Source organism: Mercenaria mercenaria, chromosome 10, assembly GCF_021730395.1.
Source record: "Mercenaria mercenaria strain notata chromosome 10, MADL_Memer_1, whole genome shotgun sequence".
Classification (NCBI taxonomy): Eukaryota; Metazoa; Mollusca; class Bivalvia; order Venerida; family Veneridae; genus Mercenaria; species Mercenaria mercenaria.
The window spans coordinates 18,122,980-18,255,741 of record NC_069370.1 but is presented as its reverse complement, the minus strand read 5'-3'; the positions used below and the strand labels follow the sequence as shown (position 1 = coordinate 18,255,741).

Sequence of the window (132,762 nt, the reverse complement as noted above, 5' to 3'; positions counted from 1 at the left end):
GAAACAATATTTATATAAAGTTTGGTTTTAAAACGAAAACGTATACGGATGTTGTTTTCGCCAGATTTTATATGCGAAGAAATCTCAAGTGACAGGCAAAATCAAGACATAAAATCTACAGAAATCAAATTTTTGTAGAAAATTATAGTCTCTGTATATCAACGGATTGCAGTTCCGTGAAAATTGTTGGAACGAGCGTAAAACACAATCGCATTACTTAGATACATCTGGGATTATTTTCGTCATGTTGAAATCTTAATTTCAAATCCAAGTGATGTTTAAATATTAGTGTATGATTATACACTCATAGACTTTTAAAATCGGTCACGACTATAACTGCGATATTTTTAATAATATTTAAATTATACGACTGAAATTTCATTCTTAAAACTTAAAAGAGTTGATTTTGCCTCTCAGTTAAGATTATAGCGCATATAAATTCTGGCGAAATCAACATCCGTATAAGTTTTTCGTTTATTAATCATACTAAATATAAATACTTTTTCCTGAAAATTGACATACGCACATAGAAATATATTCTTGATAAAAGCTTAGAAGGATTTTCAAAAATATCCATCACTTTAAATTTTATGACCTGTCACTTGAGATTTCCGCGCATATAGAATCGGGCAAAATCTAGGCCCGTATAATTGTGTTTTTCGCTTCAAAACCACCAGAAATATAAATATTTTTTCTTGAAAATTGACATGCTAACGTATATTTTATTCTGATAAAAGCTTTGTGTATTGTGTTGTATATAGCCACCGCGTGCATTGCATGTAACACTGTCCCACTGCAACACGGTCCAGTTATTATCACACCTTCCTTATTTGATTAAATTACCGATTATTATGAAAATAAGTAGCAACTTTAAAACCCAATTTAGATTTATATTGGAATAATGCATCAAGATACACCCGTATACGTTATACAAAACAATACTATTTTTCGACATATAAATGTGGAATTATATAATAAATAATACAAACTTATAATTAACGATTTGATTTTGCTTCCGTGCAGAATAGGATGAAAGGAACACTCTTATAGGATTTTCTTTTCAAAACCATGCTAAATATTAGTATTTTTTCTTTAAATTTGACTTGGACAGGTAGAAATACATTCCGAATAAAAGCTCAAAAGGAGGTTTAATAATAATTATTAATCATACTAAATATAAATATTTTTTCCTGAAATAGACATGCACACGTAGAAATTTATTCTGAATAAAACCTTTAAATGATTTTCAAAAAATATCCATCACTTTCAATTTTATGTCTTGATTTTGCCTGCCACTTGAAATTTCTGCGCATATAAACTCTGGCGAAATCATCACCCGTATACGTTTTTCGTTTCAAAAACCACCTTATATATAAATATTTTTTCTTGAAAAATGACATGCAAACTTATAAATATATTCTTAATAAAAACCTAAAAAGATTTAGAAAGAAAATTCATCTCTTTAGATTTTATATCTTGATTTTGCCTGACACTTGAGATTTCCGCGCATGTAGAATCGGGCGAAATCTAGACCCGTATAAGTTTTTCGCTTCAAAACCACCCTAAACATAAATATTTTTTCTTGAAAATTGGCATGCAAACGTAGATTTACACTTTTAACAAAAGCTTAAAAGGATTTTTAAAAATATTCATTAGTTTACATTTTATGTCTAGATTTCGCTAATTTGATTAGATTTCGCGAAATCTACTAGATTTCGCTATTCAAAGTGACATGCATTCAAGAGCGGTATGACTGAATAGCGAAATCTAGTAGATTTCGCGAAATCTAATCAAATTAGCGAAATCTAGACATAAAATTTAAACTAATGAGTATTTTTAAAAATCGTTTAAATCTTTTATTAAAGATATAAATTTACGTGTGTATGCCAATTTTCAAGAAAATATATTTATATTTAAGGTGTTTTTGAAGCGAAAAACGTATACGGGTCTAGATTTCGTCCGATTCTACATGCGCGGAAATCTCAAGTGTCAGGCAAAATCAAGATATAAAATCTAAAGTGATGAAATTTCTTTCTAAATCTTTTTAGGTTTTTATTAAGAATATATTTATAAGTTTGCATGTCAATTTTCAAGAAAAAATATTTATATATAAGGTGGTTTTGAAACGAAAAACGTATACGGGTGATGATTTCGCCAGAGTTTATATGGGCAGAAATTTCAAGTGATAAGTAAAATCAAGACATAAAATTTAAAGTGATGATTTTTAAAAAAAATCCTTTAAAGGTTTTATTCAGAATATATTTCTACGTGTGCATGTCAATTTTCAAGAAACAATATTTATATAAAGTTTGGTTTTAAAACGAAAACGTATACGGATGTTGTTTTCGCCAGATTTTATATGCGAAGAAATCTCAAGTGACAGGCAAAATCAAGACATAAAATCTACAGAAATCAAATTTTTGTAGAAAATTATAGTCTCTGTATATCAACGGATTGCAGTTCCGTGAAAATTGTTGGAACGAGCGTAAAACACAATCGCATTACTTAGATACATCTGGGATTATTTTCGTCATGTTGAAATCTTAATTTCAAATCCAAGTGATGTTTAAATATTAGTGTACTGATTATACACTCATAGACTTTTAAAATCGGTCACGACTATAACTGCGATATTTTTAATAATATTTAAATTATACGACTGAAATTTCATTCCTTAAAACTTAAAAGAGTTGATTTTGCCTCTCAGTTAAGATTATAGCGCATATACATTCTGGCGAAATCAACATCCGTATAAGTTTTTCGTTTATTAATCATACTAAATATAAATACTTTTTCCTGAAAATTGACATACGCACATAGAAATATATTCTTGATAAAAGCTTAGAAGGATTTTCAAAAAATATCCATCACTTTAAATTTTATGACCTGTCACTTGAGATTTCCGCGCATATAGAATCGGGCAAAATCTAGGCCCGTATAATTGTGTTTTTCGCTTCAAAACCACCAGAAATATAAATATTTTTTCTTGAAAATTGACATGCTAACGTATATTTATATTCCTGATAAAAGCTTTGTGTATTGTGTTGTATATAGCCACCGCGTGCATTGCATGTAACACTGTCCCACTGCAACACGGTCCAGTTATTATCACACCTTCCTTATTTGATTAAATTACCAGATTATTATGAAAATAAGTAGCAACTTTAAAACCCAATTTAGATTTAATATTGGAATAATGCATCAAGATACACCCGTATACGTTATACAAAACAATACTATTTTTCGACATATAAATGTGGAATTATATAATAAATAATACAAACTTATAATTAACGATTTGATTTTGCTTCCGTGCAGAATAGGATGAAAGGAACACTCTTATAGGATTTTCTTTTCAAAACCATGCTAAATATTAGTATTTTTTCTTTAAATTTGACTTGGACAGGTAGAAATACATTCCGAATAAAAGCTCAAAAGGAGGTTTAATAATAATTATTAATCATACTAAATATAAATATTTTTTCCTGAAAATAGACATGCACACGTAGAAATTTATTCTGAATAAAACCTTTAAATGATTTTCAAAAAATATCCATCACTTTCAATTTTATGTCTTGATTTTGCCTGCCACTTGAAATTTCTGCGCATATAAACTCTGGCGAAATCATCACCCGTATACGTTTTTCGTTTCAAAACCACCTTATATATAAATATTTTTTCTTGAAAAATGACATGCAAACTTATAAATATATTCTTAATAAAAACCTAAAAAGATTTAGAAAGAAAATTCATCTCTTTAGATTTTATATCTTGATTTTGCCTGACACTTGAGATTTCCGCGCATGTAGAATCGGGCGAAATCTAGACCCGTATAAGTTTTTCGCTTCAAAACCACCCTAAACATAAATATTTTTTCTTGAAAATTGGCATGCAAACGTAGATTTACACTTTTAACAAAAGCTTAAAAGGATTTTTAAAAATATTCATTAGTTTACATTTTATGTCTAGATTTCGCTAATTTGATTAGATTTCGCGAAATCTACTAGATTTCGCTATTCAGTCATACCCATTCAAGATGTCATAGGGTAAATCTGAACACCAATTTACATACCGTAGGCAGAGTAGTTGTATTTGTAGTCGTAGGCCGTATCAGTTATTCACCAATATTTGCTTCCCTTACACCATCTAACATATCTATTTTCCCCGCACGAGTTATTAACCAATCACATTCGATCTATTGATATCCGCCATACTTTGAAATGTAAACAAGCCGATTTGTGCTGAACATTAAATATCCAGTTATGTAGTTATATATAAATATATCTACAGGTAATCATGTTTTTGAAACTTGAATATGTATTATTTGTCATGCATTGCTTTTGACATGAATGTGTATTGTTAAACCCCTAATCTGACATTGTATTTATATTGTTTTGTTTATATCCTGTTTTACAGGAGCGTATCTGTCCATGACAATATACTAAAAATCTGTCGACCCAGTTGTTATCACTACCACTGAGTAGCCCGGCGACAAAGAGAGTTCAACATTTATGGAGTTGAACTTAGAGAAGACCAGGTTTATAAAAAGTAACATCTGGGTATTTGCATGGTGACTTTAACTACCCTCACTTTTGTTGGGATAAAACTCATAACCCATCCATCAAACATGGCTGCATACTGGTACTGATGATAAACCCGGACAGATGATAAAGTCGACCACCTTGGAATTATTCGATTGCAATCGGTTGTTTATATAATCGAACACAGCATCTAATAGCAACCACTTACAACACCAACTCAAAAACAAAATTGGTAAATATTCTGTATAAATAAATGAATTACGTTTATCTGTATAACAAAATATTTATCCGAAATTACTTGGGAAGAGGGTGTTTTTTACGCATACTCACTGTCAACACATAAAGGCCTGACATTGGGTCACTTTTCATTATTTGATCCGGAATGACTGTTGCAGCATTTTTGGAAAAGTTTCAATATAATACTATGAGGAAAATTTTGTAAATGACAAAGTGGTCGAATTTATCATCAGTCAACGTTCGCACAGTCCCCATTTTACATACCCCTTTCAGGGTCTCACTGCATGTGAGTTTGCTTACTAAATATAAATTTGAGTTATGTAAAGTTTCCAGAAAATGTTAAGCTTTATTTTGATACCAACCATTGATAACAATTTGCAGTAATAAAAAAGTTACAGGTAAAAAAACTCATTTTCTGCCCGGGTTTATCATCAGTACAGTATTTACAACCTAGTCGAAATGTTATCACTAAGCACACACTTGACCTAACATCAAATCATACACTCACTAACACCATCAACACTCTTCCTGTCATCTCGATCAGATCATGACATTGTAGAAATAACATCAGATGTAAAATCAAAAATGAATAAGCAAAAATCAAGAGAAATACATCTTTACAAAAAAGTAGACTGGGACAAATTCAGAACTTACATAGATCTAACAAGAGAGCCACCTCTTATATTTTTTTCACATTCATGAGTCTAAAACTGTGAATGACATTTTCGGTTAGTTTAAAACTCTTATTGAAAAAGCTATATTAAAATTAATTCAAACTAAACATGTCAGTGAAAAATATCTCTTCCCTGGATAAACATGGAAATTAAAATATTGATTAGAAAAAGAGATAATTAGACTGGCTAAACATGCAGGAATGGGACATTTGGATAAAAGACATCTATCACATTTATTCCCAGATAGCAGACATGCGTTGGCCCAACGTTGGGCCAACGGCAGACTCTTCGTTGGCCCAACGAAGATTTCCAACGTTGGCCCAACGCCATTTTGCTAATTGGCGCAACGTTGGCCCAACGGTTGGTACACCGTTGGCCCAACGACTGGAATCCTACACTTATCGTTGGCCCTCCATTGGGCCAACAACTGGTATCCTGCACTTATCGTTGACCCTCCATTGGGCCAACAGCATTTTTTCGTCTGTCATGGTTGGTCCAGCGTTGGGCCAACGCTATCCCAACGATTACGAAACTGAAAAAAGACTAAAACTAGCATTATTTAGTGCGTATTTTATTTTCAAATAGTTGTGATTTTGTTAAAGTTAACAAAAAGAAATCTAACATTTATTTAAAGTTTGTTTACAATTTTCCTGAAGAAATATAACAGAATATTTCATCACTACAACATGTCAAATATTGATTCCAGCCTTTTATAAATCTAAATATTTTTCTTTTTTCAGTCACTGATTAAATCCTACTAAAGTGAATTACTGTCAGTATATTAACTCATTATATATCCAAGTTCTGTTTGATTGTTTTCTTTTCTCACTGAAGTTGCTGCTTTCTTTTTTTTTCTTCTTGTTTTTTCACCACAGTGCTAGGCACTCCATTATTACTTTCTTGAACAGCACCCTGTAAAAAAACAAAAATCATAATGTTGATTAAACCATCTATGTCAAATTGATAACAATATAACTAAAGAAATGCACATAAACCTCTGGACATAAACTTGCGTAAAATGTATGAAGTTTATTTTTGTCTGTATTTAACCGAGAAAAATATATTAGAATTAACGAGAATATGAGTTATTTTATTTAAAGAATTTAATACTCAGCACACGTGCCATCCGCCAGCTTTAGATAAAGTATTTAACATATGTTCAAGTCACATGGATATTACTTGCATACAGGATAAAATTAAGAAATTCTCTGTTTACAAGATTCCACAACTTTATCAAAAAATATTCAAAAACTTCTACTTACAGTTTATAGCTGGTAGACCGGGTTTTTTGTTAACTCTAGATCTATCACATGCATAATAGTTTCCTTTACTTCACATATATGCAGCTAGAAATCTGGCCTAGAGAGTAAAATTAACCACATTTTCTGGGATTTCTTACATAACCCGGGTTAGCTAGAGTTCATGTTCTAGAATACTCAACAGATTTATTGTAAACATTTTATGACTGTATAAAATTAGATATTTGTTATAGAGTTAGTAGTGTCATTTTTTCTTTTTTTTCACATTTCTTTTTCAAGGTAGTAGATTTGAAATAGTTCAAAATGTCATTACGGCTGCAGATAAGTTTTAGGTTTAATTAGCTCAAACTTAACTGATTACGAATTGGTGCAGAAAAGTATTTAATTATTAATTAAATATTGCATGTTACACATACACAACGTGTATATCTGTAGGGGCTTGTGATAAAACAGTCACCTGTAAAATATATAATTATTATATTATTACTTTTAATGGGCCAACGTTGGGCCAACGTTGGGCCAACGATGTTTTCTCCATATAAGTCTTTCTCTTAAAATCAATATTGGGCCAATGCAGAGATATCTGTGACTGAAATTCAAAGTTGGTTCAACGTTGGCCCAACAGCTGTATTTCCAATACTTATTAATCATTGTTGGGCCAACAGTGGCTCAACAACGATTATCCTTTGACGGTTTTCTGTCGTTGGCCCAATGACTTCATGTTTACAGGGTTCCTGTCCCAGCATATTTTGAGAGACAAAAAGACCGATTCGTCACACACACACACACACATGCCTATAGATAAATCCACACAGTTTCTAATAACTTTTTATTACAAATTTTCCTTTTTTCTAAGTACTCTGGTCTAATGGAACAACCTACCATCTGAAAGTGCTCTCCTGCATAGTTTGAATCTTTCAAACAGGCAGTATGTCAACATACATGCAGTTAGTGTTAGCAAAGTGTGTTTTTAACTTGATTTTACTACTCTTGTCTGTATATCTAACACTTTTAACTGTTTTCAGTCTCACTTTCTCACTTTGACATCTCACTGTCAATACTTTTGTGTAAATCTTCCCATTGCACCAACTGCGCATTTGCTAATAATACCCAAAAGAGGAGTTAAGCAGTAAACGAAGATAGAAATTGAAAACAGAGCAACATAATATTTTTAAATGTCAGTGGAAAGCGTAAAAATGTTTGTGAAACAATGAACATAAGCTCTGTTGAGCGTTTGAGCAAACCTACTTTAAGAACAGTTAAAACCAGTTATACCTAACCCCAGCAATTTGCTGGTATCCATTTACAGCCGGATCGACTGGGGCAATCGTGATGAAGTGCCTTGCTCAAGGACACGCCGCAGTGGGATTAGCCAGGAATCGAACCCTGGGCATTCACCTCTCTAGGAAGGCGTCTTAGTCCTCCCGAACAATGCGTCCACAAAGCGGCTAGAAAAATGCCTTAACAAAATTTCTCTGAATCAAATAAAACAGAGAATATTAAGTATCAGTGACCACAGATAGGGGTGAAGTTAAAGCATATTAAAGGATTTAAGACACAAGGATTAAGGACAAAATAAACTAGAGCGGGAGTGACGAATTATACGCCCCCTGCCCCCCCCCCCCCCCCCCACCAAACATACACAACACGGCCTTGTCACAGATGTAAGCCAATGTCAAAGTCGAACCTAAAAATCAATAAGTGTCATCTGCTGATCATGACCAACCTTCCTATCAAGTTTCATGATCCTAGGCACAAACGTTCTCAAGATATTATCTGGAAGTGGTTTAACTGTTCCGGGTCACTGTGACCTTGACCTTTGATCTACTGTCTCAAAATGATCCTAGGCCTATGAATTCTCAAGTCATCATCCGTTTTCTTTTGTGTTAAATAAATATATGTCTAAGATAACCGCAGTGCCAAAGGGTCGGACACGTCTGAAGTATTTTCTGATATATCGGAAGCCAGTCAAGAAGGAATCGGTCTTCCACCCATCCAGATAAAGAAAGCAAGTGACGGGACATTCTCTTAAACTCCATTGGTTACGTCGAAGCCTCAGGTTCTCAGATTATGCATACGTTATACACCAGTCACTTGCACATATAATACGAGACAGATCTTAGTTTCAATAAGGCAAATTTCCATTGCTTACAAGATTACAGCCATGATCATGATAGCTTTACAAGTACTCGTAAGGTTGCCCTGGATTTTTCTTTTCGCTCAACTCAAAATCAATGGTATCTGCGTCTGTCTGATTCTATGTGCATGTCATAAAGACCTGTTTTAGTTAAATCATTACCCTTACCACTTTGATTTTAGCGTAATTTGGTCTGTGTACATTTTCTGAATAACTGAGAAATCTGTAATTTATAGTTATGTATACTCGTTTGGCTATTTAATATGTATATGGAACTAAGGATTTCAAATATTTTTTTTTTGTGTGTAAAATAAGTAAATGTTTAATTGATCGATTTCTCCAGCGCCTTAGACACATCTTAAATAATTCTTAATGTATCGGAAGTCAGTCAAGACGGAATCTAGCGAATATTGATATATAGACGACAGAGATATGACCCTTGGACAGACCCTTAGGACACAAGACACAAGCTATCTCAGCCAAAGAAATAAACGATTAAAACTGTGCTTATAAAGTAGGAGATTGTTTTGTTGAGGATGTAGCATCTGTGCACATTAGTTCAGAATGCTTATAAAATACAAGTTGCTACAATAGTTTTATGAATATCTCTAAAATCGATTTTAATGGCGTATACAGATTTAAACAGGCATTTAAAATATTTCCTTTGTCAGTATTACCACATTTCAGAGAACCGCTATCATTGATTTGTTATGCCTTTTGACTTTTTTTTGTCTGAAATTTCCACTTAGAGAAAAAATGATAAAGTTATTTGCTGGGTTGTTTGCGTCAATGGCAATAATAATGATCTAAATAAGTGTTACAGAATGCTTTAATGGTTTGTTTGATAAAGTGTTTATGGGAGAAATAGTAATTTCATGCTACTGTGACTTACGTGTTTGTCCCTCTCTACCATTGAAGATTATACTGTTTTTAAAATTCAGATTGTGATCTACAATTTGAGAGGCTTCGCTGCCGATTCAGTTCGTTGGTTAATTAGGGCGGAGTGACGGTATCAATTTGGACTAGAATGTAATATTTGCAGAGTAAATGTTACTATACGTTGCATATGAAAAATATATGATACTGGGTGATTGCTTTCAGCTTTGACAAAACTCACCCGTATAAGAATCAACGCAAATGAGGACCTCACACGAAATTACAAGCCTTAGGAAATTGGGCTACTATGACCCAAGTGTTTGTCCTTATCTGTCATTGAAAACATATCTGTGTATTAAGTTTTGACCTACCATTTGAGGGAATGTTCTGCTGATTTGGTTCAGTGTTTAAGGGAGGATGACGGTATCAGTTTGGAGTAACAAATTGATATTTACAGATCAAATGTTACTATAGGTTGCATATGAAAGATATATTTCATTAGTTTTTTTCACCCTTCACAAAACTCACCCGTAGGAGCCGCACACGATATTGCAAGCCATAGTAATATCGGACTACTTTGACTTATGTGTTTGTCCTTCTCTATTATTGAAAATATATTTTTGAAATTAAGATTGTATTCTACAATTTTAGGGGCTTCACTGCCGATTCAGTTCATTGGTTAGGGCAGGGTGACGGTATCAATTTGGAGTAAAAGTTAATATTTACATATCAAATGTTACATACGTTGCATATGAAAAATATACGATACTGGGTGATTTCTTTCAGCTTTCACAAAACTCATCCGCGTAGGCCTCAACGCAAATAAGGACCCCCACATTTTATTACAAGCCTTAGTAATTCGGGATACTATGACCTAAGTGTTCGTCCTGATCTGGCATTGAAAGCATATCAGTGTATCAAGCTTTTGATCTACCATTTGAGCGGCTTTACTGCAAAACCAGTTCAGAGTTTAGGGGAGGATGACGGTATCAATTTTGAGTTAAACTTAATATTTACAGAGCAAGTGTTACTATAGGTTGAATATGAAAGATATATTTCACTAGTTTTTTTTCAGCTTTCACAAAACTTATACGTATACGACTCGACGCAAAAAGGAACCGCACACGATATTACATGCATAAGAAATATCGGGCTACTGTGACTAACGTGTTTGTCCCTCTCTATCATTGAAGATATATCTTTGAAATTAAGATTGTTATCTACATTTTGAGTGTCTTCATTGCCGTTTCAGTTCATTGGTTAGGCAGCAGTATGACGGTATCAATTTGGAGTAAAATTTAATATTTACAGAGCAAATGTTATCAGCATATTTACAGCAATAATTTTCAGAGAAGTCAATATGTCACATTATTTCTTCATGTGATAGTCTGTCCCTTACATATTTAAGGGATTGATACTGGTGACGAATATTGAGGCTCTTGCAACTTCTTTGTTGATTTCCTGTTCTAGTGTTTGTTGTGTGCCCTGCTCATTTATTTCAGCTGTTTTATAAATCGTTCTTTTATCGTCAGTTTCCATTCGTACACTTTTCCATTCTGACCAGTTGACTTGACGTCTATCTTCCACATTAATGGTATACACGGTACCTGTTAGGACTTACACTCACTGCATTCTCTGTACATGCATTTAAAAATACCCTCATCACATACTATAGTCTTCAGGATTTCATTCACATCTTGTGTGTTACACATATTATTAGAATAGGCTGTCTGTAACTTCATTGCAATGTTTTCATGGATTTTACACATGCATGTTTGTCTGTCTTTTTCTGTAGGTTTCACTGTCCAAAAAGGGCGTAATTTACAAAATAAACTGTACGAGACTTTATTGTTTTCTGACAAATACTTTGCGTGCAGCGTTTTTAGATCATCAGTAAGCAGTTTTATTTGCTTCTTTATTCCTTTCCTTGTTATAGTTCTTGTTTATCGGCTTTTATCTCTCTAAAAAAACATAACAACTTTCTCTTTGATCCTGAAACTTTCTAAATTCGGTCGCTTTGGGGGTTTGTTTTCATGTGTCCTTTAGAGATCTCTATTTCTTCAGTAGCTGTTCTCTAAGAATATCAGACCTGATACCATTCTTTTCTATTTGTTGATTTTCGCTGTTTTGTATCGCTTCCTGATACTTCTGATTAGGTATTTGTAGTGTAGATATGACTTCATGATGGCGCTGTAGTGCTGTGCACTTTCAGAGTCTGATACACATGATTTCATTCTTGTCATTCTTTTTCATGCGCTCACATCGCTTTTTGTATTTGTTTGTCAGTCTCTCCTGAAGCACAAGCTTCACTTTTAGTTTTGCATTCTCTCTGTAACACTTGGCCTTTTCTTTCTTCTTTTTCTTTGCAGCTGTACGTCTCATAGGTGTAGCTCTTCTGTTCTCTTGCCTTTCGTATTCAGTATTTGGTGAATTAGGCAGTGTTAAAACGTTTTCTACTTCTTTGTGCCTCTTTCTGTATTCAGCTGATTTGTTTCTCTAAGACCTCCTAGATTTTTTTTTGATCTGGTGCAGACATATTGTTTATTGATTTAAAGTATCCTTGTTCCTTTCGTTTGTGGTTTCGTTGTCTTTCTTTTTGTTTGTATTGTTCATGTAAATTGGGATCACTTCTCTGCCATTGGCGCCATCTAGCCGTTCCTTCCTTTGCAGTGAGAGGCAATGCTGAAGTATTTGCCTTCTATATAATATTACGTCTTTTGTGTTTTGAATACTGTCCCGTGAATTACACACTCTGATAGCCCAGTCTATCTCTCTTTCGTGCTTCTTTTGGAGAACCAAGTCATAGAACAGTTTTTCAGTTGTAGATAAAGACTTGTCGAGATTAGCCAGATTGTTTTTAAATTCTGAAATTGAATAGTTTTTATAACTATGTTATCAGGCAGACATATAAATAGATGTGTCATAACTTAAACAGATTTCTAATTATTATTATTATTATTATCATTATTATTATTATTATTATTATTATTATTATTATCTGATCTATTTAAGATATACATTTTCAACATGAATTTTATCATATAATAAATGGAAATATTCACATTACTCATTACCGTTATGATTGAATCATAATCGTTACGATAGAGTTGCAAGCAGGGACGTAACGGTTATGATAGTAACGGTAGTGATTATTGTTTACTGCTGTACTTTATTTATAAAAAGAAAACCGTGCCGAGAAATATAATATATGGGCATAATGCCGTGAACGGTAATGATAAAGAAACTGAAACGTTTAGTTATTTGATATCTTACCAATTATTTTGGATGCATCCTCCATTCTTATTCCGCCATTCTCAGCGCCTTAAAGAATTTCGCGCCTCAAAAGTTAAATGACGTCACACTAGAGAGCTGCTCAATGTACATCACTCTTCAGGAAATATTACAAGACAACGTAACGGTAATGGTCCGAGAATGAGGGACCCACTTTTGATAAATATTATTTTACTAAAAGCAATTTTGGTAATAGATTTGAATTACATAGGACTTTTTTCCACACAGCTTTTGTATCACAGAATATAATTTGATAGGAAATACTTACAGTGTATAAAGTTGTACCTTCTTTAAGATGACAAGGGTCAATTGGGACATGCGTGTTCGCGTCATGAAGATCTAAATCTTTTAAGATAATTCAACAGATGTTGTTGAAAAATGATTGAATATTATTGTTTTTATTGCAGAAGGACTTCATATCAATAATGACAAAAGACAATATGAAAAAGAAACTTTAATTATCAAGTTTGGATTCAGGGACATAGTAAGCACAAATTGAATAGAATCACTGATATATGTGTTGCATATGAAAAATATATGGTACTAGATGATTTTTTTTCAGCGTTCACAAAACACATCTGTATGGGACTCAACGCAAATGAGGACCTCACACGATATTACAAGCCTTAGAAATTCTGTCTACTATACCTAAGAGTTTGTTCTTATCTGTCATTAAAACATATCTGTGTATTAAGCTTTTGATCTACCATTTAAGGGGTTTTACTGCCGAATCGGTTTAGTGTTTAGGGTAGACTGACGGTATCAATTTGGAGTAACACATAGATATTTACAGAACAAAAGTTACTATAGGTTGTAAATGAAACATATATTTCACTGGTTAATTTTTTTCAGCTTTCACAAAACTCATACGTTCGGAGTTACAGTATCAATTTGGAGTAGATTTTCATATTTGCAGAGCAAATGTTACTATATGTTGCATATGAAAAATATATGATGCTGGGTGATTGCTTTCAGGTTTCACAAAACTCACGCAGTTGGAATCGCACACGATATAACAAGCCTAAGTAATATCGGGCTACAATGACGTATGAGTTTGTTCCTCATTGAAGATATATCTTTGAAAGTAAGGTTGTGATCTACAGTTTGAGGGGCTTCACTGCCAAAACAGTTCATTTGTTAGCGCAGGGTGACGGTATCAATATACAGTAAAATTTAATATTTACAGAGCAAATGTTACTATACGTTGCATATCAAACATATATAGTACTTTGTTATTTCTTTCAGTTTTCAAAAAACTCATCTGCATAGGACTCAACGCAAATGAGGACCTCACACAATATTACAGGCCTTAGTAATTCGGGCTACTATGACCTAAGTGTTTGTTCTTATCTGGCATTGAAAACATATGTGTGTATTAAGCTTTTGATCTACCATTTGAGGGCCTTTACCGCCGAATCAGTTCAAAGTTTAGGGGAGGATAACGGTATTAATTTAACAGATTAATATTTACAGAGCAAACGCTACTATAGGTTGCATATGAAAGATATATTTCACTAGTTTTTTCAGCTTTAACTAAACTCATTCGTATAAGACTCAACGCAGGGTAGGAACCGTACACGATATTACAAGCCTTAAACTTTGATTGTAATTTAGCATTTGATTACACTGGCTTCACTGTCGATTTTAGAACATTCAGGACTGGTAACTGAATTCTTTTCTCGGTCACTTAGAACTTTTGACTTTTTGTTTGCCAACAGTTACACGTACATAATGTACCATCTTGGGTAATTTACTTAAGAATTGAGTGTGGTAATACACAGTGTACAATTCCTTCGCAAACAGTGATGTTACAGTGACGCTATATATTATTTTAGTTGAAACCATTACAATAATAAAATGATGCTTGAACTGACTGGTTAAGATAACCTGCAAAAAATGAAATATAGGTCAATGTATATTTTAAAGATTAAAATGACATTAACAAATTTACTGTCACCAAAGACGAAATTAGCATAAATTATTACAAAAATGATTATGCGGGTTGATGCAAAGTTGACATAATTTCAGAACGAGTGGGTGAAATGTTAAATTGACATTTAGCGAAAATTCATTCAAGCAGGACTTGTTGAACTCCTTATAAAAATATCAGCAGAAATTAGCAAAACTACATTAAAAATAAGTTTTCGGGTCTCAAGTTTTGGTAATAACCTCTCAGTATGCATATTACCTAAATATTCCAATAAAAACAAAGACACATGGTCAACAGAGGACACCTAAAAGAATTCAGCTTCATATTCATATACATCAAGTATTGAATTATTACTTCTACTGAAATTCTAAATACTGCAAAAGCACTTTACATATCATAACATTGACATCGAATTTAGTATTAAAGCCCAAGAACCTGAAAAGTATGTTTTTAGTGCCTCAGAAACTAACAATTTATCAGTCATTGAATAATAGCCGTTACAACAAGCACAACTGTAAATTAAATTCGTTTAAGGCAGTAGTTCAAGCTACGTCTATTAAAAGTAAACTAATAAACACGCAACATATTCAGGGTGCTGATATTGAACATTAGGAACATGAGTGAACCGAAGTTGCTATAGTTATAAGCAACGAAGCATCTAAGAATTGATACATTTACTTTAGATATATTTATAGACATTATAGAGGTCAAGAACGTTGACCTTTTAGATAGTAGCTTTGTCATAAAACTGTCAGAGTGGTCGATTTATCAAAACTAATTGGTCATGTAATTTTACCCATAATGTCAGCTTGCCATTTTATTTCGTTGTTACAGATTAAGGACCAAACAAAAAGAAAGATCTGATAGGAACAGTCAGTTTATGTACATGAATGCACAAAAAACAAAGCAAACTTATCTATAAAAGGATGCATTTGCGTATCGCATTGTAACGGCCAAGGCAAACCGTGACTGGAGAATTTAAACATCTTAATGGTGTGCATCAAACCTCACACTTGCACCCACCATGTTCCAAAATTACAAGACAGTGTTAATATAAGTTATCCTCAGCAGGTAAATCCGTTGCACACGTAACAGTATCAAATGACATACTTTTTATTATACTAAAATAATCATTTTACTTTATTATAAGCTAGCTTTTATAGTTTGAGAAGTTACAGAATCAACTTAGTAAATAATCTCTACTCTTCGTAAACATCTGACCACTTTGCAGTTTCAAGTTTAGCTCCTTTGAAGTAATTACCCAGTAGCAAGAACAACTGCTTGGGTATTGTGGTTTTGTGTGCGTATATATATCTGTGCGTGTTTGGCATGGGCGGTGCCCAACAGTGATTTTACCATGAGTAGGTTGTCGTACTCACCATAGTTTTGTCCGCCGGCCGTCCTTGGGCGGTTCTCGACTGTTCAGTAGAGCTATTTCTACATTTTTCAAAAAGTGTGAGATATGCAAATACCCTAACACCAAACTACTATAATTTTGCACAAACAGTGATGTTTATAATCATGCAGCCATTTGATATGCCGAAGCGTTTATTGCATTACGAATGTTTCTTATTTCGATAGTTATGATATGATATGATTTGAAAGCCTGTCACGTTTCAACTGTCATTATTTGAATGACCATTTTATACTTACGCTAACTGAAACGAGTAGTACAAATTTAAATGAGCTTAACAAAACAAAGCAATATAATAAAATTTATAAAAAAAAGTTGCTTAAGCGGAATTCTATGACACAGATACTCCATGACTCCACACGGCTCAGAAACTAAAACAGCACAGAATCCAAGTACATGGCAGTAACACGATACTCAAAAATTGTTGTTTTGAAAGTAAACACGAGTTATAAGAAGACCCATTGGAAGCATAGACTGCAGCAAATTAAAAGCAGACTCGGTTTGACTGACATTCTCGAACTACGCCTGTACAGAACTTGAGATCATTTTTATTCCCCATCCCTGTTTGGAAGGCGCATTTCAAAATCTTTAATCTAGATAATCAAGACATACCTTGATGACGTAATAGTTTGAAAGGTTCATTTCAAAATCTTTAATCTAGATAATCAAGACATACCTTGATGATGTAATAGTTATCAGAAAAGTAATGTGTCTGGATTATTATTACGCATAATTTATAACCTCAAAGAATTCATTCGGAATTATTAGACAATATATCGAATTCAAGCGTAAGCTTTTATAACTGATGCTGTTTTAGATAAAGTTATTTTGTAGTCATTAGCTTTCCCATGACCACAGTCTTTGTCTAAGAATGCTGTAACAGCAGCATCCCGGCGGTCAGCTCCCTAGGCGGGAGTAGATTGCGCTTCATCTAGATGATCCCAATCATACGTCTGTCTTTTATTATTATGGTACGGCGCTGTTGGAACATTTTACTTACATGTTCCCTCACCGATTTTTCATTTTTATTGAGATTTTGCTTCCCGCAAAAATTGAACAAAAGGTAGAAGAAGACTGTTTATCAAAGTCTGAGTAGAAATCATGATCACTGGATAGAAACTGATATACCTAACTAAATGAAATTGTATTTCAAAAATCGGCCTTTAATATGCAAACTAATATCGGAGAATTTCAACGAACTGAAAAAAATCGGTGCAAGTAGAAATTTGATAAAATAGAATGCATCCGAGGAAAATGTAGCAACTCTGTTTACAAGAGGAAACATCCCTAATGCCTCCCTAGCACCGGCTTAAGCTGAAAGTTTCAATTGGATTCAACAATAACGACCGATGTCCATGGTTTAACGTCCCACAAACTCGACCTGGCGCCATACGAAGAAATATGTATAACAAATAATCATACTGCAAGTTGTCTGCTTAATATCAATACGACTAGTTTCCAACAATCACCTTACAGCGAGTGATGTTCCTGATTAAAATACAAAAAAATAAATCTTGTCTTAACAATTAGTATAACTTTGAAACATTTAAAGCTGACAAAAATATGACATATTTCAGTTTTTTATTTTTGAAGAATAGACACACTGCACGCATAAGTGACAAAATAACTCATAATTTCGATAATAAAGTAACCTTCTAAAGTTTTTGCATATATTAATAAATAAACAACCACACAATCATGAATCGGACAGCATTTAAAACCTACATTTTTCTTTTCTGACATATCGACGACACTATTACGTATTGTAAACTATCATTAATACAAAATAAAACCACCATAATTTTGTCCGCCGACCGTCCTTGGGCGGTGATCGACTGTTACTTTTTCCTGCTTATGTGTGTGTATATCTTAACGACTGCCAAGCAAACTTTGACTAACGGTGTCATAACCCAGTTGTATAATAATTATTATTAATTTATATAAAAGTCGATACATAATATTACATTTTACAAGTTAAAGCATACAGACACTAAATAGGAAAATGGCACGAAAAAAATAGGTAGTCGCATAATGACGGATTCAAATAGTCCTCAGTTTGTTTTTGCTCTGTAGAGCTATTTTCCTTATTTTCTTTGCAGTTTTGTTGCTGAAATCACATGACAGATCTATGCTGGACATGTAGGTAGCACTTTCATACTGTAATAACAATATGACAGAATTTTTCATGGAAACTTAGATCATATACCACCACTACAATTTGGGGTCTCATAGTTTAGCTGATTTTGCAGTTTGTGTGTTTGTATGAAAATAGTTTTCTTGCATCAAACATGACCCCCCACTTTTCTTTTGATGTTTATTCAGCACTGACAATATTCTTCATGAAAATGTAAGTTGCAGAATTTTAAAATGGGTCCTGATGTGTGCTGCGGCCATTGGAAATATGTCAATATTATATAGAAAAAAGAAGAGCAGCTATTTAGTGTGTTGTAACCTTAAGAATATTATCGTGATAGCTGCCTAACTATCTCCATCTTTCAATTTGGACAGTACCATTAGTTGTTAAAAGGGGTGTTTACCAAAACGATACTGACTGAATGGCGAACAGTGCAGACCATGTGCAGTCTGATCTTGGATTGCACTGGTCGCAAAGGCAGAACAATTTGCCGCCAGCACGCTAAAGGTTACTAGTAATGTATTTATTTTATTCGCTTAATATGTTAGCCGTTGCGTATTTAAGTTAAGATACTATAGCATAATATATAATGATGATTTTCTGTAGGTATGCTAATTTAAAACGACTTTCAGTTATCTAAATAACATATCTATTTTAGTTAAATATATCATATATCATATATTTTATTATTGCTTTTCGAGCTAAACAGCCGCGCGTGATTTGTATAGATAAAAGTGTATATGAAAAACGAGTTTTTAAACTTCTAAAATACGTGTATAGTAGATAGCTTACAATATCAATTCAAATTCATACGTAGACATGCTTTTAATTTGCATTATGAGTTTATTTTTGAGTTTAAATTTTAACAATCTGACACGACGTATTTTTGAATAAAGCTGTTTGTAACAGAATACATTCAATTTTAATTTATAATAGAATTCTGCTTTAGTCGGTGCCAAGAAGAATAAGGAGTGCTGCATATTTCATTACCACGTCTAAATTTGTGCCATTACATTGCCAAGTTCTCTGTTCAAATAAGCTTCTTTACGAAAATAGCGCTATACAGAAGGTTTTTCATTTCAAATTAATTATTTTTCAATTGAATATGACATACAAGAAAAAGATTATTACTGCTAAAGCAGTTACTATTGAGCCGAATTTACCAATCTACACCTACAACTGAGCCCGTTTCATAAGGATAATTTACTGTCAAAGCACATACATATTGGGAAAAGGTAAAGTTAACTTTGCGCTAGTTGTGACTACTGACACTGCAATCAAATTGGAAACACCAGAAAATTGTTGGCACTAACATTTTGCTTCATGTGCAAAAAAAAAAAAAATCTGTTTCCTTTGTAATCTCATTTATCGTAATAAATAAAAACGTCGAAATCGTTCAAGCGAATGTGACATGTTGGACATGTTGACGTTTTTTAAAGGTGTTAAGTGTAAGTAGTTCGTTAACTTAAAGATGAAGTGAAGGCAGTTTGTCATTTTATGACAATAAAATCTATAAAAAGATCCTTTGGAAGCAAAGAATGCAACCACGCAAAATAATAGCAGACACACAAAATCTTTCACGCCCCCTCTCATCCACCAACCCCCACCCAGCACCGGCTTAAGCAGAACTCTATTATAGTAAAACTGAATGGTCTCCATGATCCCAAAGGACCAGACAATATTACAACATGAGTTTGTTTTATAGTTGTAAACGTAAGAAAGAACCGCTGCTTTCTTGAAAGCTTCAGAATTGTAGATTGGAAAAGCGGCCACTGGTATCATGGTTATACGATATTTTGATATATGTGTACTAGAATTCGTTCGATATGGATTTTTCTTTGAATATTATCTGGTTTAGGGCTTTAAGCCTAACAGAATCACACTCAAGTCCGCTTCCTGGAGAAACTAGTACTGGTGTCATATGAGAAGGCATGGTCGTGATCCCAGTGAGAACTCACGACGTACAAGTTAATCGGCCGACACTTTTACCAAAACACCACCGCTCCCTTTATTTAGCCAGGAGGTGATACAATACAGATGACTTTGCTTACACCAACCAAATTCATTGCCAAGTATTTAATGAAAAATGCTTCCGAAAGATTGCATTTCCACTGCGTAAATCATTTAGTTTAGTATTTGCTAGCACAAAAACTAAGGTACAGAGGAACAACGTGCATTCGATATGCTGTCAGACTATGCGAACTTAGTCACAGTTTGATGTGCTTACGGGAATACCAATTTCTTAATTGAAATAAGATACATGTACTAACTTTCTTTGAAGGTCTGTGACTACTAAGGCGTTGAAAATTGTTTGTTACCGGTTTCCCGACCTACCCTAAATTTTTGGCCCGACCCTAAATGTTTTATGGCCATGGAGATTTTTTTCAACTTTTTAACCAAAAGTTACAAAACTTCACTTTTTATGCTTTAAACATGGTCAGTGATGTTAGAAATCAACTTACTGATGCTCTAAAGGCATAATCCCTTAGTTGTATTCATTTTTCTACATAAAATAATTTCCAGTCTCACATAATAAAAACTATCCCCCCCCACAAAAAAAAACAAAAAAAAAAAAAAACGAATAAAAAAATCCGACCTACCTACCCTAATTTTTTAGCATGTTCCCGGAAACAAAGATTTTTTTAGGCCTAAGTGTATTCGCAGTTAAACACAACGCCATAGCTAGACAGGGGGATATTCGATGATAATACCAAACAAATTTGTTTTTGATTTAAGTGAAGCAATTTCAAGTTATTCATAACCGGGAAGTTTGATAATCACTTGGTTTTAATTATAACTTCTACATTAAAGTTTACAAAATTTTGGTCAGCCATATACATTACGTGCAAAATAGCCATAAATCAAATCATTTTTAAAACTACATAACATGACGTTTATTTGTTTTTAGTTCAAACATTATGTAGATTTTATGCATGGCATTTACTGTCAAAAGTCATTGATAATTCCAATAAAATTAATTCATTTTAATTAATTCATTTTAAGTTACTGCATCAGGAAAATAACACACAAACAATTAATGGCTGACAGTTAAAAACAGACATCGATCTTTTTTGACATATGGAGGACAACATTGCCTACTTAATAAACTATATCTACAGTCAGTAACAAATTGATAACTGCCAATTAAATTTTGGTTAATGTTTTATACTCAAACAATTACACAAGCAAAATTTACACAGACGGTAACATTTACGCACTCAACATTCATGAAACTAAATGATTACACAGATATTAACACTCAGACAATTACACAGACGCTAATATCTAAGGAATTACACAGACATAAAACATATGCAATTACACAGACGTACACACTTAAGCAACTATACACAGATATTAACACTTAAGCAATTACACAAACATTAAACGTATGCAATTACACAGACGTTAAGACTTAAATAAGCAATTACAAAGACATTAAACCTATGCAATTACATATATGTACGTTAACACCTATGCAATTACACAGACGTTAACACTTACGCAATAACATAGCCATAAAACTGATGTAATTAACAGAAATTGGCACGTAAGCTATAACAAAGATGTTAATACTTAAGCAATCACACAGATATAAATTTATGTAATTACACAGACATTAAAATTTAAGCAATCACACAGACTAATTCGGGATGTATTCTGTTAAGACTTAGTTTATGCAAAGAATCTGTATCAATTGTAATGGCACACGATCAATCAATTCATTCATTTGGTTTAGTTTTATCGTACCCGAATGTGTAAAGATCTCTCCATGTTAATAATGACTCACCAAAAAGAATTGACAGTGAATAGCTGCTTATGCAAATTAAAACAATCAGAGATTCTGCTCTTAATATAAAAGAAAAATATTGTTTTCTTTTAATGTAACCACAAATGTTAAGTAGTCGTGACTTTTCATCACGCATGTTCTACAGGTTTAGAGTGCAACACGAGTACATTTTGATATAAGTCGAATATGATGCAAGAATGACGTCAATCAGCGGTGATTGGTCATCCCTATATAACAAGTAAACAATTTATAACGTTACGAGCTAGGCATAACTAGAAAGAAATGCGAGCAAAAAATTTTTTTTTATTTTTTTTATTTCATTCACATAAACTTACAAAAATGCAGAACTTCTGAAGTAACTGATACAATGCCCGAAAATTTATAACACCAAAGCACGGAAAGAAATTATTACTGATTCTGGTTTTTGAAGCTTTGATAAAGTTCCTTAAAGTTTAATTCATATCAAATACTTTGAAAGAGCACTAGAATACTGGAAAATAATTCCAACAATTTGTTGAAAAAAAATCCTCAGAAAAGGTCTTAATTAAATTCTATATTCTGGTAATAATTCTTTTATGGAAATACTTTATCAACTTAATAGTTTAGCTCAAGACATAACCAGATCAGAAAAGAGTTTCCTTGTAAAAATTATATAATATTTTAGTACTATATATAAATAGATCCAGGAATTTCTTTTTGTTTATGCTAAGTGTATATATATATATACCTTATACTACAAGTTACCAAAATGTACTGTTTATGAAACTTACAACAACTACCGGTATGTTTCCTGTCTTTTTAGACAAACAAGTACTGGAACAAGTAGACGAAACCCCACAGCTAATTAAAGCATCAACAATTAATTGATAAAATAATATAATATACAACACAGAACCCTACAATTAAATTCATATTTGTGAAATAATCTTTCTTGTATTAGCAAAGATTTCCTTCGAAACACATGAAACCCAAATTTGAAACCAAAGCTAAGAAGTAATACTATTTAGTAATATTGTGGGTGGGGGGGTGGGGGGTGGTAGGAGTGGGGGGCAAATGATAAAAGAAATTTACACATAAAATCATGTCTGCTTCTTAAGGACGATGAATTTTTTAGTATACACTGCAAAATATATTACCAGAATATTGAATTTCATTGAGACTTATTCTGAAAATATTATTTCAACAAATTGTTTGAATTCTTTCCAAAAGCTAACAAGTAATGTTATTTAGTGAAACTGGAAGGAAAATGTTATGAAGAAAAATTAAAAATAAAAGCATGACTGTTTCCCGAGCACGATGAATTGTAAAATATACACTGCAAAAAGATTACAATTATATATGTTTATTATTATGATCATATGATAATGACAATAATTCAAATATGTATATATCAGCTGATTAAAGGCTATATAACGGCTATACATTGTATACTGGTTGTCATGGTTAATGACATATACATGTGAAATGTAGTAAATTGACATTGTTATAGTGATAAACAGTTATGATTCACAAAAAACAAAACAAAGAAAATAACCCACCAAAAAACAAAACAAATTAATTGCTTATATTTTGATATATTTTGTTTGATTGATACTGTCGAATTAGCAATTTCTTAAAAGATATCTGTCATAATTTATTACAAAACAAAACGCAGCAAACCTAGGCCAAAATTGTTGTTTCAGTCACGATAAAAAAAAACTCGCTACCTTGTAAAGTATATATTGCCTACAGTGAAGAGAAATTATATTAACCTCGTTGATGAATATTAATATCCCCGGCCTGACATAAAAAAATGTTTAATTAAAATTTTTATTCACCTACACGGTCTAGTTGTTACAACCGTAGAGAAAAACAAATGGTAATTACTTTGCCTTATTAATAAGCTATAAAAGAATACATTTTGTCTTGAATAGCCATTTCCCAATGTATTGGGATACTTGAAATTTCTTTGCGTATATTTACAATTTACATAACATTAAAATGGAATTAAGTTTTTATTTTTCATGTCTGTGTATTTTTGTTTCTGTTATATATGGACAACCAGCAGATGTTTTACCAGCGAAATGTGCAGGCATCCAGTGTTCACCCCCGAATTGTGCAGACACCTATATTCCAGAAGGGGAATGCTGTCCTACTTGTCCTGGACCAGGTAAATATATTTTGCTTATATGAATTCATACAACCACTAACATAAATAAAAAGTACACATTTTAAAAAATGAAATCTATCTCATTGCTATAAATTGATGCAGCCTGTAAATTTTTAATACCTAGATATTTTATTTTTCTGAATGGAAAAGACTGTAATATCATAACACGTATTATTTGGATATGATTTATTATCATTTTCTCCATACGACTTCTCCTACATCAATGAAATGTTGGACCTTGAAGACACATCGGTATGCCTTATTTATCTTTGAAGTGTATGCGGTCACGTAAAACGGATTAAAATACGATTGAAAAAGGATTCTCCATCATCATGTATCTCTGGTCAGTTTCGAGATGTAACAAAAAACTATGACGTCATCAAAATTGCTATTTACATCAACACTGAGAAATGAAAGAAATCTTTTCTTTTTTTTTTGTATTGATTAATTGATTGTTCCACTTGAAATTTAAATACTGTTGAAATATTGAAAATTCTTTTAATTCCATGTTATATAACATTTGATGCCACGTTAAAGGAGTTGTATGATCCATAGTTGTCAAAACTTTGATTTTTATCTTCCTGCGTAAGAAGACAAATGTGTTTATGGAGCTCATTACCTTCTAAATGTGAGGCATTGACCTCATAAACACATAAATAATGAGATAAAATATTTTAATACATCTTATACCAAAAGGGAGATCCGCTTAAAAGAGCCCAAACTCATTGACTTAAGTCCATGTTGATAGTTTTGATAGCAGGTTCGTGTTGAATTACGGTCATTTAATCTTATGAATAATACGTTTGTTCTGATGGAAATGTCCTTTAACCATCTAAGTGACATTTTAACTTAATTAATGTGATGAAACCTTCACTTTGTTTCTTCTATAGTATCAATATCTTTGTTGTATCTTTTTTTATCATAGAATGTCTTTCTTTCCCATGGTAATGTGTCTGTCGGGTTTGCTTAACATTAAACTTATTGATTTATGCGTGATTTTCGGTCAAGGCTAAAGTTTTTATGTATCATAGGCTGGCGAACCTTTTGCTTTCACATTTGTAAGCTTTGACAGATGAAAATAAAATCTAAAAAATACTGTAGAAGTGTAAAATGCATCCATAAATATCAGTGCTAATTGACCAAAGTATATGGAAAACGAGGTTTTCAGTACATACATTTTACTGTTGATAACAATGATTCCTCTATAATAAGTTAATTCATCATCATACTTTCACACGATTATCATTAAACGTTAAACCATATGAAGTAATTACTCCAAAACAGCTTAGTCATTTCATTTTTAAGTCACTACAGTTGTTAGTATTACAATTAAGTACATAAATCGGAGAAAAATGATTGATTTTGTGGTAAAATGGATGGATGGGGTATAGTATACTGTTGTTAAGAAAATGCCTACTATATGCTAAAGTATTTGTGCATATGAACATATATCTACAAAACCTTTTTTTCTCATCTGGAGACATTATTTTCGGTGTTTATAATTATTTTTAAGATTTCTTAAGAACATGGCGCCAATTTCACGAAAAAAATAATAACTTACATTAGTCTGTTATTTAAATTGTTATTTAAATGTTGATGATTCTTTCCTATAACGATCTTTTTATAACGATTTATATAACGACTTTAAATATTCGCTTATTTCTATACTTCGTTTTCTGCACAGTTCAGATTATTGTGTTTTGATCTATGATATTGTCATATTTTGTTCTGATATAGATCAAAAAGTCAACATTAAGACGCATAAAGGGCCAAAACGGGCATTTGAAATAACAGACTTAGCTTAGCAAAGTTTATTTGTGAAATTGGGGCCTGTATTTTCAAGTTTGGTCATCATTTTTATGACGTGATTTTAGGTTTCAGTTGCAGTCGCAAAAAAGACACAAGTACTTTTGTTTTGTCTTGGACTAAAGTGTTATCATCCATGTGGATGTTAAAGTCGCCAAAATTCTTGAAAAAGCTGCACTAAACCAAATCAATAAGCATATTGAAGCTAACAATCTCCTCCCAGCTTACCAAAGTGCCTATAGAAAATATCATGGAGTTGAAACGGCAATGGTGAAAATGTATAATGATCTTTTGGAAACCATAGATGAAAATAAAATAACAATCGTGGTCATGATCGACTTGAGTGCAGCGTTCGATACCATCGATATCCCGATACTGATTCAAATCCTTCAAGATGACTTTGGTATACATAGCACTCCCTTGAAATGGATAGAATCTTATCTCACGAACAGAACAATGAAAGTTTTAGTCGAACAGGCAGCATCTGACACGGAGCCACTGAGGTTTGGTGTCCCGCAGGGTTCTTGTGCCGGACCTGTGATCTTTACCCTGCATATATCGGCTCTCAACCGAGTGGTGCCGAAATATCCAGCTGATCTCTATGAATACGCGGACGATCACAAGATTGCGTTAAAAATTCAAGCGGGAAATTCTCAAAATGAGACAACTCTTCTTCAACAACTCGACAGTTGTCTCAATGAAATCATAAACTGGATGACAACATTTAAACTGAAAATGAATCAGTCTAAAACTGAAGTAATTATGCATGGAACCAGACAACAGTTAGCAAAATTGAACATCACATGTGTAAACGTTGGTGGGTGTGACGTAAAATGCGTCGATCATGTCAGAGACCTTGGTGTAACTATGACCAATACACTCAACTTTGACCATCACATTCAGAAAAAATGTCAGATAGCTCATGTGCAGTTACGAAACCTTAGGGCTATACGGAATCATCTCACACAAAAGTCAACTGAATCATTAGTGCATGGATTGGTTCATTCTCACATTGACTTCTGCAACAGTTTATTTACAGAAATTCCAGCCTACCAAATCAATAAACTACAGCGAGTCCAAAATCATGCCGCTACAGTAGTCAAGAATGCTTCCTATGAACAACCAAGTGCGGAACTTCTGAAAGAACTACACTGGCTTCCAGTTAAGGCTAGAGTCATGTTCAAAGTCTTAGTAATAGTCTTCCGTGTCATCAATGGTACAGCTCCAGTTTGTACCTACTCGACAACGATACAGACTTCGCTCACAAAGTGACACTAATATTAACATCCCTAGACGGCGAACAAAATTAGCAGAAAGATCTATGGCAGTCGTCGGTCCCAAATGGTGGAACGATCTACCTAGCTATCTGAAAAACATTTAGTCTGAAGCCAGCTTTAGATCAAAACTGAAAACACATTTATTTAGGCAGTTTCATGAACAATGAGTGTAGTCTTGTTAAAATACAAAATATCAGAAATGGTGTAAAATAGTATTTATACATGTCCAAATCTCTAAATCTAAGTTCTAGAATCCTGTTCATATTTTGTATGTATATATCTTAAATGTGTGTTATGTAATTGTAAAGCGCAATAGAATATTTTATAATTTTTGCGCTATATAAATGCCATGTATTTGTATATTTGTATTTGTATTTATGTGATGTGTATTTCTCAATTATTAATGAGCGGAAATACCCTATCGATTTTAACGTTGTGGCTTCAAGCATTGATCAGAACATGAATAAGCACCATCAACATTTCGAATATGACAATGGATATTATATAGATATAGTACCAGAGATCAAACAATGAAATAATAATCATACCTTGCATTTATCTATACACCTATATGACACAAGGTAAAAGGGGAAATGAAGTAACTGTATGGTTAAAAACTTAGTGGTAAGTCGCTCCATTGTAATGTACATTTTTATAGTAAATACTGAAGAGCTCTTTCTGCTTTCTTTTTTGGGTACAAATGACAGTATATCTAAATTTCAGTTTAAATAGCGGATCTGAATTTATTTTATTTGACTTAAAACATCTCCTGATGTCATTTAATATGCATGTTTTCGACATGTTTTTATTTTTCTATTGAGATAAGTTCTTCCTGCAATAATCCACGTATAATTGAGGATGTATAATTGATCAATGACTTGTTAGGTCGGACTATCTGCAAGAGCGACAACATAGATATTAAGTAAGAAGTTTTAAAAAATCTTAAACAACATGCTTCTAAATGATCAAATCAAGACTTTAATATTACAGGTTTTCCAGTAGTTTCCGGACCCGAGTAGTTTTCCGGACCTTTTACATTTCGTGCTGTATAGACTTTACGCCGTCGTAAAGCATCTGGGTAACAAAATCATATCATCTAGACCTTTGTTGCCTTTACATAGAAGCGAAAACCTAGCATTACCGAACTTATTTATTATTTGAATTTCCCGGTTGTTTTTACTTACTTCGGTGTAATGTTACAAACATTGCGATAGTAATAAAATAAAAGAATGAAAGTCAGAAAAAATCCACCTATTCACTATACTACGGCATTAAATTATCGAGTAAAAATAGGAACCAAAATAGACCGGGATTTACCTACGATACCATCTATCAATCAAATGTTTAGCGGCAGTGTCCATGCCAGAGTGGTCAGGGCGTTAGACTACCATTTGAGACCGGTCTTGTTCTTTTTTTTCAAACGTAATTAAACGTAACTGTAAGGAGCGTATTATAAATCTAGTATTTGTTAAATTCTTGAAATATACTTTTCAAATCGTCATCACGCCTTAGAATTATGTTTCAATTTTGAATATATATAATGAAATCGGAAATGTTTGTTTTTACAGAAAGGTTACAACTGTTACAATGAAAGGTCCGGAAAACTACTCGGAATAACTGAGATATTAATGGAATTAATTGCCTCGTTTGTGGCCTCATCTACATTTGTGTATTGAACGCAAGTGTAATACGAATTCTGCATGGTGTTAACGAAGAACCTAGCTTTTTTCTGTGAAAATTTTATGTTTCTACTATGTTTTGTTTAAAAGTTACTGGCAAAAAATAGCGATTTCGGTCCGGAAACTACTGGGAAACCAGTATACTCGGTCTTAACTGTTATAAATAAGCAATCAACTTACTTTCATAATTTAAAATTTTAGGTACTATCTCTTCATTATATTCCTACCTTGATTGAAAAGAATACCATATTTTGTTTTAAAGTGAGATTATCTTTTAAAATAATGTGATTAAATAGAATATTATATTTTTTCTTAAAGGAAGATCATGTATGTATCTTGGAAGAAGGTATAGGGACGAAGAAAGCTTTAAACAAGAGTGTAATACATGTACGTGTAATGATGGAAATGTTGGATGTACAAAGAAGAAATGCCGTAAGTATAAATATAAACACATTGCTAACGATTCATTTTGATGATCAATCTATTATTTTTAGGTTATTCGAGTACTTTCTAATTAGGTGCTCGTTTCACAAAATATTCATAACACCAGTTCAGACAACATTTAGGAAAACATAAGTTTTAACCGACGTAATTATACAAAACTTACGGATGTTCTAAATAGTTGCTTAATAATCGTTACATAAAACTTTATATAGAAACCTATTAATTTTGATTTTTTAATGAATTATAACATATTATGAGCATGAAATCTTTTCAGATGATATGAATTTATTCATTTCAATTCATTTTAAAACAAAGTGTGATGTAAATTTTCATCATACCATTTGAGTAGCAATCTAGGACATGACTGAAATGAAGATTTGTATGATTTATGGTGAATCTGTATCATTTGTAAGATTGATAATATATAAAGAAATATACAAACTGTCAAATTTTCCTGCTTCGCTATCTATGTTCATTACAGCAAAGCAAAGTGTTCGCTATCATTATGACGTATAGTTTCCACTTTAGAGTGAAATGTACTAAACAAAATTCTTAACCCTTACCCTGCTAAATTTCTTAAAATGACCGTTCCATCATTCAATTTGGGCAATACCATTTATTATTCGATTGGGTGTTCAATGAAAATTCACTGGCTGAATAGCGGACAGTGCAGGCCATGATCAGGCTGATCTTTGTCTGCGCTGGTCGCAAAGCCATAATCACTTGCTTAACGTTAAAGAATGATACTGTTTTCAAAGAACCTTAAATTATACATCAAACAAATCAATATACTGCATTTTCTAAATTGAACGAATCTGAATTAGGGGGTCAGCTTTAAGATATTTATGAAATGATCCATAACAGACAGTAACCTCACTAAATATATATCCTAACGAAGTTTTGTTGCGCTGTTCAAGTTTAACAATTACTATTGGTTAAAAGCTTTTTATACGCCCGTTTGAAAAACGGGACGTATTATGGGAACGCCCCTGGCGGGCGGGCGGGCGGCGTCCACAGACCTTATCCGGAGCATATCTTCTACATGCATGAAGGGATTTTGATGAAACTTGGCACAGTTGTTCACCATCATGAGACGGAGTGTCATGCGCAAGAACCAGGTCCCTAGGTCTAAGGTCAAGGTCACACTTGGAGGTCAAAGGTCAAATTCAAGAATGACTTTGTCCGGAGCATATCTTCTTCATGCATAGAGGGATTTTGATGAAAGTTGGCACAATTGTTCATCATCATGAGAAGGAGTGTCATGCGCAAGAACCAGGTCCCTAGGTCTAAGGTCAAGGTCACACTTAGAGGTCAAAGGATACAAGAATGAAAACTTTGTCCGGAGCATGTCTTCTTCATGCATAGAGGGATTTTGATATAACTTGGCACAAATGTTCACCACCATGAGGCGGAGTGTCATGCGCAAGAACCAGGTCTCTAGGTCTAAGGTCAAGGTCACACTTAGAGGTCAAAGGATACAAGAATGAAAACCTTGTCCGGAGCATTTCTTCTTCATGCATAGAGGGATTTTGATATAACTTGGCACAAATGTTCACCACCACAAGACGTAGTGTCATGCGCAAGAACCAGGTCCCTAGGTCTAAGGTCAAGGTCACACTTAGAGGCCAAAGGTCAGATACAAGAATGACTTTGTCCGAAGCATTTCTTCTTCATGCATGGAGGGATTTTGATGTAACTTGACACAATTATACACCATCATGAGACGAAGTGTCATGCGCAGTTCCCTTCTTTAGAATTACTTCCCTTTGTTGTTACTATAAATAGCTTATATTGTAACTTTTTCATTACTAGTCGTAGGGAAAAATCGAGACCACTTTTCTGTAGTACAACATGCATGCTACATCCAATTTTGAGGTGTATTTTGACCAGTCTCTACCTGGTAAAGATTTTTGTGTGGACTTACAATTTTTTTTTTGATATTTTTTTTTTTTTTTTTTTTTTTTTTTTTTTAAGATTAACTTCCCTTAGTTGTTACTATAAATAACTTATATTGTAACTTTTTTATAATTGACCGTAGGGAAAAACCAAGACCACTTTTCTGTGGTACAACATAGATGTTACTTTCCAATTTTAGGTGTATTTTAAGGTATCTCTACCTGGTAAGGAGTTTTTTTGTGGACTTAGAAAAACAAAACACTTAGTTATTACTAAACAACCACAAAATTAAAATTCCATTTGCAAATACAGGTGCTAGAGTAAAGAAATTTGCTGTGACGGGCGTATATTGTGACATTCTTGCACTCTTGTTGTAAATGTGTCTCACTTTCAAAACATAAACGTTTGATTGAGACTGAACGTGACCAATCAAAAAATATTGTAGCTGGGAGTAAACGAGGTAGATGCCCACCCCCAAAACGCATTGGTATATGTGTGGATTTGTGTGCCAATGACAAAAGCTGTCCACGCAGACAAAAATGTTGCAGTAATGGTTGCGGCCATACCTGTCAAAGGCCGATAAAAGAAGGTTTGTTCATATTTCGTTGATTGATTTAAAGAAACGAAAATATATATGGTTGGTTAAAAAGTGACCATTTTAGAAAATGTAACACACCTTTAAAAGGGTGACTATATTCACTGTTATCAAATTCAGACTTCATTTTATTAGATATGTGTTATTCACTCCATATTCAGATCGAAATGCTTTTCAGTTATATATCATCTCTATCAGTCGTCAGACAGGTCATTTTGAATCCCGACAGAGCAATTAAATTTGAATTATGTATCGTGTTAGTCGCCTGATGCTTTTGACGTAAAATACACTTATAAGCGCCAGTCACGGAACAAGTATATCACTATCTCTGACTTGACACCTTGGATATGGTGTCTGCTTTTTGACAGTTTCTGTTATATTCAGACGCCAAAACCTAGAATCCTCTGTTTATATGCTACTCAGTTTAGTTCTGCATATTGTTTCTCTCGTTTAGAGCTATACCATTGTTTCAAATGGGGACCATACGCCGCTTTTCATGGCTTGACACGCTATTGAAATATTGAAGGCTCCATGTGACCCACCTTATTTACACATCTGCGGATGTCTCTAAATTGTGTCTTAGTACTTTTTCTTTTCAGTTAAGTTACGAAGCTGTTCTTTTTCAAAGTTATCCCCCCTGCCCCCCTCCCCCGCTCCTAGTTTCTTAAAATCTATTGGCAACATTTATCATCATTATTTTGACATATATTTTTTCTCATACTTCTTATCATTTAAATTTCTCCACTGCACTCTATGCACTTTACAAATTGCGTATCTGTTAAACAAGTTCAAATGAATCAACACCAGAAAAATATATATGCTTAAAGGAAGTTTTATGTCATATAATTTTACATATTGAGTTTATTTTTTCTAATTCATTCAATTGTTGACTTCACAGGAACAATATTATACTGTTTTAAACACAAAATATGTCTAAATAACTAAATTAAAAGATGATGTTTACCTTTTAAAGCGACTAACCCACACATTTTAGGCAAAAATAATTTCTCTAAAAATCCATAAGAAGTGAGTACTCTAAAGGGACTAGTGGTACAAACTTATTGATATCAGATTTTTGCAAGATATTCTTATAAATTACCAGAAATATTGTGCAGAAGATAGTAAACCGTTGCAACGATTTTGAAATTATGCAGAAAATTTATATTCTTCTTACATTTGTACAAATGTTTAACTTTTATTTTCACCCATTTTATCATTTTCAGTATCATATATACATTCACTGCCAAACTTGGTAGAAATATTTATCCTAAACATTGAGAGAGTAGCTTTAAGCCATATAAGACAAAGTAGAGGAAGGTAAAAAAGTTGTAGCATGTCTTGAAGTTCGGGTGAACGACAAAAACAAAACAAAAATATTCAGTTATTTAAAACAAATAACGTTATGACTGCTTAAAATATTAAATGAAATGATACATTTCATAAAATATGTTTTAATTCAAGGAAAATAATAGAGGTAGTACGTAGATAGATTTAAACTATTTCGCAGTCCGAAAATTTTTATTCAAGACAAACGAGCCAGCTCTAATGCAAAATGTTTGTTAGGTGATTGAAAGACCTAAGCATGGCAACTATTTGATCAAAATTCCCTAAACTATTATAATCTTATTGTTAAGCAGACAGTTTGAAAGTTTAAAATACTTTTAATTTAATTATGGTCAAATTATAAATAAACATTGTTAACATGACTGATTTATCGGCTAATGTTTTCGCCATGTTTGGTTCCCACTTTTGGTTATATTTATGTCTGTTATATAAATTGCGTATCGCAGATCCGTAGCAAGTGGCTAAATTTGACCGAGGTACATGAGAAAAAGTATTGCTAGTGGATTCTGATGTTTTGGCAGCGATGTGGGTAAGGTTTGGAAGGGGTTTTACCCTGCTACAAATGGGGATTCGGGCGCCTTGCCCCCCCCCCCCCCCCCGCTCCCCCAAAAAATAGAATAGGTCATAAAATGCATATTGGTGAGATTTTGAATAACATTTATGTTTCTAAGAATTCAACCGAGGCTACACAGGCTGAAAACTCGTCCGAGACATAAAGACAGAGAATCTTGCCGAGGCATTTGCGATTGCCTTAAAAGTCTCTGTGGCTATGAACTAAGTTTATGTATTCAAAACTTTGTTTTATAGGAAAGCAATGCACGTACAAAGGTGTTACGTACCAAGATGGCGAAAGCTTTAAAGATGAATGTAACGACTGTAACTGTGAAAATGGAGTCACTGGATGTACAAAAAAGGCGTGCCGTAAGTATCTTCACCTATCATCGTCAAGAAAATTAACAATGCAATTAAGATATAACAAACTTTCTTTCAGATCACACAGTTACACTAAATGAAGATCTTGCAACCGAATATAATGAGAATGTTGGTAGGGATCATAGACCGACGGTGTTTAGATTCTGTTGCAGTATTATCAAAAGTTTACATTTGTACCAACAAACACATTCCTCTTTATGATACTATCCACTATGATACTATGTTTATGCAACTATCATGAATTACCGTGCTGAAGTGAAATAAGAATCATAACAACTTGACTGGTTCTAGATGAAAGCATTAAAATGAAACGATAATTAACCTCCTGTTTCCATTTTAGCATCTACATCGATACAGTTATTATTATTATTTTCATTTTATTCTGTTTAAAGCTACTCGTCCATATGTAACGTAGCACGTTGTCTGTGTACCTGAAGCTTGTCTTGAACACAACACATTAGCACAGTTCTAACATTTTTATTTACTACGAAGAGCAAAGCACATACTTATAAATGTTCAGTCTAATTTCATGAATATAATCAATGTTCAGTAAGTCTTTTAAAACAGTTCTGTTTACTGATCTATTTAACAACATTTCTTAATTATAAATATATTTCAAACTAGCTCTTAACAAAGCTTATTAAGTGTCAGCTCATGAGAGCGGGAACAAGTCACTTAGCCCGCCACTTAGGCAGCCTCTCTCTCGATCACAGAGTATATTGAGTTTATAAAGGGTTATACAGGAAAACACAGCAGACACATTATTTCACTTCCTGTCCACCTGGTAATTAAACTTGGATATTAACGGATGTTTTATACCCCGAAGCTACTGCAAAGTTGGCAAGTTTCGTCTGACTTTTGAAATGTACATTTAAAATCTTAATTATCCGAAAGAAATACCAAATAGAAAATTAATAAGGTATTACATTACACATAGTTCATGTGAAATTTTCCACCAAGTTTGGCAAATGATACTGAAAAATGATAAAGTGGGTGAAAATAAAAGTAAACTATTTGTAAAAATGCAAGAAGAATGTAAATTTTCTGCATTATTTCAAAAGCGTTGCAACGTTTAACTACACCTTCTGCACAATATTTTGGTGATGTATGGGAATATCATGCAAAAAGCTATGTAAATACGTTTGCACCACTAGTCACTTTCAGAGTACTCTCTTTTTATGGATTTTTGTGAAAATATTTTGTTTTTGTTTTTTTGCCTAAAATGTGTGAGTTAGTCCTTTTAAAAGGAAACGATAATTAACCTCCTGTTTTCATTTTTGTATGTACACCGACATTTTTATGTTATTTCTTCTCAATGTATACCGTATAATACTTTCAAAAATGCATGTATGTTTTTAATAGGCATGTGTGCAAAGACTGCCCACCTCAAATTAGAAATTAGTTACATCGGATATACAGGAGATATATATAGTATCATGCATTTTTTATTCTTTAGATTTTTGGTAAGATTCTACTTTGATTCAATGATCATAGACATTTGCAACATTTTGTGATTTATTTGGACTCTTACATGGCGATTACATTTTACTTTGAGCTCGTTACTATAAGTTCATGTCATTGTACATAATTCATATGGATACTTAGAATTATTGCCCATGGATTTAGCATGTTACCTTAATTAACATTTAGCATGCTAGATAAATTGTCGTCTGCTGGAAATGTCGTCTGCTAAAATTGTAAAGTTCATTCAATTTGCTCCAAAATTGGAAGAAATATTGTCAGAGTAGCCGATCGGCGTCTGATCTGGTTCCAAGCTGTTTGCAAAGGCTGTTAAATTCGCCTGCAGCAGGCTAAGGGTTAAATAACACAAGTTACTCGTCAAGTAATTATTGAAAGGAGAGGTAATTCATTCTAACTTATAAAGCAGGATTACGCGAAGCGAGACTAACATACTTTGGGATATTTGCCTGCTTTTTAAGTCTGAGAACATTAATAAAAGTGTACACAATGACTATATTTTAAGCCGGCAAACCAGGTAGTTGTCCAAAGCCTGTTGGAGGCGGTATTTGCGTTGAGATGTGTTCCTCTGACTACAGTTGTCCTGGAGGCGAAAAGTGTTGCAGCAATGGGTGTGGTCAAACTTGTATGAAACCAATAAGTGGTGGTGAGCAACTGTAACATACATGCTGTTAACGTTTTCCTCCATATTTTGAAGAAAAAAATCAAACAACACCAAATCATAGAAAGATATATTTGTTTTTCATAAGAATTAAACTGTTACAGCATAATTATAAAATAAATATTAGAAAAGTAGAAACTCCACAGGTCACTCAACACGATAAAACGAAAATTTGCAGGTTCATCTTACTCTTCAAAACGTTTGTCAATTTACTAGTACATGCATTGCCTTCCGGAAAACACTGAAAAAAACCCCCAAAGAGACCACACTATCAGATAGTTCAACGCCGAAGAATTATTAGATCTATATCTTCGTTTACCGCATTTGAAATAAATTCCATGTTCAATAGGTTTAACGTAGTTTTCAGCAATTGTTTATTTTCATTTCTTAAAAATTGCACTCACTTTTAAAGGAGGACAACTTTTTGAGAATACTTTAACTATCCAGTGAGTCATATGGGTCAGTACGATAATACATGTATACATGTATAATATTGGTAAAGATGTTGGCCATTTGCCAAATAATTTGTTGTTTGGAGATATACTCCTAAGGTCTTTATGAATAGCCTAGTAAGAAAGCAAGCAAAATAATCATAAAATTTAAAATAAAATTTGTCAATAAAGCTATGAATTATGTTTATTTAGTTTTATAACGGCTTCATGCCTCGAAAAAAAAAATATTTGGAAAAATGAATTTAAACATTAGCTTTTGTTTCCCCTTAAGATGAAATATTTTTCATCGAATTTAAGATACATTTTATGAACAGGATAATTTCTGAATTGTATAGTCTGTGAAACCAGAATATTACGGGTGTATATTTCTTATAGGTAGAACATAAAATTTTCAAAGATAGAAAGCGGATAAATAACGTCTAGAAATAGATTGATAAGTCCTTCAAATAACCAAAAATGTTCTCACAAATATGAAACTTATTAAAGTTGCGTTTATATCAATCACTAAAGATTTAAAATGAATTTAAAGCTGTCACCACAAAGAGAGACAACCCCTGCCTTAGGCAAGTACTTCCAAGCAGATATATTTATTAGTTTACTTCCCTTGCAATCGCACAATTGAGTGGAAAATGAAAAGGGGTTTAGACACAATATCATAAATCTTTTAACACCGAAGATAATAAGATTATATTCATTTTTGTTTAATTAACCCTTCAAGAGCTGCTTCGAATGTTTTATCAGCTTATCTTTGGTAATAAATTAAGTTTTAACAACACCATAATAAATAAAATATGACTTACTATTTATAGCAAAGATAATACAGGTTTGCGTGTACCAAAATGTGGCATTTATAAACAGATGTTGTAATACAAGATAAGTAGGATTAGTAAAGGTGAAATTATATTGATCTGCATTTCTTATGCCCATATTGCTTAATAATTCATGTCAGTCAAAAATTTTTAAGAAAACTTCATAACAATACGTTGCATTAAACCCTTACCGTGCTAACTTTCTATAATGATCTTGTCCAGCTTTTAATTTAGGACAGTACAATTAACTGTTAATAGGTGTGAATTCCTAAGATATACTGACTGAATAACGAACAGTGCAGATCTAGATCAGACTGCATGGATGTGCAGACTTATCATGATCTGTCCAGCATGATAAGGCTTAATAGATTGTCAATGTCATTTTCTTTTGTGTCTCGTTCCTAAAGGAAGACAATGTGTGCACAAAGGTTCATTCTATCAAGATGGTGAAAGTTTTAAAGATGAATGTAACACGTGTACTTGTACTGATGGAAAGGCTGCATGTACATTAATGGCATGCCGTAAGTATGCGTCTTCTATCTGTTATATAACTTAAAAACTACATACATTCAGAAACATATTTTTCTAATGACATTGTTAAAAAAACTATTTTCCAGAGAAATATGACTTTTTATTTTGAAAAGGGTATATCATGTATATAGTATGCCGACTGAAAAATCATAAAGGCAAATAATTATATTAGGATTACTATAACATTTTTTGACCTTTAACGTTTTATACTGCCTGAGTGGACTTTGCTATGTCAGGACCACACGAGGCGCCTAGTCAACCTTATACAAATTACCATTTTAGTCGATTTTCGGTTATTTCGAACTAAAATTCCCAATCCCTTGGAATTTGAGAAAGCGCCTTTCAACTGTATTTTAGAAAAAATTCTAGCATAAAACTGCTGTTATTGTCATTTTTCGGGGATGTTCTAACAGGAGAGAAAACGTGTGTTAACAGAGAGATCAACCTTTTTATATATGCGCGTTACGTACCAAAGCGTAAGCGTATTACGGCCCCAAAACATATAATTTAAAAGGGAATGACGTCAACGTAAAAGAAAACAACGTAGACTTTACCGGGCATTTCATGAAAATGTAATGACATTGAGGGACTGTATATTCATTTTTCTGGTTTTTACGCGTTTAATGCTAGAATAGCGTTTGCGCATGTTCTGTTGTTGTTTAAACATCTTCAGAATCCCTAACTTGTCCGGGTACTAACATATCCCTCGGTATTCTGCAGAAGTTATAACACAGAAAAAACATGCGTTATCCCTACAATGATAATTCATGTCACGTACACTTTTGTTTAAAGCTGGGAAACCGGGTACATGCCCGATACCTATCGATGCAGGTGGTGTCGGTGGCGGTATCTGCATGGATAGCTGCTCCACCGACTACAATTGTCCTAGCAATGAGAAGTGTTGCAGCAGTGGATGTGGCAAAACGTGTATGCAACCAGCAGATGGTGAGTTTCTGCAAATTAATTGTATTTCAGGGTATGGCAGAGACACCGGTTGAAGTTATTAAATTATGTGTAATTTAAAATTGTTGTACTCAGTCAAACTGAGTTTGCTATATTGTTGCTAGTTCCAGTGTGTGGCAGTCCCTTGTATTCTAATTTTCCAACACGTAAGAAGCTTTATTGACATAGATGTATATCATCAAAACACAGAAATATTTGGAAAACAAACAATATCTTTACCAACAATTTACATGTCTATTACATGTTCTACAATGCTGTCCTGAAGGACTGCATACTTAAAATATTCTCAAAAAGTTACCTCCTTTAAAAATAAACGTCATTTGTAAAGAAATAAAAGTAAACAATAGCTATGTAATAATAAAATAATAACGATAGTATCTCCCTTATTTAGGGAAATCGGCTGATTAGTTGCATGATAACGGAAAGATACTCGTGAGTCAGTAATTGGACATGTATGTCAGCTAATACGCAAGTTAGATTCATATTGAAAATCGCGCTCGATGTCCTGAAGGACTGGATAGTATTACTTAAAATATTCTTTAAAAGTTTCCTCCTTTTACAAATAAACGTCATTTGTAAAGAAATAAAACTAAACAATAGCTGAAAACTACATTCCACCTATGATGTGAAATTCCAGCACCGGGACATTGTTTCAAATGCATCAAAATGAAGATTTGTAACAGTTCTATGCATTTTAGTGAGTTTAAAAGGCGCTGAACTGTCCGAAAGTATGGCCCCTTTTGGCAGCCTTTTTCCAGAATTCAATGTATATATCAGTAAACTGACACTTGATTTGTAGATTGAGATACATATTTTATTTGCTGTTTAATTTTCATATATAAAAACCCCTTCTTTCTCTCAAAATATGCGGCTAAGCTTGAAAGTAATATTTCGGACAAATATGAAGTACTTTAAACTAGTCGTTTTAGACAGTATCTACCGCAGTAGCTCAAACAATTTAGGGAAATTATAGTTGCAAAATAATGGAAGGAAACACGTGAGTCAGTAATCGGACATGCATGTCTAGCTTATACGCAAGCAAGTTTCGATTACCAAACAACAACTAAACCTGACTGAAAATTTTAAAGATTTTCATGAGTTTTATCTAAAATATTGAAAACGCCCTATACATTTATTGATAGTTTCGATACTTTTTCATATAACGCTATTTTGAATGTTTACCTGGAGCAAATAAGCTCTTGGTATTTGCACTTTCTGTTTCTAAGCACAATGTCCCCGTTTTAATTTGAGTCAATATTTACAATATTTTGAATAAAATTAAATACCTAACATATTTACAGCAAGTGTTTGTATCGTATACGATTGATTGCTACTGTCTCATAATCAATATTTTAACTATGAAGTATTGCTTTAGATTAACAAAATGAACTTTATCAAACATTTGTATCACGATACTTTCCTCTTTATGGATTCTTCAGTTTACCTAATGCGGGTTTTACATGTAAACTAAAACTGACATTACCTTATCATCAATAAATGTCTGGTTGAATAATGCTGTAATTTCGTATTTGGAAACACAACGTGAACACAATTCTACTTGAAAGGCTCATAATGCCTTTGTTCATAATGTGGCTTCCGCATTTTTGTTATAAACCTTAAATATGCACACTTCTTTAATCATATTGTTAACATAGATTTTTCTCAGATATTTGCCAAAAGTTTGAATATTGATAAAAATAGTCGAAAATATAATTTAATCCATTGTTTATAATTACTTCCTTTTATGGTTCTAACCATATTCGTTCATGTGTAAAAATGGAAGTAGTGATTTTCTGACCGTATAATTATGTATATCGTCTCTTTGGTTGACTGCTTTATCTGTTTTAACATAAAATTGAAAGAGTTATGGAACTTTAATCAGTGAAAACTTATAACATAATTATGCTCTACATGATTGTGTTTCAAGCTGGCAGACCAGGACAATGCCCAAAGCCTATCGAATTAGGTGGTGGTGTTTGTGTGGACACCTGTACTGATGACTACAATTGTTCTGTCGGAGAAAAGTGCTGCGGCAATGGGTATTGCAAAAATTGTATGATTGCTATAGATAGTGGTAAGTTAGTGTATACATTGAATACACCTTTAATAAATACTTTGGTTGCATCTTTCTCGAAATGAACCTTTGAGGTAAATTAATCTAAGGTAATTGATTCTTACGAAAACTAATTTTCCGATGCTGAAGAAAGACTGGACGAATCCAATTTCTGTAGAGGAAGACTGACAAGGACAACCATTCAATATTCGCTTAAAATGGCTCTGTTCCGACGTACTGCATTTCTCGTTATGTTTTTATGTTAAAAAGGCGACAGAACGAATCAAATGAGCCGACGAAAAGATCAATCAATAAAATATTCTAGCGTTTTTTAAAAACGAAACTAATCAAAACAGACAACATACATTCGTGAAATGCACACAAAATATGTTAGACAAAACAAACAAATATTGGAGCACTCTTAACATTTACATGAAGAGTTTATTAGTAAACATTACATTGTTTTTATTTCTTCCATGAAGGAGGACAATGTGTGCATAAAGGAAAAACATATCAAGATGGTGAAACCTTTATGGATGAATGTAATACGTGTAACTGTAACAATGGAGTAGCTGGATGTACACGAATGGCATGCCGTAAGTTAGTTATAAGTCAAAGGAGAAACTTAAATTGACGATAATATAACAAAACTAAAAAAAATCTACCTTTCGTTTGATTTAAAACACAAGACAATCTTTTAAAACCATTATGTATTGTATTCCTGTATTAATTAAATAAAAATGCTACAAATATCACTTTACCCTAGTGTAAAATGTCTTTATTGCAATTGAAATATTAACCTAGCACCATTCTCTATCTTGTCAAATTCTACTGATATAATTTTAAGGGTTGTTTTCAAAACCTTTACTTGTTCCTCGTTTAAAGAATACTACATGCATCAGATATGCATGGCGTTATAACAAAGGACAGAGTATCAATAACAGTGATTGTTTTGATTTGCTTATAACGTTTGTGATTTAAGCTGGCAGACCAGGAACTTGCCCAGTACCTATGGTTGATAGCGGTGGTATTTGCGTTGATACATGTGACTCTGACTACAATTGTCCGGCTGGTGAAAAGTGCTGTAGCAATGGATGTGGCCGAACTTGTATGAAACCAGCATATGATGGTGAGTTATTCAATATAAATATTTCCAAGCCTTGATCATAAAGTAATTCAAAAAGTGTTTGATCTTAACATTTAAATTAGTTTAAGATTTTTGAGTTAGAACAGCTCCTGTTTGTTTGGACAATTAGATGAAACCTATAACTTCACCAGAACTAAAAATATGAAAAATTGAAAATAGATGTCGAAGAAACATTTATTTTAAAATTCAACTTCTAAAGAAGTGGTAGTTACTTTTAGCATAATGATATTAGACCTTGAGCTGACAATAACCCCCATCCGCCCCTCTAGGGATATTTCTACGCTTTGATTTTCTTAAAGCATATGAGCTATCATTCCAGAAATTCTGCCATCTGGCAGTCGGGTTCTTTTTACGTTACAGCCTACTTTATACGTTACCATTAATTATTTCTAGAAAATACTGACTGGCACTACAGTTAGCGATAAATGGTTTACTAGCTACACAATATGTCAATATATAAAGACAGAATATACAGATTTACATTTTGCAGGTAGAATTGACACTTATAGGCATGTGGTTTACGTTATCAAGTGTACGTTACCAAAATTGTAACGAAAATATAAAATATAACTATGTGATTTTATATTTTATTTGAAGTGTCTATGTCAAAAAAGAGGTTGCGGTTATAACTGATGAGAGCTTGACATAATTATATCAGTTGTAAGATATTTCTAATAATTACGAAAAATAAGCGGTAATGTATAGTAAAAAAGATGAAATAATATAATATTGACAAAATGCGTTTCAAATTTATAACTGTTTTTTTTAAAAAGTCGAAAAAAATTTGGGATATTGTAAAATATTTTGTTTAAACAGAAATAAACAGGTAACATGTACAAATTCCATAAATGTGTACTATATATTTTAAAACATGTAAATATATTACAAAATATAAATCTATGTAACGAAAATTACTTATTACATAAATCATATATAGTTTCCTTCAAATTGAATTTACAATCAAGATTAACAAAAATCATTTTTCATGTGAAATGAAACTGATTTCATTGGGTGGAAAACGAAATAAATAAATAAATGAATAAATTACAAATGTGTGAAATGATTTGCAGAGAGTGAGTGCTCAAACTTGCTCAATATATATGGCACCTTCGAATTATTCAATCAATGATAATATTACAGTCCAGCATATGATAAAAGCGTCAGTAGATGCAAGTAATGCAGTTTGCTAGAAATATATTATAGTGACATGTGACTCGGCTGTTGCTAAGAAGGCATATTCTTTGGTTCTGCAGTCTAGAGATGGACTTGGTAGAATGGGTGTGTTTCACACTATCTGCTCTATACTTGGGCTTGTAGGAAAATTAATGAAGGTCAGTGGTCTTAAAGAACTTGTAATAGAATCAGGAATTTGTTCCAGTGGATCATTTGATAAAGTATTACCAGGTAAACGCTACAACCATACCCTAAATGTACACAGGAAGCTCTTGAGCGTTTGCTTCTATGCAAGTTTGAAGAGACAAAACCCCACAAAGAAAGCATTTTAGAAGAAACTAATATTACAGAAACGGACTGAAAGTCCATGCAAAGGTGTTTGAAATAATAACTCTCCTGACATTAAAGAATATTTCAATAGACATGGGTAGTTCAAATCAGAAATAAGAAAGGGTGAAAGTGGCATAAACTGTTCAATTTTGGTTAATGTATGTAGACATAATTCACTTGATGCTGTTGCTCATCTAAGCAACACAGATTCATGCTTTTGTTTTACATACAGCACTTGTAAAAACTGTGCTCTTTGTTCTTCGCATTTGATCGCAATAATGATGCCCAGTTGCCCACTACCTCCTCGTTTACCTGTTGACATTGATGAATATTGATCCAGATGCAGAAGAGCTACTCGGAAGTAATGATTTTAGTGTACCTAGGTCTTCTGTACCAGCATTGAGAAATGCTGTAGATATCACTACAGAGCAGAAAATTAACAGACATGCAAAGTCTGAGGTTGGCATACTTGGTTTCAGTAGAAACTTTGCTGCATATTTCCACTGGTGCATGACACGTCATTACAGAACCAGTATGCTGAAGCAACACTTCAGAATGCAGAAATACACAGAGAAGACATGTCCGAACACAAAGAAGACTATAACCTACTCAAACACGCAGTAGTGAAGAAGAAGTTAACGGGGTTATGATGGCATAAAATCCTTCACGTACCCATTCCAGGCTGAAAAAACAAACAAAGATGAAAATTACTGTGTGTTGTCTGGTATTCCTGTGAAATCAGAGGTCACTCATGACCTTAAAGCAACTGAAATAGATGAAAAGACAACGGATGGATTACCAAACGAAGATTGTCTGAAAAATCAGTTCCTTTTCAAGACCCTATTAAGAGAAGAATACTGAAAATATTTGCCACTGCTGAAGTTAAAATACTCAAAACAAAATACTACAGATAAGAGCAGAACGTAACGTGTATGGACAGTTGGTACTTTTGGCTGTTCAGCATAACATAGATCTAGAACTGACACTTTCTTTTCCTCTAGGACCTATCCCCTGGCCGTTATAGCCACTGCGACTGGAATGCCAATGAAAACAGACAAGTCAAAACTACTTCACTATGTAAAGGCTGCAGCCATCAAAAAAAGACGACATTGTTTTGTTGATTGACAGTAAAGCCCTGCTGCAAAGCTTAGTAATAACCATCACTGCAACATTCCAAGACATAGCCGAAGTCCATGTGACTGAAAAGCATTAATGTCAAATAGTGAAAACAAAACACAGTTGATCAATCTAATTTTCGAACAATGAAAATGTGATTCCAGTGCACCAAAGATGAAGAAGAAGACAACTGTATTTTGTCAATGGTGGAAAGGGTTATTTACTCACAAGTGAAGATGGGAACAAAGTTCAAGCTCGACCTTATATACCACTGTTTCTATACAAAGGAAGAAGCAGACTAAAGTATAATATTCATTGCATGGATATCATTACTACTAGCACTACACGAATGGCGAAAATCCAAGTTAGATTCCCAGATACAGACGCGTTTGTGTTACTGGTGGTATTTTCAAAAATACGAAATACTGTTTTCTGTTGTTCTTTTTTTTACACTGGAACAGGCAATAAGAGACACCATGTAAATGCTCACATCATCTTTATAAGCAAAGGAGAAAGAATCTGCTCAATTTTTCCTGCAATACAATGTCTGACTGGTTGAAACAACCAGTTCTTTTGTTTGCACAGCGAAAGTAACACCGCTCAAATTAGTAGAGAAAAAACAGGTGTATGTTGCAACATTAGCAGAAGTAGTTTACATCGCTGATCAGATGACCTCTTAACGGCATCGAAAATATTGTCTGTGCAAATTCTATGGACTGAAGAATACAATAACATCAACAAACTTATATTATGGCAGATTTCTTGCAAAGTATCAAGTACGTGCTGGCAATGTCCCGAGCAAATTTAAAGGCATGGGCATGAGTCTATTTCCACTTTGCCAATTGTCACTTAAAATGCACATAACACGTGTGAAATATCAATTTACCCAATTATACCAAAAGTAGATGAAAGTGGATAGAAATTTGGATCAGAAAATCTATTTGAATATGACTGGCGTTCCGATAATATAGTGCTTCAAGAACTAGCTGAAATTATTTGTGACACATCAGCAACATGTGACTCTAATGACTCTGATGATGACTATGAAGAAGTAGAGATGACCAATATAATTGACACCATATATGAAACAGACAGTGATTATGATGACGTAGGTGACTGAACCACGCAACTTAATTGTTTCTCAATTTAGATTTGTGTGAATTTACTTGGTTAAACAGATAAGCGGTTGTATGCGTGTATTTTTCAGTCACTAAAATAAACATTCAGTAACGTATCGTAACGTAGGTTACAATGTCAGTGCTGTGCTGTATGCATTTTTATATCAAACTAGTTCGAATTTCATAAGATACTCGCATTTTTTAAGTTTGAACATCATTATAAGGATTGCATAAACAATCTGTTGACTGAGAAATGAAAATATTATATCGTGAATTTTAGTAACGTATATAATGGTAATGTACTTGTTCTTAAAACGGCTGAACGATGAATACTTAAATACTTATGTAATGTGTATCTGAAAATACTATAATTAAGACATATCTGATATTTTCTGACAATTAAACCTATTGAATAAACTGATATGAGATTTTTTTAAAAAATATGGTAACGTAAATTACAAAATGAACTGATCGATTGAGAGAACAAAACTAAACGGAAACATTGACAACAGCATATTCTGCATATTATTAAACCCACTTTCTAATGATTTTGTTTGTTCCTACCATATAGATCACCACATTCCAGTTTTATCATTTATTAAATAATTGTTAAAGTACGTAAATAACAGGCTGTAACTCATAGAAAACCCGCTTGCCAGATGGCAGAATTCAGAAATATGATCTAAATACGAGGGGCTTCAAAACTAATGGGGTCTACAAAAATCCCTAGAGTGGGGAGGGTTTCACCTTCCAGCTCTAGCCCTATATATCGTTCTTATCTTATATGACAATAACACATAATTTATTTTCAATTAAATACAACCTACTAAAACATACATTATATTTAGAAATTGAAAATTTAATTGAATTAGACTCAGTTGCTACAAACATTAACATACATTAAATTATACATACAATTCATTTTGACACGAATATTACATTTGATAAGGACATTATGGCGACATCACTCTGCATAAAACTTGATCTTTCCTAGGTATAATACAAGGAACTGTTTACTTTTAATCTTAGTTTGATTTATACATGTTCAGGCTTTTTACACATTTTTACAAATGTATATCCACATAGCTCTGTTTTAAGATATAATATTTCCCCTTTATAAAACTTCTATTACGGAGTCTTAAGAGATGGTTTACACATTTGTTTATCCTAATTGTATGGTTTTTGTAAACTTTGTAGTTACGTTAATGTGAAACTACATGAATGGAACAAAATACCAATTTCGTGACAGAACGATATTCCTGTACTTTCGTTTAGATGACTTTTTCTCAACATAATGATATTTCGATACCTTTTGTTACATGATGTTATTTATTTTGTTTTGTAGCCCTGCCGAAACGACAGGTCGAAATTTTTAAGGAAGTCCATTTGATATGCACTTAAAGTTTCGATCTCTGTTCACATATGCTGCATTTCTCGTTATGTTTGTTTGTGAAAGAGGCGAAAAGATAAAGCAATACAAAATTTTGGCGTTATTTTAGATACAAATATAAGACGAAACTGGGAAAAAATAAACATGAAATGCACACAAAATATGTAGTTAAAACAAACAAATATAGGAGCACTCTAAACATTTACATGAAGAGTTTATTAGTAAACATTACATTGTTTTTATTTCTTCCATGAAGGAGGACAGTGTGTGCATAAAGGAAAAACATATCAAGATGGTGAAACCTTTATGGATGAATGTAATACGTGTAACTGTAACAGTGGTAAAGCTGGATGTACACGAATGGCATGCCGTAAGTTAGTTAAAAGTCAAACGAAAAACTAAAATTAAAGAAAATGCAACAAACCTCAATTGCGACGAATATTTCAAGTTAATTAGAACCTTTTTCCCTTTCTTGGAAAAGAAAACTGTACTATCATCATGCAAGAAGATGTGGTCGCCTCCCAAGTACGGCTGAAGTCCAAGATCCCCGGGTTGAGCGACCTGCACCTTTACCACTAGACAACCGCTCCCATCATTTAAATTTTTAAAGTAGAATCCCCTCTCGGACGGGTCATGATAATGTCACAGGGTGAGAAAAATGTGCAGACAGACCGGGACTCGAACCCGGGGCCTCGGAATACCGTTTCGATGCTCTACCGACTGAGCTATACGGCCACCTACACATTTTCTTCCCGTTCTATACCGTGACAATAAGATTATATCAGTACCTAGAAGAATGGTGCTATGATCATATTTCAAGTGCAATATAGAAATTTCATAAAATTCATACAAGATTTAAGTGACATTTTTAACATATTGATTTAATCAATATAGGAAATACAATACAGAAACAATTTAAAAGATTTTCTCCTGTTTTCAAACAAATGGTAGACGTATCTTTTACTTTACTCCCAATTGAAAGCTAAATGCAGACACTATAACAAACCTTCTCAATGGACAAAGTTATATCAAACAGTCATTCAGAAACCTCACAAGGGTCTACTAAATGGTTACTAGGTATTAGTTTGTTTTGTACTGACTAATGTAAGACTGTTTTCTTACATAATCTCATATATGATTGTATTTAAAGCTGGCACACCAGGAAGGTGCCCGAAGCCTGTCGGAGGTGTTGTTGGTATTTGCGTTGATTCATGTAGCTCTGACTACGATTGTCCGACTGGTGAAAAGTGTTGCAGCAACGGGTGTGGCCAAACTTGTATGAAACCAATTGATGGGGGTGAGTTAGTAAAGATATATATTGTTCACTGTCTAGTCATAATATATTTCGTCAAAGTAATTTATAATGATCTACTTTAATTTCTGCAATATTTCATTACCTCTCATGAACAAACTCAATCAAACTGAGTGTGGTATTATTCTTCTTTGTTGCATTCTTTACTTATAAAGGATTTTTTACAGATCTTATTACTTATGAAAGTAGATGTGTTAGAATTGATGTCTATTATTGAATGGGATTATTCGACATTACAAAGAAAATCAAATAAAGTCTATAACTTAATCAGGAAAAAATATTAATAATGGGTAATATATGTGGAAAAAAATATTTTAAAATTCAACTTCTAAAGAAGTTGTAGTTATTTTGAGCACACTGATATAAGCGTTCCAAATTTGTATTAGGAGTAACACATAATTGTTATTCAATCAAATAAAACCTCCTGAGAACATACATTTTTCTTAGAAATTCCAAATTTAATTGAAACCTAGACCCAGTTGCTACGAACATTTTTGTTGAATTACAAACATACATTGAATTGTATTAACAATTTATTTTGGCATCAGTGTCATATTTGATACGGACATTATGGCGACATCACTCTGCACAAACTTATTTTTCACAGGTATAATATAAGAAACTGTATAGCTTTTATCTACGTTTGTCGTCAGAATTTTTCCACATTTTTACAAATGTATATCTACATAGATCTGTTTTAAGATATCATATTTCCGCTTTAGAAAACTTACTTTGCGTGTTTAAGAAATGGTTAATACATTGTTATCCTAATTGTATGGTTTTGTAAACTTGAGTAACGAATGGAAACAAAATTTCCGTGACAGATCGATATTCTGTATTTTCATTATGATGTTTTTGTCCTCATCCGTATCAACATGATGATATATTGATGTCTCCATTACATTATGGTGGTTTCATTCTCTAGCCCGTGCGAAACGACAGGTCGAAATTTATAGGACGTCTATTTAATATGCACTTAAAATATCGATTTCTGTTCGCATGTGCTGCATTTCTCTTTATGTTGTTTGTGAAAGAGGCGACAAAACAAGAAAACAAGTCAATGAGCCGGCGAAAAGATAATGCAATACAACATTTGTCGTTACTATGGATACAATATAAGACGAAACTGGGGAAAACAGACACGAAATGCACACAAAATATGTAGACAAAACAAACAAATATAGGAACACTTAACATTTACATGAAGAGTTTATTAGTAAACATTACATTGTTTTTGTTTCTTCCATGAAGGAGGACAATGTGTGCATAAAGGAAAAACATATCAAGATGGCGAAACTTTTATGGATGAATGTAATACGTGTAACTGTAACAATGGAGTAGCCGGATGTACACGAATGGCATGCCGTAAGTTAGTTAAAAGTCAAAGGAGAAACTTAAAATAACGGTACTATAACAAAACTAAAAAAATATACCTGTCAATGGATTGAAAACACAAGATACGTTTCTTGGAAGAAAAAACTGTACTATCATCATGCAAGAAGATGTGGTCGCCACCCAAGTAAGGCTGAAGTCCAAGATCCCCGGGTGCCCCGACTTCATCTCAGTGTTGTTATATTTTCTGGTCCTTCGGGATCATTGATTTCAACTCATTTCGATTTGAAGATTGAATACTGCTTAAGCCGGTGCTAGGGGGCGTGGGCAGTGTTGCATTTTTCATTACTGCTCATGAACAGACTCAATCAAACCGAGTCTGCAATTTTCACTGTTTGCTTTGTTTTCGGTGCTTCCGAGGGATCTACTTTCCAGATTTTATTTACCACTAGACGACCGCTCCCTTCATTTAACTTTTTAAAGTTGAATCCCCCCTCGGACGGGTCATGATAATGTCACAGGGTGAGAAAATGTGCAGCCAGACCGGGACTCGAACCCGGGGCCTCGGAATACCGTTCCGATGCTCTACCGACTGAGCTATTCGGCCGCGTACACATTTTCTCCCCGTTTTAATATTCAAGTTCTATACCGTGACAATAAGATTACATAAGTACCTAGAAGAATGGTGCTATGATCATATTTCAAGTGCAATATATGAAATTCATACAAGATTAAAGTGACATTTTTAACATATTGATTTAATCAATATAGGAAATACAATACAGAAACAATTTAAAAGATTTTCTCCTGTTTTCAAACAAATGGTAGATGTGTCTTTTAACTGAAAGCTAAATGCAAACACTGTAACAAACCTTCTCAATGGACAAAGTTATATCAAACAGTCATTCAGAAACCTCACAAGGGTCTACTAAATGGTTACTAGGTATTAGTTTGTTTTGTACTGACTGATGTAAGACTGTTTTCTTACATAATCTCATATATGATTGTATTTAAAGCTGGCACACCAGGAAGGTGCCCGAAGCCTGTCGGAGGTGTTGTTGGTATTTGCGTTGATTCATGTAGCTCTGACTACGATTGTCCGACTGGTGAAAAGTGTTGCAGCAACGGGTGTGGCCAAACTTGTATGAAACCAATTGATGGGGGTGAGTTAGTAAAGATATATATTGTTCACTGTCTAGTCATAATATATTTCGTCAAAGTAATTTATAATGATCTGCTTTAATTTCTGCAATATTTCATTACCTCTCATGAACAAACTCAATCAAACTGAGTGACTGTGCTATTATTCTTCTTGGTTGCATTCTTTACTTATAAAGGATTTTTTACAGATCTTATTACTTATGAAAGTAGATGTGTTAGAATTGATGTTTATTATTGAATGGGATTATTCGGCATTACAAAGTAAATCAAATAAAGTCTATAACTTAATCAGGAAAAAATATTAACAATGGGTAATATATGTGGAAAAAATTATTTTAAAATTCAACTTCTAAAGAAGTTGTAGTTATTTTGAGCACACTGATAAAAGCGTTCCAAATTTGTATTAGGAGTAACACATAATTGTATTTCAATCAAATAAAACTTACTGAGAACATACATTTTTCTTAGAAATTCCAAATTTAATTGAAATCTAGACCCAGTTGCTACGAACATTTTTGTTGAATTACAAACATACATTGAATTGTATTAACAATTTATTTTGGCATCAGTGTCATATTTGATACGGACATTATGGCGACATCACTCTGCACAAAACTTATTTTTTCACAGGTATGATATAAGAAACTGTATAGCTTTTATCTTACGTTTGATCGTCAGACTTTTTCCACATTTTTACAAATGTATATCTACATAGATCTGTTTTAAGATATCATATTTCCGCTTTAGAAAACTTACTTTGCGTGGTTTTAAGAAATGGTTAATACATTTGTTTATCCTAATTGTATGGTTTTGTAAACTCTGAAGTAACGAATGGAAACAAAATTTCCGTGACAGATCGATATTCCTGTATTTTCATTATGATGTTTTTGTCCTCATCCGTATCAACATGATGATATATTGATGTCTTCCATTACATTATGGTGGTTTCATTCTCTAGCCCGTGCCGAAACGACAGGTCGAAATTTATAGGGACGTCTATTTAATATGCACTTAAAATATCGATTTCTGTTCGCATGTGCTGCATTTCTCTTTATGTTTGTTTGTGAAAGAGGCGACAAAACAAGAAAACAAGTCAAATGAGCCGGCGAAAAGATAATGCAATACAACATTTTGGTGTTACTATGGATACAAATATAAGACGAAACTGGGGAAAACAGACACGAAATGCACACAAAATATGTAGACAAAACAAACAAATATAGGAACACTTAACATTTACATGAAGAGTTTATTAGTAAACATTACTTTGTTTTTATTTCTTCCATGAAGGAGGACAATGTGTGCATAAAGGAAAAACATATCAAGATGGCGAAACTTTTATGGATGAATGTAATAGGTGTAACTGTAACAATGGAGTAGCCGGATGTACACGAATGGCATGCCGTAAGTTAGTTAAAAGTCAAAGGAGAAACTTAAAATAACGGTACTATAACAAAACTAAAAAAATATACCTGTCAATGGATTGAAAACACAAGATACGTTTCTTGGAAGAAAAAACTGTACTATCATCATGCAAGAAGATGTGGTCGCCACCCAAGTACGGCTGAAGTCCAAGATCCCCGGGTTGAGCGACCTACACCTTTACCACTAGACGACCGCTCCCTTCATTTAACTTTTCAAAGTAGAATCCCCCCTCAAACGGGTCATGATAATGTCACAGGGTGAGAAAATGTGCAGCCAGACCGGGACTCGAACCCTGGGCCTCGGAATACCGTTCCGATGATCTACCGACTGAGCTATTCGGCCGCGTACACATTTTCTCCCCGTTTTAATATTCAAGTTCTATACCGTGACAATAAGATTATATAAGTACCTAGAAGAATGGTGCTATGATCATATTTCAAGTGCAATATATGAAATTCATACAAGATAAAAGTGACATTTTTAACATATTGATTTAATCAATATAGGAAATACAATACAGAAACAATTTAAAAGATTTTCTCCTGTTTTCAAACAAATGGTAGGTGTATCTTTTAACTGAAAGCTAAATGCAAACACTGTAACAAACCTTCTCAATGGACAAAGTTATATCAAACAGTCATTCAGAAACCTCACAAGGGTCTACTAAATGGTTACTAGGTATTAGTTTGTTTTGTACTGACTAATGTAAGACTGTTTTCTTACATAATCTCATATATGATTGTATTTAAAGCTGGCACACCAGGAAGGTGCCCGAAGCCTGTCGGAGGTGTTGTTGGTATTTGCGTTGATTCATGTAGCTCTGACTACGATTGTCCGACTGGTGAAAAGTGTTGCAGCAACGGGTGTGGCCAAACTTGTATGAAACCAATTGATGGGGGTGAGTTAGTAAAGATATATATTGTTCACTGTCTAGTCATAATATATTTCGTCAAAGTAATTTATAATGATCTACTTTAATTTCTGCAATATTTCATTACCTCTCATGAACAAACTCAATCAAACTGAGTTACTGTGCTATTATTCTTCTTTGTTGCATTCTTTACTTATAAAGGATTTTTTACAGATCATATTACTTATGAAAGTAGATGTGTTAGAATTGATGTTTATTATTGAATGGGATTATTCGACATTACAAAGTAAATTAAATAAAGTCTATAACTTAATCAGGAAAAAATATTAACAATGGGTAATATATGTGGAAAAAATTATTTTAAAATTCAACTTCTAAAGAAGTTGTAGTTATTTTGAGCACACTGATATAAGCGTTCCAAATTTGTATTAGGAGTAACACATAATTATATCTTAATCAAATAAAACTTACTGAGAACATACATTTTTCTTAGAAATTCCAAATTTAATTGAAACCTAGACCCAGTTGCTACGAACATTTTTGTTGAATTACAAACATACATTGAATTGTATTAACAATTTATTTTGGCATCAGTGTCATATTTGATACGGACATTATGGCGACATCACTCTGCACAAAACTTATTTTTTCACAGGTATAATATAAGAAACTGTATAGCTTTTATCTTACGTTTGATCGTCAGACTTTTTCCATATTTTTACAAATGTATATCTACATAGATCTGTTTTAAGATATCATATTTCCGCTTTAGAAAACTTACTTTGCGTAGTTTTAAGAAATGGTTAATAAATTTGTTTATCCTAATTGTATTGTTTTGTAAACTCTGAAGTAACGAATAGAAACAAAATTTCCGTGACAGATCGATATTCCTGTATTTTCATTATGATGTTTTTGTCCTCATCCGTATCAACATGATGATATATTGATGTCTTCCATTACATTATGGTGGTTTCATTCTCTAGCCCGTGCCGAAACGACAGGTCGAAATTTATAGGGACGTCTATTTAATATGCACTTAAAATATCGATTTCTGTTCGCATGTGCTGCATTTCTCTTTATGTTTGTTTGTGAAAGAGGCGACAAAACAAGAAAACAAGTCAAATGAGCCGGCGAAAAGATAATGCAATACAACATTTTGTCGTTACTATGGATACAAATATAAGACGAAACTGGGGAAAACAGACACGAAATGCACACAAAATATGTAGACTAAACAAACAATATAGGAACACTTAACATTTACATGAAGAGTTTATTAGTAAACATTACATTGTTTTTATTTCTTCCATGAAGGAGGACAATGTGTGCATAAAGGGAAAACATATCAAGATGGCGAAACATTTATGGATGAATGTAATAGGTGTAACTGTAACAATGGAGTAGCCGGATGTACACGAATGGCATGCCGTAAGTTAGTTAAAAGTCAAAGGAGAAACTTAAAATAACGGTACTATAACAAAACTAAAAAAATATACCTGTCAATGGATTGAAAACACAAGATACGTTTCTTGGAAGAAAAAACTGTACTATCATCATGCAAGAAGATGTGGTCGCCACCCAAGTACGGCTGAAGTCCAAGATCCCCGGGTTGAGCGACCTGCACCTTTACCACTAGACGACCGCTCCCTTCATTTAACTTTTCAAAGTAGAATCCCCCCTCAAACGGGTCATGATAATGTCACAGGGTGAGAAAATGTGCAGCCAGACCGGGACTCGAACCCTGGGCCTCGGAATACCGTTCCGATGATCTACCGACTGAGCTATTCGGCCGCGTACACATTTTCTCCCCGTTTTAATATTCAAGTTCTATACCGTGACAATAAGATTATATAAGTACCTAGAAGAATGGTGCTATGATCATATTTCAAGTGCAATATATGAAATTCATACAAGATAAAAGTGACATTTTTAACATATTGATTTAATCAATATAGGAAATACAATACAGAAACAATTTAAAAGATTTTCTCCTGTTTTCAAACAAATGGTAGATGTGTCTTTTAACTGAAAGCTAAATGCAAACACTGTAACAAACCTTCTCAATGGACAAAGTTATATCAAACAGTCATTCAGAAACCTCACAAGGGTCTACTAAATGGTTACTAGGTATTAGTTTGTTTTGTACTGACTAATGTAAGACTGTTTTCTTACATAATCTCATATATGATTGTATTTAAAGCTGGCACACCAGGAAGGTGCCCGAAGCCTGTCGGAGGTGTTGTTGGTATTTGCGTTGATTCATGTAGCTCTGACTACGATTGTCCGACTGGTGAAAAGTGTTGCAGCAACGGGTGTGGCCAAACTTGTATGAAACCAATTGATGGGGGTGAGTTAGTAAAGATACATATTGTTCACTGTCTAGTCATAATATATTTCGTCAAAGTAATTTGTAATGATCTACTTTAATTTCTGCAATATTTCATTACCTCTCATGAACAAAGTCAATCAAACTGAGTGTGGTATTATTCTTCTTTGTTGCATTCTTTACTTATAAAGGATTTTTTACAGATCTTATTACTTATGAAAGTAGATGTGTTAGAATTGATGTTTATTATGAAATGGGATTATTCGACATTACAAAGTAAATCAAATAAAGTCTATAACTTAATCAGGAATAAAAAATATTAACAATGGGTAATAGATGTGGAAGAAAAAACTATTTTAAAATTCAACTTCTAAAGAAGTTGTAGTTATTTTGAGCACATTGATATAAGCGTTCCAAATTTGTATTAGGAGTAACACATAATTGTATTTCAATCAAATAAAACCTACTGAGAACATACACTTTTCTTAGAAATTCCAAATTTGATTGAAACCTAGACCCAGTTGCTACGAACAGTTTTGTTGAGTTACAAACATACATTGAATTGTATTAACAATTTATTTTGGCATGGTAGAAAGCGTCCTTAATTAAATATTACAGTTTGCACTTAATTACCACTGTTAATGGTTATGAAAAATAGGCAGCATCTAACTTTTACATGTTGGAAAATAAAACACTTAATAAAATGATACTTTCTGGATATATTTAAGTATTCCAAAAGAAATGTAAATAGTATTTTCAGGTAATTTAAAGATATCTGACAGTCGAAAGCTAAAATGATTAACCTTTGAAAATCCAATTTATTCTAAATTCATAAAGATGACGAAACTACTGACTTCCCTGCTTACCGAATATTTTTGAAGTAAAATGTGATTATTAATTACAAAATCATCATGTTAAGATTACAATCACTCTTGTATGAGCAAATGATTGGACATTAAGTTCCTCAGTTCTTAAAACTTTAATCTATGAATGGTAGCTTCTATGTGAAGAGTGTTAGCATATTTAGTCAGTATATTTGGAAATTTGCTTTGTAGGAAAACCATGTTTTCACAAAGGACAAAGGTATGAAGATGGAGTTAGTTTCAAAGATGAATGCAACACGTGTAACTGTGAAAATGGAATTGCGGCATGTACACAGATGGCATGCAGTAAGTATTAACAAAACGCGATAACTGTGGCCTTTATTTACTAATACCGGATCAACCCATAACAATGAAATAGGGAATCAGGTGGACACATTACATGACAAATATCTTACATATCGCAAAACCGATATAAGTAGCGGTGTGGTCTAGTGGTTAACACGTATGGTTTGTAAGCTTACGGTGCTGCTTCGAATACACGACGAGCTCCTTTTTTTAATTTTCTAACATGTTTTTACCTGGAGAAGAATACAGGTAAAACTATTTGTATTATGATTTACTCGTGCACTTATACTGAGTACTTATTGATTTTTCAGAGGATCTCATATTAGAAGAATCATTAAATCTATTAACATGAATAAAGAAAACTCTTGCAAGAACGAAAGAAAAACAAAATACAAAAGACGATATAAAAAAAACCTACAAAAATAGAATAAGTAAAACCATTTTAAGAAAGAACGGCTCGAACCTACACCATACAAACATAAAAACAATAGAGGTCCAACACACTATCCACTTGACTACAAATCTGTTATGGATTAACGCCTCGTATTTAGAGTTAAGAATACTAAAATATACAAATGAACACCACTTATAGGATAAAACACCTGCTTTACCTGTTTTTGGATTTTACCAAGTACCGTTAAAATAAAATTATCGCAATCCATTAAGGGGACGCATACTTTGAAATTAGAAAAAAGTGGATGGGGTATGATAAAATTTACCTGCAAAAAAGTACAAGATTTTGGTACATGAAATGGATACTGTTTCAACTGTTAAGTACACAAAGGATTGCTCACTAAAATAAAAATGAGAAAAACTGAAACAAGAAAGTTATTGTTGAATTACATAAGACTTGTTGTGTACATTCAAAGTCAACAATTAATACTTTTTTTTTGGTGAAAGTAATAGTGCTTCACCTTGTCCAAACATTTATCAATGTCCTACAGATTCTAATTCAAGGAAAGAATGTGAAATAAGTTCACTGTCTTGCTTTTCATTTCGCATATGTAAGCTAAAACACATTATTTAGTTTGTTTACAAAGTAGTGCATAAGAAAAGATACGGTGGTAAAGGAATGCCACATTCCAAAACTTAAAGAGTATATTCCCCTTAATACATTAAACATTTATCGTTACAGAAGTCTAGTGGCTTACAATAAGGGCCTAGAAATGTTGCCATTATTAATTTTTAACTTGGTATTCATGAACTACAATGCACTTAAATATCAAAACACATTCAACAAACTTTTGAAAATGTATTGTCTTAAAAATCCCTAAAATAAGGTATGGAATTTGGTTGAGAGGTCCAATCAATGTGTATATGTGCAAAAGTAACTTTCTAATCTTGTTCACAAAACTTACTAATACACAGCAGGAATGTCAATGATCAAAACTGGACGAATATACAGTTATCCTCACTTTAATGTCATTTATAATTTGTCCTTGAATTCTCCACCATACTTTTCATAACTCTGTTTGCACGAGTTGCACGAGAATGCTGTCATTCACGTAAAAAACGGGGTCAAATAAGTTGTAAATGCAATATCATCTAAACGTAATTAATGGATTATGCTGTTCAAGATAAACTTTATCTCATAACGTAACGAACATGTATAATGTTGTAACAACAATATACTTACACTGATTTAAGTAGCAATCGGTTTATAAGTGACTTTATTGATTCATTTTGTGTTTTGTTATTGTTGTCAAAAAGTATAACAGAAGTGCCTCACAACTGAAGCGGAAACTAGTTTGATGCGCAAAGTAGTCCACTGTAAGTAATATTTTTTGATAAATGTCCACAGAAATTCATAATTTTCTAATATTAAAGACGAATATCTGAATAGGATTCATTATTTGATAAGAAATTATAATCATCGGCATGTTTTTTTTTTTTAATCGTACACGTGCTAACACCTAAGTTGTCTCCCGTTGTTTATTAGAGTTACCTTTCGTCCGGCGCAGTAATACATTTGCAGTGAATCGCCGAGAAGTCGTGGGAAAATTAAAAACCATGTAAATAAACTAAAATTAATCAACTTTTCAAGATGAATTTCAAGTGATCGACATTATGCATTTAACCCGCCTGACCTGTGTAGCATCTTAGATATCTGATCTAAGTTATTCATTGTGTAGAATGTCATGTTATGCCATTGCAATGCTAATCCCACTCTGATTTCTTTGTTTACATTTTTTATCAATGAGAAATATGGCGTCCATCCCGAGCTGAAATAACGTGGCGTTAAATTTTTACATGCTTAAGAAAACCTGGTGTGTTAGAAAGAAATTTCATCCCTTAACATTATTTGGAACACTGTTATTGTAAAAAACCTGTTTTTTCCTTATACAAAAGCTTAATATTTTGTGTTGAATGTACTTTCACAAAGACCTCTGTTTTCCTATTACATTCATAGTACCGCATCCTTATCCACAAAGTACTGAATATTACAGGTGTCCATCAGTATTATATCGGTTTAGGAATATGTTTTTTATTTTCCCACCACCGATTTCTTGAATATGCACCCCTTCCGCATTTCTGTATGAACTGTGAATGTAGCAATATGCGTCCCCTTAATATGATGAATTGCTTGTGTGGGATCTGCGTTTAACAAAGCTTCAAACATTAAATCAAATTATTGCCGATGTTGTATTTCTTATAAGATTTAATGGCATGTTCTTTGGAACTTTTATATTCTTCTACTTTATTCTGGTAAGAACAATGGACTGTTTATGTATGATAACATGCAGTGTATTAACAAAATATCATATATTAAGCAAAATCTCCAAGTTTTCTGGCAACATACAGACTACACAAATTTTCCCCAAAAGTCGAAGTTTTATTACAATAGTTCTATATATCATTTGGAGTTCACTGTAGTTCTTTGGTGGCTATTCGAATATCAGTATTTACTTGGTACTAGTATGCTACTCCATCCAAAGCAACACCCGCCCCATGCCCCCGTCCCCATAATAGCTTGTTTATAAGTTTCCATGTCGAATCATGACAATCCATTTAAAGATAAACAAATGTAACGTAACATAATGTTTATTTGTCATTTATCGACGCTGCAGTGGTCAAATTCAAATGGTTATACTATAAAAACGTTTTCGTGACTTTTTTTGTCAATTTGGCTCAAATATTAATAATATAATGGTTTTTCACATATACAATTGTAACAATTTGGCAAAAATTCCACGGGTCATTTTTTTTACAAAATTGATCAGAAGCGATTTTCTTCTGGAAATTTCTTAAACAAACAAAAGTTTGTTTTTGCACCTCCTTCAAAAATTCAGATAGAAAATACCTTTTCATGGTATGGATCACTTTGGAATTACGTTATTCTGTCGTTTGATATATAATTTAATGCATTGGCGCCACCAAACGTTTGTAGTATCGAGTTTTATACAAATTTAGCGCTACCTTTCACGGACGTAAAAGGCGCGGGTCATGTTTGCGACGTCATTGTAACGTCATACGCATGTATATCTCTTTAAAAGATAATGATATAAATTGGAAACATCTTCAAGTTTATTTTGGTATATTAGACTATAAGCAAACCTTAAACTTTGACAAAGAACCATTCCCCCTTAAATGGACTGTTGTACTGTTGTACTTTTACAAGTTTAAATATAACTCTATCCTGACAATAGTATTTCGTAAATTAAAAGTTTTAAAAAAGTAGTCTACATTTACCCGTAAATACAATGGTATAGTTCGACCACGTGCTTTGAGCCGTGACAGAATGATACACTTTTTCAATTGGTATATATCGATATTCGGTCCATACCTAGTTGAAAAATCTAATAGGTTGATATGTATTTTCTATTTACCATGATAGGTTGATATTCATTTTCTATTTACCATGAACTTATATTATATTATATTATATTATATTATATTATATTATATTATATTATATTATATTACAACTTGATTATAAATATCGCTGGTGCAAATGTAGAGCGTAATGTTTACAAACCGAGAGGTGCGAGTTCAAGCCCTGATTACAGCCGCAGTTTTTCTCTAGTATACATTAATTTTATTTTATTTTAATGAAGAATCTTTGAAAACTCTTTTTATATATTTTAATAATAATATTTGGCTTACTTATTTTCATTGTTTCTATATCTTTGATATATTTTGCTACTTTCATTTTAATTTGATTCATGTCAAATTATTTCAACTTCACTAAGATTAACAGGCAAGTATTAATTTTGTGACTAGCTAACACATCATTTTACATATCAATTCAATGAACTGCACAATTTTCTCGTGCAGTGTTTATTGGAACAAACGATTAAAAAATGTGAATTTACCAAGGCGCGAACCTCAAAAAGCAAGTTTTTTAAGCCAAAGCCATATCCATTGGGCCATGTATTAGTTTACATTAATCGATAACTTATACCGCTTTACTATGTTTTACATATATGTTCCTACCTTTTTTTGGCGAATTAACTGTCCTGCATAAATTAGTCACGGCTCAAAACACGTGGCCGACCTATACCTTTTTTGTTTAATGTAAATATTATGATCATTATGTGAAAGTATGATTGGTAATAATAGAAACCTTACAATTATTTAATCTCACATGCTACGATTCTTTTTTTCTATATGATCCCTTCGCATTTTGCACTAAGATGAATAAACATAATTTACCATAAATAATTTTCGGCTTGGATAATGAATAATATGTACGTTTTTTATTTGGCAATACATGGCCAACTGAAGCGTGATTTGCGTTTTTTTTCTATTGTTTGGTTGTTTTCTATACTACGAAATGACCTGCTTACAAATTCTATTAACTTACACAACACCAGTCTTTAAGTGTCTTGTGGCTGCCTCAAAAAGACTCCCTAAACTTTGATTCAGTGTTATATTTTCTGGTCCTTTTGGATCATTGGGTCCATTCAATATCTATGTAATAAAATTCCGCTTAAGCCGGTGCTAGTGGGCGTGAAGGGTATTGTACTTCCCGTTACCTCTCATATACGGACTCAGTCAAACCGAGGTTCTCGTTATATTGCTTGGTTGCATTTTATGCTTCGACAGTATTTTCTTCTTGATTTCTTTTGTGATATAAACAAAAAGCGTGCTATTCACTATTGTGTTTTAAGCTGGAAAACCAGGAAGATGTCCAAAGCCTATCGGGACTGGTGGCGCTATGTGCATAGCCAGCTGCATCTCTGACTACAGTTGTCCTGCCGACGAAAAATGCTGCGACGATGGGTTCTGCCAAACTTGCATGAAACCAATAGATAGTGGTGAGTAAGCAGTTATACAATATTGAAATAGTTCCGCATATCTGTGAAAATATATTTAAATTGGTTTATATTTGTAAGTTAGTAAAAAAAACGCATATCATACAAGGTCTTTATAGCGCCATTTACATTACATGTTCAAAGACTACATAGTATAAAGGCAGCCACCTATGTCGCCAATTTATCCTCAACTAGTATAGCTACAGAACGATCTGACCACAAGAACAGAGCGACAGAAAAGCCCTAGAACACACAGAGAGAAATACATTAGATACAGGGCTATTCAACTGACTTAGCCTAGCTCTTTGTGAATAGACAGACAGTCTTGTTCTTTTAACATGCACGGTGTATAGACCCGATCAAGGAGGTCCGGCACATGAGTGGATTGAGTTTAATGACTTATTTTTCTGTTCTAGGGAAATGATTATAAAAAAAAACTTACTAATATGATAACTCCCTAGCCTCATAGACTATGTTTACAAGTACTTCCTTTATATGGTCAGAAAAAAAAAACTATAATCAGCTATTTTTCCATTCTAACAATCCTTCAGTTATTCAAATCTGTCAACCTTAAAAATTGCCTAAACACATTTCCATATATTCATCTGTTTTTCAAAAATTCGACATTGTATCAACCAGTACACAGTGCGAATTACTCTGACAACATCGCGTAACAACGAATCAAGATAAAAGCAGTCAGTAAATTGGATATTCTGGACCTTTTGCTGACAAAGCAACCATTGCAATACAAATTTTAACTAAAACAATAAACCAACTGCCAAAGTTAAATTCCTGTAAAGCCCAGGTTGCCTTCATTATTTTTATTTGGTCAAATGTTCATTCAAGTAGCCTTCATTACAAATCCTGCGAATCAGGAAAAAAAAACCATAATACAATTAAGTCGCCGATTGGGCAAGTAAAAGTAGTGAGCCAGTCAGAGCGCTTATGTATACATACGTGACGTACGAAGCAAATAGTAACGGTTAGGGATTTTAGAAGCAAATCTGATTGTAACAAGGATTGTGGCTGATGTTGGCGCTGTGCGAATACAACTTTGTCGGTTATTTTGTAGTTTTAAGTAAAAATTCGTATAACAATGGTTAATTTGTCCGGGCAAGGTCCAGAATGTTTTACTGACTCGCATTTTGTACTGTTCGATACGACGTCTGACTGTTGAAAAACAGGTAAAGATATGTGTTGATGCAATTTTAAAATTTGGTGGATTTAGCTAACTAAGGCAAAGTTTGAATGGGAAAATAGATTACAATATTTTTCCTGGCCATATAAAGAAAGTAGTTGTAAATATAGTTTATGAGAGGTAAAAACCCTTGTCTAGGGAGTAGTCATAATAGTATGGGTATTTTTTGATAATTATGGCTCTTGGACACAATAAAAAGGTGATTAAACCCAATCCGTTTATGTGCCGTACCCTTTGGCTCCGATACTTGCGAAGCAGTCTTTTCCTGGGAAGAAACATATATGTCCTCTTAGTTAGTTTGGAGGCTCGGAAATTCCAAGTGCCTTACCAGGATTCGAACTCCGGCCTCTTGTTTGACAGGCACATGTGATACCATTAGACCACCTGTCAATCCCCTACAGTTTTAGCAAACCCTACGCACAAAGTTCTGAAGAATTTATTCATAATTATAATGACATGATAATAAATCTCTAGACTTTGCAAAGGATGCAGGAGGGTTCATTTAAGTGTTGATTACGTTTAGCTTTGTGTAAAACGTTTTGCAAGGAAGACGTTTAAATCTTATTGTATAGACGTTTTGAAACAAGAATCGTTGATGACCATAAACATATATATGTCATGCGCATGATGAGTTACCTTTTCTCTATTCGCATTTTTCCTCGCAGGGAAATCATGTTTCCATAATGGGAAGGAATATCCAGATGGTGAGAGTTTTATGGACGACTGCAATACGTGTAGGTGTATCAATGGAAATGCTGGATGTACAAGAATGGCGTGTCGTAAGTGGAAACTCCTCTTTCAATTCAGCATGTGAAGTTTTATTTTTACCGGCCCGTCTCTGCGTGTTCGGTATTACGACAGAATGTTTGATTAACAACAACGAAAAAGACCGAAGCTTACGAATCCAATGGAGGCAAATTTTACTTTGCTTTTTGTGCGAGCAATTGCAAATGCAGTTTCAAGCTGAGAATCAGCTATTGGAATATATTAACACAAAGGAACCCTTTCTAAATAAAAGTTGCTTCCTTTTTGCGTTATTGCACGACAATATACCATCATAATACTGGTATATGTCCCTAAAAGACATTTCAGTCTCACTTAAGTTGAACAAAAGCATAATAAACGGGTCGTTCTCTAGGTTTTGCAAAAAGCTAGCCTTGTATACTAGATAGATAGGCTTAATACAGAATCTGGCTTAGGTTGCCACAGAAATCGGATATTCTTATTCATTTACCACGAGATATACAATGTTCATTTTAATCTGAATAATTGAACAATTTGCAATTATCATTTAACTGCATCTTGTTTAGATCCAGCTGAGATATATCTATTCACTTTATTGACATTGTTATGGATTTGTGTTGGATGTATATACATATTTTGAAATTTCAGTTAAGGATTTTCAGAAATGTAGTAAATAAATGTTTATAAATTTCCAAGGGGTCAGTGTTGTAACTTTTCAGCAAAGAAAGAAAGATTGTAAACGAACACTCTGAGCTCCGGTTATACATGATTTAATGTAACAATGGCGATGCTTGTCCATTTATGTAAAAAACAATAGCATGTTTTTCTTTGCTTATAATTTTGTTTCCTTAGAATCTGATACTATTTTCATTAGAGGACAATTAAAACACATTATTGTTTGTGATTATAGCTGGTAGACCTGGAACTTGTCCAGTACCTATGGTTGGTAGTGGCAGTGTTTGTGTTGACGAATGCAACTCTGACTACGAGTGTCCTACTGGACAAAAGTGTTGCAACAACGGGTACTGTCAAGCTTGTATGAAACCAGCATATGGTGGTGAGTTAGTGCTAATAGATTTTGCCGAGACGTAATTACAAGCGTCTGTGTTTAAGTAATTTCAAATGTGTTTCGTGTTAACTTTTAAGTTATTTTCAGCTTTGTGAGTTTCATAAGTTCCTGAGTGAACGAAAATAAACTACCATCATAAACACAACCCATTTAGTGTACGTATGTATTTCAATAATAGGAAGAGGGGCCTCCGTGGCCGAGTGGTTAAGGTCGCTGACTTTAAATCACTTGCCCCTCATCAATGTGGGTTCGAGCCTCACTAGGGGTGTTGAATTCTTCATGTGTTGAAGCTATCCAACTGGCTTACGGAAGGTCGATGGTTCTACCCCAGGTGGCCGCTCGTGATAAAATAATGAACGGAGGGGCACCTGGGGTCTTCCTCCACCATCAAAGCTGGAAAGTTGCCATATGACCTAAAATTGTGTCGGTGTGACGTTAAACCCAACAAATAAATAAATAAATAAATAAATAATAGGAAAGTATAAAGCGTCCTTAATTAAATATTACAATTTGCACTTACCACTGTTAATGGTCATGAAAATAATAGGCAGCATCTAACTTTAACATGTTGGAAAAATAAAACACTTCATTAAATGATACTTTTTTCGTTTCGTACTTTTTGGACATATCTAAGAATTCCAAAAGAGACTGTAAATAGTATTTTCACGAAATTTAAAGCTATCTGACAGTCGCAAGCTATAATACATAAAATACAGACATAAAGAACCTTTGAAAGTCCAATTTATTCTAAATTCCTGAAGATGACGAAACTTTTGACTTTCCTAATGATCGAATATTTTTGACAGTAAAATGTGATTATTAATAACAACATCATCATGTTTAGATTTCAATAACTCTTGTATGAGCAAATGATTGGACATGAAGCTCCTTAGTGTTTAAAACTTTAATCTATGAAGGGTAGCTTTTTGTTTGAAGAGTGTTAACCAAAGTCAGCTGTATATGTATTTAGAAATTTGCTTTGTAGGAAAACCATGTTTTCACAAAGGAAAAAGGTATGAAGATGGTGTTAATTTCAAAGATGAATGCAACACGTGTAACTGTGAAAATGGAATTGCGGCATGTACACAGATGGCATGCAGTAAGTTTGATACTCATGTGGGGTCTTAACAAAACAAAAACAGCAAATATTTAATCAAACTATTGCTGATGTCGTATTTCTTATACGGGTTTAATGACATGTTCTTTGGAACTTTTGCATTCATTCTTCTTTATTCTGGTAAGAACAATGGACTGTTTATGTATGATTACATGCAGTGTATTGATAAAATATCATATATTGAACAAAGTCTCCAAATCCTCTGGAAACATTCTACGCAAATTTCCCCCAAAACTTCAAAATTTCATTGAAATGAGCCACACCATGATAAAACCAGTCTGGTCAGGATCCATGCTGTTTGCTAACGATTTCGCTAATTGCAATGGGCTTTGAAAGCAAACAACATCGATCCTGACCAGACTGCGCGGATCCATGCTGGTCGCAAACCCACTATGTTGGTTTTCTCATGGAGCGGCTCAAATATTTCTGCATACCATTTAGAGTTCATTGTAGTTCATTTAATCGCTATTCGAATACCAGTATTAACTTAAAATGATACTCCATCCAAAGCAACACCCGCCCCTACACCCCCGCCCCTACGTTCCCGCCCTCTCATCCAAAGTATGTATCTTAATGATCTTTCATTTCTCACGATATTTGCCACTTTTCTGACTTTTTACAACCTAAAATGGACATAATGTTCCATCTAAGTACAACATAATCTAGTCAGAAACATAATTTTCCCATTACCTATTTTTATACAGTCCAAGGAACGTACCTTTTGTCTGTTAGTTTGCGTAGTGTTGAGCTGATGAACCCAGAACTTTTTCACAGTTTGTTCGCTAATAATAGAACAAAACTAGGTTAAACGAAACGAAATAAACTCCTTACTTACCTTGACTTTTTGTTGCTAAACTTAATTTAGGGGTCATAAGAGTGTGTGACTCAGTAACATAAGGTACTACGTCGAAGACCGTTGTTTTGTATATATCCTAAATTCTGTTATTCTATTGCACTGTAACCTTATTATAACACATATGGTAATCAGCTTATCCGAGCTCATGTACCTCTTGTTTCATATTCGTATGTGAGAGATTAGAAGCCCTAAAGCCTTTTAATCTCTATCCACAGTACATAAATCGAAAAAAAAATGCAATGCTGCAAGCAATACAATACACAAATTACGAAATTCCCATGCAAGTCTCTCAGAAGGTTAAATTTCTTATTTTTTCAATTGTAAGTTGAACGTCTTTCGTATGTATACTTTAAATGGGTACGCTAAAATATTGCTTGCTTTTATTCAAGTTTGAACGTGATAAAATGTCTTGATTTTTTTTTATCAAATTCCATTCTGTGTTCAACAAATATTATGTTTATAAATGATCACAGACACTGAATGTTTCTTTTCAGTTTTGTGAATTGTTTAAATCTTTGAAGTCATTAGCTCTCAGTAGTAGCTCTCTTAAACCTTTTACATTGCTCAAATTTTAGTACATGTTGTTAAAAGCAAATGCAAACGAAATCTTATGAGCTCATTATAAAAGGGTTCTGCTCTAATAACAATTGTACTTTTTAGGATTCAAATAGCATGAAAAATGACACGATCTCTCATACACATATCTGAAATTCTGTTTCTCCCTTTAATTTATCTGAAGACAATAAAAGGTATATGGTACCAAAGATGGTCATTTCAATGGATTGTTGTACTTGTATTAGTTCAAATATAACTCTATCCTAACAATTGTATTTCGGCAAAAAAAGTTTGAACAAAGTATTTTACATTTATCCGTAAATACAATGATACCATTTTTTTTTAATGTCAAGTTTTCAAGTTTCAAGTTTAGATTCCTAACTAATTAGTAGAGAGTTTGAGATTTCAACCTTCGCCTTCCCCTTAAACGTCTCTCATATATATTTGGGGTAACACGTCACCGATATGCGTGTATTTTATTTATATCAGACGTTGCTACTAAAGTTTTCCATGTAATATCAAGTAAGCCTAAGACTTCTCTTTATCATAAAAAGCTTTGTTTCAGGATTTCTGCTTATTAAGTTATTTGATTATCCATATGTATAATTAGTCTAAATTTGATGCGAAACACTATCAATAAGTATTAGAATAATAAAGTTTTGTATGGCTAATAATTTTGACTAAATGCATTGAATTGAACCTGGAAGTATGAAGTTATCAATTGATTTTGAGAAGCATTGAGATTTTGTTCCAAAGTTAACTTCTACGGCATAATTGTATCGATTATACTAGATGGGCCTTTTTGTCGTATAAAGAGAAGTTTTGAACGTTCGAAGATGTGATATCACGAAAGTCAAAACTTCAGTCTTGTTTCATCTACTCTGTCCACATACTCGGCATCAAAGACTGAAATCTGGATGGAGGCACATGGCAGGACAGTCATTTTACTTGAAAATAAATAATTACGCGCGATTATCTTTTGGTGGAACATTTTTTTTTCACTTCCAGATAAAAAACAAAACGTTTCTGTCTGACACTTTATACGACAGTTGCGTTTTAATTATTAACATAAAATGGTACTAGTAAGTCGGAAAATTCTTTTGAAGTATCAGACAATTTCAGATCTATGATATCATGATACGAGAAGTTTCCTGTTAGCCATAAAGGATAACTCCATTTTTTACATGCACGGACCCAGAGCCTGGCAGAGGGGCATTGTCGGTCAATGCCCCCCTTTGATTCTTACATTTTACAAAGAAAATCGGTATTGAAACTAAACTCGGTGTGACTACCCCCCCCCCCCCCCCCCCACCACACACACACACCCGAAATGGATGACCCCCTCTTTAAAGTTGGTGTCCCCCTAACCAAAATTCCTGGATCTGCACATGCTTTACTTATAAAATAGTATATTCAAACAAATACATGTATATGCCCACATGTTATTTTGTGCGACAATTTCCGTCTCCACCTAAAATTTCTTGACTGTTTCGCTAGACACATGGTGACTTGGCACACTTATATTGTGCTGTAGTACTGTATGAGAGTTTGGCATTACACAGAGTCATGTAGAGTGTCATGATGCCAAAACGAATGATATCACGAGAGTATCTTACGTTTGTTTCAACTCGCTTGTTAAATGTATTCATAACATGTATATTGGCTCATGTTATCAACATATCTTTTAAAAGGTTAAATTTTCATCAGGTACATTGTTTATGAGTGTCTACAAGTAAAACGCGTCTTTTAAGGAATTCGAAGTACAAAGTACCAATTCAGAGTGAAAAAAAAAACGTTAAGAAAAACTATATGAAATACTAGTCCACAGCATGACGAATGAATCTGTCCTTTATATTTTATGGTCATGACTTCTGTGCTTGCTTTATCGCATACATTTAACTTAATTTCAAAGTATTTCGACAAACGCGTTCGTAATAATTGGTGTTTCATGTTTTTGTTTGAAAAATATTTACTGCATCATCTTTCAAGAACACCATCAACAATAAAATACGTTGATATGATTATCATTTTTACAATGCACGAAAAACACGATCATAATTACGGATAAATTGAAAGGGCGGATTAAATGTAGTAAGGTTTATTCTAAAGTTTTAAATCTCAAGGAATTTTAATCGAACTTCAACTTCATGCGTTAACTTCGCAAGAAACGTTGAAGGGGAAGGCGAAGGTTGAAATCTCAAACTCTCTAATATCGCCTGCTACGATTCTTTTCGCATGTCGCACCTAGATGATAAATAGTTTAGGCTTTACCATAAATACTTTCGGCTTGGATAATGAATAATATAATTATTATTGGACGCCAACTGCCCGATGGATTGACTTTGGTATTTATTTATAGCATATGAGCACAACCAATTACTTAAAAATTCATGTAACTACACACAGCGCTTAAGTGCTTGTGTGCTTAAAAATTCTGTATTGGAAGTGTTTTAATGATAATGTAGTATACGATCTTTCGATACTATATGTAAAATCCAAACTTAATTTTTCACTTCCATATTACATTGCTACACCAATAGGCCCTATTTATTTTACAATGTATTACCTATGATGAAAAACAAAAAGTGTACTATTCACTGTTGTGTTTTAAGCTGGAAAACCAGGAAGATGTCCAAAGCCTATCGGGACTGGTGGCGCCATGTGCATAGCCACCTGCACCTCTGACTACAGTTGTCCTGCCGACGAAAAGTGCTGCGACGATGGGTTCTGTCAAACTTGTATGAAACCAATAGATGGTGGTGCGTAAGCAGTTAAACAGTATTGAATTAGTTCCACATATTTACGAAAATATTTTAATTTGGTTTATACTTGTAAGTTAGTAAAAAACCGTATATCATACAAGATCTATACAGTGCCCTTTTCATTCCATGTTCAAAGACTAAGTAGTACAAAGGCAGTCGCCCATGTCGCCGAGTCATCCTCTTCAACATCAACAACAGAGCGATCTGACCACAAGGACAGAGCGAGAGAAAGCCCATAGAATGGAAAGAGAAATACGAGTACATTAGATATAAGCATATCCTGCTAACTTAGCCTAGCTCTTTGCGAACAGACAGACAGTCTTGTTCGTTTATCATGCACGATGTATAGCCCCGATACTTGCGAAACAATCTTTTCCTGGGAAGAACCATTAATGGCCTCTTAGTTAGTTGGGAGACACTCAACCGCATCTCGGAAATTCCCAGTGCCTTTATTCCGAGCCTCTTGATTGACAAACTTACGCAAAACAATTAGACCACCTAGCTATCCTAAATTTTTTGCAAACCCTACTCAGATTCTAAGAAAGTTATTGAAAATCATCATTTCATGATAGTTAAGCTCTAGACTTACTTTGCAAAGGGTACAGGAGGAGACATTTGAGTGTTGATAACGTTTAGCATTGTTTAAAACGTTTTGCAAGAGAGACGTTGAAGTCCGTCCTTATTGTATAGAGTTTTTGAAACAAGATTTGTATATATGTCATGCGTATGATTAGTTAGTTGTATTTTTCCTTGCAGGGAAGTCATGTTTTCATAATGGTAATGAGTACCTAGACGGTGAGAGTTTCATGGACGACTGCAATACGTGTAGGTGTATCAATGGAAATGCTGGATGTACAAGAATGGCGTGTCGTAAGTGGAAACGCCTCTTTTCAATTAAGCATGTGAAGTGTGAAGTTGTGTTTATGCCGGCACGACTCGGCGTGTTCGGTATTACGAAAGAATGTTTGTTTAACAGAAACGAAAAAGACCGAACCTTCCGAGTCTATTTTACCTTGCTTTCTGTGCAAGCAATCGCAAATGCACTGTCCAGATATGAACCAGCTATTGCAATATATTATTAACTCAAAGAAACCCTTTCTAAATAAAAGTTATATATGTATATGACAGACCTTCCTGTCTCATTCATGTTGAACATAAGCATGATAAACGGGTCGCTTAATAGCTGCCTTGTATACTGTTTAGGATAGGGTAAATACGATCATCTTCAGAAATGGCATATTCTTTTCTATTTACCATAATGTGAACACTGTTCATTTTAATTTGAATAATTGAAGAATTTGCAATTACTGTTTATTTGAGTGTTGTTTCGATCCAGCTGAGTTATATCTATTCACTGCATTAACATTGTAATGGATTTGTGTTGAATGTATAGACACCTTTGGTTATTTTAGTTAAGGTTCTGAAAATGTAGTACTTGGGTTCAGTGTTGTTATATTTTCTGGTTCTTTGGGATCATGGAGTCTATTCAACATATGTGTAATAGAGTTCCGCTTTTACCCACAAAAGTCTCTTGTCTACGAGATACGACAATTTAAAAATATGCCCTACAAATATACGTTACGGTGCATATAAGAGGGCAGAACTTGAACAGATTCAATCAAACCGAGTCTGCTATTATTCTTCTTGGTTGCATTCTTTGCTTCCAAAGGATCTTTTTACAGATTTTGTTATAAATTTTCAGCAAAGAAAGATTGCATCTACAATGGAAATACGTACAGAGATGGTGAAAAGTTCAATGACAAATGTAACGAATGTGTCTGTGTAAACGGAAATGCTAAATGCACATATAAGTCTTGTCGTAAGTGTAAATTTGAGCTTTAATGTAGCTCTGCAATGTAGAATTTTAATAAATCCTTAATTTTCAAAGCATCAAAAAATACTTGCAAATAAAAAATATAGGGTCGTGCGCTTGATTTTATGCTAGACTAATTTGAAAAGTTTGGACCTCACATAAGTTTTCTTATTGGCAATCTATGAGAAAATCACAATTTTGATTACATCAATTAGGAATTCTTCTACAATGTCGTTTTACAGCAATAATAAGCATATGGTTTGTAAAGCGATGCGCTTTCGCTGTACACTATTACCGCTAATGTTTTGCTGAAGGGATGACTTTTGTGTACCAGAAAACGGGATTGCCTATTTCCCTAGTCCAGTAATGCAGGTCTTTGTGGAAATTGGTTTATCTCGCAATTGAACAAAGAAAAAAATCCCTAAAATACCGGTATACTATAATACATGCTGGGGTAAATGTTAAAATGTTATGAAAAACAGTCGATACACTATGGTAGTCATCTCCATAGTATGTTAAATATATTTATGCTTGTGTGTGTTATTTATTTATTTATTTGTTAAACGCAAGGGTGCACTATGGTACTTATAAGCAAATTAGCCGTAGTGCCATAGTGATCAACGGATAGTCTGCAACACTCATCAGCAGCAGATCTGTTGTTTTCGGAATCAAAGAATGTGGAAGCCGCATAATGCAGACATGTCAAAATAGCGAATGTTGCCAAAGCGCAGAAATGAGTGATTAATTGATTTTTTAAAAAAAAACGAGTTTGTTAATTATCGAAATGAATAACCTCTAAAACTAACTAGTATTTCTGAAGAATAATCATCCCTAATTAGCCTGAAATGCTTTGTCGTAATTACAGTTAGCGATAACAATAATTTTTGTACGTTATTGGACACAAGGTGATTCATTTTCTTTACATGGAACCTGTTGTTTATTGCGCAATATAATGCAATATATCATGTAAATGATTCAAATGAATAAATCAGATCACGGTATATATGGTAGCAGTATTAGTGAAAGTTTATAAGTTTATACCTCATAGTAAAAGTCTGTAAAAAAATAGAAAAAGAAACCTACAGATTCAAGAAAAATCTAAGAAATCCTTGTAGCACAGCATTGTGCAATGTTGGTAACCAGGACCACGTTTTAGGCATCTGTGGTAGATCCTCTCCATTTGTATGGTACGCTATGGTAACCGAAAGGATATCTTGTTTTATCTTTTGAAAGATAGTAACGTTAATGTTTTAATAGATTTACTCACGGGTTGTCATTAATACCCAAAACGCATTTCCTTATGTCGAGTACAGACTTTATTCTGCGTTTGCCGGATATATTACGTGACGCCATTACCTCAGGTTAATCAAACTTGCAGCATTGTAAAATTATTATAATTATGGTACAAGGAATGTTGAATGTACATCGAAGGCGTGCTGGAAGTGTAGTGTTATGCTTTAAGGTGTTGTATAGGTTATTACCAATGTCAAACCGCTTCTACTATTATTTTGCTTGGTTGCGTTTAATGATTCCATGTGATATTATTATAGATTTGATTTTATTAACTATCACAACAATAGCCTTAAAGCGCGGCGTGGCGGCTCTTAAAAAGTTTCCCCACTAAACTCAGTGCTGTTTTATTTCCTGGTGCTTTAGAATCGTGAAGTTCAAGAAATGTTTTTGATAACAGAATTCCGCTAATGTGAATGTTTGGTTGGTGTTGCATATTTCACTAAGGTAATTAACCCATAGTAACAATCGAAAACTCCGTTTGTTTACGCATCCTACGTTGCCGACTTCGGCATTTTCCGTTTGTTGTAGAAATATGTTTAGTGACTGACCTCTCTACAGTTAATCACTACGCTTTCCTGTTTGATGACTAATAAATTGTAAGAGTCCATGATGCTTTTCTCCTAAATCCTACATAAAACGAACGAAGGGAGTGGAATTTTGTCTTGCAGCTTTCTTAGTCGTGTCCTTAAAAGTTAGGCTCTTTGTGCTCTGACTTCAGACAAGTTGTTGAGTACATTGGTGTAATTATACCTTCAACGCGTTTAAGCTCCCAGTACCCTTTATATATGCTACTGACCGTTCCAAGGCGGTGCACTAATTTTCAATAACTATTTTCTGTCCGTCATGTATTTAGTGTTGCGTATGTTGTCTTGTTTGTCAGATTTTAGTCTTGTCTACTGGATAGTGGTTTCACTTACGATATGATTTTAACCAAAGTTGCACACTACTTTTTTTACCATAAGATCTCGCTTTCGTTTTTGAACCAGCCATATTCCATTATGGGTTCTAGAGTCACGGCCCCTGAAAGGGCAAAATTGTCTAAATTGGTCTTGTCTGCACGTAAGTGGTTTCATTTGTGATGCACAAAACTTGTATCACCATAAGATCTCAGTTCCTTTCTTGAACGAGCAATATTCCATTCTACCATCTGTTCTAGAATTACGGCCCCTAAAAGGGCAAAATTTGCTAGTTTGGTATTGTCTGCACGATAGTGGTTTCATTTGTGATTTGGTTTTAATTGAACTTGCACAAAACTTGTATCACCATACGATCTCAGTTCCTTTCTTGATCCAGCAATATTCCACCATCTGTTCTAGAGTTACGGTCCCTGGTAGGGCCAGAATTTAGCTATTTTGGTCTTGTCTGCACAATAGCAGTTTTATTTAAGATCGGATTTTAACCAAACTTGCACACAACTTGTATCACGATACGATCTCGGTTCCTTTCTTAAACTAGCAATATTCTACCATCGGTTCTAGAGTAACGACCCCTTAACGGACCAGAGATTGACTTTTTTGGTCTTGTCTGCACAATAGCGGTTTAATCTATCATTGGATTTTAACCAAACTTGCACACAAGTTGTATCGCCATAAGTCCTTGGTTCAATACTTGAACAAACTATATTCCACATTCATATCTAGAGTGAGAGCCCTGAAAATGTGGAACATTTTGAAAATCTTCCCTTACAAAACCACATGACATATGGCTTTGATATTTAATATGTAGCAGCGTGTAGTAGTCCTTTACTAAGATTGTTCAAAATTTCCTCCTGGGGTTAAAACTGGCCCGACCCAGGAGCACATGGTTTAAATAGACTTTTATAGGGAAACACAATTCTTGTCTTGAACCAAAAGGCCCAGAACTTAGATATACTCTGAAATGATAAGACTCAATGCTTAGATATTTGGTATCTTGCATGCTCAAGTTGTTCCCTAACAAGATTGTCCAAATCATGAGTCTGGGGTCAATATAGGCCACGTCCGGCTAGTCTCTTGTTTACAAAGACTTATTTATTTTTGAAGCAGTTGCAAAGACATTTGGACCAAAAGTATTATGATTGATACAGATATTCATCTTGAATAGTCTTAACTCTGACCCACTGACATACATTTTCTCGTTTTATATGCAGATTTTAACGCTCATCTTGAATAGATAAATCGTGAGCTACTGACCTACATTCCTGTTTTTGAAGTTACAGCATTGAAATTTGGACCATGTTTATAACTTTTAATGCAAATTTCTATAGTCATCTTAAATCTTCTTATCTTCTTACCTCTGACTTACTGACCTACTTTCTTTTCTTTTCTGAAGTTACAGAAAAGACATTTGAAACAACTGTATAATGTTTGATATAGATTTTTTTCCATATTTACCTTGCATAGTCTTTATCATGACCTACTGAGCTCTCCTCTCTTGCTTTTTTATGATGCAGCATAGACACTGGACTACGTTGTATAACTTGATATGGATTTAATACTCATCTTTAATATTCTTAACTCTGACGTACTGACCTACTTTCTTTATTTTATACTACAGCAAAGTGATATGGACCACCTGTATATATTTTTCTACAGATATCAGTAGTTATCTAGTTTTTATTTTTTTTTTTTTTTTTTGTTGCATTAGCAAAGAAATTTGTTCAAATAAGCAACTAAACTCAGGTGTCCTATATAGGGCAACCACGGCTCTTCTTGTTCATTGGTTTGGTTCAATACATCCAAAGGATCTGTTTATAGATTTTCATTGAACACTTGAAGTAAAAATGTTTTCAATTTATTGCTTTCAATTTCAAGCCGAGGAAAAACCTGGAAGATGCCCGCCTGCAATGTCAGTTGGTAGTTGTGTGCATATATGTACGACCGATTGGAGTTGTAGTGGTAGACAAAAATGCTGTAGCAATGGGTGTGGCACGTTATGTATGCCACCTACCAACGGAGGTAAGTTGAAACGTGATATTCAAGGTCTGAAAATAAAAAAAAGAAAACGAAAAATACAACCTTCCCGAAAATACATTTCATATTGTGAGCATGTTGTTAAAACAGTTCAGCATGTATGCATTAAAGGGGCGTGAGGAGTGTTGCTAACTTATTTATTAACTGTCACAACAGCAGTCTTTAAATGTCGTGTGGCGGCTGTAAAAAGTCTCCCCGTACTTGGATTCAGTGTTGTTATATTTTCTGGTCGTTGGGTCCATTCAACATATGTGTAATAGAATTTCGCTTAAGCTGGTGCTAGGGTGCATGGAATATGTTGTACATTTTATTACCTTTCATGAACAGACTCAATCAAATGGAGTTTGCTATTATTCTTCTTGGTTGCATTCTGTGCTTCCAAAGGATCGTTTTTAGATTGCATATTTCATTACCTCTCAAGACTCAGTCAAACCGAGACAGCTATTATGTTGCTGGGTTACGTTTTATGCTTCAAAGGCATCTTCAAACATTTTTATTAAATCAGAATATTTCAGTGCTGCTAGTTTTCAATCATAATATAGTAGTTTACATTTCACCGAATGTTACACCCTTATTCAGCAATGATGCCTTTATAGGTTCACTCCTTCTTGTGTTAACATGAGTCGTCATTAATTATTTCACTGGCAGATATTTTATATCATTCGAAAGAACTTAAAACTGCTACTGTCACAATTATGCAATCTCAACCTTTCCATGTTCATAAGTATGAAATCTCAATATATCTACTAACCCCAATCTCTCTGGTGGGAGAAGTATAAAATCTCAACGTGTCTACTGTCATAAGTATCAACTCCAAATCTCTACTGTCACAAGTATGCACTGCCAGACTCTCTACTGTCACTTGTTTGAAATCCCAATACTTCTACTGTAATAAGTAAAGAAATCTAAATCTTTCTATTGTTAAAAGTATGCCATTCTCAATACTTCTACTATCTTAAGTATCCACTTTAAATCTCTCTGCTTTCACCAGGATGAAAGATGACTCTGATTTTGAATGCATCTGTCATAATATGGTGCTTAAGGTAGTTCTGCACGTTTTGATCGAAAATTTTTCTACAATGTAGAATTTAATTAAACTCTGATTTTTCAAAACTTCAGATTATACCTAGAATATTCAACAAATAAAAAAGAAATGGTCGTGTGCTTGATTTTTTGCTAGACTGATTTGAAAAATTCGGACCTTACGCAATATTTCATAATGAGAGTCTATGGGAAAATCATAACTTTCATAACATTTTCGCGAATAGATTTTTTTTCTACAATGTAGATTTTGATGAAACTTCTCACAGTTGTAGATAAACATGGCGCCTATAATTTGGTGAAATAAAATGGACAGGTCTGTGTGCTTATTTTTGAGATATTTGACCATGATTAAAGTAAACCGAACATTTCACGCTAATTTTAAGACATTATTTTGATTTTTTAGCGTGTCATATGTTTTCATATCATATTTTGACTTTAGAAATATAGTAACAGTGCCACTGTAATAAATTTATTCACAGGTTTCGATTAAAGCATAGAATTATTTTCATTTCCGTACGTCGAATCCAGGCTTTATTCTACGTTTTCCGGATAAATCACGTTACGCCATCACTTCCGGTTTATCAAACGTGCAGAACTACCTTAAAGAAAAACGTTCGTTTTTTCTATTAAATGAGAAACTCATTATGCAAGATACACATTTCACTAGTTGAAGGTGCGATTCGTAATATCTGGTTATCGGGTAATTGTTCCGCGGTAACTCGGCGCCTCGTTACCACATAAACAGTAACCCTCGAGCCAGATATTTTAATTTGCACTTTCAACCAGTGACAGAATTTTAAACTCTACTGTCTTAAGTATCAACAGTTAAAATATATCGAATATCATGTTAAGTGTAAGATTTTTTTCCCTGTATTTGTTTCACCCTGTGTTTGGCAAAAGTTATTATTCCTATATCACAGGAAGAACTTGCTACAGCAATGATAGAACCTTTAGTGCGCCTAGGATCATGAAACTTAATAGGGAGGTTGGTCATGACCAGCAGATGATCCCTATTGATTTTGAGGTTAGTAGGTTAAAGGTCAAGGTCACAACGACCCAAACAGTTAAACGATTTCCGGTCGGATGATAACTCGAGAATGTTTGGGTCTAGGATCATGAAAGTTGATAGGGAGGTTGGTCATGACTAGCAGATGACTCCTATTGATTTTAAGGCCATTAAATCAAAGGTCAAGGTCACAGTGACCCTGAACAGTTAAACGGTTTCCGGATGATTACTCAAGAATGCTTGCGTCTAGGATCATGAAACTTAATAGGGAGGTTGGTCATGACCAGCAGATGACCCTTATTGATTTTGAGGTCAGTAGGTCAAAGGTTAAGGTCAAAGTGACCCGGAACAGTTAAACCATCTCCGGAACATAACTTGAGAATGCTTGGGCCTAGGATCACGGAATTTGGTAGGAAGGACCAGCAGATGACCTCTATTAATTTTGAGTTCAGAAGGTCAAAGTCAAAGTGACCCAGAACAGTTAAATCGTTTCAGGACAATAACTTGAGAATGCTTGGGCTTAGGATCAAGAAACTTAATAGGGAGGTTGATCATGACCAGCAGATGACCCCTATTGATTTTGAGGTCAGTAGGTCAAAGGTCAAGGTCACATTGACCCAGAATAGTAGAACTTTTGTGTACAGTGACCAAATAATTTCTCTTTCTTGTGCAATTACTGAATGCATCAAGTTGGGGGGGGGGGGAGCATTTCGTGTTCTACAAGCTATTGTTTAATTTGCACTTTCAACCAGTGACAGAATTTTAAACTCATAAGTATCAACAGTTAAAATATATCGAGTATCATGTTGATTGTAAGATTTGTTTTTTCCTGTATTTGTTTCACCCTGTGTTTCGCAAAAGTTTTTATTCTTATATCACAGGAAGATCTTGCTACAGTAATGGTAGAACCTATAGTGACGGAGAAACTTTTAAAGATGATTGTAACACCTGCACATGTACTGACGGAAAGGCTGCGTGTACTTTAATGGCATGCCGTAAGTAATTCTGCATTTATGAATTGTACCATCGATTGAAGCCTGTCTAAGACGTATTGTACATTTTGTTGTAGTGATTGTTCATTAAAAGATAATAATATTGCCCCGAATTCGAGAAAAAAAGAATGTTCTATAATCAAAGAAGTATACCAGCTCCAGTACAGTAGTCCTTGTACGTTCAAAACAAAACAAGAGGGCCAAGATGACCCTAGGTCGCTCACCTGAGAAACACACCATAATAGTGTAAACATGTTTGACCTAGTGATTTCATTGAAACAAATATTCTGACCAATTTTTATTAATATTGGACCAAAATGTAGTCTTTTAAGTGTAAATAAGTATTTTCTTCAATTTGACCTAGTGACCTAGTTTTTAAACCAAGATAACCTACATTCAAACTTGACTTAGATGTGATCAAGGCTATCATTTTGACCAAATTTCATTAACCTCAATTGAAAAATACAGCCTCTATCGCATACAAAACGTTTTTCTTTGATTTGTCCTAGCGACCTAGTTTTTGACCCCAGATGACCCATATTCAACCTTGACCTCAACTTCATCAAGGCTATCATTCTGACCAAATTTCATGAAGATCAATTGAGAAATACAGTCTATATTGCAAACACAAGGTTTTTCTTTGATTTGAACTAGTGACCTAGTTTTTGATCATATATGGCCCATATTCTAAGTTGACCTAGATTTAATCAAAGCAATCATTTTGACGAAATTTATGAATACCCAGTGTAAAATGCAGCCCCAATTGCACACACAAGGTTTTCCTTTAATTTGACCTAGTGACATAGTTTTTGACCCCAGATGACTCATATTCAAACTCCACCTAGATTTTATCCAGAGAAACATTCTGATTAAATTTCATGAAGATCCGGTGTAAAAGTCCCTTTAGCATACACAAGTTTTTTCTTTGATCATTCTTTGATCCCAGATGACCCATTTTCGAACTAGACCTAAATTTTATAAAAGCAATTATTCTGACCAAAATTCATGAAGATCAAATGAAAAATACAGCCTCTGTCGCATACACAAGGTTTCTCTTTGATTTGACCTACTGACATAGTTTTTGACCCCAGATGACCCATTTCAAAGTTGACCTAGATTTCATCAAGGTCATTATTCTGCAAAAAATTCATGAAGATCAATAAAAAAAAATACAGCCTCTATCGCATACACAAGGTTTCTCTTTGATTGACGCCGGACATCAAGCGATCACAATAACTCACCTGAGCATTGCTCAGGTGAGCTAAAAGCATAATATCTTTTATCTGTTAGATATAGATTTCTGAGAAACCTATGAATATATATATAAATTTCGTTTATCTTTAATAATTTATTTGTGGAACGTTTATGTGCACGCGAAAATACTACCAAAACATAACCGTAATAATGGCGTTTAGCTTAACATCAGCCAAAGTAGTGATTAATGATTGCTTTCTCCAAATGGTGACCGATTACTGTCATATCTGTCTTGCGTGTGGGTGCGTTTAAATAGCGCCAACATGCCCAACACGACAAAACTAGCGCGCCAGTTCGACAAAAAACCATACGCATTTTTTGTATGTTGTACAGGCGCGCTTTTTGTTCCTCTGCCGTGTTGATGTGTTTGAAGTTGTTGGCTAACAGGCCAAAACGACAATTTAGTGCGCCGATACGTCAAATACAGTTGTTGTTTCTTTTTTGTCATTTTGGCACGCTAGTTTGTCGTTCTGGTATGTAAGCGTATTTGCGCCCTTCAGACTCGCCAGAAAAAATAACGCAAATGATAAACCCTATTATCTAGCATGTCAAGGCATTCACAAATCAAAGTCAAAAAGATAATTGGCTTTAACATATACATGACCATCGACAAGTCACATATTTGGCGGTTTAAGACTAACATAAATACAAACACACACATAGAAAAGTATGGCATAGGTATGGTAACAAAAAATTAATTCTTATTCAATATGATAAAAATTTAATTATTATTTTTAAATTACGAATGATAGATAAAGGCATTTTCCAAATTCCCCATAAACAGCAGTATTTATAGTCTTGTTGCCGTACACCTAAAATTTGTTTTGATTATTTTAGATTGATACGCTCTATATCTGGACCACTATGGAAACCCCAGATGTCACATCCATCTGTTAATATTAGCAATTTCCTTGCATCAAATAGCTTTTTTTTTCGTAGCATCAAGACTAACAATACCAAATAGTGAATTAAGTGAATATAATGCTTTAGTTGCTGGGTGAAACTTTCGTTTGATGACAACGTAACACCTAGGTAAGCAAAGTTATGTACCACTTTCATCATTTGGTTGTTGTAAATTAATGTTAATATAGCTCAACATTCTCAAGTTTATTACCTAATGTGAAATACTATTTTTTCAGCGGGAAAACCGTGTATGTATAACGGAAGAAGGTACAGAGATGGCGAACAGTTTAAACAGGACTGTAACACGTGTACGTGTAGTGACGGTCAAGCCGCGTGCACACAAATGGCATGTTGTAAGTATGAGTTAATGCTGTTTCGTATTTGTGTGAGAATCTGTAAATAGTTTATACATGCGTGCGTAAGTGGGAAAATGTTCGAGAAAATGAAAGCTTAACATTGATCTCCAGAATGTTCAGGACACTGCGTCCTTTTTTGTTCATACACATGAAATTAAACTGAGATATAATCATATACTGCAAGAAAAAATATATTTGCACGACTAACTGTAATAAAGATGATAAAACATTTCATTGTTTTTAGATGATGAAAGACCGGGTCAGTGTCCTGCGCCTGTTGGAACCGGTTACTGTATACACAGATGTACAACTGACTTAAGTTGTGAAAGGGGGAAGAAATGTTGCAGTAATGGATGTGGTACCGAGTGCATGCTGCCTGTCATTGGAGGTAACTTGCTGAATAGTTAAGAACTATTTTGCCAGTAAGAAACATAGTGCAGTTCACGACGTCATGCGTTTGAAAACGATATAACAAAATACAGTGCCATAAAATGATACATATTACCGCCTTTGCTATCTCGTCTTTTTCTTTGTCGTCCTTTACTTTGTCGTCCTTTACTTTGTCTTCATTTACTTTATTGTCTATTACTTAGCCGTATTTTACTTTGTTGTCTTTTACTTCGCCATATTTTACTTTATCGTCCTTTACTTTGCCGTTATTTACTTTGTCGTCCTTTACTTTGATGTCTATAATTTTGCCGTCCTTTACTTTAAATTTGTCGTCTTTAACTTGGTCGTCATTTACTTTGTCGTCCTTTACTTTGTCGTCTTTTTCTTTGTCGGTTTTTTATTTTTGTTGTCCTTACTTTGTCGTCCTTTACTTTGTCGTTCTGTAATTTTTCCTTTCTTTTCTTGTCGTCCTTAACTTTGTCGTCCTTTATTTTTCCGTCTTTTGCTTTAACATCCTTACTTTTCGTCATTCACTTTGTCGTCTTTTACTTTCTTGTCTTTTACCTTGTCGTCCATTACTTTGTCGTCTTTTCCTTTGTTGTCCTTTACTTTGTCGCGCTTTACTTTGTCGTTCTTAAATTTGTCGTCTTTTTCTTGCCGTCTTTTTCTTGTCATCCTTTACTTTTACGTCGTTTACTTTTCGTCATTTACTTTGCCGTCTTTTACTTCATCGTCCTTTACTTTGCCGTCCTTTACTTTGTCGTCCTTTACTTTGTTGTCTATTACTTTGCCGTCCTTTACATTGCCGTCTTTTGCCATCTCTACCTTGTCGTCTTTTACTTAGCCGTCTTTTATTTAGCCGTCTTTTACTCTTGCCGTCTTTTATTTTGCCGTCTTTTTCTTTGTTGTATTTTACTTAACCGTCTTTTACGCTTGTCGTCTTCTTTTTTGCCGTCTTTTGCGTTGCGCCATGTTTTATTTTCCAGTATTTTACTTTGCCGATTTTTTGCTAAGCCGTCTTTAAGTCTGCCGTCTTTTACTCTACCGTCTTTTATTGTATGGCTTTTTATTCTGCCGTTTCTTGCTTTACCATTTTAATTTGACGATTCAATGTTTAAATCATATGTTATTATTCTGAGGCGATATGACGACACCTTCTTATACTATTACTAGACTTACACTGTTTTACTTTATGATATGAAAGTACACTAACATTGCTGTTTTACAGACATATGATGTGTCAAAAATGATAAAAGTACTATTACATTATCACAGGAGGATGTATTCACAATGGTGTTAAGTACAGGGATGGTGAAACTTTTAAGGATGACTGTAACACGTGTAAATGCTCTGGCGGGAAAGCTGCATGTACATTGATGGCTTGTCGTAAGTAAACGGTGTCACGCTAATAGTTACTATCCTTCAGAAATACGCTTCCGTCGCCAATTTGTCATAATTAAATTAACGTATATCTCCTTTTTCATTTCTGATACTCACGAAAATATACACTTTCTAAAAAAAACGCAATTATATTTGACCAGTCTTCAATCGGACGATCTCTTTACTTTAAAGGACACACCGTTCTACTGTTAGACACTTGGTTTCAGGTTGTCTGTCTGTATGTCCGAGTCCACATTTGCATACTTAGGTGGCTATATGAACAATAGGTATCTGTACGCTTTATTTGACGTTATTCATTTCGGTGTGGGTCAGCTTTTACTTTATAAAGGATGCAACTTGTTCGCTCACCTGAGAAATGCTCAGGTGAGTTTTTATGATCATTCGATGTCCGGCGTCCATCGTCTGTCTTCTGTCTGTCTGACAACATTGAGCTTGTGTATGCGATAGATGCTGTATTTTTCAACTGATCTTCATGAAATTTGTCAAAATGATTATCATGGCGAAATTTAGGTCAAGTTCGAAAATGAGTCATCTGGGGTCAAAAACTAGGTCACTAGAACAAATCAAAGAAAAACGTTTTGTATGCGATAAAGGCTTATTTTTCAATTGATTGAAAATTGGTCAGAATGGTTGCCTTGATGAAATCTAGGTCGAGTTTGAATATGGGTCATCTGGCGTCAAAAAACTAGGTCACTAGGTCAAATCAAAGAAAAACCTTGTGTATGCGAGAAAGGCTGTTCTTTTTTAAATTGATTGAAAATTGGTCAGAATCTAGGTCGAGTCTGAAAATGGGTCATCTGGGGTAAAAAAAAAGGTCAGTAGGTGTAATCAAAGAAAAAACATTGTGTATGCAATAGAGGCTGTATTTTGCAGTTGATCTTCATAAAATTATGTCAGAATGATTGCCTTGACGAAGTCTAGGTCAAATTTGAATATGGGTCAACTGCAGTCAAAAACTAGGTCAGTAGGTCAAATCAGAGACAAACATTGTGTATGTAATAGAGACTGCATTTTTCAAATGGTCTTCATGAAATTTGGTCAGAATGATTGTCTTGATAAAATCTAGATCGAGTTTGAATATGGGTCATCTGGGTCAAAAAGTAGGTCATTAGATCAAATCTAAGGAAAACCTTGTGAATGCGATAGAGACTGTATTTTTTCAGTTGATCTTCGTGAAATTTAGTCAGAATGATTGCCTTTATAAAATTTAGGTCAGGTTCGAATATGGGTATTCTGGTTCAAAAACTATGTCACTTGGTCATATCTAAAGAAATACTTGTTTAAACTCAAGAGACCACATTTTTGGTCCAATCTTAATGAAAATTGGCCAGAATATTTGTTTCTATGAAATCACTGGGTCAAAAATGTTTACTCTGTTGTGATGTGTTCCCCAGGTGAGCGACTTAGGGCAATCTTGGCCCTCTTGTTTTTAAAATTCCCGCTAGTTACTCCTTCTTTACTTTAAGCTTTTATGTGGCTATTTTTACGTGGCTAAAATAACAATAGGGAGAACAAAAGAGTAGCCACATATATACCCATTTGTAGGAACGTACATCTGTCTGTCCGTAGACACAATATTGTGCGCACCAACCCTCCATCCCTTTGACACACTTAAATGAAACTTTACACAAGCGATCTATAACAACAGTAGTTGTGGATGGTGCATTTTGATTCTTTCAGAAAAATATTTTGCACAGTTAAGGGACTTTGATTTTTGTTACTATGCTATATACATATAGTCCACATAATTATGTTATCTTGTGTGCGTCACATTGCACTATACTGTGTCAGTGCGTGCAGGGAGGGGGGGGGGGGGTACATCCATTACCTTCAGTGATTGCTCTAGTTGTTCAGTGTAGAATCAAGCTTTAATTGGTGAAGGAAGATGAAAGGTGTCCCTTTGGGAATATATTACGGGCAGGCACCTTCGAAGAACCACAAACCTTACGTTAACTAGCTGGACGGTTTTCTCACGTTAATACTTCTATACTAAAGGCGAGGTTTTGAACTAACGTATGTGATGATCTAGTGATTCGAAAATTGTAGTCTTAACCACTCGGCTACAGAAGCCCAAAAACGAAAATAAGAGCATCACTTTTAATGGTATTTTTCAACTTTTAGCGAAAGATAAACCAGGCACATGTCCAGCACCCATTGGGGACCTTAGTAATTGCGTAGATGAATGTAGCGACGATTTCAGTTGTACCGGAGTACAGAAATGTTGCAGCAATGGTTGTGCTAGAGTCTGCACAATGCCAGAAAGTTCAGGTTAGTATTTCATTGTTTTGTTTATTCTAAAAAATAGTTAATGAATAAATAGAATTAAATCTGAATATTTTCTCTACTATATAAGACTTTATTCCGATGTCCATAAACGTAATGAACATCTTTTTATGTGTACTTGAAAGTTCTAACTGGCATCAATGAGGTATTGGTCTGTTATAAGTTTGTGAATTGGCTTGTCATCTGTCTGTGAATTGGTCGTCATCAGCCAGTGAATTGGTATGCATCAGTCTGCGAATTAGCATGCCATCAGTCTGTGAATTGGTATGCATCAGTCTGAGAAATGCCCTGTCATCTGTCTATGAACTGATCTATCATCTGTATATCTGTGAATGTGATTGGTCATCATCAATCTGTGAATTGGCATGTCTTAGGTGTGTGAATTAATCTGCCACCTGCATTTAAACATTTTCACAGAATTTACATTTTCGCGTGTGGGACATGGAGCAAGTCACGTGACGGGTTTTCGATCATGTACAGTTTTTTATTCGTAGATGTGCGATATACTTATACTTTCTTTAAATGACAAATTATTCTATGTATGTTTATATATTTTATTATCTTTTTTAAAATAAGAAAAAAATCTTGGGTAACATGACACGTTTCGACCATTTTCGTAACACACCGGAAGTTATGACCATCTTCATCTTTCGCTTTCGGATGACGTGACCTAATTCACACATTCCTTTTGTTTACGTTTTTATTTCTACATATTTCGCCTTTCATGTGGTACATTTGACTAAAAACAGGTTGATGTGTATGACGTCATCAATATCTGCGAACATAACATGTAAACAAATAATCAGCTGTTCAGTGAGATGATAACAGTTGATAGAGATATATAAAGTTTGTTGAGTAAATGGAAATGTGTTAACATTTCTTCTGTTAGGCTTCTGGTTAGAAAAGTGTGGTTAGTTTGTATAAACTATAGATATTAGATTTCATAAATATAATTCAATATATTTAGATTGCCATGACCTTTGGATGTATTTTTGAGATCATTAGCTCACAAAACATTGCTCACAATTAAAAAGGGCATTTATTATGACTGATCTGAATATATTCATTTCTGGCGGCGGAAAAATGTTTGACTTGTAGGTTATTAGCAATTATTGAGAAATATGCACAAGTTCTGCAGCGGAAATATTGCGCGACTTTAGGAGCGCAGTGTTCTTCCGCCAAAGAACGAGTGCATATTTTCTGATGCAAAGATAACTACTTTTAATTACATACGTATCTTTACGTTTGAATGTTAACGACACACATAAACTTACGTCACGCACCCGATAAGAAATTCAGGCGTCAGTATATGAACAAATTATGACGTTTCCGGTACCCTTGTAACATAACGGGGAAAAGAAACGAGTATGTTTTAATCTGCGATATAGTTAACTCCTCTTTATCATCCAGTCAACTGGTACTACAAAATTGGTCATAATATAACTTGAACCGTTTAAGTAAGATATAAGTATGTACAAGGCATGTAGGAACAGGCATAACATAAAATCCTTACCATATCTGCATATGTGACAGTTAGATGCCGAATAACAGAATGTGTTACCAGAGTGCTATTGACTTAATAGCTACTTCTTGAAATAACTCATTCTGACTAAAGACAATTTAAAAATTATGGCAGTTGGTTTTTGCATTCATTACCATGTGTTTTATGGAAGTACCATTTTACGATTATGCTTTTTGCTGTCTGTATGCAGGTTTATATCTTTGTTGCCTATTCGAAATCACTACAGGCTAATTAAATTTTGGACATATTATAAAAGCAAATTACTTCAGGCTAATTAAAGTTTGGACATACCATAAAAGTAAAATGAACGTTTGAGGTCATCGAATTTTGTTGCTTATGTCTAATTTTCAACAAATAAGTTTTATTTCCACACAGGAAAACCATGTTTTGCTAATAATGGAACAAGGTATGAACACGGAGAAACTTTTAAGGACGAGTGCAATACGTGCACCTGTAGGAATGGAAATGCTGCGTGCACGCTAATGGCTTGTCGTAAGTAACATGTAATACTATTTCCTCCTTAGAAATGGAAATGCTGCGTGTACGCTAATGGCTTGTCGTAAGTAACATGTAATACTATTTCCTCCTTAGAAATGGGAATACTGAGTGTACGCTAATGGCTTGTCGTAAGTAACATGTAATACTATTTCCTCCTTAGAAATGGGAATACTGAGTGTACGTTAATGGCTTGTACGTAAAGTAAAATGTAATTACTGATTTCTGCTTAGAATGACAAATGCTTTTATTGTAACGGAACCTATGGCTTGTGGAAAGTATAACATGTAATTTAACTAAATTTTGCTCCTTAGGAATGGAAATCTGGTGCACGCTAATGGCTTGTCGTAAGTAACATGTAATACTATTTCCTCCTTAGAAATGGAAATCTGCGTGTACGCTAATGGCTTGTCGTAAGTAACATGTAATACTATGTCCTCCTTAGAAATGGAAATACTGCGTGTACGCTAATGGCTTGTCGTAAGTAACATGTAATACTATTTCCTCCTCAGAGATGGCTTTGCTGGCATCTCAACAACAAGCAGTGGGAATGGATTGAAACTGCATACCCGTTTCTGCTGTGAAGTGACGTTCTGACAATCATTCCTAGGATTCTCTATCTCTTTCTTACTTTTTCTTTCAGTGTTACCCTTTTTTCGACTTGGCAATTGCTTTTGGTTAAGTTTCAATGTAATTTGAAATTTAAGAAACCAGATAATTGTTTTTGTTATATTTGTCCCTATCAGAACCGTTTACTTAAACAGTTATTTACAATGATGTCATTTAAAATTGCACAAGAGTACAGTCAAACTGTTTGAGATGCAACAATCCCCGTTTTCCTTGGTAAATTTCTGTTCCGTTTAAAATTTACACTAGTGCAAAGAGTGAATATACAGTTACAAACATAGAAATATATTTATATATAATCAGTATGGTTGAAACCATTTTGTTTTAGCAAACAGACCATGTTACCATGAGGGAAGGTTTCTCCCCCACGGCGACAGTTTCAAGGACGAATGCAACACATGTGTTTGTACGAATGGAAGGCTAGCATGTACTTACATGACTTGTGGTAAGTGCAACTTTTCTTTTAAGGCTTCTATTATTTGGCCTGTGGTAAGCGATACACTCTCTTAAGATGATAAGGTTAATTTTGTTTGGTCTCTGGTTAGTGTCATTGCCCTGTTTTAACGTTGATACTAAATGGCCTTTGGTTAGTAACAATTTCCTGCTTGGGTTTAAGGCAGTCATTAAGGCAATGTAAATATTATTTATATATTGTCATCGTGCTTTCATGAATGCAAGATGCTTTTTATTGTATTTCGTTAATTCAAGGACATTCTTGCGTTTATTCAAGGACATCCTTGAGTTCATAAAATTTATATTACTGACTGCTATCGTATCAAAGAAAAAATTTGCAGTAATAAATGCACTATGTACAAGTACATCTATACTGTTTATCTTATTTATTCAAGGATAGTCGTGCTTTCGGGAAGCAATTAGAGGTTGTGGCATTGTGGTTATTCAAGTACAATTTTGTGTTCATTAAAGTATTTTTGCTTGCCGTTTCTGTTGTAGTTATTGTTGCTTATTCAATTACATTCTTGCGTATATGAGTTACTGCTACTAGTGGTCATTCATTTAATCAAGGACAGACATATGCAATTAAAGGCATTGCTACCAGTTGTTTTTGGCAATTCAGTCCTTAAGGTACAAATTGCTTAATATCATTTGTTTATTCTAGGAAAATCGTGCGTGCACAATGGGAAAACTTACGAGGATGGTAAAGGATTTAAAGACAGCTGTAACACATGTCTTTGTAGAAACGGAACTGTTAGCTGTACACTTCTGGACTGCTGTAAGAAAAATTATAAAATTATAACAACACCGGTTAAATTGAAATGTATTAAGCTCATATGGTTTACATCACTTCAGGCTGACAAGACATTCACTTGATCCAACATTAATTTGAGCCGCGCCATGAGAAAACCAGCATAGTGACTTTGCGACCAGCATGGATCCTGACCAGACTGCGCGGATGCACAGGCTGGTCTGGAACCATGCTGGTCGCAAACGCACTATGTTGGTTTTCTCATGGCGCGGCTCATTTGATATTTACATTTAACGGTAGATGAACATGCGTAGTGGCTTGAAAATTTTACATTCTAGCATAAAACTGCTGTTTTTCTTCTTTTTAGGGGGTGTTTAAACAGGAGAGTAAACGTGTTAATGGAGTGTTAGTCTTGCTCACGCACTGTTAACGCACCTTTATACATATGCACGTTCCGTGGCATAGCGTTAACGTATTACAGTCCAAAAATGGATAATTCAAATGTAAATTAGCATCAACGTGATCAAATAATGCTGACATTCCCTCGCAATTCATGGACGTAAAATGACGTTGATGGACAATATAATTTATTATGTTGGATATATGTTTAGTTGTTTACATGTTTTATGCTAGAACAGCATTGACGTATGTTCTTTTCATGTTATAACATCTGCAGAATCCCGAGGGTTTTATTTTTATCCGAGCCCAACGTATCCTTAGCAAACTGGTAGATATACATGTATATTAATGATCATTTGTTTTCTGTTTCAGCCGGTGCCAAACCAGGCACCTGTCCGCGTCGTCAGCTTTTCCAGCCATGTAACAACCGATGTTACAATGACAGAGGATGCCAGGGAAATAAAAAATGCTGTAGTAACTGGTGTGGTTATACCTGTATGAATCCCGTAGGGGGAGGTAATGTTATATTTCATTACAAATTACTCGAACATTTTTCCATTTTCAAAACTTCTTTATGAATAATGATAGAGGGTTTATTTGTTTTGAGTATTCATCGAGCAAATTTTCTCCACTAGCGTAACCACAACATAATCTTTTTTAATCTGAAATGAAATGTTCCTTTTTTATCGCGTCTTTTCAAATGTGTTACAAAATGTTACCCACTTTTGCCCATAATTTCATGCATCTTGTACTTGCATCTCTGTATATTTATTTAGTATCGTAAGATAAATAGAATTGTCCATATACATTTTGTTAATTTTACATTTGGTTTAGTATATTTATGATAAGAAAGTCAGCATCGTTAACCTTTAGCATGCTAAATAAATTGTCGTCTGCTGGAAATGTCGTCTGCTAAAATTGTAAAGTTCATTCAATTTGCTCCAAAATTGGAAGAAATACTGTCAGAGTAGCAAACAGCTTGGAACCTGATCAGACGCCGATTTAATCGGCGTCTGATCTGGTTCCAAGCTGTTTGCAAAGGCTGTTAAATTCGCCTGCAGCAGGCTAAGGGTTAAAGAGTAGTTCTTGGGCTCGTTTCATAAAGCCTACTTACGACAAAGTGAAGTTTTTTTACGAACATCATTTGAGTACTTTCAGCTTAACTAGTCGAGTATCCTTAAAATGTGAACTAAAGAAAAAATGTAGATTTATGAATTAATGAAACCAGTTCTTTTTTAATGAACCAAGTTTTTATCTATCAAACTAAATTGTGTTTATAGGCTCAGATGAGAGAGCGTTTGATGAATGAAACTTATGAGCTTTAGTGAAATAGGCCCCTGTTTTAGCGAAAATTACATAATGACAATTTCTGTATTTGAAACATGTTCGAATACAGTATAATTAAAGAAACACCAAAACATGAAAGAAGAGAGAATATGACAATTTATCATTTAAACAAGTTATACCACAACGCAATCTATCAAGCATGTATTATAAAGCAATTCATCATTCAGACAAGTAATTCAAAACTATTTGTCATTCAGACAAGAAATTCAAAACTATTTGCCAGTAATTTAAAACTATTTGCCATTCAGACAAGTAATTCAAAACTATTTGTCATTCAGACAAGTAATGCAAAGCTATTTGTCATTCAAATAAGATATCTAAACTATTTGTCATTCAGACAAGTATTTCAATGCAATTTATCATTTACACAAGTAATTCAAAGCAATTTGTCATTCAGACAAGTAATACAAAGCAATTTGTCATTCAAACAAGTAAAACAAATCAATTAGTCATTCAGACAAGTAGTACAAAGCAATTTATCATTCAGACAGGTAATTCAAAGACATTTTGTCATTCAGACAAGTCATACAAAGCAATTTGTCATTCAGACATGTAATATAAAGCAATTTGCCATTCAGACAAGTAATACAAAGCAATTTGTCATTCAGACAAGTAATTTCAAAGCAATTTGTCATTCAGACAAGAACTGCAAAGCAATTTGTCATTCAGGCAAGTAATGCAAAGCATTTTTTCACTCGGACAAGAAATACAAAGCAATTTGTCATTCAGACAAGTAATTTCAAAGCAATTTGTCATTCAGACAAGTAATTCAAATCAATTTATCATTCAGACAAGAAATTCAAAGCAATTTGTCATTCAGGCAAGTAATGCAAAGCAATTTTTCACTCGGACAAGAAATACAAAGCAATTTGTCATTCAGAAAAGTAACACAAAGCTATTTTCTAGGATTTTGTATCATTCATACAAGTAATGCAAAGCTTTTTGTGTAGGATTATGTATCATTTAGATTAGTAGGACACTTTACCGTTTAGACCAATAATACAAATCAGTTTAGCATTCAGACAATGAATACAGGACAATATATTGATCAGAAAAGTAGGACTAGTAGAGTTTCTCGGACAAACAGGTAATACAGCGCAATTTATCATTCAGACACACATAGAACAATACAATATATCATAAAAGACGTTTTATCATTCAGAAATGTACAAAAAGATTGTTTTTTTTTTATTCAGACAATTGTGCTAGTGTAACATGCCCGACAATAGAATGTACCGAACCAAATAAACCACATACCCTTCCTGGTTACTGTTGTCCAGTCTGCCGACCACCAAGTGAGTAAATGAATTTCTTTTAAGTTTTTAATGTGCTTTCCGGTCAAAGGTTTGAGAACTTTACATAACAACATGGATAATCTTCGAATCTGTTATGTTCATAGCAAGAAAGTATATATCATACATTTAGCAATAGATGAACCTCAACATTTAAAGTAAAAAATGAAATTTGTAAAGGTATATGCATTATTGTGATATGGTTTATTTGTCTTTATTTCTGTGGTAACATTTGATAAACCTTAACATGAAAATGGCAATTTATAACAATACATGTATACGTATTTATGAACTATAACGATAATGATATTTTGATAAAGCTTAACATGAAAAATAGCAATTTATTAAAATACATGTATACGTATTTGTGAACTAAACGATAATGATGTTTTGATAAATCTTAACATAAAAAATGGCAATTTATAATGGTAAATTATTTACGAAGTAATGAATGAATATCTATTGCTTTTTCACAATGGCATTGTTTAATAACTACCTGCTTAACTTTTAAGTTGGTACGAAACCTGGCAGTTGCCCACGTCGGCCTAGTGGATGGTTATGTAAAGATCTGTGCCGGTCAGATTTCAATTGTCCTGGCCAGCAGAAATGCTGTAGTCATAGATGCGGCAAGTCCTGTGAGCGGCCAAGGTTTGGTAAGAACAAAATGTATTTCATTTTAATGAATAAAGACGCTGATTTCTATCGTTTTTATGAAATAAGTTGTTAAAACATATATTTCTAACGATTTGACAAACGTTTTAATGCATTGATGTACATGTCGTTCACAAGAATGACCTAGGATTTTGTTTCTCTACTTATACTCAGTTTTGCTGCCGCAGTTTGTCCGCCTTTTTAACCTTAAATATTGCAGCAAATCTTGTCGGGATAGCTTCCTCACTTCAATTCAACGCCCCGGGCGAGACTCAAACCCACATCGGTAAGGGGCAAGTGATTCTAAGTCAGCGACCTTTACCACTCGACCACGGAGGCCCCATGTTTGTATAAAGATATATCTGCCCTAATATAACCATGTTTTTTCATCAGATCGCTGTGCGGATATATCATGTCCCCCACTGAGATGCATGCGTCAGTTTAGACCTCCTGGTCGGTGCTGTCCAGTTTGCCGCCGAGGACGAGGACGGGGTAAGAAAAAAAATGTTTCTATAGAAATTTGAATATTCTGAAATCTAGATATGCAGCAGTTCTGTATGACGAATTGTTTCTGTCAGTAATATCTTATTTATTCAGAATCTTCATTCACTCGTTTTATTACAATAAATGTTTTGTATTCTTGTCACATTTCTTTGTCTTTCTAAAGGAACTAGACAAACATTTTATGCACTTTACTTTCAGATTAGTTTGAGGAAACAATAGTATTTGATAGGAAAACGGCGCCAACCTGCCACAGCGGAACAAAAAGAAATTCTAATTTAAAAATAGATGCCGTAAAAGCAACCATACACAAATTGCTTCTTTTTAGAAGTTAGCATTAACATGTGTAATGTCTTTCCATATTTTTCAAAATTGTATATACAAGATGGTTAACCTGTTTACTGTTCAATTATTCACTTACAAATATATGTGTGAATGCTATTAAATTGACTGTTTATAAAACCTTTTAAAGTTTTTTTTAAATGAAAATAACGTATTTTGTGAAGTTTCGGATAGGTGATCGTAGGATGTAATCAACTTCCGATACCGATGTGTGATCGTAAGCTGTAATCAACTGTATCAACTGTTTCTATACGTTTTTGATAACCGTATATGATCGTAATATGTAATCAACTGTTCTCTGTTATGTTGTTAATAAATATTGACATGAAGGTAAAGAAAACTTTACTGAGATAGTTGACATTCCATTGATTATTCTTATGTCATTTTTAAGCTAGCTTGATGTTAGTATTTTTGTTAATCTTGTTTAAAACCAACAGTGAAAACTTATTTATTGTCTTTAATGGTAATGTATTGCTTTTCTCTAAAAGTTAGTTTTACTTAAAATGTGACTTTAAGTTAAAAGTAATCTTAAATACATCTATAAGAAAGAAACCATTCTGTAAACATACAAAGCAATGCATCAAATTTGATTCAAATTATCTGAATCTGATCACGAGTGCAACACGTTTCAGCACCTAGAACCGGCCTCAGCGGCACGCCGTAATACAGATACATTGAACTGGCCCTAATACCCCGAACGGACAATTATTACAACAAAACTTGGTCCAAGTATGGGATGCTTTGCCTTCTGATGGTACTATGAAAGGCAGCTGTTGTGTATAGAAGACTGTTAGGCAATAAGCATGGCACATCGGCCGTGGTGGTTAATAAAGTTACTGTGTTTTTACCGGCATAGAAATAATCTAGATTTATGTAAATGTTTTATGTTGTTGGTTTTTTTTCGCTTATTTGAATGTCAGTTGTCATTTTTATGTATACAGAATAACGATATGAAATTATTATCGGGATGTATTCATTTGAAAATGTTCATTACTAGGGAAATTATTTACTTCATGCAATAATTTTCATATTAATGTCATTTCACAAGTTGTACATATGTAAGTACGTACTTTTTTGTTCACAACTGAAACAATCCTACATACATGTAAGGAAATGGCATATCATTATATAATTTCTGGATGGTTTGATATCAATATATTAATTAAAGTCTGGAAATAAAGTAAACGCTTTCCTAATAATGTTTCGTTTTATGATCCGTTGAGTACAAAAGAATAGAGTGCAGAGGCCGTATTCATAAAGCATATTAAGTATAAATATAATCTGAAAAGTAGACTTAAGTTTTGACTTAAGTTGAAGATTTTGCTCAAGTTTGTGGTGATTTCAGCTTAAGTCTAAGTAAAAAACTTAAGTCCTATTCATAAAACAGCTTAAACTTAAGATACTTAAGAAATGACTTAAGTCAGAAAACAAAATGGCGTCGTGAGTACGATTAAAGTGTTGTTTTTCAGATAAAAGCACTTTAAACATAATTGTGCATGTTGTATCTGTCTGAAATTAATGTTGTTTTTTTTAATGTTTTCGTCCACAATAAAAGCCAATAATTACTTATTAAGTTGTTTTATGAATAACAAATATACTGAAGTAAAATAAATTTCTTACCTAAGTAATACTTAAGTAAATAATCAATTTCTTATACTTAAGATGCTTTATGCATACGGCCCCAGATCTATGAATCGCAAGGTGATGAGTTCAGTCCCATAGCAAGCACCTCGGATCAATGTGGAGACAATGGCAGTTTCTTGTGAAAAAATGGTACATGGACTGCTGGCCGTTGCAAAACTGAAATACTCAAAAATAGCGCTAACTGCAACAAACACATTTCTTGAATTGATCTACCAGAACCATGACCCAGTCGTTAGCTTCTTCAATGTACAGGGTGACAAAATATACCACTAGACCAGGATCGATTGATTCCGACAGAGCTACGGGACCGCTTATTAATACATTTTCACGTACTTTATATTGACGTTCTATAGCATTACGCATTTCACTATCATTAACGAAATCATCCTCGAAATTAAGTTGTTGCTTTAACGATGTAATAATTGCAGGCATCGGAGACAAACCAGTGCATGCCATTAAGTAGTCGAAACCGGGACCTCGGAATGTCGTTCCATTGTTTTACCGAATGACCTATCGGATAGTTTACGAACAATCTCCCCATTTTAGTGATCAATAGAATATGTAAGAAAATCTTTTTGAAGCATAGAACGTAACCATTTTGCTATTCTCCCACGCATCGGTGGAATATTACAATACATTTCTTACGGTAGTGGATACTCAACGCTAGTAAAGGAGCGTACCATTTGGCATGTATAATAGCAAACTTTAATTGAGTCTGTTAACGAGAGGTAATGAAGTGTCATGCACCCTCATACCTTCTAAGCACTACGTCATGAAAACACTCTATAACGTGATAGCGCGACACCACCAGATAACATGACACCAGGTCGGACAACGTGACACTCTACGGAGATTGTTGTCGTTTTGAAGTAAGTATTTTTAATTTTTTCTATACACAATGTGTATCAATGAAAACCAGATTCCTACCATGTTTCGAGGACAGAAAGCGGCACCTAAAGGAATGCTTTCTGAATTAAAAAGCCCACTAAATAAACATACAGATGGCTAATCCACGGACAGATTTTCATTGTTTTTGGTTATTGAACCGAGGAATTTTTCTCATTTCTGAAGCAATAAGCTTGGCATTACCCTCTTTAAAAAGTCCAAAATTCTCTCTCTTTGTCTGCCAAATATCCCGGCGAAATCTCCATTACTTTCGAAAATACGAGGTCTTGAAGTCGGATGGGTAGACCAAAAATGTTCTGTTTGACACCACATGATTCCCAGGGAAGGTTCTTACTGACACCAATTCTTGATGATAATATGTTCTGTCTGACACCAAAATTTGATCATACTTATTTTTGCCTTTATTTCGTTCGGTTTGCAGTATTTTATCGAATTAATGCGTGTTTTAGGTATAACTGATCGTTAAATTCATTTTTCTACTAAGGTTTTAGGCTATAATGTAGTTTAACCGTAATTCGATTGAAAATGTTCATTCGTGGTGTAGTTTAGTAGAAAAATAAATTTACGACCAGTTATACCATAAAACACGCGTAAATTTGATAAAATACTGTAAACCGAACGAAATAAAGGCAAAAAAAAGTGCGCGCAGCATAGTTCGATGTCGGTTTATTGCAGAATAACCCGAGATATATTTTGCTCTACATGTATGTAGGTTATTAGCTGGTCATGTTAGAATGTAAATAAGACATTGTAAGAGGAACGCATATAACCGTGTATATGCGACAGAAATATACAAAACAGTATAAAATAGTTGCAGTTTTTCTATAATTTTATTTTTGTTTGAAGTCATGACGACTTTGCATCTTTTATATTGATGAAGAACCAAAGACAACGAAAGATACTTTGCAACCTTACTAATTCAAGGTCATATGGCCATTTTTCAAGCATTTTAATGGTGGAAAAAAGACGCTAGGTGTCCCTATTGTTTCAAACATGGCCGAGCACCTAGACAGAACCAACGACATCCGTAAGCCAGCTGGATGACTTCCTCAAATGAAGAACTCTACAGCCCGAGGTTTCGAATCAACATAGTGAAAAGACATTAACCTCTTGGCCACTGAGGCCACTGAGGCCCCTATTAGCCTGAACAACAGTTCCCATTTTAGCCAAAGTGCTATATAGCATTTATAATATTAATAAATCGACATGATGTAAGGGTCAATGCAGATAATGTTAGGTTTCAAGTAAATAATATTCCAAATGATTTATTTTCTGGTGAACGTTGTTATAGTCTTTTAGATATATGGTACACACTCAAGAACAAAGTATGAGAACATAGGAAAATGTTAAAGATGCATATACAATTGTAAACCTTTATGTTCAATAATAAAAAAAGAGATGAATAGTAATAAATAGTCTTGTGAAAAGCCTGCATTATTTTAATTAGTTGTATGAATAATAAGAAGAGAGATCTTTATAAACCCTGGTGGAATGATCAGCTTACAAACCTATGGAATGATATATGTTTTTATGAGAAACAATGGCTTAGGGCTACTAATAGATCACTTAAATTTACATTTAAAACTTTGAATTGTAATAGGCGTAAATTATTTGACAGACATGTACGAAAAAGTAAACGACAATATTGGTACAAGTTGCAATATGAGTTACTTGATTCTGTTGAGAATGATCCAAATAGATTCTGGAAAACTATTGGTAAAAATGGTGTGGCTAGTAAAACAGTGCATAGAATACCAATGGAAATTGTTACTGAGGATGGTTCAGTCGAATATGATACTTTTAAAGTTTTAGATTATTGGAAATGCACTTTAGTAATCTCCTAAATAATGATTTGTATGCCAATAGTAATAGTTCGTGAAATAGTGATATGACTACGGAAGCTTTTTAAGATAAATTTTCAGTTTTTGAAGTTAGGAAAACTATTAAAAAAGCAAAATTGCATAAAGCACCTGGTTTTGATAATATCTCTTATGAAGTGTTTAAAATGACAAAGCAGTGTCTTTATGGCACATAATTTTCAATGTCTGCTATCACACTGCAAGAACAACCTCCGTCTGGGGCACAGGAATTCTGAACCCTAAACCTAAGCCTGGTATAACCGATCCACGACAGCCTTTATATTATCGTGAAATCAACCTTGCATTAGCCATCATGTATTAAGTGGATAGATGTGAATAACAAACTTGTGGATATTCAAAATGGCTTCTGGAAAAATAGCAGCACAGTTGATCATACATCATTCTCTCTTCTGTAATAGAATCACATATTAAAAAAAAAAAAGACAAAAAAAAAAAAAAAAACAGAGTACATTTGCAGCCTTTACAGATTTTTAAAAGACATACGATTATGTGGATAGAAATATTCTATTTGATAAATTAAGAAATATAGGCTAGCTGGAAAAATGTATAATGCTATTCAGGCAATATACAGAAATGTTACATGTTGTGTAAAAGTGAATGGTTTATTATCTGAATGGTTCAGAGTTAAGTTAGGCTTAACACAAGGCTGTATTTTGTCACCATTTTTACTTAACTGTTTTACTAATGACCTGGCAATCAAGATAAAGGCGCTAGGACTTGGAACTGATATTGATAATGCTGAGAAAATATTAAGTTTGCTCTATGCGAATGATGTTGTTTTATTAGCCTTGAATTAAAAAGATCTCCAAAAAATGCTAAACTGTTTGTCAGATTGGTGTGATACAAGTAATATGTCCATGAATGATAAGAAAAGCAACATTATGCATTTTAGGAATATTTGTAAAACAAATCTTAATATTACGTGTTGTAATAACAGATTGGAGATTGTTGACAAATATAAATATCTTGGCTGAGTTTTAAGTGAATATTAAGATTATGATATCACAGATAAATTTGTATCCCAGGCAGCGAGCAGAGCTTTGGGTGTATTAGTTGCAAAATATAAACTTCTAGGTGCTATGCCCCATCATGTATATAAAAAAAGCTGTATGATTCTATGATATAGCCAGTTATAGCTTATGGAACAGCTATTTTGGGGGCGATAAGGTTTTCATGTATTGACGCCGTGGAGAACTGAGCCATGCGCTTTTTTCTTGGAACAGACAAATACACTCCTGGCATTGATGTGGCTTGAGATATGGGCTGGGATCCAGTTTACGTTAAACAGCTAAAATGTGTTGCAAATTATTGGGTTAGAATAACAGTGGCAAAGTATAATATAATAATATGAGTAAGGCAATGGAAACTGTTGAAATTGGTATTTTAAAGTAAAAAGAACTAGAGCTGTCACTAATGGTGACAAATGCCCCCGCAGCGCCTTGACCTTTGACCTGGTGACCTTGACCTTTGACCTGGTGACCCCAACGTCAATAGGGATCGTGTACTCAATAAGTACTATCAGCATGTGAAGTTTGAAGGTCCTGGGTGCAGTGGTTCGCGAGTAAAGTGCTTTCATGCAAAAGTTATCGTTGTGACGAACAAACGAACGAACTTACGAACGGACGGATAGTTGAAAACTAATATGCCTCCCTTCGGGGGCATAACAACTTGTTTTTAAAATTTGGATGTACAGAATTTTGTAATTTTTGTGTACCTTTAAATAAGAATATATATGTTCAAAAAGCGATGAGTTCTGCCATGGACTGTTGTATTGATGAATGGGTACAGTCTGTACATAGTTCAGTAGGTAAAGACGGTAAAAGTAAAACAAACTACGCTTATATCAGAAGTTCAAATTTTACTATGAGCATGAACAATATGTAAATATGGTAATGCAAGTATCGTCATAGGTCAGCATTAGCAAAGTTTAGAATGGGAATGGCACCAATTCATTAAGAGACCGGAAGGTATGACAGATTAGATATAAATGAAAATAAATCTATCGTATTTGTAAATCAGGAATAGAAGATGAAAGGCACGTATTGCTTATCTTGCTCTGTGTATAATGATATTCGCCAGACCTGGTTTGACAAAGCTGCTGGTGTTTGTCCACTGTTTAACACATATAATGATACTGAAAAGCTATGCTTCCTTTTATCAAATGAAAATATTTTTATATATACTGTAAAATCCTGCTGAGATATACCAAGAATTAGAAGAGATTTTTTGGACCACTAAATAAATATTTTATTTGTTTTTAAATGAATATTTATATGTAAAGATACGCAAATGGTATAAAGATGCAAACTATGTACTAAATTATGTCATATGGTTCATAGTTTAATTTATTTTCGGGTAACAAAGCATTATTTTTATGACATTGTAATAGTTCACTGTAGTAATTTTAGACCTATCTGTAGATAATGTTCTTTGTATTCTTATCTAGCAAGAAATTTTATAACACCCGTAAAATATGTTTGCTAATCAAACTACAGATTAACAAATATATTTTACTTTTACCGGCATAATGTAAATATAAGTATCAGAGTCATAAGAGCTAGGCATTTCTATAAAAGCAACTCTCATTCATCCACCTACACAGAGACATGCATGCATTCATTCATCCACATTACCCACCCATCAACCTGATGTCTTATTTGTTCCCTCATTAACTCACTCACCCACTCGCACATCTGGACACACTCCTTCTGTCTACCCTCTCATTTTCCCACTCATCCATATGATTAATCACAGTCAGTTGACTGGTAGCACCTCTTAGGACCTTATACAATATTCTTATTGCTGTAGTTGTATATGCCTGATAATTTCAGATGAGTAAATATCTTTAGTCTCCTGTAACTCTTAAGAGAGTGGCCATTTACATTTGTGATGCGTGTTTTCTTTACTGTTTATGTATATATTTCTATTGCAGGTAAATGCATGAGACTGAAATAAAATATAAATATATAGTATGATCGGCATTAAATCTCTCGCACTGACTATACGCACGCAATGTACATTATAAAACATATGTTAAACCTAACCCTAAGTCAGTCAATAGAGCTATATAGTATACTCAATACGTGCGTACATCCAATATGGGCGATTTAATATTGGTGGAGACAATGCTTCCAGCTAGACAAGGGAAATAACACTGCAGCTGTCTATTAGTACTTTTGTATAATTAATTGCCCTTGAACTAATAAAGATAGCACTTAATTTGCCGACAATGTGATTTCATATAGATTTAACACTATCTGGTCAGTTTGTTTAAGTAAATTTGAAGTAAAATTAATAAGATATAAACCTAATATTAAATACAACATTTCAAATTCTTTTTCTTTTACCCATCCATCCCCATGACCTTTAGCTCATTATCACTTCACACTGCAAAGTACTTGTGTCAACTAGAATGAAATAAGAATAGGGTTAGAAATTTATGACACGAAGGGGAAGGTGACCAAAAAAAATATTGCAATATTTCAACCTTCTGATCTCTCCTTACTTTGACCTCAATGTTCTAATATAGATATATTTCAAGTTTAAATAAAACTGTATAATGTATAAGGCCTCACCAAATTAAAAAGTTGTTCATCGGATTTGCCGCTCGTATATTTTCAGAAACACAAAAAAAATTTTTTGTTTTTTTGTTTTTGGCTTGCGCTCGCCCCATTGAAAAAAATCAATCCAAAATTTTTTGGTGCGCTACTTTTTACGGACGTAAAAGTGTATAAATGCTTCTAATTCCAGTCCTAGATTGTTCTCAAATGAATTTGAATCAAAATAAATACATACTACGCAACATCGTCTATAATAAATCATAACACTTATATTTAGTTGCATTAAAGTTGTTTCCCCTCTATGCAGTTACGCCATTTTCTTCAAATGTTTACCAAATTACATGCTAAAAAAATCGATTTATTTCATTGAAAACTGGATGAATAAAAGTTTACTAATTTATTTGATAACATCAATTTACATTATTTTGGTAAGGGTAAATACTTATTGATGCTTGTCACTTATCTGTTTTCTGTTTTTCCTGTCCAAATGATCAGCATTTCCATACGAAAGTTGAGAAATTTACATTATGATTGTTTTCAGAACCGTATCGATTTTCAAACTTTCCAATCATTTAGTTGACTAATGTTAATGCACGTTAATCTCCATTTCAGACTTTAATTGAGACTTTGTTTCAACAAATTTAATGTGTTATGAAAGTTTAAAGTTAGAAAAAGAGCTGTACAATAAGACATCATACTCGACTTTTTTGAATTAGAGCTTTGCCAGTAAAAGGGGCATGATAGTCAGAAGCTTTGAAAGTACAGAGCTATTAGTCATTATATAAAACTTAATATTTGATGTATCAAAAACGTTGTAAAGTCAGCTAAGAATGCTACATTTTCATAGCAGTAAATATTCAAGTCACATATGTATACGTGATAAGTATGGTGTAAGGTTATGTATTGTTGTTTATTACATATTTTCTAACAGCATTTTCAAAAGCATGCATTATTTGATTACAGTGTATTGTATGACACTGTTAATACATTTTTTTCACGAGTTCGCTTTGTTGTGTGTCTGCAGGTCAGATTTTCTCAATCCCTGGGGACTTACTTTTTAATCTAAAAGGGCTATGCATTCTATTTTAAGGTTTTTATTAGTCAGCCGAGAGCCAAATGAAGATAAATATATTTCTTCGCTCTTCGCTCGCTCCTGATTTTCTCAAAAACCTAAACAAATATTTAAATTATTTTTTCGCTCGCCGCCTCAATTTTTTCAGAAAAAAATCCGATGAACAATTTATCAATTTGGTGTGGCCTAATGGATAAAAAAGTTATGGCCCTGACAAGAAAATGTAATATACCATGACTCTTTTGACATCTCCTGACCTTAAATATCGGAGGAAAGCCCCATCCTGTTTTCCCTAATTTTTAATGCAGAATACTAGATAGAACAAGGACAGACCGAAACACTTCCGCTCAAATATAGAGACATGTGTATGGACAGATGGACAGACAGGCAGACATATTGCTGACAGACCTTAATTTAAGGGCGCTCGCTACAGTTTCGTTATTTTTTTCTCAATAATAGATTTTGATGATATGTTTTGTATTAAAAGATCATGTTATGATGTATTGAAAAATGAAATAAAAATACTAGGTCACCAGCTTTGTTTCAATTTAATTTGCCCCTAGATATGGTGCTATTTTTAACATTTTTCAAAATTTCTATAATCCTAAAATATATTTCAGTAAAGCACAATAATCAGCATACATTTGTTATATAAGCATTTTTATAACGGAAAACAATATATCTATTTGAAACATGCTCAGAGAAATCAATAGAAAGATTTTGTAAAGAAAGGAATACTTGTTCAGCAGACCCAAGGGCTATTTTTGCATATTTTTGTCAATTTTAAGTTAGTACTTCCGCTATTTTATCGAGTTTCACATAATAGAATTTAATCAAACTCTGCACATACCTTTGGTAATGTCTACCTAATCTAAAACGAAAAGAAAATTGATAGGTCACCATATTAGACTTCGCTTAAATCAAATTACAACGAGGTGGGATGTGGCGGGCATTTATACAAAGCAGGTTTGTACGAAATACTCTTTCAGTGTTTGAGCAAATGACTTAGAGATATATCAAATTATCAATCGGCAAATTTCTTAATAAGCGGGTTTTAAGGTGTTTCTGAAGCATTTTGATGTCATAGAACGATGGAAGTTTCCGCCTTTCTCCGAACAAAATCTATAGTTTACGAATACGGATGTACGGTATGTGTACGGTACGGGATTAGAAAAAGCTGTGACTCAATGCAGAGTTGGAGCGCCGTTATAAATTACAGGCTCCAGTATATGTCGGATTGAAGCAGTTTGAACTAAAAGTACTTTAAATGTATATATTTTGTAACTATGGTGATACTTACCCTAACCTTTAGTCAGTATATTATACATATTATACATTAAATGCATGCGAACATAAAATAATTTGCCGTACGCGACATTAGATAATCACTTCCGGGCATGCGCAGAAAACCGCTCCAACTCTGTAGTGAGCTACATCGATTAGAAACACAACCAAATTGACACGGTGTTGGGGTAAATATCGACCCGTCCGGAAAAACTGTAGCGAGTGCCTTTAATAAAATAACATTTTGCTATTAACTAGAGTTATTATTGAATTCTGAAAATTCATTTTAATAAATGGATAATAATTAATACGTTGATTTGGTTTAATCGCAATATAATCGTTTATGTTGTATTTTAAAGTGAAAGTAATATTAAAAAAGACTTTTATTTAATCAGTTAAGAGATTATGTCCATTTGGTGTCTTTAACATTAAAGAAAAGACAAAAATGAGGTATTAGTATATATGTGTTTTTTGTTGTGAATTTGAGCAAATTTTTTTTTTAAGTGTTTTGCGTCAAATTGAGAATGTTAAGAAGTTATATTCTTCGAGATATTTTTTTTTGTGATTTACAACTTATCATACAAATACCGCACTTTCTTTATTTAAGCTTACCCTTTCACCTCACAATACTGTAGAAAATCAATGCTATTTGCATCACCTTTATCATTCTTCAACTCAAAATGCAGTTTTAGCCCTCTTATCTTCTTCATAATATACAATAGCTGTATCTTGATTCATCAATGTTGTATTCGGATCGAGCTGATTTTGTCAGGCCTGGATCCCACGAATGTGCTTGGCCCGAGAGCGATCAGGACTGGATAAAAAACCACTAGAGCCAACTATCATAACAGATCAATATCCTGTTTTGATGACCCTTTTCTTAAATACATATGCTATATCAGCCAAACAGATTATAATTTTAGATAAATATTTGAAACAGTCAACTTTTTAAGGCGTTGAGACACCATCTTTACGTCATTGCTGATTGAATATTTTTTCCATATCCGACTGAAGTTAAATAAAGGATTTTGTATTCGTTGGCAAAATCAAGATATACACGAGACAAAAAAACTTGTACAAATATAATACAAGGGCCTCATAATACCCATGCAAAAAGCCACTCAAACTGAATACAACTTTGCAGATCAAGATTCTGCTACATATGCAGTTAAGTGGAACTTGATAAATATACACTTAACCAATGAATCTTGTTTTTTGTGTTTGCGTTCTTCCTGATTAATTCATTCTGATAATTAAACTATCATAACAGTCAGATATATCATACACTACACCGAGATTTTCTTTAACACTGAATGCATTTAATCAACAAGCAGTTTTTGTTGTGTTTATGTTGGTGTCCTTGTATTCCTTTTAAAAGTGCATTTACTCTTGTAAATGTCACATGAATTATATCAATTTGTACCGAGTATTGTATTCTATTTCATGAAAGAAAGGTTCAAATAATTTGCAGAGCGCAACACATGAAATAAAGACATAGTTTGAAATCTATTTAACTTCGGTTGAAATCATTTATAACAACAGGTGTGGAATTCTTGTGCAGCAACTGTAATATTGAATAGGTTGTAAGCTTATTTAAGGATCCAACTAGTAAACAATATTCTCAGTGACATCAGGAACGTAAATATTCTAAGGAATTGAAGTTGTTTTAATCCTGGTTACAAGTACATGACTATTTAAGAAAAGAAATAAAAAATGGACATTATATAATTTATAAAATTTATGTCCGTTATGGCGTTCCATAGTTTTAAAAAATTCGCAAACAGAGACTTCCTATATTGCGTTTTTTATTCTCCATTTTTTTTCTACATGCTACTTTTGTAAGCATATCAAATATATACAAATTCAATACTTTTACCATTTACTTTTACCATTTCAGTCGCAAATAATGTTTTTTTAGGTGCATAAACCGCATTTCACATTGCGTCGTCTGCTCGACCGCAACAAGCATAAACTTTTCATGATTTTCATTTATTTCCGTAATTAAAACATATTTATGGATTTTTTCAAGAAATATTATCATAAACAAACTTACCACATGCAACCCAGACAGCTTTGCCTATTATAGGGACCTCTATGGACGAGTAGTTAAGGTCAATGACTTCAAATCATTCGCCAGTTACTGCTTTGGATTCGAAACATCGCTTGGGCATCGAAGGGAACCCTGGGTTTTCGTCTACCACCAAAGCTGAAAGTCCGCCACTTGACCTTTGAAAAAGTTGAGGAGACAGGATTTCTTTTAGAGTTATGCTGATTTTGACTGTAGATTAATTATAAGGATTTTTAACTTAAAGAAAAATATCCACAGAGCGAGATTAATTATGAAGATGATGGTTTTAAATCCAATAATTATGCATGAACTGCCTCTTTGCATTTATCATTCATAATATTTGAATTATCTATGCATGTCATGTTTAATTTATGAGAATAAAGATTTGAAAGTGAAAAAATAATACCATAAAGCAACAGCTTTCCTGAGAAAAAAATACAGACCATACACGTTTCGGGGGTGTTACTGATGCGGACATGTAAAACACATTGCCTTTGGTTTCAATGAGTAAAACAACTTAACAGAAGAAAAGCAAAATAAATAGTATTTTGGAACCGTTACTTCTTGAATCTTTATTGACAAATTTAATGAATTCCAACGAGGTCAACATATATAGAATTCAATACATTAAGTACTATATATTTTGCAATAGGAAAGAGTGGTGTGTTCATCTTGTAATGAGTATATTCCTGTGCATAAAGTTAGATAATTAAAAGCTGCATCTGTACCATATTTCAAAGCTGTAAAAGACCTGTATTTTGTCCAGAATTACAGTGTGATTGTTTCAAAGTTACACCTGTATATTTTATAAAACAACATTGATTTTACAGTTCTATAATTCATGTAAAACAAATATAAGTCTGTTCAAATCATGCTAATTAGATACAGATGTAAAAAACACAGTTGTAAAATTACTTATAGCTACACAGCTGTAGAGATGTTCAAGGTGTTGAAAAGGGATGCATTATTTTAGGGGAGAGCTATATGCATCGCCTGATTTTAAATGTTTGTATAAAATGAGCCGTGCCATGAGAAAACCAACATAGTGGGTTTGCGACCAGCATGGATCCAGACCAGCCTGCACATCCGCCTAGTCTGTTCAGGATCCATGCTGTTCGCTAACAGTTTCTCTAATTCCAATAGGCTTTGAAAGCGAACAGCATGGATCCTGACCAGACTGCGCGGATACGCAGGCTGGTCTGGATCCATGCTGGTCGCAAAGCCACTATGTTGGTTTTCTCATGGCGCGGCTCAAAGAATTCCGCGTAATGCGTTGCTGCAGGCCGTGAGGGTTGTTGCACTTCCAGTTACATCTCATGAACATACTCTGACGTCAATCATCGCTCTTTTAAGACCGTTCAACCCATACGCGTGTATCTATAGATTATAATAACATCTGCATTTATACTTCCTTTAAAGTACACTTCAACTAACCTATATAATAATTAACAAATGAATCATTCTTATTGTCATTATTAATTTGTTTGTGTTATGCTTGTTGTGTTTTATAATTGATGCTAGTGAATTATCAAAACAGTCTGATATAATACGCAAAACAAAAGCTTTATTGAGATAGAGTTGGCAGTTGTTTGTGCTATGTGTGTGTTTATTTGCGTGCTTTCATTGATGGCGATTTATCTTTTACCGAATGTACGCGATCACTTTTGAAATAACCAAATAATATTACGCAATTAAATATCTTTCAAAATGGTTCTATACTTTGAAAAATGTTAATTAGTTTCCTGCAACGTATTAGATGGAGTATTTACATTTAAACTACATAAGTGACATAATGGTATAAATATTACAAGTAGCGTTCCATCGGTGTACTTTTTTATTGTTTTTCAAGCACTAACAAGTAAAATATATTTCTACAGACCGGTTCAATTACGTTCAATTTATCGATCCGGCACTTTAACAGAAACTTCTAATCCAAAATGAAACTGTATAATTTGATTAATCGCTACTTTCTATACAATGACATTTTCAATGGCGTTGTACATAATAATAATAATAATAATAATAATAATAATAATAATAATAATAATAATTACAATAATGATAATAATAATGATGATGTTGATGGTGATAATGATGATGAGATGATGATAACATTATTCAAACAAACAGTCGACACTGCACCCTGCCCACTGATGCCATTTTATCCCTATGGCCAAATATCAGTGCTTAAAGCCTTAGATGGTACGTCTAGACGGGCTGCATATCGAGGTTCAAACCCCTGGATAATGGTGCCATCACTGATTATCCAATAAAAAAAATAATGATAGAAGTTTCTGTACTGTGGAATGAACTGCCGTTAGAACTACGCAAAAGAATATCACTTGATATATTAAAAAAAACTTCTTCAGACACTGTATTTCAAAGACTGCATGGCATTGTTTTAAATTTTTTGATAATTGTTTTATATGCGATAACAGCACGTGATTGTTAATTTTTTGTAAGATTTACATTTCAACACTTCTATTTTTAAGGTGTGTTAAATTAAATGTACCTGCTGGTACAAGCTCTATGTGTAGGGTAGTGTGTGGTATTTCTTTTTAAACACTAGATAAAATATAGAAGCGCTCTTTCTAATTAGCAATAAAATCTTTGACGCCACCGAACGATAACGTGACGTTTTTCTAGTGTTTTAACAGAGACAAGCATATTAGAATAGTGAATCTGTTCTTTTCGTTACCCATCTTTATGGTTCTGACAGTATACCTGCGTGTTCAATGAAATGGAGAGCTTTTCAAACCAGTGGTGTATAGTATTATTTTTTTGGCCGATGTTGTATCTGTCTTTAACATACAATTAAAAGCACTATGGAGCTTTAAGGTTAATAACAATAAACTTACATATCATTCATAGTACATTAAAAAAAATAATAAAATAAAACAAACAAACTATAAAGAACGTTTTAAGCATATGCACACGTATTATTTTCGCTCATTGTGTACCTGTGAATGACATAAAAGTATTTTAATAATGAAAATTGGTTCACTTCATAATATACCTAATTCATTTAAAGCCAACATATGCCTGTTTGCTTATGACACAAGTATGTATTTGATTGCTGGTTGCAGAGATTATAAACTCATACCTCAATGAAACATCATACTGGGCTTCTAGCTAGCTTGCAAGGCCACGCACCTAATGAATATTTTTCCCGAAAAGTTACTCCAGGACAGGATTCCATTGAACATTACGTTCAATGAAGTTTCCTTACAACAAGTGGACTTTGAATGCTTAAAGCTTCATTATTAGCCATATTTTGATGATTTGGCATTTAATTCCGGGATAAAGTTTGATTATAAGAAATTTTCAAAGAAACATTTTTTTTTCAAAATGACAGATATCACGAAAAAAGAACAGCTCTTAGGATGCATTGAAATTCCTTTAACTTAAAGCTTAATCTTTCGGTTTAATCCACACGTTTATGATAAGTAAACCTATCCAGTAGTTAGTCCTGCTCCTGAGCTCTCGCCGCGTGCACGTCGTGGAGCAGGCATGCGGCTCCATCGAAAGTGACCATAATTATATTGATGGCAGCCGGTGGAGTCACAACCAAGGGCGAGGGCTGTGACCCTAAGAAGGACCGTTTACCTACTCAACTACGTATTGTCTTTTTTAATCGAGCGCAGAATTCGGTACTCCACTTTGACTACGACAGCGGCATTGACAAGACGCCCGTCTCGGCTATAGGATCGGAGAATAAGGCGCAGATATTCTAGCCCATATGGGACTCCCGGCGGTGTGTATAAATAAACGCAAATTCTACTACTTCTAGTGGTTAGTTATGAGGCATTATATAGTTGAATAAATAAGTTCAAACCAAAGAAAACGATGGGCTCGCTTCAAGTATACTTGAAAATTATCCCGGACGAGGTACCATAAACATGTCGTTCTTAACAACTTTATATATCTGCTGGGAAATGAACTGTTAAAATTGCCGGTAATTATTAAACTCAGACATTGTCTTTCAGTCAGACAGTTTTGAACAAAACTAACGCAAACTAGAACCCGCACCATAATCCTCAAATTTTGTTTAAACTTATTAGCATTTATGCACAGATTAATTAATGATTGAGTGACCGCAATTATTATTGCGTAATTCTATTGACGTGCACATCACGTATTTGTGTCAGTCCGTTTATTATAATTTTAATTAGCCTTATATTCAACTGCCATTGGATCAATTAAGTACTGCATAATTCATTTGCATATACGTTTTTAATGCAAAAAATAATTTGCATATACGTTTGTGCAGCAAAAATAATACCACAATTCAGTATATATAAGATAATTTGCTAATCATTGTCATTTTATTTTGTGCAGCGAATAGCAGTAACAAATTGTAAAAAAAGTTTGTGGAGCTTTACTGTCGGCTTCCATACAAACATTTTTAAAACAGAAAAATTATTTCTCATAAGTTAAGCTCAATGTTTCTTGCTAGCACGACACTTTTGCTCGGATGCATCGTGGTTGTAAATGGTGGAATGTACAGAGGCCGGAAGCATCGTCCAGGTAATATATTTGTTTGTATTATAACACGATTTGCAACATATAAACAGCGTAAGAATGTTTTGAGCCGCGCCATGAGAAAACCAACATAGTGCATTTGCGACCAGCATGGATCCAGACCAGCCTGCGCTTCCGCGCAGTCTGGTCAGAAATCGTGCTGTTCGCTTTCAAAGCCTATTGCAATCAGAGAAACCGTTAGTGAACAGTATGGATCTTAACCAGACTGCGCGGATACGCAGGCTGATCTGGATCAATTCTGGTCGCAAATGCACTATGTTGGTTTTCCATGGTGCGGCTCTTTTATCTTTTTGCTATTAACAACAAGTTTCGTAGTTCCGAGCCAAATGCTTCATTTTTCAAATGTTGTATCAATTAAACATATATTCATAAAATAAGTTGTCGACTACATACTGTCTGAACGATCAGATTTGTTATTTTAAAAGCACTCGTGAAAATAATGCTACATTTTTTCAAATGTTATATCAATTAAACGTATATCTTAAAATAAATTGTCGACTACATACTGTCTAAATGATCGGATTTGTTTCTGTAAAAGCACTCTGGAAAGTAAGGCTACATTTTTTCAAATGTGGTATAGATTAGACGTATATTCATAAAATAAATTGACTACTTCATACTGTCTGAATGATCAAACTTGTTTCTGTAAAAACACTCTGGAAAGAAAGTTTACATTTTTCAAATGTGGTATCAATTAAACGTATATTCATAAAATGAATTTTCGACTAAATACTGTCTAAATGATCAAATTTGTTTTTTGTAAAAGCACTCTGGAATGTATAAGGCTACATTTTTCAAATGTGGTATCAATGAAACGTATACTCATGAAATAAATCTTCTATCATATACTGTCTAAATGTTTAAATTTGTTATCGTATAATCAATCTTAGGGAAGGTAAGACTACATTTTTCAAACGTCTTTGACACTCCCTTTATAGATTTAACAGGCATATGTTGATTTAACTCCGGATTGTTGACAAGAGTAAAATACTGTCTAAAACAGATATACACTGTACAAATAATTTTTTTATGATGCACGGCATTTTAGTGGGTCACTCCTCTTAACTACTGTTAGTTTCAGTGTTGGATGAAATGTAAGTTTTATATAGCTAAGGCATTTGTTATGAAATTGTCTTTTAACCCTAATTAATTTATGTTGACAATGTTTGCATTACATGCGACAAAGTCTAACTACAGTTAACTTTCACCCTGTTCGTCGTGTAATTTATTCTGATATTAGTGGTTGTCTGTCTAAAACGTAGTGTCTTTTATCACTGAAGAATAAGGTATTGTGATATTTTCTCTTATCGTATAGTTATCTTGTTCGTTATTTGTATATTTATGAACTTTACATATTGGGTTCAGTCATAAAGTTAGAAAGTGTAAATGTGACTGAAAATTGTGGTAAAAATAGAGTACAAATCTAGTTGTCTACATTGCAATATATTTGTAAGGGAATGTTAAAGAGATTTACAAAATATGATTTGCTTTGTTAGAAGACTTGTAAAGTGTACATACACCTAAAATAATCTAAGGATGGTTAACAAACTTTCGTTTACGAATAATAATGACAGAAACAAAATTGTGTTCTGCGACCCTGTAACGCATGAGGCATTTATGTCAGAGGGTCAAGTTCGATTTGGTGTAACTTAAAGATGATATAAGTATTTTAGTAACATGGGTGCAGGCTAATTTGGTGATATTTTTTTTTAAACTTACGTTAGATATATAGATATATAATTCAAACAAAGATTGAATATGATACTGCATCTAAAAAATAATGGAATTTAAAAAGAAATGATTAACTCTTCCATAACATTCTTATTTCAGCGCCACCTAGACAATGCATATATAATGGTGGTACGATCAGTGAAGGCGCTTCGTACATGATCGACTGCAACACGTGTACTTGCAGGAAGAATGGAAACATAGAATGTACACGAATGGCTTGCAGTACGTATAAACCTTCTTAGTTTTGATAAGACTTATCAAAACTAATAATCTCTTATACAAACATTTTATATCCTAAATAGAACTATTGGTCGAAAGAATACTATATATTAATTAAAATATCACCCTTACACGTGGTGCTAAAAATTTATAAATTTTCGTATTGCGACACTGATTAAAGAAAAATATATATTACATTGAAACAAAATATCACTTTAAGTTGAATTTCGGTTATCTCGAAGGAAAACACTCGTTTCCTTGGAATTCACGATTGGGGTAAACATTTTTGATATACAAACTTAGTAAAACTTAGTATTCATTTCAGCCGTGCCATGAGAAAACCAACATAGTGGGTTTGCGACCAGCATGGATCAAGACCAGCCTGCGCATCCGCGCAGTCTGGTCAGGATCCATGCTGTTCTCTTTTAAAGCCTACTGCAGTTAGAGAAACCGTTAGCGAACAGCATGGATCCTGACCAGACTGCGCGGACTGCTGGTCGCAAAGCCACTATGTTGGCACGGCTCATTTCATCATTTCTTTAATGTGTATTAGAATCCTTAGATTTTTATTCTTACAATTATTTACTCAAGCATATTAGTGTTTTATTAATATCATTCCATTTGTTATCGTTGCGTGTACTAGTACATGGAATTCACTTAGCGGAATCTGCTTTCATTCACATAATTCTCCAAATTTGGAACACTGTATAGATAACGAGTGAGGGTTATTGCACAATTCATCGGTTTTAACCCCCTTATTGTAATTTCTGCTTTCGTATATTTATTAGTAACTGTTATTAGTTGACTATATGTATTATGCTGACTTTGTATGGTTGTGTAGTTAATACTCACGGGAACATCTATCATTTTACTGTGAAGTCCCTGTTTGAGGGGAGTGTTCTTAAAGCGTGCTTTGTTCATGTTAGATATTCATCCTCGCTTCTTTAAAGGTCCAATACTAAGGAAAGTGAACATTTTAATTTCTTTTAAAAAGCACAGAAACTATTTCATTTTATTGGAAAATGAAAGTTGGTATGTAGAAATTCGAAATAAATCGCAGTATATGTACAATTATTTTTCTATGAAGTATGAAGAAACTTAAAAAGACCTGGGGGGTCATTCTGTCGATTCATTGAAATTTCAACATAATACACATACATTTCTTTGAGTTCCAAAGACCTTCTGTAAATTTTGACCTGCCAATCTTTATTATTTAGTGTCTTGCAGAAGTCTATGCACTGGCTATGAAAAAAATTGCCAACTCACTTTCCCTTAGTAATGGACCTTTAATAATGTCCAACATTTTAACGATTTAAATGAATAAACATGAGTTTGTTGAATACTTGATAAGAAAAGGAATTAGAATATGCGAGAATAAACACTTCCGTCTGCTGATGTTTTACCATTAAGCTATCTGTAAATTAAATATCTACACTTATTTTCTATACGAGTGAAAATGTTCGATCTTATAAATGTGCATGTGACCAAAAACGTTAGTAACGTCAGAAAATAAAGACTTTTTATTTCATTATTTGTGTTTGTTAAATTTGTAAACAACATTCAATTCTAAAACATCTAATCCCAAAATAATATTTGCAAAATACTCAGTGTTGGCAATAGAGGATATTTTAAGCAAACAAGTTCTTTATAAGTTTTGGTATTTTCAAGGACTAAGAAATCGTTTTCTATTGCTTGTTATTTTGCCTTTTAACTTAAGGCACTACTTCTACACCAATATTTAAAAAAACCCTGTTCACGAACAAATATAGAAAACAATGCAACTGGAACAGCGATTCATACTCCTTATAACGAAAATTTACAACAATGATTGCATGGGCGTGTAAATGTTTGATACTTATACAACAATACATAGACAAAATAAAAAGACAACAATGATATTGCACAGGCATCGGCACATTTTATTTGGTGAATAATCATGTTATATATGATAAAACACAAACAGATATTCCAGTCTAAAAGCATGTCAAGCACACATTTACTTTACATTCGTTAAAGAAAGACAATCAGCTGAAGTTTTTTTCTGCACTTCTTGCTCAGGGAAAGCAAAGTTCCAAACATACAGCCTCCCCAAACGTTAACCTAGCACGCGAACGCGCACACGACCAACACACGCACACACACACGCACACACAAAGCAAACACACCAACACTCCCTCTCACACAAAGCAAACACACTAGCACAAAACGAACAAATAAAGGAACACAGTCGGGCACCGCCTTAGAACGATTAGTGGCAAAACAACTACTAGGGAGCTTACACTGTTTTATGGTGCACCTAACCTCACTCTTATCCCCACCATGTTCCAAAGCCACAGGACAGCGTAAGTAAAAGTTATCCCCGTAAGGTAAAACCCTTACATAATAATGAAATGACAAAAGAAGGCATGCTATGTAAAACACTAAAGTACTCGTGTATATTTATGTTAACCTAAAACTCAAGTCACAACCGCGAAACATCGCATTAATATAACGCCAAAAATTCGCATTGATTGTCGTTTCATGTATCCAACGTTATCATACGTTATGGGTGACATGTTGTACACTGGGCAGGAACATAATGAGCTTAATTGTATTTAAAGGGAATTTCGATTTTTCACGCGCTACTGTTCATTCAGTATGAGTTTGTATAAATAGTATGACACTCTGAATTATCTGCGGCCAGTGTCGTGCCGCGATTTGCAGCTACATGAGGAATAATAACTGGAAGACCAGTTTTTGTTGGGATCAATGTCTATTGATAATGAATGTGGAATGCAAATATACAAGATACTGTGGGGCGTAATCATATTATGACCTTAGCTGAAATGGATGCTTTCGTTCAAACTGTTTTCATTTGGTGATCTTTTCATTAAATGAAATGATTTTTTTCACATAATGTTGGAAGGATATGAAATACAGTCACGTTCGGGTTGTTTTATATATTAAAACATTTCTTTAATAAAATATTCTCAAGGCCTAGCTATATACAATGTATACTCGAATATAAAAAGTCAGTATATATATATATATATATATATATATATATATATATATATATAGCATTGAAACTTCACACAAGCATTCCTAGTTATTACAAATTGCTTTAAAATTACTTACATTTACTTTTTGGAATTAAACAAAGTTGTTTTTGTTTTCATATACATACCGAAATTTCATTAAAATTGAATTAAGGTGAAAGTATTATTTTCGAGTATTTAAAATGTTTTTGTACTATATTAGTAACATATTATCCCAACAATATGTTGACTTTCAAAAATATGTACTTGACACCTTTAAACATAGCAAACTATTGCATTCGAAAATTTGTAAACTGTACAATGTTTTGCATTTTGAAGGACATTAAATTTAATGTCGGAGTTTTGTATACTGCTTTTCTTACTTTACAAAATTCTTCAATAAAATATTAAAGTAGCATTTTACAGAAATCAGCATTAGAATCAATAAAACTGACGGGAATGACACGTGACATAATCAGTAGCTTATCATATATAGGAATGAAACAGAATTACACTATATTTTTCGATCTAAAATGCAGTTTAAATTCCGTATTATTTTGACCACTCCATTTTGGCATAAATAGTATTATAGTATAGTGAATTCAATCTTGTATGACTACTTATCGATAACTGCCATTATGGTGGTGGTACTGTAAAGGACGGTTAAAATATTAAAGACTACTGTAAGACTTGCACGTGCTACAATGGTGTTATGGACTGTAGAAAAAGAATTGCCGTGCGTAACAGTTATATATCTAACCATAACACTACCAGTAAACGTAAGCAGCCAAATACAACGAAACAATAACAATAGTGTAAATAGTGTAATGAAATCAAACTTATCTACATCCGAAACTCACGACTAGAAAACAATAAAAGAAATTGTAAATAGTGAAATGAATTTAACTTTATCCGACTTCTATTTTGTTGAAAATATTAATACGAAGTGTCTCTAAATAAATAAATAATAATAATAAAAAAAAAAAAAAAAAAAAAAAAAAAACAATCGCATGTATTTTCAGGAAAAGACTGTCAACATGGTGGTGGTATTGTAAAGGACGGTGCCCAAGTTCAAGACTACTGTAATACTTGCACGTGCAACAATGGTGTTATGGACTGTACAAAAAATAACTGCAGTACGTAACAATTATATATCTAAACATAGCACTAACACCAACAGTAAGCAGCCAAATCTTACTACTACAACACAATAACAATAGTGTAAATAGTGTAATGAATTCAAACTTATCTACAGATGAAACTCACAACTAGAAAACAGTATACAATAATGTAAATAGTGTAATGAATTCAAACTTATCTACAGATGAAATCACAACTAGAAAACAGTAACAATAAGTAAAGTATTATTTGAATTCAAACTTATTACAGATGAAACTACAACAAAAACTAACAATAATGTAATAGTGTAATGAATTCAAACTTATCTCAGATGAAACTTACAACTAGAGAAACAGTAACAATAATGTAAATAGTAGTAATAATTCAAACTTATCTACAGATGAAACTTACAACAGAAAACAGTAACAATAATGTAAATAGTGTAATGAATTCAAACATTATCACAGATGAAACTCACAATGCAGTAAAAATTGCATAGTTATTTTGACCATATTTAATGGCTAAATAGTATATAGTATGTGAATTCAACTTGTATGACTACTTATCGATAACTGCAATGGTGTGGACTGTACAAGACGTAGAAATATTACAAGCTACGTAAGCACATTGCACCATGTACAATAGGTGTTAATGAATTCAAACTTATATACAGATAAACTCTACAACTAGAAAACAGTAACAATAATGTAAATAGTGTAATAAAATTCAAACTTATCTACAGATGAAACTCACAACTAGAAAACAATAAAAGAAATTGTAAATAGTGAAAAGAATTTAACTTTATCCGACTTCTATTTTGTTGAAAATATTAATACGAAGTGTCTCTAAATAAATAAATAATAAAAAAAAAAAAAAAAAAAAAAAAAAAAAAAAATCGCATGTATTTTCAGGAAAAGACTGTCAACATGGTGGTGGTATTGTAAAGGACGGTGCCCAAGTTCAAGACTACTGTAATACTTGCACGTGCAAAAATGGTGTTATGGACTGTACAAAAAAGAACTGCAGTACGTAACAATTATATATCTAAACATAGCACTAACACCAACAGTAAGCAGCCAAATCTTACTACTACAACACAATAACAATAGTGTAAATAGTGTAATGAATTCAAACTTATCTACAGATGAAACTCACAACTAGAAAACAGTAACAATAATGTAAATAGTGTAATGAATTCAAACTTATCTACAGATGAAAAACTAGAACTAAACTTATAGTAAACAGAATAACTTCGTATTTTGTTGAAATATTAATACGAAGTGTCCTAATAATAAATAATAAAAAATAATAAGAATCGCATGTATTTTCAGGAAAAGACTGTCAACATGATGGTGGTATTGTAAAGGAAAGTGCCCAAGTTCAAGACTACTGTAATACTTGCACGTGCAAAAATGGTGTTATGGACTGTACAAAAAAGAACTGCAGTACGTAACAATTATATATCTAAACATAGCACTAACACCAACAGTAAGCAGCCAAATCTTGCTACTACAAAACAATAACAATAATGTAAATAGTGTAATGAATTCAAACTTATCTACAGATGAAACTCACAACTAGAAAACAGTAACAATAATGTAAATAGTGTAATGAATTCAAACTTATCTACAGATGAAACTCACAACTAGAAAACAGTAACAATAATGTAAATAGTGTAATGAATTCAAACTTATCTACAGATAAACTCAAACATAGAAAACAGTAACAATAAAGATAAAGTGTAATGATTCAAACTTATCTACAGATGAAACTTACAACTAGAAAACAGTAACAATAATGTAAAAGTGTAATGAATTCACAACTTATCTACAGATGAAACTTACAACTAAAAACAGTAACAATAATGTAAATAGTGTAATGAATTCAAACTTATCTACAGATGAAACTCACAACTAGAAAACAATAAAAGAAATTGTAAATAGTAAAAGAATTTAACTTTATCCGACTTCTATTTTGTTGAAAATATTAATACGAAGTGTCTTTAAATCAGAAAAAAAACATATCAAGATCGCATGTATTTTCAGGAAAAGACTGTCAACATGGTGGTGGTATTGTAAAGGACGGTGACCAAGTTCAAGACTACTGTAATACTTGCACGTGCAACAATGGTGTTATGGACTGTACAAAAAAGAACTGCAGTACGTAACAATTATATATCTAAACATAGCACTAACACCAACAGTAAGCAGCCAAATCTTACTGCTACAACACAGTAACAATAGTGTAAATAGTGTAATGAATTCAAACTTATCTACAGATGAAACTCACAACTAGAAAACAGTAACAATAATGTAAATAGTGTGATGAATTCAAACTTATCTACAGATGAAACTCACAACTAGAAAACAATAAAAGAAATTGTAAATAGTGAAAAGAATTTAACTTTATCCGACTTCTATTTTGTTGGAAATATTAATACGAAGTGTCTCTAAATAAATAAATAATAATAATAAAAAAAAAAAAAAAAAAAAAAAAAAAAAATCGCATGTATTTTCAGGAAAAGACTGTCAACATGGTGGTGGTATTGTAAAGGACGGTGCCCAAGTTCAAGACTACTGTAATACTTGCACGTGCAAAAATGGTGTTATGGACTGTACAAAAAAGAACTGCAGTACGTAACAATTATATATCTAAACATAGCACTAACACCAACAGTAAGCAGCCAAATCTTACTACTACAACACAATAACAATAGTGTAAATAGTGTAATGAATTCAAACTTATCTACAGATGAAACTCACAACTAGAAAACAGTAACAATAATGTAAATAGTGTAATGAATTCAAACTTATCTACAGATGAAACTCACAACTAGAAAACAGTAACAATAATGTAAATAGTGTAATGAATTCAAACTTATCTCAGAGAACTCACAACTTAGAAAACAGTAACAATAATGTAAATAGTGTAATGAATTCAAACTATCTACAGAATGAAACTCACAACTAGAAAACAGTAACATAATGTAAATAGTGTAATGAATTCAAACTATCTACAGATGAAACTTACAACTAAAACAGTAACAATAAAGTAAATGTGTAATGATTCAAACTATCTACAGATGAAACTCACAACTGAAAACAGTAACAATAATGTAAAAGTGAATGAATTCAAACTTATCTACAGATGAAACTTACAACTAGAAAACAGTAACAATAATGTAAATAGTGTAATGAATTCAAACTTATCTACAGATGAAACTTACAACTAGAAAACAGTAACAATAATGTAAATAGTGTAATGAATTCAAACTTATCTACAGATGAAACTCACAACTAGAAAACAATAAAAGAAATTGTAAATAATGAAAAGAATTTAACTTTATCCGACTTCTATTTTGTTGAAAATATTAACACGAAGTGTCTTTAAATCAGAAAAAAAAATATCAAGATCGCATGTATTTTCAGGAAAAGACTGTCAACATGGTGGTGGTATTGTAAAGGACGGTGACCAAGTTCAAGACTACTGTAATACTTGTACGTGCTACAATGGTGTTATGGACTGTACAAAAAAGATTTGCCGTACGTAACAGTTATATATCTAACATAGCACTAACACCAACAGTAAGCAGCCAAATCTTACTACAACAAGTACACATGGTAAATAGGTAATGAATCAACTTATACGATGAAATCACAACTAGAACAGTACATAGTAAATAGTGAATGATTCAAACTTATCTACAGATGAAACTCACAACTAGAAAACAATAAAAGAAATTGTAAATAGTGAAAAGAATTAAACTTTATCCGACTTCTATTTTGTTGAAAATATTAATACGAAGTGTCTTTAAATCAGAAAAAAATATCAAGATCGCATGTATTTTCAGGAAAAGACTGTCAACATGGTGGTGGTATTGTAAAGGACGGTGTCCAAGTTCAAGAGTACTGTAATACTTGTACCTGCTACAATGGTGTTATGGACTGTACAAAAAAGAATTGCGGTACGTAACAATTATTTATCTAAACATAGCACTACCACCAAAAATAAGCAGCCAGATCTTACTACTACAACACAATAACAATAGTGTAAATAGAGTAATGAATGCAAACATATCTACAGCTGAAACTCACAAGAAGAAAACAGTAACAATAATGTAAATAGAGTAATGAATTCAAACTTATCTACAGTTGAAACTTACAAAAAGAAAGCCGTAACAATAGTGTAAGTAGAGTAATGAATTCAAACTGATCTACTGCTGAACCTTACAACAAGAAAACAGTAACAATAGGCAGAAATGTAATCCGGCAACAAATAAGCGTATTATGGTAAAAACTATATATTAGTTACGGCATTTTCCCCAAAAATGACGTTTTCAAGGGCAGATAACTCTTTTTTTGAATCCGGTGACCTATGATTTTTATTGCATTTTTTTGTTTCTTAGATGATTGTCCTTAAATATCCAAAGTTTAAAGAAATTCTGTTATTGGGAAAATTTTCGCCCATCTCATCTACAGGGAATTCTAGCGTACGCCTTTAAACAGAGTGTGTTGATAGCGTATAGCTTTGTTTAAACCGCTTTTTTTGCAAACGCCGAAGGGAGGTGCATAAGGAAATTACAAATCTTCCTTAAATATGAGAATCTTTAGTCACCATTGTTATTAATCATGAAAAATTCGGCAGTTGTGGATTGGCTGGTAAGTAGGTTCACGATTTAACTTCAGTCGGATATATGACTGCGGCCTTGTAGTTGTGTTCAACATCCATTGATCTAATTCTTCGGGCGTATTGTCTCACTTTGCGGTGCTCTTCCTTTATGGTTTTCTGAGTTTTTCACCATTTTTTAAAAATTTATGTCTGTCTAACTAGCTCTGTTTTGAAATATGATATATTCCTCTTTCAGCAAAACTTTTTTTTCCGAAACTGAAAGAACACTGATGTATTTCATTACATTGTGGTGGTTTCGTTCTGTACTAAAAACGAGAATTGCAGCGCGACGGAACGAAAGAACGATCGATTTCCTTGCAACAAAATATCGCTGTTTGTTCTGTTGTGTTGTGGTGTGTTGTATTATTGTTGCGTTTACAGAAGGAGCGACAGAAAGAGACAAACGAGACAACAAATAAAAATTGCAACACAACACTTTATCGCTTACTTGGATACAAACTGCATAACGAAAGAAACAGAAATCAGTGACCATACAATGTACATGCACGATGTGCAAATACAAGCTTTCAAATTGATTATGTATAGTACTTGCTTGACTGATATAATCAAAATATTAAACATGCCACTTTGATTTTTTATGAAATGAGTACAGTGCCACTGATATATTACTGAAGTATGAACCAAACGCAATTCTTCTTCAGACCAGATTCTAGATACTGATAAAGGGCTGTCCAAAAATAACGTACACTTCAACTGTCAAAAGCCGCACATTGTGTAAAGAGCAATGTGAAATACATCATTGTAATTCGCAATCTTTCTGTAATTTGGTTAAAAAAAATTCTAACATTTTTGCTGATAGAAGAAGTATGTAGAACGTTTTGATTACCATAACTTAGCTGCGCATAACCGACGCAGTCGCCTTTTCATCGGTCATAATTTGAATTCAATAACTAATGTTCGTACTGATAGTAAACTAGTTTGCCCGAAAATACGTCAAAGTACAGCAACACATCTAGGCGACATGCACCAAGAGTACGGCGCTATTCGAATATTGGAAGCGCGATTAAATAACATTTAAAGTAAGTGGGTACTGTTTATAAAACATGTAATGTCGCCATCGACTCGCATATACATGTATAACTAATCAGTTCTTTAGTATATATATATATATATATATATATATATATATATTTGCGAACAGCGGCTGAAATTCATAAACGGATGAAGAAGACGCCATAACTACGTTCGGTTATCTGTGTCTTGATCTTCAAGTGGTACAAATGATTCGCAAAGTCCCGAAAGTTGATTAAAGGCAGTGAGGGTAAAGAGATATAACTAAAACCCCGTGATTCGACGTTAACGTCAATATATGACGCCTTGGCTAAAGACCAAGAACTCATGATTCACACCCTGTCTGATGTGCTTTGCAAAAGTGATCTTATATTAGTTCAGTATTCTATCCAAACAACTTATTATCATACGCCGGGTTCGTTTAAGTGACTGTTTTCGAAGAGGCATAACTCCTGACTATATGTATATACTCTGTCAAATTAGGAGTTCAGTTAGTTGAAAGATTGACATTCATGATGGCATATTTGTTTTGCTTCGTTAAAGTAAAAACAACTAGAGACAAAGTCTACATTATTTTTAACAGCCTTCGTAAAAAGCTTTTTGATATGTTTTTTTTTTTTTTGTTTTTTTTTGTTTTTGTAGTGTAATGTCACATTACAACGAATATATGGAAATCAACGATCAAAGGTCATTACCGCTTGTTTCTTACGATTGTACCATGGGTTAAAAGCAAGCCCCAGATGTTTCTGGTTTGTCACCTATTTTCTCGGGTAAAACTAAGCTTTCTTTGAACTACAGTTACAAATCTAAACATACTGTAATGCTGAAAGCAGTACAATACATAACTTTCGAAATGTTAGATGTAGAGGTATGAGTTCTAGAAATGCAGGCACCAAAGTTGATTGCTTCGATTGTAGTTGGAACATAATGAATTCTTTAGATGTCTAATGATAGAACCTTTACAATAAATCGGTATAAACACATACTACAATTCTTTCTTTTGTGTGTGTGTGTGTATGTGTGATTCCTTCGCATTTCGCTCATGGATGAAAAGAAATAACTTTTGCTTACTATAAATAATATTCAACTTTAATAATGAATAATATATACGTATTAGTGGAAAAGAATGGCCAACTGAAACATGTTTTATCGTTTGTTTGTTTTTTGTTGTTTTTGTTTTTTGTTGTTTTTCTTTTTCGTTTTTTGCTTTTTTTTTTTTATTTACTTTGTTGACTCTTTGCTTCCAAGTGACCTTATAAACTTTGTTAACTTGCACAACAACAAAACAAAAAGTTCTTTAAGTAGGAGGAATGAAAAGTTTTTATTATAACAAGGAGGGAAAAAAGACTCTTTAAGTAAGATGAATGAAAACTCTTTCAGTTGGAGGAATGAAAATTCTAAAATTTGGCGGAATGAAACTGAATTACATAGAATCATGACTGAAATATAGTAAGAATGTCGTTTTCAAAGACGATTCCATGTTTTAGAGATTACAAGCATATCTAGAAACAAGATTGATGTAATGTGCGTCTGAGTCTGAATAAAAAATTAGTGGTATTTTTTTTCAGGGCAAAACTGTCAATATAAAGGTGCAACCTATAAAGACGGTGATTCATTTCCAGACGACTGTAATACGTGCACATGCAACAATGGTAAAGTCGGCTGTACGGAAAAAGCTTGCCGTAAGTAGTCATTTCAATTAGAGTTGTTAAATCAAAGCTGAAATAACTTGTCGAAATTAGAGCTAAAATAACTAGCCGAAACAGTGACAACAGCAAAAAAGCATGGTTGAATACTGCTGGACAAGGCTAAATTTTACATCTTCTTTATTAGTAATTACATAACAGAACGATACTGCGCTTTGAGTAACACATATAACACATGTATAAGTAATTATAATATCATATTTTTTAACTCACAATTAATGCTTTACACAACATATAATCAAAGTATTTTACAGTACTGATAAATTAATTTAAAGTCGTTTGATTTTGTAATATATGACCAATATCAATCCTCATTAGAAAAACCTGGTCAATGTCCACGTCCCACTGGACCCGGCATCTGTGTAAACTTGTGTACAGGCGATTTAAGCTGTCCAGGAAACCAGAAATGTTGTAGTAATGGATGTGGTCAAACATGTATGCCGCCAGTAGGCGTAGGTAAGTTTAATTTGGTCAGCTGTTCGATTTTATTACTTTTAAAAATAAACAAATTGTCGTAATGTGTATTCATCGTTCATAATGTTAATTGAAGGGTATTTTGATATGATTTGGCCGATCGGGTGTCTTTTTTTTTTTTTTTTGTCACTACAAAATTTATTAATTTAATATTTTATAGCTCAGAAACACCGTTTTTAAAGAATATTTCTAATCTAGCTTCAAAGTAGAAAACAAAAACTGTTTTGATAAAAGTTATGCTATTTTGCCCCTGACAACACGTAATCATTATTTACATTTGTAAATTGCTGTCATTGCTGTAATTTCACGTTTTGAACATGACTGGTGGATAAAAAGCTTTTGAACTCTTCATTAGACTTTGACATCGTTAAATGATCACTCTTGACGCAGATTCCGTATTTCTTATAGGTTACAGAGGAATGCCCTTGTTCAAGTAAAGTATTTGTATGTAAGGTAGTATTATACAGAAGGGTTTCAAATAGCGGAGCGCTCTGTCAGCAGACAGCTCTTGAAATGGAATAAAAGCAACACTGCAAAGATGAAGAATTTCAATTTATTGACAATGAGATTAAGGATCTCCGTACTAGTCTTTGCGCATCTAAACAAAAGCGGAAATATCCTGAATTTACTCACAAGCCGAATTTAATTTGCATATGAACTAGACGCATCTGTCTAATTAGTGATAACAAGCTATATTTCTATTCTTTTGCAACTCCGCCAAAATTTTAGACTTGCTACAATAGATAGTACAAAGCTTGATCAGTTAAAACTTTCAGGGGGGAGACCCCACTCTTCCCCCAAATACGGACAAGGGGCCCCCGTACATACTCCCTTTCGACGCTATGCACCTCGCCGGTGACACCTATGTTCTAAACTGGTGCCCTCCACCCAATCAAATATTTTTGGATCCGTGCCTGTATAGTGTTTTGTTTCGTATAGCAGGTGGCTGTGGCCGTATCGTGTGTCCTCAAATAGTTATTTCAATTATTCTATAACAAGAAAAGTGCCGTGAAGTGTATAGGAACAAAAAACTGTCGCAATATGGTTATTGTTTCAAGGAGAATGCTAACAGATAGGTGAATATCAAGATCGATTCTTTTATTCTTAGATAAATGCAACTGCAATCACAAAACAGAATTGTGAATATTAAGATCGATTCTTTTTTATTCTTAGATAAATGCAACTGCAGTCACAATTCTATTACTTATTTCAGGACCTGACTGTAGTTCTATAACCTGTCCGGAGCGGTTTTGTGTGGGCAGTTATGTTCCTGACGGGATGTGTTGTCCTGTATGTCCACGTACCGGATACTGATCTCACTCCAGATGGTTTTTTCAATACTGCTCATCACTAGCAAACTGACCAACTTCTAAATTTCGTGCCTAGAGATGTCGGCAGTCATCATCAACAACATTTGTAACAGTAACGGGCTTCTCATTTCTGTTTTATTCTTGTACACATTGCCCCTGTACCATGTAAATAAATCTAGCGTATATACGTTGGTCTTTGTGTCCACTTTTTTCATCGACTTTGTAACTTTGTCTTGAGATACTTCAATAACGAAGAGAGTAATAAGTTTTATATTCTAAGCCTATCAAAATTGAAAAAAATGTATATAAATTATATTGCTAATGATTAAAAATACCAAGAATGCATCCAGAAATCATCTTCAGTAGTGAAAAGCAAATAAGCCGGCAGTAAAAAAGTTTCAAAATCTTTGAAATTAACAAATGGCTGTCAATAAAGCTCAGTATTGAATTTACTAAACAAAAACCTCTTTAAACTCTTACTTTAGATCTATTTTCTTAAGCCAAAATCAAATTTAAAATATTTCTAACCAAAAATAGGGAAGTTATCAAAATAGGGTTATCTCTTGAATTTTATTGCAAAGTGAAAAGATCATTTAAAAGCAAATACCACCATAAGCAAAACTATGACAGACTCGTTTCAAATAAGCCTTTTTAGTGACAGGTAATGAAATGTGCAACATCCCCTCATGCCAAGCACCGGATTAAGCAGAATTCTATCAGTTTTACTGTCTGTTTATGAGATGTAATGATATTTGCAACACCCGCCATGCCCCTTAGCACCGGCTTAAGTGGAATTTTGTTTGTAAAATGCAATATTCTCCATGATCTCAACGGACCAGAAAAGGTAACAACACCGAGTCAAAATACGGAGAGATATATACAAGCCGCGATTGTTAATAAAATCTGTGAAATGATACTTTGGGAAACATAGTACAACAAACAACAAAGATATTTTATACTAACCAAGAGCACATTAAATGATATTAGCTTACACCAATTGACTGGGTGCACTCTTAAGTAATGTGTGCACACAACCAAACTCCGAGTGAAAGATAAAATCAGCGTACAAAATGTACACATCAAAACAAAGTGAAGCAGCCAAGTATATGGGTAAACCAAAAGAATCAGTACATAAAAACTGGACATAAGTCAAAGAAATAATTCCTAAAAATGGTTATTACCTGAGAATATCTAATCTTTTACATATTTTAGCAAAGAAGTATAAAATACACAGAATGGCAACTGGTTGTAATTTCGCGTCCGAGCGTGATTCGGCGTTATCATAGTGAAGCGAGCATGGAGTTGCAATTTGTACCTTTAAAACAACATGTAAAATACATGTTAGCTTCTAAAACAAAATTTGTTTAATATGAAATAGTCTTAAGCACAAAATACATGTTTCTTACTTTCAAAACAGCGTGGTCATACGGTGACAATTAATAATAGACAGTGTCATATCTTTCACATACAAAATGGCGCGTGGAGAACTTCCGGTAACAAGATCTCGTTTGCAGTCGCGGGATGTTAGCGAGATTTGCTCTATCTGCCTTTCAAGTTGCCGATCTATTTATTTTTATAACTTTTTGATTATAGCGAAAGCATGGACTGCCTTTGACAGCTGTATCCTGAGATATTAAGAGGTTTTCAAGGACTCACTTCAGCCAGACATGGATGCTACAATTTATACACAATTATATACCTTAATTGAGTTATGTCCCGGAAAATAACTCAAAAACGGGACCGCCTAGAGTTATGGTTCCTTGTCCCTGAAACATGTCAAGCATTAAGTCAATACATTGCTTTGATATACAAAACCAAAGTTGGATGAAAAATTCAAGAATGAAGCTCTCTTACTGTTTCGTCGCTTGTAAATCGAAATACCCCGAACTCTTCCCCATTGGTTATATGTTGAGCTGAATCTCACGGATTTTGTGCATAATATTACAACATGTACTTTTAGACAAATAACATTTCATTTTTGATCCTGTTTTCCAAAGTATAACTCATAAATTTGGCATTTTAATGGCATATTCCCTTAAGAACAATAATATGAAGACATTTCTATTACATGTTTGAATAATATAATTCATATTACAATAAACGCGTGTCATTTAATTGCACCATAAAAATTATTGTAATTTTATTTGGTTTATAATTTCTTCTGCAGAAAACCGTTCTTATATGAAGTGATAAAACAAGCCTGAATGAGGCAGTTAGAGTATTGCAGAAACCAACTATATGTGTTAAAGATCATTTTGGAGCATTGAAACTGTTTTTTTTTTTTTTGACTAAGGTTAAATATTTGCCCCTTAAACCAGCTCTATCAGACAATTATAGACAGACACTTGGGGTAAGGAATCTCCACCCCTCCTCAATCCCTGCCAACTGTAAGTCAGTGTTTTTAGCATTATAATATGTACAGGGCATAAGTTGTTATCATAAAACAGGTTTTGTTACAATTTCAGCATGTTTTTAAAAAGACGCTTTTTACCATCAATGCCCTTATCAGGTAAACGTGTGCAACTAAGAAATAATAGTCGATTTAGCTTTTGAATTAGTACCGACCTATAAATAACTGGTAACAAGCGACGGTTCTGTATAAGAACTGCCTGAAGTTTTGATCAATGAATTTTAGTCCGACTAAAAGTGAAGTGCAAATTCTTACACAAAATGAGAAAAGCAAAAATAAAGACAATGTAACAGAAACAGAACAAAAGAAAAACGAAACAGCATTTAAAGTATAGTATTCTATTAATGCACAGCATAAACTCAACACAAAAAGAGCAGCAGGAAAAAGACATCCGCAAAGTTTAAAGATAGTTAAGTTAAAACAAATTATTTCATAGGACAACTGAAGACATCGTTCCGTGTGTTTTAAATGGTTATTGGGCAGAAATGTACATTTGCATTTGTCAGGCAAATTGCGATAAATATGAACCCTCTAGCTTAGATTATATTAAAAGCTTCTTGGAATGGTATCTAAAAACTACCAAATCTCCCTTAGATACAGGGTCTTTCAAAAATTAAATGAAACACTGAAAGCAAGAAAAAGGCAACTCAAAAGGCAAATTACGGAAACAAGCCTAAGGCATGCACCACAGTTCAGTTGAAAGGGGAACAATGGGGGTCCAGTGGCTGGGACGAGCAAAGACAGCTTAGATATGGTAACAACAGTTTGAAAAAAAAGATTCAACAGGTAAAAAACAATTAAATACCGGTAAAATTAATTATACTACACCATTATTTTGAAATATAAATTTCCTGAGTCAATTGTTATGCTTTGTTTCTTCTCAGACCAAAAATATGTCAATTTTTAAGCTAGAATCTCATAACACCAAGTACATTTAAAGCTGCTCCTTTATAAATGGCGTACAAATTGTCGATGTCCTCACATGTTTTAAGTTTCACATTAATGGCTTATTTTGCACAAAAGAATTATAAAATATGTAAATTCTTACGTAGTCAAATTGTAAACACAACATATGAACAGTTTGAAACACATAATTTGTTATTATTAATGCAAGAAACAAATTTAAAAGTGGTAACGATATTATTGAAAGAAATTACAGATGAATATCTTGGATATCTTGAATATTCGGAAAGAGATTTAAAAACACACCCGATTATTTTGAGACAACACCAAGAATATTTTCAACTGGAGTGGTTGTAAAAAATCCTACTAAGCTTTTTAAGACTGACTCTGCTAAAAGACCTGTGAAAATGAAGAATCCAGACAGGCCATCCTACCTAATACCTAAACCAAGAGTGAGGGGAGAGGCGGTCTAGTGGATAAGGTGTCGGCCGCTCAATCCAGGGTCGTGGGTTCGAGCCTCGCTGGGGTCACGACCATGACCTCTCATATGGCACCAGTACTGTTTTTTTTTCCAGGAAGCGGACTAAAGTGTGGTTAAAATAAGCTTGAAGCTTTCATCACGATCGAGCATTTGCGACCAGCATGGATCCAGACCAGCCTGTGCTTCGGTGCAGTCTGCTCAGGATCCATACTGTTCGCTAACAGTTTCGCTAATTGCAATAGGGTTTGAAAGCGAATATTATGGATCCTGACCAGAATGCGCACATGCGCAGGCTAGTCTGAATCCATGCTGGTCGCAAATGCACTATGTTGGTTTTCTCATGGCTCATGGTAAAATGTTGTTAATTGCATAAATTAATTCATGAACTTATCACCTATAAGATTGCAGAGTTCATAACTTTTAGATTCACAGGTCATAACTACATATTTTGGTAAACTCTAGGGATATATTATATACATTTACGTAAATAAACTTCAGATATAAAAAAAATGTACTTTTCTTTAAATATCGGTATGTTTTTGTTTAACTCAATAATTTTCTATTTCAACAGTATGATTCGATGACTGTAAGTTATACTGAAACAGAAGAACAGCATTCATTGAAAATGAATTTGATTTTTGAAGAAACATTTATGACGTCTTACTTTCGAGAAGCAATGTTATTATTGAAAACTTTGCTCAAAATGGTATTCCTGGCAAAAATGTTTATGAAATTTACTAATGAAATTATATACCTAAAGGTGTTACCTTTGGCCAAATGTGTGCAAATACCCGTGGGAATGTCATCAAGGCGGCTGCTTAACAAGAGCACCGCCTATGTGTGCTATCGCTCGTCTGTAAATGCTGGTCAGTATGTAAGAAAAGTAATATAGTTCAGAATTACAAAGAGGGCCATAATTCTGACAAAATGCGGGTTAGAGTTATGGTTCTTGGCCTTCATAGTCACCTAATAATGATAAATTAGTGTGCAGAGTTTCAAAGCTGTAGCTCATATAGATTTTGAGAAAAGGTAATCTAAACAAAAATTTTAACATAGAAACTCAAATTTTCTAAGTACAAAAAGGGCCATAATTCTGACAAAATGCACATCAGTTATGGTTCTTAGCCTACACAGTCACCTAAAGACGATAAACAAGCGAACAAAGTTTCAAAGCCGTAGTTTTTATGGTTTTTGAGAAAAGGTGGACCTAAACAAAAATTTTAACCAACGCCGACGATCAAAAATCAGACGAGCTAAAAATCATAAGAGACTCCCCAATCGTTCTGTCTGGAAATCTGTCCAAGTCAGGAGACCACATAAACAAGATAATGCAAGCCACTAGACACAAAACATCTCTTCAATACCAGGTACTTTTCTGCATTCATAATATCTTTTTCATGTACTATTAGTTTAACAAAGAGAATATCTGTAGAAATATTGCAGTTTTCTTGGTAGAATTCTCGCGAAAATAGAAAACATTTCATATCAGTCACTGAATATGCTATTCAACCTATGACACTACACTCTTGAAGGTCACATAAAAGCGTTCCTGAACTATGGTGAACTAAGGCGGATCTTTTACAGCCGAGATGCGTGAAGATGGGAATTCTGCAACATCCCGGTGTAATGAAGTATTTCGACCCCCATAGAATAACGACCCCCGGTCATTATTCTATAGAAAATGTGACTCCTTTCCTGTAAAATATTGACACCCCTTATAACAAACTGACTCCCTTTGAAAACTCTATAGAATAACGAACCCCGGTCATTATTCTATAGAAAAACTGACCCCTCCAAGTAAAATACTGACTCCCTAAAGATGACTCCCTTCGAATCTCATAGAATAACGACCCCGGTTATTATTCTATAGAAAAAGTGACTCCTTCCATG

General features: G+C 33.6%; 2 protein-coding genes across 10 annotated transcripts; both read left to right on the top strand.

The window, feature by feature from the left end:
• The first annotated feature begins 24,202 nt into the window (after nt 1–24,202).
• Nucleotides 24,203–96,044, top strand: LOC123560965 (kielin/chordin-like protein). Of its 5 annotated transcripts, XM_053552361.1 has the most exons (40): nt 24,203–24,432; nt 29,513–29,626; nt 31,980–32,123; nt 34,281–34,394; nt 36,391–36,531; nt 38,215–38,328; nt 39,131–39,283; nt 41,229–41,375; nt 41,837–41,950; nt 42,337–42,483; nt 47,885–47,998; nt 48,779–48,925; nt 50,192–50,305; nt 51,289–51,435; nt 52,724–52,837; nt 53,610–53,756; nt 55,044–55,157; nt 55,930–56,076; nt 57,111–57,224; nt 62,336–62,482; nt 64,343–64,456; nt 65,332–65,478; nt 66,476–66,589; nt 70,631–70,777; nt 71,537–71,650; nt 72,483–72,599; nt 76,679–76,822; nt 79,769–79,882; nt 82,273–82,389; nt 82,637–82,780; nt 84,058–84,168; nt 86,305–86,451; nt 88,364–88,480; nt 89,439–89,555; nt 90,228–90,341; nt 91,086–91,229; nt 93,257–93,355; nt 93,865–94,005; nt 94,397–94,495; nt 94,706–96,044. In XM_053552361.1, exons 1-40 carry the CDS (start codon nt 24,264–24,266, stop codon nt 94,708–94,710), a joined length of 5,028 nt encoding a protein of 1,675 aa, XP_053408336.1. In that variant the 5' UTR covers nt 24,203–24,263; the 3' UTR covers nt 94,711–96,044. The 5 variants fall into 5 exon arrangements, with proteins under 5 accessions (XP_053408336.1, XP_053408338.1, XP_053408337.1 ...); XM_053552363.1 differs by lacking the exon at nt 31,980–32,123; XM_053552362.1 differs by lacking the exon at nt 36,391–36,531.
• Nucleotides 96,045–111,577: 15,533 nt separating this feature from the next.
• LOC123560537 (kielin/chordin-like protein) lies at nt 111,578–127,265 on the top strand. Of its 5 annotated transcripts, XM_053552366.1 has the most exons (12): nt 111,580–111,787; nt 113,633–113,755; nt 117,792–117,905; nt 118,800–118,913; nt 119,220–119,333; nt 119,934–120,047; nt 120,407–120,520; nt 121,317–121,430; nt 121,739–121,852; nt 125,157–125,270; nt 125,613–125,750; nt 126,982–127,265. In XM_053552366.1, the coding sequence occupies exons 1-12, from the start codon at nt 111,703–111,705 to the stop codon at nt 127,080–127,082; spliced, it is 1,359 nt and encodes a 452-aa protein (XP_053408341.1). In that variant the 5' UTR covers nt 111,580–111,702; the 3' UTR covers nt 127,083–127,265. The 5 variants fall into 5 exon arrangements, with proteins under 5 accessions (XP_053408344.1, XP_053408345.1, XP_053408343.1 ...); XM_053552369.1 differs by lacking the exon at nt 121,317–121,430 and having other exon boundaries at nt 111,578–111,787; XM_053552368.1 differs by lacking the exon at nt 120,407–120,520 and having other exon boundaries at nt 111,579–111,787.
• The last annotated feature ends 5,497 nt before the right edge of the window (nt 127,266–132,762 follow it).

Bases quoted from the DNA above. Each gene is read 5' to 3' on its own strand.
- LOC123560965 (XM_053552361.1), top strand. From the start codon at position 24,264: ATGGAATTAAGTTTTTATTTTTCATGTCTGTGTATTTTTGTTTCTGTT. The intron at 62,483-64,342 runs GTGAGTAAGCAG...TTTTCCTCGCAG, and splicing joins CATGAAACCAATAGATAGTG to GGAAATCATGTTTCCATAAT. The intron at 94,006-94,396 runs GTAAGAACAAAA...TTTTTTCATCAG, and splicing joins CTGTGAGCGGCCAAGGTTTG to ATCGCTGTGCGGATATATCA.
- LOC123560537 (XM_053552366.1), top strand. From the start codon at position 111,703: ATGTTTCTTGCTAGCACGACACTTTTGCTCGGATGCATCGTGGTTGTA. The intron at 111,788-113,632 runs GTAATATATTTG...TTCTTATTTCAG, and splicing joins AGGCCGGAAGCATCGTCCAG to CGCCACCTAGACAATGCATA. The intron at 121,431-121,738 runs GTACGTAACAGT...ATGTATTTTCAG, and splicing joins CTGTACAAAAAAGATTTGCC to GAAAAGACTGTCAACATGGT.